The 141,821-nt window shown below is 39.4% G+C and overlaps 2 protein-coding genes across 9 annotated transcripts in view; both read left to right on the forward strand.

Moving 5' to 3' along the window:
• Nucleotides 1–7,880: 7,880 nt before the first annotated feature.
• XIAP (X-linked inhibitor of apoptosis) lies at nucleotides 7,881–65,701 on the forward strand. Of its 4 annotated transcripts, XM_064277554.1 has the most exons (9): nucleotides 7,881–8,044; nucleotides 8,306–8,430; nucleotides 37,580–37,724; nucleotides 45,115–46,023; nucleotides 47,094–47,193; nucleotides 48,492–48,570; nucleotides 49,880–49,922; nucleotides 53,738–53,938; nucleotides 61,175–65,701. In XM_064277554.1, exons 4-9 carry the CDS (start codon nucleotides 45,147–45,149, stop codon nucleotides 61,366–61,368), a joined length of 1,494 nt encoding a protein of 497 aa, XP_064133624.1. In that variant the 5' UTR covers nucleotides 7,881–8,044; nucleotides 8,306–8,430; nucleotides 37,580–37,724; nucleotides 45,115–45,146; the 3' UTR covers nucleotides 61,369–65,701. The 4 variants fall into 4 exon arrangements, with proteins under 4 accessions (XP_064133624.1, XP_064133622.1, XP_064133623.1 ...); XM_064277552.1 differs by lacking the exon at nucleotides 37,580–37,724; XM_064277553.1 differs by lacking the exons at nucleotides 7,881–8,044; nucleotides 37,580–37,724 and having other exon boundaries at nucleotides 8,199–8,430.
• A 52,585-nt stretch (nucleotides 65,702–118,286) lies between these two features.
• STAG2 (STAG2 cohesin complex component) overlaps nucleotides 118,287–141,821 on the forward strand; it is a 131,687-nt gene continuing 108,152 nt past the window's right edge. The window contains exons 1-2 of one of the 5 annotated variants that reach the window (XM_064277557.1): nucleotides 118,287–118,531; nucleotides 137,951–138,095. The gene's annotated coding sequence lies outside the window, so the exon portion shown is untranslated. Of the gene's footprint in view, nucleotides 118,532–119,265; nucleotides 119,522–137,950; nucleotides 138,096–141,821 lie in introns of those variants that run through there. The other 4 variants (XM_064277556.1, XM_003414759.4, XM_003414760.4 and 1 more) reach the window with 4 other exon arrangements.

Genomic DNA, 141,821 nt, shown 5'->3' on the forward strand with positions numbered 1-141,821 from the left:
GCAACAAATGGTTAATATCATCTTAATAGGACAAAGCTCCAAAAAAAACTCCAGAAATTGGATGGAGGACCAGACTGCAGGTGGTGGGACAGTCACACACCTCCAGCCATGGGGATGGGCAGTAAACAAGGAAAAATATAGGGGCCTGGCTTGTTGGTCAAGTACTTGAGTGTTATCTGGTCAGGTAAGACGGGGGTGATGCCTGAAGCGGTGATAAGGTCCAAGCCTCCCCCCACCCAGAAACTGTAAAACAACCACAGGCACTTGTCAGGCTCCTAGGATATTGGTGCCCTCTCATACCCCATCTAGCCCACAGCCTACGGCCCCTATACAGGTTAGTGAAGAAAAAGCGAGACTAAAGTAAACAAAAAGATTGGGTGAAAAAGTGATACAGGAGGATAGAGGAGAAGAGAATGAGTGAGAGAGACAAAGATTGGAGAGAGAGAGAGAAAGTGAGACTGGGGAAAGTTCTAGAAAGTGAGGGTGTGAGAAGGAGAGAGCCCATAAGAAAGGAGAGACAGAGCCACAGAGAATGTAAAGAAAAGAACAGTGTGAGATGGAGAAACAGAAGAGGGGGAGACCAAGATATTTGGTAGACAGTGTGGGAGGCACTCCCTTCTATTACTTTGTTTCTACCCTTTTTGGACCCCCTAGTTGCTATACTTCTACTTCTGATTTTTGGGTCTTGTCTCCTCAAGCTTCTGATAAAGTTTGTGTCCTCTAGGTTACAACAATTCCAAGATGATGCAGGTTTTCTAGCCAATTCCTGAAAGTGAGACCGCCAGTCCTTACAAAACTTTAGACCAGATAGGGAGAGATTTCTACTGTGCTAGGCAGGCCAACAACACGGTGTCAGCTTGAAGAAGTTACAGAAGAAGAGATCTCCACCCCTACACCCTCATAAAGAATCGTGAGTATGAAACCTCTCAGGGGGTATAGAGACAGATAGGGTTAACTGTGCTGGTGGAACAAAAGAGCTGTTAAAAGATTACCACCTAGAAGCTGGGTAAACAGGAACCACACCCTGTCAACATGATAAGGCTGAAACTATCTCCTTCTCAGTGTTTTTCTAGTCCCTTCCCCCTTTACAGGCTCCCACATGTGCAGAAGAACAAAGTGTGACCGCTGTTTAACCTTCCTTAGCCCTCCGAAGATGGTGATATAGCGCCAAAGATCAGTGTGCTTGTGCTATATCCCATGATAAGTGATGCCAAGGGCTGCCAAGAGGACTCCATCTTGAATACCAGTGGGTTCCATCTTGGATTTCTGATGCCTGTGCAACTTAATTGACATGCACCGCCATTCTGAGAAGTACCCACCCTTTGAAAGAAGCCCACTAAATATTCATTACTCTATTGTCTCCACCGAACCCATATAAGCCCTAGCCTTGCTTTCCTTTTAGAGTCAGTCTTTTAGAGAGGCTTAGATCCCCCTGACTCCTTTTGCTTGACTCAAGCAAAATAAAGCTTGCTGAAGATAAATTTTGTCCTTCGTGTGTATTCTTAGTCAGGAAAAGGCAAGGACCCTTTGTGTTAGATTGGCGATTGGTAACAATTTCACTACCCCTCTCATCAATCCATTCTCTATATAATTATACCATGGTAGTTTTTCTAAAATCCAACTCTGCTCATTTCACTGTCCTACTTAAAACTTTTTTGATGGTTCCTGGTTGCCTCCAGAAATGGTTCTCAAACCTGGCTGCATCAGAATCAGTTGTAGAAAGTGGGAGAATTTTATATTTTCCCAAATCCAAGCCAGATTTACTGAATCTGAATCACAGCAGGGGAGGGCATTGTCCAGAAATTAGTAGGTTCAGAAAGTTCTTCAGGTGATTCCATTTTATTATCAGGTTTGGGAACCACTGGTCTATAGGATGAAAACACATAAAAATTAAAAATTCTTTAATGTGCCATACAAGGATTCTATCTGGCCCATGACTCCCTCTCTAGATCCTCATCTCTTTGTCATGTTCCATCCATCCCCCCATCACCACCCACCCACACCTCCACCACTTACTAGTTTTTGAGACCTTGGGAAATCTAACCTCTCTGTCACCTAGTTTTCTTTTCAGTAAAATAAGGATAATAATATTACCTCCCTCACAGGGTTGCATAAAGATTAAATGTGATCATCTATGTAATGCTTTAAAAGAGTGTGAACATAATAAACATTCGATAAATGGTAATGGCTGCATTCTAGCCATAAGGCATTAACGGTTATTCCCCAAATGCATGATATTTTGTTGCACATTTCCATGCATTTGCACATGTTGATATCTGCTTAGAATGTCTTTCTCCCACTGCTTCAGCTAGCTCTTTGTTGTCCTTCAAGACTGAAGTCCTGGTGGAGCTCCAGTTCTGATCCACCCTTCCCTCAGTTTGGGTCCTGGGCTCCTCCTCTGGACTTCCACAGTACTGTGTGCTTGTCTCCACCAAGTGAGAAGCCATTGCAGAGTTTTTGGTGGAGGAGGGAACTCTAGCTTGAGTATCGTACTATGTGCCAGGCACCATCCTAGATTCTGGATCAAAACAAGAATAAAAGAAACACTTCATAGGGTTACTGAGAGGATTGCAAGAGGTAAGGTGTGCAAAGCACTTAAGACAATGCCTGGCATGCAGTAAACACTCAATAAATGATAACTATTATTAACTATATTCAGGACACTCCCTTGCATGCTCTGACTCACAGTCCCTCTCTAAAGACACATTCCACTACAATCCTGGATGACAAGCCCTCCAACATGCTAGCCTCTCTCCTGGACCTCAATTTCAGCAGCTTTCACCTCCACCCTACTCCAGACGCATTTTGTCACTGTTGTACTGTTAGAGGTGGATTTCTGCAGACTGAATAGATTGGGTATAACCATAGGAATAGATTAAGTATATATATAGCCCAGTTGGAAATTTCCCTTAAGCTTGAAATGAGAGGCAGCTCCTCTGTCCTCACCCCAACCAAAAAACAAGTCTCCAGAAATGCATGACTGAGTTCCTGGAAGATAAAGGCAGAGAAGGGGAAGGGAGGGCTGGCTGGAGATGCTAGTTTTACACACACAAGATAAAGGTGGGCATCTTTATGACTGCTCAAAGAGAGGAAATTACAGTTGCAGTCTTTCTGTCACCAAGGAGGGAGTGAGAGGTTGGACATCAAGACACCCAGTGCAAAAGTCAGAAGCCTGAGGGACAGGTGGTCTTGGTAGATGTTGTTGGACATGAGTGAATGATCTTCACAGAGGCTGTTCTCAGGAATAATCGTATGCAGGTGTGCACCCCTTTCTGCCAGAAGAAGTTACATAAAACCGATGGCTCCAAGGGCAAGGCCTGGAAAGGGGGGCTCGCCTTACCCCCCATCTTCATTCAAAGTAGCTCTGCTGTTCATCTAATTTATTATTTGAGGTTTAACTTACTACTGCTTTTGCACAAAGGACTCTAGTACTTGAGAAAATGTTTGGAACCCATTATTCTAAAATCTTTTCTGTTCCCCTAAGCAGATACTTTGCAGCTTTTTTTTTCCCTCCCACATTTTACTTTTCAACTGCCATTGAGGTGTGGCTACCACCTTCAAAATTCCCTTCTACTTAATCTCCATTTCCTGTGTCCTTTAGTCTCTGAAAATGTTTCCTCCTTCCTATTCAAAGCTAATGCCTCTCCTTAGGTTTGATTCCATCTCTTTCTCATTTCCTCTCTTTATACCATTAATTTTCCTTTCACCTATTAGGTTGAATCATACGAAATTTCTGTTTGAAACATTGTCAGTTTTATAAGGTTCAAGTTTATATATCTTCATTCTTTCCCTATCTAAATGTTTCCTCTCCTCAACCAAAATGAATTACAACAAAACACACTTATACAAGTAAAAAACAATACTCTTCACAGATTGTAGCTTGCATTTTTCTGTGTAAGTCCCGGCATATGAAACCTAGTCACCATGCCCCAGGTGTAACTGCCTTTGCTATAGGAACAATTGACAACTCACTCAAGAAGTATCTATCAGGAATCTGGTATGTTCATGAAATTTTTACTCACTCTTGCAGCAAATTTCTCTTGAGCACTTACTCTGTTTCAGACACTGTTCTAAGCACTTGGACTAGATCAGTGAACAGATAGATCCCTGTCCTCTTGGAGCTTATATTCTAACAAGGATGGGATGGAGGAGACAGACAATAAATAAACATAATATATAAGTAAATCATAGTGTATGTTATAAAGTGATAGATGCCATGGAAAAAGATTAAAAAAATAGAGCACGGGAAGGGAGATGGGGAGCGCTGGAAGGAGGAGTTGTTATTTTAAATGCGGGGTCAGGATAGGACTTACTGAGAAGGTGTGATTTGAACAAAGACTTAAAGGTGTTGAAGGACAAGCCACAGAGAAATCTGGCTCCGGGCAGAAGTGTTTGGAGCAGAGAGAGTAGCAAACTGCAAAGGCCCTGCCTGAGGCAGGAAAGCTAAAGGAACAAGGAGATAAGGGCATAAAGGTAACAGGAATCCAGACCCCTGCAGGGCCTTTGTGATTAGTTATCTACTGCTGTGTAACAAATTGCCCTAAAATCTAGCTACTTAAAATAACAATACACAGGAATTTAAGAGTATGGCTTAGCTGGGTGGTTCCGGCTCTGGGTCTCAAGAGACTAGTCATCTGAAGCCTGGGGCGAAAATTTCCTGTTGCAAAGTAGCTCATTCACATATTTAGCAAGTTGGTGCCTGCCATCAGTGGAGGAAACTGAGGGATGTCGGGCTCAGTCTCCTTGTGTGGGCCTCTCCATTCACTGTTTGAGTACCCTCAGGACATGACAACTGGCTTCCCCCAGAGCAAGCAATCCAAGAAAGAGTAAGGCAGAAGTCACAATGGCTTTTTATGTCTTAGTATTATAAGTCACATACCATCATTTCCACTGTATTCTATTGGCCACACTAGTCAGTCCTGGTTCAACGTAGAAGCGACCTACCCAAGGATGTGACTAGCAAGAGGTGAAAATCATTGGGGTTCATCTTGGTGACTGGCTAGCACAGCCTTTATAAAGGCCATGATAAAACTGCAGTTTTTATTTTGAGTGAAATGAGGAGTCATTGAAGGGATTCAAGCAGAGAAATGACAATGACCTGACTTATATTTTATTAGGATAACTCTGGCTACTGTGTGAAATAGACTAGAGAGGAGTAAAAGTGTAAACTGGGACATCAGTGAGGAGGCTATTATAGTCAACCAAGAAAGAGATGGACTGGGGTCATATTGGTGGAGTTGGTGAGAATTAGTGATCTTCTGGGTATATGTTATTTTGAAAATAGAGATGACAGAATTTGCTGATGGACTTGATATGGGATACAAACAAGAAAGAGGTATTAAAGATGACTCCAAGGGTTTTGGAGGAATTACAAAAATGAGGTAGACATTGATCTTGCCATGAATGAGCTTACAATATAGGAGAGATAAGGCATGTACACAAGTAACTACACTATAGGGCAGAAAGCATTGTGCTCCATAACAGGCACAAATTCAAGCGCTAGGAGACTTTAGAAGAAAAAAGAGATGATCTTTGGCTAAGGGAATCAGAGAAGGCTTGGTGTGAGGAAGTCTTTTTACCTAGGTAGAGGAAGCAGTTAGAAGGAATTAACCCTTTGGCGACCTGTGAACATAGATAATCCGATTTTTGGAAACCCTGGTGGGTAGTCTTTAAGAGTTACAGCTGCTAACCAAAAGGTTGGCAGTTTGAATCCACCAAGCATTCCTTGGAAACTCTCTGGGGCAGTTCTACTGTGTCATATAGGGTGACTGTGAGTTGGAATGGACTCACTGCAATGTTTTTTTTTTTTAAAAAAAAACACTTTTTATGCCTCTGCAGTTCTTTGGGTGTATGCTTTTCCTGCTGGAAGTATTTGCTGCCCTTCAGTGGGGATTGCGTAAAGGCGAAAGGTGAAAGAAAAGTTTGTTGAAGTAAAATACTTGGAGTATGAAACTTGCAAGTAGTGCAACCCAGAAGTGTGATTGCGTAAAAAGTTTGTCTCTTTTGGCTTTTGTATCCCTGCATAACCTTTGTAAGCATATTTGTGGTTTCCTATATAGTAAATTATATATATATATATATATATATATATATATATATATATATATATATATATAGGGTTGCTATGAGCTAGAGTCAACTTGAGGGCAACAGTTTTTTGTTTTTTTTTTTTTTTGGGCAGGGTGTTAGGGTGGCCTGATAGGCTTGGTTTTGTTTTTTTGTGTCATATTTGGAAAACCAGAAGTTCCCGCGTGTAACCTAATGGAAGGCGCCCCATCTTATTTTCATCAACCAAAGTTCATTGGGACAAATGGTCACCCGTCAATCAGCAGGCTTGAGAACACAGCAAGTTCAGTGGTAGCCATGTAGGTCCAGATATTTTTCAAAATCCATATTACCCACCAAAAATTTAAACACACCCCATGACTCAGCATACTTCCATTAATGAAAACATATGGTATAAAAAAAAAATTAAAAGCAGAAAATAATAGGATCACCAATTAACAGAAGGCAGGAAAGCTGGGGATAGGCAGGGGCACCGTGAGTAGTTCCATTTTGTTGTAACATAGGGTAGGGGTCCAAGGGGAGAGTGAACATCAAGCTAAGGAGTTCTGACATTATCCTGGAGGCGGTAGAAGTGTTAAAGGGCTTAACCCATATGGCTTTGTACAGGCTAGATTGGGGGATCCAGCCTCTGGGCAGAGAAGCCAGTTAGGAGACTTTGTAATGGTCAAACGTACATGTAATCAGACAGATTGGGGTTTGAATCGCTGCTCTAGCTCCTGCTTATACTTAAACTCTCTAAGCCTCTGTTTCCTCATCTGTTAAATGGGGATAAAAACAGTTCCATACTTCATAAGACTGTTATGAGAATTAAACAAGAAACATTTGCTCAAAATTACTATTATTGCAATAAATCAGATGTGAGATTACCAGAGCTGTGACAGTGGGAGAGAATCACAAAGAATAATAACAACTTAAGCAAAAGCCTAAGATTCAAAAAGAAAATTCTTTCCTCTCCTCCCTCCAAGTTCCCTTTTCATTAGGGGCTGCATCATTTGAGGATGCAGGTGATATTTATGATCTTTCTCTTGAAATTAAACCGTCTCATTCAGAGCTTATCATCTTACACTAGCCTGTAGGAGAGCCCAAGTTCCTGAACAAAAGTTCATATGTAGGTCTGACAATCCTACAGCATATGTGAAATAAATCTGGGGTATGGTCAGTATATTATGTGCCTACACTTCCTTTGTTTCCCCTCCTGCTTTCCTTTGTCCCTATTCATTTTCCTTTGTCTCCCAATGCCTTTTGTTCTCTCTCTCTCTCCTCCTGTCATTCCTCTCATCTTTTCTCCTTGGAAAACAGTTTCTATTCTAATTGCATTTCCCTCGTTTATTAGCTGCGTGATTTCAGGATAGTTATCTTCTTTGGGCCTCAGTTCTCGGTATAAAATGGGTTTAATAAGACAGTGCCTACCTCATAAAACACAAAAATCCATTTCTATCGAGTCGATTCCGACTCAGAGCGACCCCATAAGACAGAGTAGAACTGCCCCGTAGAGTTTCCAAGGGAGCGCCTGGTGGATTTGAACTTATCCACCTTCTGGTTAGCAGCCGAAGCACTTAACCTCTACGCCACTAGGGTTCCCGCCTACTCAAAATGACCGCAAATGACACGTTCTATGTCTGGCAGTGCCTGGTCTACAGTAAGAACTCAACAAGTTCGTTCCCTTCTCCCTCCTCTTTTTCATTGCTTTACGTCTCCTTCCCCTACTCCTCAACCCCACAGCCGAGCAGGTAAAAGCCGTGGGAAAAAACATCCTGGAAGCTGAGAGGAAAAACTAGAGCTAGGGGCGGGGACTGCGAGGTGCCCATCGCGCATGTGCACCCGCTTCGGCAGGTTCTGGTTCCCACCCGGGTAGGGGGTGGGGAGAGAACAGGGTTTCATTTTCCTTGGCCGCCCCCTTCCCGCGCAGAGGAGTGGCAGGACCGTGTGGGCATCTCGGCGGGCGCGGAGCTCACCGAAGGACGCCAGGGTCTGCAAGGTAAGTTCGAAAATGGCGGAGGGGGGAAGAAGGTGGGGCTTTGCAGGGCGGGAGGCCGACCTCCCGGCGGGGGCGGGTGGACAGGAGGCTGCGGAGGCCCGGTGGCGCGGCTCGGGCTGGGAGAAGGAGGGCGCGCGCCCGGTGCCTCTGTGACGCCCCGACGTGGACGCGCTTCGGGGCCCCGACTTAGGGTTCCTCTCGGGGATGGGCCGGCTGTTGGACGCGAGTGAGGGCGACGAAGGCACTTCCGTTTCCTTCTAGGCAGGGGCCGGGCCGCAGAGCGAGTTGGCTTTTGCAGATTGGGGCTCGGGCCGCCCCTTCTCCGGGACCCACCCCGCGGGACCCCGGCTGGCGCCGCTGGCGATCCGGCACGCTCCCCAGGCACGGTGGGTACTGCCCATGCGGGCTCCTCTCCTCCCCCTTCTGCCCTGCTCTCCTCCTCCTCTCCCTTCCCCTCCCTGGCCCTGGGGCCCGGCGCTGCGGGGGAGGGCAGAAAGGCTCCTGGCCGGGGCACCCGGGACTGGCCAAGCAAGCCTTGAGCGGGTGGCTGCCTCCAGGCCTGCCCGGCCGCCTCCCTAACCCCGTGAACCCAAAGCTCCAAGAACTTTTTTTTTCTGATCAGAGGGACACCCTCCTCCCACAGTGTGATGCCCGCGGCCTGTGTGGAGCAGGGTGGAATTTGTCTGGCAAGGTTGTGTGATACTGAAAGAATAGGGGCCAAAGAGCATCTGGAAGAGGAAATTAGCTAGTAATTTTTTCCAACCTTTGCTGCCCAAGTCACCTCCCCAGCATATTCTGTGAGTAAAACAAAATATCAATTTAACTTTCAGTTTCATTATTTTATAATACACTTAATTGTTTTTTTTTGGGGGGGGTAGTGATTATTGCTAAAACTAAGCAACAGTCTTCCCCACCTCCAAAAAAGGAAAACGCCAATCGAAGCTTAGTAAAAAAAAAACTATCAGATTTTAATTATTTACTACTTTGCTTTCAAATATAACTATATAACTACTTCTCTCACAACTATACTTTGATAATTAAGGAGTCAGAAGTTTACTCTGCTAAGGTAAAAGAATTATTGAAGGTAAAAGATTGCTATAGTGTTCCTTCTTTTTTCTTAATAATTGTTGCGATCAGTTCAAGAGAACGCTGTTAGAGACGGCCATCTTAGAATTATAACATTTTAGAGTTGAAAGGGATCTTAGGCCAACCTTGTGATTTTACAAAAGCAGAAATTAAGGTATAGGGAGATTTCATGGCTTCCCTAAAGGTCACTCTGTTAGTTAGACTCCAGGTTGTCTGGCTCCTTGCTTACAGTTCCTTCTGTGCAACTGTTCCACATAGCCTCCAAGTACGAAAATGAAATGTGTTCAGTTCAGTGCACATACCTGAAGTGTATACTAGTTTGTGCCAGTGACTATGCGAAGCCCTAGCTCTACCGAGTACCACTTCAGCGTATTTACTATAGTTAAGAAGCCAGTGCCTGAGATTTTCCCCCCATCATTAGAAGTGGCAACAGTTAGGTTAAAAAAATGTTGGGAGACTTTTAATTTGCAGTTCACATGTGGCCTAATGTACTGTTGGAATGTCTTACCATAAACAAGTATTTTATAATTAAGAACGTTGTAAAGTTCATGTGCGCATATATGTCAATATAAATATGTATCAGTGGGGTGTGTGTATGTATAAAGTTTTATGGTTTCTTTTGTAAAATCCAGTGTGGAACATGTCAGTCCAAGTGGCAAGGCAGGCGTGATTATTGGAGGCTCACGTTTTTCCTTTGGTTTTCTCCTGTTGCTCCTAATATAAAAACCAAACCAAACCAAACCCAGTGCCGTAAAGTGGATTCTGACTCAGTGACCCTATGGGACCGTGTAGAGCTGCCCTATAGAGTTTCCAAAGAGCGCCTGGCAGATTCCAACTGCGGACCCTTTGGTTAGCAGCTGTAGCACTTAACCACTACGCCACCAGGGTTTCCAAAATACGGTAGAAATGATTTATGTTGCTGGTCTTTATGGTATTTAGTTTTAGAAAATGTTGTAAGCTTCTTGATTGTCAGATAATGTAACAAACTATAACATTCAGAAAATAAAATCTGACACTACAGAACCTGAATTATAGAATCTTTGTGGATAAAAAAAAATTTTTTTTTTTAGACTGGAAAAGTCCCAGGTGATTGGTAGTTTAGCTCTCTTGTTTTTACAAGTAGATGACTTAAGACCCAAAGAAGAAAAAAATGAATTGCCCAAGGTTATATATCTGGTTATTAACAGAGTTTCTACTGGGATCTAGGTGCTAGTCCAGTGCCCTTTGTACTACGACTGTGATTTTATTGCTTTCTGGTACGTTCGATGACTCCAACTCGGCTGACAAAGTAATGCTGACTAAAGGTTAGGCCCATTTCAACAGAGTTATTGTAATTAATGTACCAGTTAATTTGTAAAGTACTTGAAATATTTAAGTAACATAAATATTCCCCTTACATTTGGTTGTAAACATTTATTCCTTTATTAAGTCCCTTGTTTATGTTGTAAAGGCTTAGAGACCCCAAATGTGAAATAATGAGATTTTACAGTTTTCGTTTCATCTAATACTTTGCGGCACTGGGTACTGGGTTAGCTGATGCTAGTGGGGGAAGAAGAGTGATTTATAAAAAACATTTTTGAGCACCTACTGTGTACCAGGAATTGTAGTATTGTAGGGCTCCAAAGATGATTAAGGCAAAATAGATGCCCTTGTTCTTTAAGGCAGGGAGATTATCATGAACTGTCAGTTCTCAAGCTTTATCTTTATGGCACAATCTGATAATAGTATTATAAAATGTAATCTCTCGGCACTGTTTAAGGTCATTGTAAGAATAGATATGAGGAGACAAAAGCACTAGTGGTAAAAATAAAAAGAAATTAAGACTGAATTGAACAAGTAAGTAATCATTTTCATGTCTTAGATGTGTATGTGGAAAGAGTCCTGGATTGGATGCTGTGGGACCTGGGTTCTTTTCTTGGCTTTGTTTTGAATTAAGTTGAGGGGTTGTGGGCAAATTGCTAAGCCTCTCAGTGCCTCCATATTTCTTTTTCACAACTCTTTTGGATATATTTATCCTATTGAATTCAAAACATAAGATGCTATTTTGAATATTTTAAGTTATAAAAGAAGTATGTGCTCATTTTAAAAATCATGAAATTAAGAATAACAGAAAGATCAACTATACCCCACATTCTGTGTATTTACTTACATTCTTTAAAATTTAGGATCATATTATACATAGATTGGTTTTGCACATTCAACAAATTAAAATTTAAGTACATAGATTATTTTTAACCCATTTTCCTCCATTCAGGATTCTATATTGAACATTTCTTATGTCATGAAAAGTGTTTGAAAACAGTTTTTGTTTATCCTGCATGTTGTTCTATGCCTCATTTTCTTCATCTATAAAATAACAGGTTTGGGCTAGTTGATTCCAAGGATTCAAAGACAATTATAATTATTTTTTAATGATTCAGGTTTTATCAAGCCAAAACAAAATCCATATAACAGATCTAACTCTATTTGAAATAAATTTCTCAAAGGGACAAAGAATAAAAAGTTGAAGATACAAACCTTGATAATTTATGGTTTATAGTTTCGTTTATTTTGAAACTTCATGAGTTAATTACTTAAATTTTGATTTGGTCAAAGTGCAAAACCAAAAAATATCAAACCTGTTGCCACTGAGTCGATTCCGACTCATAGCGACCCTATAGGACAGTAGAACTGCCCCATAGAGTTTCCAGCGAGCGCCTGGTGGATTCAAACTGCCGACCTTTTGGTCAGCAGCCATGGCTCTTAACCACTACGTCACCAGGGTTGAAAGTGCAGGTGATGTTTTATTACTACTGTGTTCAAAGCTGGCCTGTTTAGTACTGTTCTGTAGGGCAGGTACAGAATAGATTGAAGAGGGAGGAACTGGGCTTCTGAGTTTGCAATTCAGGGATTTTCATAGGACATAGTAGAGAAATTTGTGGAAGCTCAGAGAGGTTAAATAACTTGCCCAAGGGCCAGATAGCTATTAAGTTGCAAAAGTAGGATGTGAATCCTGGGGTGTCTGATTCCAACACTCATGTTTTCTTCCATTAGGTGCTGTATTTCAGAAGATGTTATCTCGAACTCTTATTTCTTGATGGCATTGCTTTGATCAAAATCGGCCAATTCAGTACTTTTAATAAATTGAGGAGCTAGGCTGAGAAATGTTCAGAGAACACTTAGGAAAATGTTTTTCAGGTTGAGATAACCCAACCAACATACCTCGAACACCTACTTTGAGCTGAGCTCTAGGATCAATGTACTGATGGTGGTGGCATGTATTAAGTAGGGACCCAGTAGATATTTGTTGAGTGAATGCCTCTGCTTGTTACAAAGAAATATATTGGGTGGAAAAGGAAGAATTGAAACTTCCAGAGTCTTCTGGATTAATCTACAGTGGGCTCTTCTGAATTTTGAGAAATCTTGCAAAACAGTTGTTGATTAGTTATTGTATCTGGCATAAGAATTTGAGGTGAAATTTATGAGTTATATGTTTTATCTGCACCGTGCATCGTTAAAAGGAGCCCTGGTTGCTCAGTGGTTAAAGCGTTCGGCTGCTAACTGAAAGGTTGGCGACTTGAACCCACCAGCAGCTCCACAGGAGAAAGATGTGGCAGTCCACTTCTGTAAAGATTAAACCAAACCAAGCCCATTCCTGTCAAGTTGATTCTGACTCATAGCAACCCTAACACATTAAAATACCCATTGCCATTGAGTCAGTACTGACTCATAGGGACTCTAAAGGGCAGAGTAGAACTGCCCCATAGGATTTCCAAGGAGCAGCTGGGGGATTTGAAACGCTGACCTTTTGATTAGCAGCTGAATGCTTAACTACTGTGTCACCAGGGTTCCATAGTGACCCTGTAGCCTTGGAAGCCCTATGGGCCAGCTCTCCTCTGTCCTACAGGGTTGCAATGAATCGGAATCTACTCAGCAGCGCCAGAGTTTTGGTGCATAGGTACTGGTATGTTGTCTTTTGTGTGATATAAAAGCATATTTATGCCCATTTTGTAGGACTTGGCATAGACTTTTATTATTTTTAATTATGATATGATTGTAGCTCTGCTGTTTGATATTTGATAACATTTGGGGATTTGATTTTGGTATGATTTGGTACCTAATCCTTGTTAAGGTTACATGCGATTCGCTTTACATGATCTGCTTTTGTAATGTATTCTCATGGATATGGTTTGTGGTGGGAAGTGAGGTCTATGTGTACAAGACTAGAAATAGCTTGAACTCAGATGGTCAGATAGAGGGGGAACTGCTAAGGCTGATTTCCAAAACTTGGCAAAGCTAATGCCACTATGAATTCCCAGTATCTAAAAATACTTATATATAGTTTGAAATTTTATGCATATTCCAGTAATTTTGTTCACTTAAAACACGGACCTCTCAAGGCAGAAAGGGACAGGAGCTGGTTGAATGGACGTGGGGAATCCAGGGTGGAGAGGAGTGTGCCTTCACATTGTAAGGAAAACAATTAGGGTCACATAAAAATGTGTGTATAAATTTTTGTGTGAGAAACTAACTTGAGCTGTAAACTTTCACTTAAAGCACGATTTAAAAACAAAAGAATATCCAGTAAAAAGAAAAAAACACAAACCTCTCAGCATATCTTGTTATGTGATTTACCTTTCTGTGATTCTAAGTTTTCAAGCCTTAAAACGGTAGGGAGCCTAACATTTTTGCAACCCATTCTGCCGGTAATTCTTACAGTAATTTCCTTAGATCTATATTGGTCATAATCACTGGGTTTGATTTTGACTTGTGATCGTATGGTCTTTGATGAGTAATAACCCATCAGAACCACAATTTCCTCATATTTCAAATGGCAGCTATGATAGTTTGTGTAGGTTAAATTAGGTACCATTCTGAACTGTGAAGCACATAACATACAGCAAAACCTGTGAGAGCAAGAACTCTACAGGACTGCCTTGTTTTTCCGGCTTCTGCAATTTTTCTGTCTTTGACAGGGGGCGTCTTTTCTCTCGCTCGTTTTAGTGGAAAATATTTGCATTTCCCTTTTCCGACAGGTTTCTGCCTTATACAGTTTCCCGCTTTCGCAGGTTTTACTGTATTTTAGTTCTTATCAAAGGTAACATGGTGAAAGAAAAGAGGATGGCTTTGGAATCATACAAGCCAATGTTTACGTTTCGGCCTTGCCTTAAAACAAAAGAGCCTGCGAGAGAATACCTGCATCAGTCAGTGCCTTATATGAAATAAGCTCTTGATAAATGGTTATTTCCTTATTTCCTAAATAGTTTCCTTTAGCCCTTAAATTATACTACACGACCACCCTTGTTACTGTTGCTGATTCTTGACTCTGTGATAGCCTGTTCAGTAATCTTTTACCCTGTGTGAACAATTAGCTAACTAAGCTTCCAGGAAGAGAACTGGTCAGTGTCTTTCTCTGTAGGAACTAATAATCTAGGATAGTAAAAACCATCTAACTCAAGATATGTCAGGTGGCCCGTGTAGTATGTCACATCGAAATGTGGCTTATTAACCCTGCTTGTTTGCACTAAAATTATAACATTGCCCAAGAGGAACCTTAGACACATTTCAGAGTTTTAGATTCTCCTTCAGCTTTACCCAGATCAGCTCTCAACAATATGGTTTCTAAGTATCTAATCTTTAATTACATTTTATATAAAATGAATAAATATGAATTTTTACAGTTGTGAGAATTATTTTAAACATACAAAGAAACAAACAATGACAACAAAATTAAAGCTGCATAAGAGAAGAGAGGCAGGGCCTCTTAGATATCTTAAGGTTTTATGCAAATATAAGGGCGATTTTTCAAATGCCTACAGATTTTTTTTTATTTCAAAGACTGGGTAGCAAATAGGATTGGAAGTTTTTAGTTCACAATTCAGCATATTTAGTAGATTAGAGAAAAAAATTGCATGTAGCTAAAATGACGGGATGGGGAGAAACAAAAATTAGTTTGTAGGTAGTGTTTGCCTCATATGGGCACTCATTAAATATGTTGTACTATTTCAATTTGGTTTGTAGTTTGTATTATGGTATAGTTTCCTTTATTTTGTGTCATTTTTTCATTCAAAGCCAAGCAGAAGACCAGCCTATTAAAGGCTTGAGTATAAGCGGCACAGTAGCTTTCAGATAGAGCTAAACCTGAGGAAAAACGGTTAGCTCTTATCAAGAATTTGGTTTCTTAGAAATGGCACAAGTGGGTGGCTTTAAAGAACAGAAATGTTATTTCCTCACAGTTTAGAAGGCTAGAAGTCTGAATTCAGGGCAGCAGCTCTATGGGAAGTCTCTGTCTCTGTTGGCTCTGGGGGGAAGACCCGTACAGCACTGGGATTCCTCAGTTCCTTGGTCATCTTCACCTGGCATCTACCTTCCCGATTGTGCTCACTTGTCTCTGCTGCTCCTGATAACTCAGAAGTGATTAGGTTGAGGACTCCCCACACACTGATAGGGCCTCATTAACATAACAAAGAAGCCCTAGTCCCAAATGGGATTACATCCACAGGTATTAAAAAAAAAAAAACCACACCCATTGACATCAAGTTGATTCTGACTCATTGTAACCCCATATGACAGCGTAGAACTGCCCCATAGGGTTTCCAGGGAGTGGCTGGTGAATTCCAACTGTTGACCTTTTGGTTAGCAAAAGGTCAGCATCCATAGCTCTTAACCACTGTGCCACCAGGGTTTCCTCCACAGGTTTAGGGGTTAGGATTCCAGCACATTTTTGGGGGGACACATATCAATCCATAAGTAGATCTCAAGATGATCATGGAAGAGAATACTTAATTCTGAAAAATACCTAAGGTGGTATTACCTGCTCACCATGTCGTCCATTAAAAGAACCTCAGCATGGCACTAGTGGAACCATCTGGTTTTAAGTACTACATCCTAATCATTCTGTCAGAATAAGTTGCAGTTCTCTGCACTAATCAGCTCTATGGCCTCAGTCAAATTATTTAACTTCCTTATACCTAAGCTTCCTTATCTGTAAGATGTGAGGCCCTTTTCAGCACATAGTCAAATTATGGTGAACAATTTTTTACTTGTCATTTCTACAAAATTATAATGATTTTTCTTTTCAGTATACTTGATTCCGAGCTGCCACTTTTGTAAAAATTAGGGAAGTTTTTGGCCAGTGGTTTAGAGGAGACTCCTTTCTTCTTGCCAGGCCCCAAATTAATTGATTATTTTTACAAGGTGGTGAGTGAGTAGCCCATAATGCCTGAGACAGACATCACTCAAACGTTTTTCAACAAAGTCCTTTTATTTTCCATTCAAGCTAATATAAGCCATAATCAGGTATTACCTGTGTTTCTCAGCCCTCCCTGCTGGTGATTTACTGCCACCCAAGCAATGGACCAAAAAACATTTGTTCATAGCCATAGACCATGAACAGGGCCTGACCACTGCTTTTATCCCTGGGAGTTGACTTGTATCTTTTTTTTTTTTTTGTCTGATGATCAGCAGTGTTGACACCAGTTTACGATTTCTTCTTTCTCATATGGGTCACTCAGAGGCATGTATCTAACAGTGATACTGCAAAGTAGCAAACTAGTGCAAATTCTCTGGACATAAGCATAAAGATAAAGACCAAAGAACATGCCCTTTACTCTCTTTGTTGTAAGTTATAAAAAGTATGTTCTGTGAATGAAAACCCCAAACCTTGCAGTACCAGGCCCTGCTATTAATAGTTTTTTGGGCCAGTGTATTCACAGATGAAGAGAGCATTGTCACATGGCAGGTAGCCAAATAATACCCTTAGTCTGCTGAGCAAGATCATGCAAGGGTCCCCTGACTAACCAAGAGTCCAACTGCTTTGTTCTTTTGATTAGAATCTATTTGTTGGGATAAAATTAAGAAAACCACCAAAAAGAAAATAAAAATCAATAACCCCCTACTCAAAGATGACACACAGTAGGATTTTGATGTATAATTTATCCTAAATCTTTATACATCTATATTTTTAATAGTTGGTATTATACTGTGCAGTATTATTTTATAGCCAGCTTTTTCCTCTGCTTATTTTAATACATTATGAACATATGCATATGTCCTTTAGTATTTTTCTATAATCTGATTTTCTAATGGGCATCTAGTGTCTCATATTACCATAACCAAAAAAACCCCCCCAAAACCAAACCCATTGCCGTGGAGTTGATTCTGACTCATAGTGATCCTATAGGACAGAGTAGAACTGCCCCATAGAGTTTCCAAGGAGCACCTAGTGGTTCAAACTGCTGACTTTTTAGTTAGCAGCCTTAGCTCTTAACCACCATGCCACTGGGGTTTCCCATATTACCGTAGTACCATACTTATTTAACTAGTCCTCTTTTGAGCAGTTTTTTGTTTTTGTAAATAACACTGCATTGAACATCCTTATGTATACATTTTTAAACATCCCCAATTATTATATATAAATTTTTAAAAACACCCCCGATGATTTCCAGAGGGTTAATGCTTAGAACTAGAATGACTGGTTCAAAAGGTAGTCACATATCTAAGACTTTCAGAACGTATCTATTGCCAGATTACTCTCCAGAAAAGACGTACCAAATTTAGTTCCACAAATGAGAGTGCCCAATGTGCCACACTTTTTCTACTGGAAAGTTTTTGTTGGTGTTAGTGGTGGTGATTTTTATCAAATAGGACAAAAATGTTATCTTTTTTGAATGTTTATTTCTTTGAATACTAATGAGCGTATGTATAGGGTTGCTATGAGCTGGAATCAACCCGACAGCCATGAGTTATTATGTGTTTATTAGCCATTAGTAGTTCCCATTTATAAATATGCCTGTTTTCTCTTGAAGTGTTCATCTTTTTCTCGTGGATTTATAAGTGCTTTCAAGCTTTTTCTTAAGATTGCGTTTAGTAAAAAACAAGATAGTTTAAAAGGAGATGGTGATAAGGCACATTCCTGTTTTTGAGACCATTTAATATCGGTGCTAAAAGCAAATAAAGATATGAACAAAGATGTAGATAGAAGGATGTTCACCCGAACATTGCTTAGAATAGTAAAAAAAAATTGTTAGCTCTTTAAATGTCCAGTAAAGAAGGTACGGAACTATATATATATATATTAAAAAAAAAACCCGTTGCTGTTGAGTCGATTCCGACTCATAGCGACCCTATAGGTCAGTAGAACTGTCCCATAGAGTTTCCAGGGAGTGCCTGGTGGATTTGAACTGCTGACCTTTCGGTTAGCAGCCGTAGCTCTTAACCACTACGCCACCAGGGTTTCCAAACTATATACCATATATAGAACATGTTAACATTTGTGTTTTTAAAATGTTCATACATCTACAATATTTATAGAACATCTTTGGAAAAATACATAAGAAACTTAAGAGTGATCATTTCTAGGAAAGGAGTTTAAGGTACAAGGGTAAGATGGATGCTACTTTTCACTGTGTATGCTCTTTTGAACCCTTTGGATTGTTTGATCATGCGTGTACTGTCTCTGTGTAAAATGTACATTTAAAGTTAACTTTCAAAAGTATGGCATTGGTGAGATTATAATATACTCATACAGTCAGGTACTAGTCATCCATTTAAAATAATGTTGTAATGCAGATAAATACCGATGTGGAAAGATGCTTACGATATATTATTAAACGGGAAAAAGCAGGTCATAAAATACCATGTACAGTAATTCCCCTTGAAAAATTATACATGTGCACATGCACACAGAAAAAGTTCTAAGGTGCTCACAGCCTAGGTATTAGTAGTCTTTTTTACATGTTTTTCCCTCTTTTAAAAAGGAAAACAGTTGTTTGTCTTAAATATTGGGGTGGTGTACAACCAGAATGCTCCTTAGAAGCAAGGATGGTGAGACTTGGTCTCACATACTTTGGAGATGTTATCAGGAGGGATCAGTCTCTAGAGAAGGACACCATGCTTGTAAAATAAAGGGTCAGCTAAAAAGAGGAAGGCCTTGAAGAAGATAGATTGACACGGTGGCTGCAACGATGGGCTCAAGCATATCAACAATTGTGAGGATGGTGCAGGACCCGGCAGTGTTTCGTTCTGTTGTACACAGGGTCGCTATGAATCAGAACCAACTTGACGGCACCTAACAACAACAGCATACATCTTGAGGTTTTCTTTCTCCTTGCTATAATTTAGCAAAGATTTTGATATGGGCTCTGAATAAGTGGTATTAATCTATGCCATGGCTCTACAGTTTCTACTGAAGATAGTTTTTTTTTTAACCTAAGACTACTGATTAATCAGCACTGTAAATTACCTTAAGTTTGGAATAGTTTTCAGTGAAATGGAATAGGGTATATTTGTGATTGGTAGTGAATTCTTCAGCCTGAAAAGTGTATTCTAAATGCAAAACATTCTTTTAGGGAACACGCTTCCATAGTTTGTTGAAGAAAAGATGAGGGAATATTTTACTGTGTCTTTCTGGAGGAAACTGTACCTATGGAGTTAACAGTGATAAATAATTTGACAAAGATTGGGGCTCTGTGCTCAAATCAGAGTATTACTATGACTTCTATGAGGATGACGCAGGACCGAACAGTGTTTCATTCTGTTGTACATAGGGTCGTTGTCAGTCGGAACTGACTCCACGGCACCTAACGACAACATGGCTTCTAAATTAAGTGTAGAGCATGTAATTGATATTGTCTTTGTTGATTCTTAGCATGCCCTTTCAAGTACTTACAGACTAGGTTTCATTATCAAGCATACATTGTCTGCAGTATTAATAATTTTATATTAACTGAGCTTGTAGGCTGAGTACTCATTAATGCCATTCAGTTAATTTAGTGGCTCAATGGCTTAATTTTAGGGAAGGAACTTTTGATTTGACTGAATATAATTTACCTCAGAAATGTTTTATTGACCGTTTGTTTAACTTAAAAGAAAATATGCTTCATGTTTCAAAGAACCTCAGTGACATAAATGAACAATTTGATTAAATGTTGGATTTTTTATATAACTGTATCATAGTATAACTGTCCCTGGTGGCACAAATAACTTGTGCTGAAAGGTTGGTGGTTTGAACTCACCCAGTCATGCAGCGAAGAAAGTCCTGGCAATCTGATTCTGTAAAGATTACAGCCGAGAAAATCCTATGGAGCAGTTTTGCTCTGAAACACATGAGGCCAACATGGGTTGGAATTTACTAGACAGCAACAGGTTTGGTTTATCATTGTATAAAAAGTTGAACCTAAAAAATGATATCACACAATATATGAAAATTAACTCAAAAGAGATTAGTGACCTAAATATAAGAACTAAAACCATAAAACTCTTAGAAGAAAACATAGGGATAAAGCTTCAAGAATTTGTTTTAGACAGTAGGTTCTTAGATATGACAATAAAAGAGAAAGCAGATATTTTGGACTTCAACAAACTTTAAAGTTTTTGAGCATCAAACGAGTTTATCAAGAAAGTGAAAAGAACCAGAGACTCGCATCAGCCCGAGACCAGAAGAGCTAGATGGTACCTGACTACAACCAATGACCGCCCTAAAAGGGAGCACAACAGCGAGCCCCTGACGGAGCAGGAAAAACGTGGAATACGGAACTCAAATACTAGTAAAAAGACCAGACTTAATGGTCTGACTTGAGACTGGAGGGACCCGAGAAGACATGGCCCCTGGACTCTCTGTTAGCCCAAAATTAAAACTGTTCCTAAAGCCAACTCTTCAAAGATTAGACTGCAGTATAAGACATTCAGTGATGCCTGTGAATAGTGTGCTTCTTAGATCAAGTAGATACATGGGACTAAACAGCCAGCTACGAACCGGAGGCCAGATGAGAAGGCAGAAAGGGATAGGAGCTGGTTGAATGGACCCGGGAAATCCGGAGTGAAACGGAAGAATGTGCAGTCACATTATAGGGGGAGCAACTAGGGTCACATAACTGTGTATAAATTTTTGTATGAGAAACTAACTCGAACTGTAAACTTTCACTTAAAGCACAATAAAATGAAGAAAGAAGGTGAAGAGACAACTTACAGAATAGGAGAAAATATTTGGTAACCATATATATAATAGTTTAATATCCAGAATACATAATGAACTACTACCCAACAACAAAAAGACAACCCAATAAAAAATGGGCAAAGGACTGGAATAGACATTTTTCCAAAGAAGACATAAAAATGGCCAATAAGCACGTGAAAAGATGTTCAGCAACATCAGTCATTAGAGAAGTACAAATCCAAAATAGTAAGACACTATTTCACACCTAGTACGACGGCTGTTATCCAAAAAAAAAAAAGAGAAACTGAAAGGTGTTGGTGAGGATGTGGAGAAATTGGAACTCTGGAGCACTGCTACTGCTGCTGGGAATATAAAATGATGAAGCTACTGTGTGAAACAGTTTGGTAGTTCTTCAGAAAGCTAAACATTGAATTAACCATGTTGTTCTTATTGTTGTTTGGTGCCATCAAGTCGTTTCTGACTCATAGTGACCCCGTGTACAGCAGAACAAACTGCCCAGTCCTGTGTCACCCTCACAGTTGTTGCTGTGCTTGAGCAGCCACTGTGTCAATCCATTTCTTCCAAGGTCTTCCTCTTTTTCGCTGACCCTCTACTTTACCAAGCACAATGTTCTTCTCTAGGGATTGCTCCCTCCTGATAACATGTGCAAAATATGTGAGACAGGGCTTGCCATCCTCATTTCTAAGGAACATTCTGGCTATACTTCTTCCAAGACAAATCTGTCTCTTCTTCTGGCAGTTCATGGTATATTCAGTATTTTTCCCAGCACCACAATTCAAAGGCATCAGTTCTTCTTCAGTCTTCCTTATTCATTGTCCAGTTTTTGCAGGCATATGTGGGAATTAAAAATACCATGGTTTGGGTCAGGTGCACCTTAGTCCACAAGGTGACATCTTTGCTTTTTAACACTTTAGACAGGTCTTTTGGAGCACATTTGCCCAGTGCAATGTGTCATTTGATTTCTTGACTGCTACTTCCATGGCTGTTGATTGTGGATACAAGTAAAACAAAATCCTTGACAACTTCAATCTTTTCTTTGTTTATCATGATGTTGCTTATTGGTCCAGTTGTGAAAATTTTTGCTTTCTTTATGTTGAGGTGTAATCCATACTGAAAGCTGTAGTCTTTGAACTTCATCAGTAAGTGCCTCAAGTCCCCCTCACTTTCAGGAAGCAAGGTTGTGTCACCTGCATGTTGCAGGTTGTTAATAAATCTTCCGCCAATCCTGATGCCACATTCTGCTTCAAATAGTCCAGCTTCTCAGATTATTTGCTCAGCATACAGATTGAATAAGTTCGGTGAAAGGATACAACACTGATGCACACCCTTCCTGACATTAAACCACACAGCATCTCCTTGTTCTGTTCAATATACTGCCTCTTGGTCTATGTACAGGTTTCTCATGAACAAAATTAAGTGTTCTGGAATTCCCATTCTTTGTAATGTTATCCGTAATTTGTTATGATCCGCACAGTCAAATGCCTTTACATAGTCAGTTAAACACAGGTAAACATCTTTCTGGTATTCTGTGCTTTCAGCCAAGATCCATCTGACATCAGCAATGATATCCCTGGTTCCACATCCTCTTCTGAATCCAGCTTGAATTTCTTACAGTTCCCTATAGATGTATTACTGCAACCAGTTTTTAATTATCTTCAGCAAAATTTTACTTGCATGTGATTTGATAATGTCCAGTAATTTCTGCATTTTGTTGGATCAGCTTTCTTTGGAATGGGCACGAATATGGACGTCTTACAGTTGGCCAAGTAACCGTCTTCCAAATCTCTTGGCATAGGTGACTGAGTGCTTCTAGCTTTGTATCCATTTGTTGAAACTTCTCAATTGGTATTCTGTCAATTTCTGGAGCCTTGTTTTTCGCCAGTGCCCTCAGTGCAGCTTGGATTTCTTCTCCTTCAGTACCATCAGCTCTCGATCATATGTTACCTGTTGAAATGGTTGAATGCCGACCAATTCTATTTGGTACAGTGACTCTGTGTATTCCTTCCATCTTCTTTTGATGCTTCCTGTGTCATTCAATATTTTGCCCATAGTATCCTTCAGTATTGCAACTCAAGGCTTGAATTTTTACTTCAGTTCTTTTAGCTTGAGAAATGCCAAGTGTGTTCTTTGCTTTTGATTTTCTAACTCCAGGTCTTTTCGCATGTCATTTTAACACCTTAATTTTTCTTCTTGAGCTGCCCTTTGAAAAATCTTCGGTTCACCTCTTTAACTTCATCATTTCTTCCATTTTCTTTTGCTAGTCTACATCCAAGAGCAAGTCTTAGAGTCTCTTCTGGCATCTATTTTGGTCTTCTTTCTTTCCTATTTTTTTAATGACCTTTTGCTTTCTTCATGTATGATGTCCTTGATGTCATCCCACAACTTGTCTGGTCTTGGTCATTAGCATTCAATGTGTCAAATCTATTCTTGAGATGGTCTCCAAATTCAGGTGGGATATACCCAAGGCCATATATTGGCTCTCATGGACTTGTTCTTATTTTCCTCAGCTTCATCCTGAACTTGCATATGAGCAATTGATGGTCTCTTCCGCACTCAGCCCCTGGCCTTGTTCTAACTGATGATATTGAACTTCTCTATCATCTCTTTCCATCTGGTGAGGTCCATGTGTATAGTTGTTGTTGAAAAAAGGTATTTCCAATGAATAGGTCATTGATCTTGCAGAAATCTATCCTGCGATCTCTGGCGTCGTTTCCATCACCAAGAATATATTTCTACCTACTAATCCTTCTTTGTTTCTAACCTAACTATTCCAATCACCAGTGATTATCAGTGCATCTTGATTGCATGTTTGATCTATTTCAGACTGCAGAAGTGGGTAAAAATTTTCAATTTCTTCATTTTTGGTATTAGTGGTTGGTTTGTAAATTTGAATAATAGTCGTATTAACTGGTCTTCCTTGTAGGCATATGGATATTATCTATCACTGACAGCACTGTACTTCAGGATAGATCTTGAAGTGTTCTTTTGACAGTGAATACAACCCTGTTTCTCTTCAATTTGTCGTTCCTGGTGTAGTAGACCATATGATTATCTGATTAAAAATGGCCAATACCAGTCCATTTCAGTTTAGTAATGCCTAGGATACTGATCTAGCATTCCATTTCATTTTTGAAAACTTCCAGTTTTCGTAGAGTCATACTTCATACATTCCATGTTCCAATTGTTAATGGATGTTTGCACCTGTTTTTTCTCATTTTGAGTCATGCCACATCAGCTAATAAAGGTCCCGAAAGCCTGACACTCCATCCACGTCATTAAGGTTGACTCCCCTTTGAGGAGACAGCTCTTCTCCTATGGTATTTTCAGAGCCTTCCAACCTGAGGGGCTCACCTTCTGGCACTTTATCAGACAATGTTCCCCTGCCAAATGATCCAGCAATTCCATTCCTAGGTATATACTCAAAAGAACTGTAGGTATACCAACTCCATAACTCAAAATAAAAACCAAGAAAAACGTAATGACTCAGCAAACGTAAAGTCAAATACTATGAAAATGAGGAACACAGTATTTACAAAAAAAAAGTCTCAGCACAAAAAAGTAAGTGGAAAAATGAAATTGTCAACAACACACATAAAAAGGCATCAAAATGACAGCACTAAACACACAAAAAACACATACTTATCTATAATTACACTGAATGTAAATGGACTAAATGCACCAATAAAGAGACAGAGAGTCTCAGACTGGATAAAGAAACACGATCCGTCTATATGCTGCCTACAAGAGACACACCTTAGACTTAGAGACACAAACAAACTAAAACTCAAAGGATGGAAAAAAATATATCAAGCAAACAATAAGCAAAAAAGAGCAGGAGTAGCAATATTAATTTCTGACAAAATAGACTTTAAAGTTAAATCCACCACAAAGGATAAAGGAGGGCACTACATAATGATAAAAGGGACAATTGACCAGGAAGATATAACCATATTAAATATTTATGCACCCAATGACAGGGCTGCAAGATACACAAAACAAACCTTAACAGAACTGAAAAGTGAGATAGACACCTCCACAATTATAGTAGGAGGCTTCAACACACCACTTTCAGAGAAGGACAGGACATCCAGTAAGAAGCTCAACAGAGACACGGAAGCTCTAAATACCACAGTCAACCAACTTGACCTCACTGACTTATACAGAACTCTCCACCCAACTGCTGCAAAATACACTTTTTTTTCTAGCGCACATGGAACATTCTCTAGAATAGACCACATATTAGGTCATAAAACAAACCTTTGCAGAATCCAAAACATCGAAATATTACAAAGCATCTTTTCAGACCACAAGGCCATAAAAGTGGAAATCAATAACAGAAAAATTAGGGAAAAGAAATCAAATACTTGGAAAATGAACAATACCCTCCTGAAAAAAGACTGGGTTATAGAAGACATTAAGGAGGGAATACAGAAATTCATAGAATGCAACGAGAATGAAAATACTTCCTATCAAAACCCCTGGGACACAGCAAAAGCAGTGCTCAGAGGCCAATTTATATCGATAAATGCACACATACAAAAAGAAAAAAGAGCCAAAATCAGAGAACTGTCCCGACAACTTGAACAAATAGAAAGTGAGCAACAAAAGAATCCATCAGGCACCGGAAGAAAACAAATAATAAAAATTAGAGCTGAACTAAATGAATTAGAGAACAGAAAAACAATTGAAAGAATTAACAAAGCCAAAAGCTGGTTCTTTGAAAAAATTAACACAGCTGATAAACCATTGGCCAGACTGACTGAAGAAATACAGGAAAGGGAACAAATAACCCGAATAAGAAACGAGATGGGCCACATCACAACAGACCCAACTGAAATTAAAAGAATCATATCAGATTATTATGAAAAAAATTATACTCTAACAAATTCAAAAACCTAGAAGAAATGGATGAATTCCTGGAAAAACACTACCTAAACTAACACAATCAGAAGTAGAACAACTAAATAGACCCATAAAAAAAAAAAAGCTTGAAACGGTAATCAAAAAACTCCCAACAAAAAAAAGCCCTGGCCCGGATGGCTTCACTGCAGAGTTCTACCAAACTTTCAGAGAAGAGTTAACACCACTACTACTAAAGGTATTTGAAAGCATAGAAAATGACGGAATACTGTCTAACTCATTCTATGAAGCCACCATATCCCTGATACCAAAACCAGGTAAAGACATCACAAAAAAAGAAAATTACAGACCTATATCCCTCATGAACATAGATGCAAAAATCCTCAACAAAATTCTAGCCAACAGAACTCAACAACATATCAAAAAAATAATCCACCACGACCAAGTGGGATTTATACCAGGTATGCAAGGCTGGTTTAATATTAGAAAAACCATTAATGTAATCCACCATATAAATGAAACAAAAGACAAAAACCACATGAGCTTATCAATTGATGCAGAAAAGGCATTTGACAAAGTCCAACACCCATTTATGATAAAAACTCTCAGCAAAATAGGAATTGAAGGAAAGTTCCTCAACATAATAAAGGGCATCTATGTAAAGCCAACAGCCAACATCACTCTAAATAGAGAGAGCCTGAAAGCATTTCCCTTGAGAACGGAAACCAGACAAGGATGCCCTTTATCACCGCTCTTATTCAACATTGTGCTAGAGGTCCTAGCCAGAACAATTAGGCTAGACAAAGAAATAAAGGGCATCCGGATTGGCAAGGAGGAAGTAAAATTATCTCTATTTGCAGATGATATGATCTTACACACAGAAAACCCTAAGGAATCCTCCAGAAAACTACTGAAACTAATAGAAGAGTTTGGCAGAGTCTCAGGTTATAAGATAAACATACAAAAATCACTTGGATTCCTCTACATCAACAAAAAGAACATTGAAGAGGAAATAACCAAATCAATACCGTTCATAGTAGCCCCCAAGAAGATAAAATACTTAGGAATAAATCTTACCAAAGATGTAAAAGACCTATATAAAGAAAACTACAAAATACTAGTGCAAGAAACTAAAAAGGACCTACTTAAGTGGAAAAACATACCTTGCTCATGGATAGGAAGACTTAACATAGTAAACATGTCTATTCTACCAAAAGCCATCTATACGTACAATGCACTTCCGATCCAAATTCCAATGACATTTTTTAATGTGATGAAGAAACAAATCACCAACTTCATATGGAAGGGAAAGAAGCCTCGGATAAGTAAAGCATTACTGAAAAAGAAGAAGAAAGTGGGAGGCCTCACTCTACCTATTATAAAGCCACAGTAGTCAAAACAGCCTGGTACTGGTACAACAACAGACACATAGACCAATGGAACAGAATTGAGAACCCAGATATAAATCCATCCACATATGAGCAGCTGATATTTGACAAAGGCCCAGTGTCAGTTAATTGGGGAAAAGATAGTCTTTTTAACAAATGGTGCTGGCATAACTGGATATCCATTTGCAAAAAAATGAAACAGGACCCATACCTCACACCGTGCACAAAAACTAACTCCAAGTGGATCAAAGACCTAAACATAAAGACTAAAACGATAAAGATCATGGAAGAAAAAATAGGGACAACCCTAGGAGCCCTAATACAAGGCATAAACAGAATACAAAACATTACCAAAAATGACGAAGAGAAACCAGATAACTGGGAGCTCCTAAAAATCAAACACCTATGCTCATTTAAAGACTTCACCAAAAGAGTAAAAAGACCACCTACAGATTGGGAAACAGTTTTCAGCTATGACATCTCCGACCAGCGCCTGATCTCTAAAATGTATATGATTCTGTTAAAACTCAACCACAAAAAGACAAACAACCCAATCAAGAAGTGGGCAAAGGATATGAACACACACTTCACTAAAGAAGATATTCAGGCAGCTAACAGATACATGAGAAAATGCTCTCGATTATTAGCCATTATAGAAATGCAAATCAGAACTACGATGAGATTCCATCTCACTCCAACAAGGCTGGCATTAATCCAAAAATCACAAAATAATAAATGTCGGAGAGGCTGCGGAGAGATTGGAACTCTTACACAGTGCTGGTGGGAATGTAAAATGGTACAACCACTTTGGAAATCTATCTGGCGTTTCCTTAGAAAGTTAGAAATAGAACTACCATACAACCCAGAAATCCCACTCCTCGGAATATATCCTAGAGAAATAAGAGCCTTTACAGGAACAGATATGCACACCCATGTTTATTGCAGCTCTGTTTACAATAGGAAAAAGTGGATGCAACCAAGGTGTCCATCAACGGATGAATGGTTAAATAAATTGTGGTATATTCACACAATGGAATACTACGCATCGATAAAGAACAGTGAGGAATCTGTGAAACATTTCATAACATGGAAGAACCTGGAAGGCATTATGCTGAGCGAAATTAGTCAGAGGCAAAAGGACAAATATTGTATAAGACCAGTATTATAAGATCTTGAGAAATAGTATAAACTGAGAAGAACACATACTTTTGTGGTTACAAGGTGGGGAGGGAGGGAGGGTGGGAGAGTGTTTTTTACTGATTAGTTAGTAGATAAGAACTACTTTAGGTGAAGGGAAGGACAATACTCAATACACGGAAGGTCAGCTCAACTGGACTGGACCAAAAGCAAAGAAGTTTCCGGGATAAACTGTGAATGCTTCAAAGGTCAGCGGAGCAAGGGCGGGGGTTTGGGGACTGTGGCTTAAGGGGACTTCTAAGTCAATTGGCAAAATAATTCTATTATGAAAACATTCTGCATCCCACTTTGAAATGTGGCGTCTGGGGTCTTAAATGCTAACAAGCGGCCATCTAAGATGTATCAATTGGTCTTAACCCACCTGGATCAAAGGAGAATGAAGAACACCAAGGTCACATGATAACTAAGAGCCCAAGAGACAGAAAGAACACAAGGTAATTACGAGCCTAAGACACAGAAAGTGCCACATGAACCAGTGACTATATGATCCTGAGACCAGAAGAACTAGATGGTGCCTGGCCACAACCGATGACTGCCCTGACAGGGAGCAGAATAGAGAACACCTGAGGGAGCAGGAGATCAGTGGGATGCAGACCCCAAATTCTCATAAAAAGACCAGACTTAGTGGTCTGACTGAGACTAGAGGAATCCCAGCGGTCATGGTCCCCAAACCTTCTGTTGGCCCAGGACAGGAACCATTCCCGAAGATAACTTGTGGGACATGGAAGGGACTGGACAGTGGGTTGGAGAGAGATGCTGATGAAGAGTGAGCTACTTGTATCAGGTGAACACTTGAGGCTGTGTTGGCATCTCCTGTCTGGAGGGGAGATGGGAGGATAGAGAGGGTTAGAAACTGGCGAAATTGTCACGAAAGGAGAGACTGGAAGGGCTGCCTCATTAGGGGGAGAGTAAGTGGGAGTATGGAGTAAGGTGTATATAAGCTTATATGTGACAGACTGACTTGATTTGTAAACGTTCACTTAAAGCTCAATAAAAATTATTACTAACTGCATCCCACTTTGAAATGTGGCGTCTGAGGTCTTAAATGCTAACAAGCGGCCATCTAAGATGCAGCAATTGGTCTCAACCCACCTGGAGCAAAGGAAAATGAAGAACACCAAGCCCACATGGCAACTAAGAGCCCAAGAGACAGAAAGGGCCACATGAACCAGAGACCTACATCATCCTGAGACCAGAAGAACTAGTTGGTGCCCGGCCACAATTGATGACTGCCCTGACAGGGAGCACAGCAGAGGACCCCTGAGGGAGCAGGAGATCAGTGGGATACAGACCCCAAATTCTCACAAAAAGACCAAACTTAATGGTCTGACTGAGACTGGAGGAATCCCGGTGGCAGTGCTCCCCAGACCTTCTGTTGGCACAGGACAGAAACCATCCCCGAAGACAACTCATCAGACATGAAAGGGACTGGTCAGCGGGTGGGAGAGAAACGCTGATGAAGAGTGAGCTAATTATATCAGGTGGACACTTGAGATTGTGTTGGCAACTCTTGTCTGGAGGGGGGATGGGAGGATAGAGAGAGAGGGAAGCCGGCAAAATTGTCAAGAAAGGAGAGACTGAAAGGGCTGACTCAAGACGGGGAGAGTAAGTGGGAGTAGGGAGTGAGATGTATGTAAACTTATATGTGACAGACTGATTGGATTTGTAAACGTTCACTTGAAGCTTAATAAAAGTTATTTAAAAAAATCATTATTAAGAAAAAACAACTGTAAGCTTGGCCTCAAACAGATTTTTAAAAGTGTTCGTGGCAGTGTTACAGTAGCCAAAAGGTGGAAACAACCCAACTGTCCATCAACAGATGAATGGATAAACAAGTGTGGTGTACACCCATAATTGAATATTATTCAGTCATAAAGAGAAACGAAGTCCTGATACATGCTACAGTATGAATTTACCTTGAAAATATTATGCTGCATCAATTAAGTCAGACACAAAAGGGCAAATATTGTATGATTCCACTTGTATGAAATACCTAAAATAGGCAAATGCATAGCGTCAAAACTTTATTAGTGGTTACCAGGGGCTGGTGGGAAGGGTAAATGAGGAATTACTGCTTAAATGTGATATATCCATACAATGGAATGTTACTCGGCAATAAAAAGAAATAGCACTGAAACATGTTACAACATGGTTGAACCTTGAAAACAGTATTCTGAGTGAAAGAAGCCATTTTTATGAAAGGTGCAAAACAGGTGAATCCGTAGAGACAGAAAGTAGCTTAGTTTCTGGGGACTGCAGGTAACAGGGAATGGGTATGGGTGTGATGAAAATGTCCTGAAATTGATCGGGGCAATGGTGCACAACTCTGAATATACTAAAAATCATTTAATTGTACACTTTGTGAATTATTTGATATGTGAATTTTATCTCAATAAAATTGTTATGTATAAAAAACGATAATGCCCTTTTTGTCCAGGGCGTATCATTTTAAAAATTCAACTTTTTGTACAGTGAGGAATTTACATAGATGAATTTTTTAGATACTACAACAAAGCATACTTTGTAAATCAAAATGCTGTTTCTAACAGGGAACTCTGTGTGACTAATACTTTAAGATAATTAAAAGATAGATTTACCTCCATTGTTCAGGGAAAGTGTTGGTTATTCAATAAGTATCTCCACCCTGGATCCTCCATAGAGAAAAAAGAGGACTAAAGAGAAAAAAAAACTTGTAATATTTCTGCAAGTAATGACCAAAGAGGGAATTTTAAGATAAATTTTAAATAATGATTTTTTTTTTTTTGGTTAGCACATATAAAACATTGTCACTATGAAAATTTTTGAAGCTTACACCTTTTGAAAAATTTTAGTAACTTTTCTTATTGTGGTAAATATGTATGCAACAGAACATTTGCCATTTCAACATTTTTTACGTGTACAATTTAGTGGCATTAATTGTATTCATTATGTTGTGCAACCATGACCATTATCTGCTTGAAACTTCTCCCATCACCCTTCACAGTCTCCTAAGCAGTGAATTCCCTTTTCCTCCTCCTTCCCTCCTGCTCCTGGTAACCACTGATAACCATACTTAGACCTGTGTAAGTTTGACTGTTCTAGATCTTTCATATAAGTGGGGTCATGTAATACTTGTCCTCCTTTTTTCTTTTTTTGTGCTTTAAGTGAAAGTTTACAGCTCAAGTTAGTTTCCCATATAAAAATTTATGCACAGATTGTTATGTGACCCTAGTTGCTATCCCTAGAATGTGTCAACAGACTCCTCCTTTCCACCCCAGATTTCCCATGTCCATTCAACCAGCTCCTGTCCCTTTCTGCCTTCTCATCTCTGGACAGCAGCTGCCCATTTAGTCTCATGTATCTACTTGAACTAAGAAACACACTCTTCAAGAGTATCATTTTATGTCTTATAGTCCAGTCTAATCTTTGTCTTAAGAGTTGGCTTTGGGAATGGTTATAAAACCAAAAAAAAAAAACCAAACCCAGTGCCGTCGAGTCGATTCTGACTCATAGCAATCCTACGGGACAGAGTAGAACTGCTCCAGAGTTTCCAAGGTGTGCCTGGCGGATTCGAGCTGCCGACCCTTATGGTTAGCAGCCGTAGCACTTAACCACTACGCTACCAGGGTTTCCCTGGGAATGGTTATAGTTCTGGGTTAACAGAGAGTCTGGGGGCCATGTCTTCTGGGGTTCTTCCAGTCTCAGTCAGAATATTAAGTGTGATGTTTTTACTAGAATTTGAGCTCTACACCCCACTTTTCTCCTCCATTAGAGACTCTGTATTGCGTTTCCTGTCAGGGCTGTCATTGGTGGTAGCCAGGCATCATCTAGTTCTTCTGGTCTCAGGCTGCTGGAGTCTCTGGAAGCCTATGATTTTAAAATGAGATTTAGTATAGGTTTTTTCATCACTGAAGAATTCTGTTGTTTGCATGGTATGCGCGTATTTCCTGTTTCTTAGGAACAATGGCATATTAACACTCTTTAGTATTCGCGGTGATCTCTGGAATCCAGGGAAGGTGATGGGTGTATGTTAACAGCAGTGGCCTAATAGGGGTGGTTCAGCATTCATTCTTTTGTCAAAAATGTATTAAGCACTACTGTATGTCATTCATTGTTTTAGGCCTTGGGAATACAGATGTGATAAGACACAGCCCTTGCCAGAATGACCTTTAGTCTAACAAGGACACACACCAGTATATACACACATACAAACATACACACAAAATTTTTTTTTAATTTTTAAAAATTGTACTTTAGATGAAGGTTTATAGAGCAGACTATTTTCTCATTAAACAATACAGACATTATTTTGTGACATTGGTTGCCAGCCCCACAACATGTCAAAACTCTCCCCTTCTCAACCTTGGGTTCCCCATTACCAGCTTCCCTGTCCCCTCCTACCTTCTCCTCCTTGCCCCTGGGCTGGTATACCAATTTAGTCTCATTTTGTTTTATGGGCCTGTCTAATGTTTGGCTGAAGGGTGAACCTCAGGAGTGACTTCAGTACTGAGCCATAAGGGCATCCAGGGGTTGTATTCTTGGGGTTTCTCCAGTCTCTGTCAGGCTAGTAAGTCTGGTCTTTTTGTGTGTGTGTGAATTAGAATTTTATTTTACATTTTTCTCCAGGTCTGTCTGGGACCCTCTGTTGTGATCCCTGTCAGAGCAGTCGGTGGTGGTAGGCAGGCACCATCTAGTTGTACTGAACTCAGTCTGGTGGAGGCTGTGGTAGTTGTGGTCCATTAGTCTTTTGGAGTAATCTTTCCCATGTGTCTTTGGTTTTCTTCATTCTCCCTTGCTCCAGATGGGGTGAGACCAGCGGAGTATCTTAGGTAGCCACTGTCAAGCTTTTAAGACCCCAGACACTATTCACCAAAGTAGAGTGCGGAACATTTTCTTTATAAACTATGTTATGCCAGTTGAACTAGATGTTCTCCGAGACAATGGTCCCCCCACAGCCCTCAACTCAGTAATTTGGCCCCTCAGGGAGTTTGGATGTATCTATGGAACTTCCATGACCTTGCCTTGGACAAGTTGTGTTGACTTCCCCAATATTGTATACTGTCTTACCCTTCACCAAAGTTACCACTTAATCTATTGTCTGTTTAGTGTTTTTCCCTCCCACCCCTCCCCTCCCTCTTAACCATCAATGATTGTTTCTTTTTGTGTGTAAACCTTCTTATGAGTTTTTATTTTATAGTAGTGGTCTCATACAATATTTGCTCTTTTGTGCATAATGCATTCCAGATTCATCTATGTTATGAGATGCTTGATAGATTCATCATTGTTCTTTATTGTTGTGTAGTATTCCATTGTGTGTATGTACCATAGTTTGTTTATCCATTCATCTGTTGATGGGCACCTAGGTTGTTCCCATCATTTTGCTACTTTGAACAGCGCTGCAGTGAACATGGGTATGTGTATGTCTATTTGTGTGATGGCTCTTATTTCTCTAGGATATATTCCTGGCAGCGGGACTGGTCAATCATGTGGTATTTCTATTTCTAGCTTTTTAAGGAAGTGCCGTATCATTTTCTAAAATGTTTGTAACATTTTGCATTCCCCCCAGCAGTGCTTAAGAGTTCCAATCTACCCACAGCCTCTCCAGCATTTGTTATTTTCTGTTTTTTTTTTTCTTTTTTTATTGGTGCCAGTAATGTGTGTGGGGGGGGGTGTGAGATGGTATCTCATTGTGGTTTTGATTTACATTTCTGTAATGGCTAATGATTGTGAGGGTTTCCTCATGTGTCTGTTCACTACTTGAAATGTCTTCTTTGGTGAAGTGTCTGTTCATATCCTTTGCCCAATTATCAATTGGATTATTTGTCTTTTTGTTGTTGAGGTGTTGGATTTTCCTGTAGATTTTAGAGATTAGACCTTTGTTGGATTTGTCATAGCCAAAATTTTTTTTCCAGTGTGTAGATTCTCTTTTTACTCTTTTAGGAAGTCTTTTGATAAGCATAAGTATTTAATTTTTAGAAGATCCCGGTTATAAATAGCTTATCTTCAAGTGTTTGTGTATCATTAGTTATAGTTTGTATCCTGTTAATGCCATGTATTAGGGCCTCTAGAGTTGACCCTGTTTTTCCTTCTATGATCTTTATAGTTTTTGGTTTTATATTTGATCCATTTTGAATTACTTTTTGTGTATGGTGTGAGGTATGGGTCCTGTTCCATTTTTTTTTTTTGCATATGCAGATCCAGTTTTGCCAGCACCATTTGTTGAAAAGACTGTCTTTTCTCCATTTGATGACTGTCTTTTCTCCATTTGATGGACTTCAGGCTTTTGTCAAAGATCAAGTGACCGTAGGTGGATGGATTTACGCCTGGGTTCTCAGTTCTGTTCCATTTGTCAATGTGTCTGTCTTAACCACTACCAGGCTGTTTTGACTATCGTAGCTGTAATAGTAGGTTTTGAGGTCAGGTGGTGTGAGTCTTCCTTCTTTATTATTCTTCTTTAATAGTGCTTTACTTATCTAGGGCCTCCTCCCTCTCCATATAAAGTTAGTGATTAGTTTTTCATCTCTTTAAAGAATGCTGTTGGTATTTGGATCAGGATTGCAGTGTATTTGTAGTTTGCTTTGGATAGAATTGACATTTTCACAGTGTTGAGTCTACCTATAGATGAGTATGGTATGTTTTTCCATTTATGTAGGTCTTGCAGTATTGTTTTGTAGTTTTCTTTGTACAGGTCTTTTACATCCTTGGTTAGATTTATTCCTAAGCATTTTATTTTTTTTAGGTGCTATTATAAATGGTGTTGTTTTCCTGATTTCCTTTTCGTAGTCCTCTTTATTGGTGTGTAAGAATCCAATACATTTTTGTACGTTTATCTTGTATCCTGCTATTCTGCTGAATCTTTCTATTAGTTTCTGTAGTTTTCTCATAGTCTTTTGAGTTTTCTATGTTTAGTATCATATCATCTGCAGATAGGGGGAATTATTGTGTTTTAATACCACTTAGGCCATTAGGAAGATACATAGAACATGTAGTGGAAGTACAAAGGGTAGTCACTCTGTTGGGAGTTTTAAGGAGAAGAATCAACAAAGGTGTCATAGATGATACTTCTTTTTTTTTTTAACATTTTATTGTGCTTTAGGTGAAAGTTTACATAGCAAATTAGTTTTCCAGTCAATGATACTTAAACTAATTGTTCTGTGACATTGGTTGAAATCCCCATAATGTGTCAGCACTCTCCTCATTTCCTTCATGGGTTCCCCATTTCTATTAGTCTGGTTTCCCTGTCCCTTCCTGCCAACTCATCTTTGGTTTTGGACAAATGTTGCCCTTTTGGTATCATATAGTTGATTGTTTTAAGGAGCACATTCTTCACAGCTGTTATTGTTGATTTTACAGCCCCGCCTGTTATTTGGCTGAATGGTGGCCTCTGTGAATGTCTTCAGTTTCAAGTTAGAAGGTTATCTTAGGACAGTAGTCTTGGGGGTTCCTCAGATGAGATTTTGAAAACATGTATTTCCTGAGTTTTAAATAGATGACTTTATTTCATTGTATAATGTATTTTAGTCAACATGATAGTAATGCAGTGGGAGCTAAAAGAATTATATTGCTTGCATGTTTCCTGTCATTTTTTAAACATCATTTCAGTTCTCTTTGTACTGTGCAACATAAGTATAGGTATTTAATACATGGTTTTTCTTATGATGAGAGGCTAAGTAAACCCTTGGTTGTAGAAATAATGTTAATTATTTGTAGTTCCTTAGGTGAGCCAATAGTGATTGTGTGAATCTCATCCAGAGAATTGAAGGGTGAAACTCAGACAGATTGTGGAGTTCTGTGTGCTTGATGGAAACCCTGGTGGTGTAGTGGTTAAGAGCTATGGGTGCTACCAAAAGCTCATCAGTTTGAATCCACAAGGCACTTCTTGAAAATCCTGAGTCGGAATGAACTCGACGGCAACGGTTATGTGCTCGATAGAGAACAGACTTAAGATTTTCAACTTACTTTATGAGAACAGTGATTTGTTATTTCAGGTGCTATTTTGACTTAAAAAAACTTCAGTATTTCGGTTACTTTTCAGTCATTAGAGATAGTTGGTTAGCCATTTTAAATAATTAAGTTTGCATTAGTGTTCAGAGTCAAAATTACTTTTTTTCAGTATCTGGTATGCATATGAAAGTACTTGCTTATTTTTTCTAAGATACTGTGATAGCAGAAACTCATGTGTTATGGAGTAGATTTTTTTTTAATCACTTAAGTCAATTATAATTGACTCCAAAATATCTTTTAAAAAAATACCATTTATCTTCATTTCAGGGTAAGGCAGATTTTTATTATTAGGAAGTTTAATACGTAATACATAGTGCTTTGACATTAAATCTCACATAAACTCTTTCTCTGCATGGGATTTTTTTCCCTACTGCTTTAACGTTAGAGCTTTTTTTTTTTATTATTTAACCAAGCCTCTATTTCTTGATGTGTTTTTACCCCATAGAGAAAATACTCTTCCAAATGAAGTCGTTTGATTCTTCATTGTTTTAATAGCAGATGCTTGTTATAAAGGCATCCATCCTAGCCCTACAATAAAATTAATGAATAAATCACTTTGGGGGGAATTATCTATAAACCATAGGGAACTTATGTATTTCATGATGTTTTTAATTCCTATATACAAGCATCAATGATAAATACCAAAGAAATCAGTCAAAAAATGAAAGTCAGCAGCCTTACTTTTACTGTTCTAAGTGGATTTGTGGAAATAAACAGCCTCACGAAAATAATATTGATAAACTCTACACATCAGTGATTAAATACCACATATTTCTCCTGGAGTGTGGGCAGTGTTCATAGAATAATCTCATTAAAGAAAATCCAAAATCTTTGTATAAAAAATTTCACCCACAAGTTAGTGCTATATGTAAAAACAAACTTTTTTTAAAATAATTTTTATTGTGCTTTAAGTGAAAGTTTACAAATCAAGTCAGTCTCTCACACAAAAACCCATATACGCCTTGCTACATACACACTCCCAGTTACTCTCCCCCTACTGAGATAGCCCACCTCTCCCTCCACTCTCTCTTTTCGTGTCCATTTTGCCAGCTTCTAACCCCCTCCACCCTCTCATCTCCCCTCCAGGCAGGAGATGCCAACATGGTCTCAAGTGTCTACCTGATCCAAGAAGCTCACTCCTCACCAGCATCCCTCTCCAACCCATTGTCCAGTCCAATCCATGTCTGCAGAGTTGGCTTCAGGAATGGTTCCTGTCCTGGGGCAACAGAAGGTCTGGGGGCCATGACCACCGGGGTCCTTCCAGTTCTTGTCAAACCATTAAGTCTGGTTTTATGAGAATTTTGGGTCTGCATCCCACTGCTCTCCTGCTCCCTCAGGGGTTCTCTTTTGTGTTCCCTGTCAGGGCAGTCATGGGTTGTAGGCGGGCACCGTCTAGTTCTTCTGGTCTCAGAATGATGTAGTCGCTGGTTCATGCGGCCCTTTCTGTGTCTCTTGGGCTCGTTATCACCTTGTGTCCTTAGTGTTCTTCATTCTCCTTTGATCCAGGTGGGTTGAGACCAATTGATGCATCTTAGATGGCCACTTGCTAGCCTTTAAGACCCCAGATGCCACTCTCCAAAGTGGGATGCAGAATGTTTTCTTAATAGATTTTATTATGCCAGTTGACTTAGGTGTCCCCTGAAACCATGGTCCCCAGACCCCTGCCCCTGCTACGCTGTACTTCGAAGCGTTCAGTTTATTCAGGAAACTTCTTTGCTTTTGGTTTAGTCCAATTGTGCTGACCTCCCCTGTATTGTGTGCTGTCTTTCCCTTCACCTAAAGTAGTTCTTATCTAATTAGTGAATGCTCCTCTCCCACCCTCCCTCCCTCCCCCCTCTCGTAACCACAAAAGAATGTTTTCTTCTCAGTTTAAACTATTTCTCAAATTCTTATAATAGTGATCTTATACAATATTTGTCCTTTTGCAACTGACTAATTTCACTCAGCATAATGCCTTCCAGGTTCCTCCATGTTATGAAATGTTCACAGATTCCTCACTGTTCTTTATCGATGTGTAGCATTCCATTGTGTGAATATACCATAATTTATTTAACCATTCATTCGTTGTTGGGCATCTTGGTTGCTTCCATGTTTTTGCTATTGTAAACAGTGAAAACTTTTAATTTAGGTACATCTTGTATCGAAAATAACACATACTTCTTGAATTCATTGAGTACAAAAACACCAACACACACCCCAAATGGAATGCTTTCCAGTGATATTGGGAATGAGCACAAGAACTGCTTAAAGGAGAGTGTCTCCCTTTATTACCAGAGTCAATGAAATTAACTGCCTTTTGAAACACACGAGATGAACAAACATCAGTGGGAACAAGCGTCGCAGAATTTCATGATTCAGGACCATAGCTTGAATGCTTCATAACATGGGAAGCAACTCCTAAAAACAGCCAGTTGGTTGAATTTCTTAGAAATTGGGGAAAAAATGCGTTTCAGAACATGATTTGTTACAATTACAACAGAAAATCTACACCAAGAAATAAAATACTGGGAGCACGAGAACCAAGGTCTTCAAAGTATAAAAAGAGATATAATCAGACTTCACATTAAAATTTAAAGAATGTAGTTAAAGGAAAAATTAACTGGGCTTGCACAGCAGGTTAAATATACAACCATAAATATACCGTATTTTTCTGCAAATAATATGCCCACATAAATAGCACACCCACACATATAATGCCCAATAGTATGCCTAGGAAGATAATGTGCGAGAGAGTTGCGCAGTTGGCAAAAAATGTATAACGTGCACATTATTTGTCTAAAAATGCGGTAGTCCTTTCACATAGCTCTGACAACTTACCCTAACGTCCAGTTTTCCATATCAAAAGTACATGATTTCATTAGCAGATGCCTCTTTATTTTAGACTTAAAATCACCTCTCATCTGCCAAAGTATATACAGTACTATTTCTGAACTACTATTTTAATAACGTGTTAGTAGCTTTATTGAGATAATTCACATATCATAAAATTCATTTAAAGTGTGCAGTTCCGTAGTTTTTAGTATATTCACAGAGTTGTGCAGCCATCACCACAATCTAATTTTAGAACATTTTTATTATCCCAAAAAGAAACCCAGTATCCATTTGCCATTACTTCCCATTCCCCTTTTCCCCTGACACTAGGCAACCACCAATCTGCTTTCTGTCTCTATTATCTTAATAACATTTTAAACTTGCGATGTTGTTCTCTTGCCTATTACAGGTCATTGGTTCAAATATTTAAAACCAAAACAAAACCCATTGCTGTTGAGTTGATTCCGACTCCTAGTGTCCCTGTAGGACAGAACAGTTCTTTCCCCATGGGGTGTCTAACAGTGTAATTTTTACATGAGCAGGTGTTTCTCCTGAGGAGTCTCTGGGTGGGTTTCAAATGCTGATCTTTCAGTTAGCAGCTGAGGTCTTAACGACTGTGCCACCAGGGCTCCTTTGTTTAGAGGTTTAAAATCTCTTAAACTAGCCAAATTTATAAGTCCTGTGGCATCCTCTCTCAGAAAGCGTTCAAATTATGGCTTCATAATGTTATAATCGTTACATCTTCTATTAAGATTTTCTGATCTGGAGCATGTGTTTGAAATTCTGTTTGCTGCCTTGCTGCTTGTTGTTGTTAGTTGCTGTTGAATCAATCGCAACTCATGGTGACACCCCATGTTTGCAAACTAGAACTGCTCCATAGGGTTTTTAAGGCTGTGACTTTTCAGAAGCAGATTGCCAGGCCTGCCTTCTAAAGGCACCTCTGGGTGGGTGAATGAACAGTTTCTTTTAGAAGAATCAGCACAAAGTTGGAGGTTAAAGATGTCCCAAATGTCCAACTTTTCCAGACGGCTGAACCACTCTATCATCTCTTAACATCAGCTACTACTCCTCCCGTCAGTACTCTCCCTCCCATCTATGGGTTCTGTATCTCACTGCAACATCTCACAGAACTCATGAACCATCAAGGAAATGGCTCACACAGTTGTGGAGGCTGACAGGTTCCAAATTTGTTAGTCAGGCTGAAGGCTTCTCTTGATTCCCATGGCTACAGGGGCTGATGAACCCAAATCAGCAGGTCAGATGACAGGCTGCTGGCTTACAAGGCTGTGGAAGCTGGCAGATCAGGTCAGTTGATAAACTGCTGTCTCAGGTTCCAAGAACTGGAGGTCAGATGATGACGAGCTGGATGCAGGATCCAGAACTTTGCCAGAGCTTTCATATATATTGGATGCAGACCATACCCTCAAAGAAAGCCCCCTTACTTGAGCAAGGCAGCGCAAGGGTATGACTGGAATAAGGGTGGTAGGTTGGTGTCTAGGGTAAGAATGGTGACTTGAGTCACAACCTCTAGTAAGGCAGTGACTCAAGATACATCCCAACTATGCCTGCCTTATTAACATAACAGACAACTTACTCCCAAATGGAACCATTACCACAGGCATAGAGGCTAGAATTTATAACATCACAGAATGGAGGATAATTACATCAGACCACAAAATGGAGGACAATCACATCGGACCACAGAATGGAGGATTACTACATCATTACATAACTGCCAAATCACTAAAATCACGGCTGAGCCAAGTTGACACATAACCATCACAGGTTTCATACACCCTGTTTGCATTAGCAATTAGCAGCAAGCTGTCCAATCACCTTGGTGGGCCACAAGCACCTTATTTGCATAGTCCCACTCAGTCATTGTGTGGGAATCACAGGGATTGTGGTTAGAAAGGCCATATTAAATAATTCACTGCATTGCAGTGGGTTTGAACTGCTAACCTTTCGTCTAGCAGTGGAGCACTTAACACTTTATACTACCCAAGGACTCTACCATTTACACTACCCATGGACTTCATGCTCTACTTGCTAGGAGTGCTAAACTCAATTAAAGGGAGTAAAATCATTCTGTCCAAACTCACAACTAAGTTTGTTCTATTTGTGTCAATGATTTCAGGCTCTTGGTAGTAGAAACAGCTTTAGGAATTTTGTGGTGCTACATTATTTTTAATAGTAATGTCACCTTTGTCACTGTCTTCATCCTTTGGCTCAAAGTTTGGTTCAATCTGCTGTAGATAGCCAAGAAGGCTATTATGAGTAGATTGGTGGAATCTGCCAGAAGTCTTACCGTTTTTAATAACATTGTTCTCCTGGTTTGCCACTCTCACTGTTATAATGAGGTTGTGGCTGTTTGTAGTCATCATGTCTGTTACTTGATCAAGATTCTTCCCTGCAACTTCTATACCTTTATATCCTTGATGTGGTGAAAAACAGGTGAAATTGTACACTACAGATTAGTAAGGTAAGCGGTCCCTGCCCAAGAAGATGAGATCTCCACTTGAAAGCTTCAAACAGATTCTCTTGTGAGGGTTGAATGATGGAGTTTTATATGATATTATCCGAAATAGGATGACTACTTGAACGACACAGAATATCCACTGTTGTGAAATGAGAATAGATCATTGATCTTACACTTCTATATATTTTGATTGAGCTGAGAAATAAAAATTATCATCTCAGGAAAGGTCATTTTCATATGTTTTGAAGTATATTGACCATTATAGGCTAATTATAGGCTTGGAAATGTTGTTTAATCTATTCTCACCTAGTCCATGCAGAAGTGTCTTCCTTGCAGTGATGGGATGAACTAATAACCTTAGAAGGCAACCCAGTCCGTTTTGTACCACTGTTGATGGTTGTGAAGTTCATCTTCGTACTGGGTTGAAATCTACTCGCTAGAATCATATTCATTGACTCCAATTCTGCCCTCAAGCTACACAGAAATCTAATCCTTTTTTTATGTGATAGCCTTTTAAATATCTAAAGAGGATATTCTGTCCTTTCTACTACCCCATAATTTTTTTTTCCCCTTGGGACAAGCATCTTCAGCTTTTCCAGCTATTCTTTATATGATGTAATTTTCATATGACATAATTTTCATCACCCTGATTGTTCTCTAAGGACATTTCATTTTGTTAATGTCCCTTCTAAAATGTGTTTGGAATGGAAAATTGTATCTAAGATGTAGGCCAGTTGGATCTGGATATTGCACATCTGGATGTTAACGCAGCCTGAAATTACTGTTAAGTTTTTTAGTGGCCATGTAGTGTTGGTTCATAATGAATTTGTAATTAACTAAAACCCTAAGGTTTTAATCTGGAGGTTTGCCTTCACATGACTTCTTTCCAAACCAAGTCTCCATCTCTCTTTAATTGTGCAACAGGTTTTTTTTTTTAACCAGACTGTAAGATTTAACACTTACCCCTGTTAAATTTTATCTTACCAGTTTTAGCCTATCATCAAGCCTTGGTTTTTATAATCTTGATTTTGTCATCCTGATTCAACAGAGGGCCTTGAAGCTAGTGTTGGCATGTTTTTAGACATCTGGGAAACTTCATAATTCATTAAAAGTAAGGGAAACAATCTTCCAGAAATTGTTGTGTGCAGATATAACTCAGCTCTTGAGGTATACGTGAGTTAATACCACTATAATTGATATGGCCAGCAAGAATGAAACTCAATGCCAGCCTCCAGGAGAGAAGCCTCATGTTAGACTTTACTCCGAGAGAGATGCCGTTCCATCCAAGACATATTGTGCCAACATAATGTCAAAAGAGCTAACTCATTCTTCCTAAGAAATCAGTTATTGCACATATGAAGTAGAGACAGTCATTGTGACCATTCTTTTATTTTGCATTTGACAAGTATAGTACTGAGCCCAATGTCAGGCACTGTACAAAATTCTTGAGAACCAGACTTGTGCCATAGTTAAGCCTGGAGAAGCCCTGATTTATGCCTGTCATTTTTCACTTTCACAGGTGTCCAGGTTTGGAGGATAAGTTATCTGTTAACTTCTCATAACCCAACCAATTCTGTTTAATATGTTATCTAAGTTAGATATTACACAGCTACAGTTTGGTATCTTTGATGAGGCTGTAACAGCACTACTCTTCCATTTAGACGGCTTGTTCCTTGACCATGGGAAATTGATAGAAAAAGCAACTGCAGTTAATGTCTACACATAAAAAAACAAAAAAAACACATACTTAGGATTTTTCTTGAGCCACCCTGTAGAGGGCAGTATTATTATATACATCTTAAATGATCCAATTTCCAAAAACACAAAAAAATGAACTCTCGTTTATTCATGAAAATCAGAAACATTGGATGGTCTTAAAAAAACACATTGGAACCAATATTGTGAATAAAACATTTTTTGCTAAGAAAGAAATAAATGTTAAAAATTAATTCATTAGCGTTTTGAACATTCGGGTTTTTAAATTCTAAATAGTAAACTTTGATGCTTTGAATAGACAATGATCCATTATAAAAACTACGCATAAACTAAGAATTTGCATATTTATGCTCATGTTTTTTGTATTAATGATTTTACATGGTTAATAATTATATTATGTATTATGTAGTTTCCATATTTATGTAAAATGAGCCGTTAAAATTAACAGTCCTTTTTTACCTGCTTAAGCATTTTTTTTTAAGCATTACTTTCCTTAAAAAGAAAACAAAAATGCTAGTTTCTACCTTGTAACTTGAATCATGTAGTAATGTAAAACTTTAGTTTTTAGAATTAGAATGTTTTTGAGAGATGGTGTAATTATTATTTTTGTTTTTATTTTTATTGTGTTTTAAGTGAAAGTTTACACATGAAGTCAGTCTCTTATATAAAAATTTATATACACCTTGCTATATACTCATAGTTGCTCTCCCCCTAATGAGGCAGCACACTCCTTCTCTCTACCATCTGTTTCCGTGTCCATTCATCCAGCTCCTGTCCCCTTCTGCCTTCTCATCTCCCCTTCAGACAGGAGCTGGCCACATAGTCTCATGTCACTCCTCACCAGTATCATTGTCTATCCCATAGTCCAGTCCGATCCTTGTCTGAAGAGTTGGCTTTGGGAATGGCTCCTGTCTTGAGCAAACAGAAGGTCTGGGGACCATGACCTCCAGGGTCCTTCTAGTCTCGGTCAGACCATTAAGTCTGTTTTTTTCCGTGAATTTGGGGTCTGCATCCCACTGCTCTGCTGTTCCCTCAGGGGTTCTCTGTTGTGTTCGTTGTTAGGGCAGTCATCAGTTGTGGCTGGGCACCATCTAGTTCTTTTGGCCTCAGGATGATGTAGTCTCTGGTTTATGTGGCCCTTTCTGTCTCTTGGGCTCATAATTACCTTGTGTCTTTGGCATTCATTCTCCTTTGCTCCATGTGGGTTGAGACCAGTTGATGCATCTTAGATGGCCACTTGCTAGTGTTTAAGACCCCAGATGCCACTCTCCAAAGTGAGATGCAGAATGTTCTAAATGTTTTCTTAATAAATTTTGTTACGCCAGCCAACTTAGATGTCCCCTGAGACCATGGTCCGCAAACCCTCTGCCCCTGCTAAGCTGGCCTTTGAAGCATTCAGTTTATTCAGGAAACTGCTTTGGTTTAGTGCAGGTGTGCTGACCTCTCCTGTATTGTGTGTTGTCTTTCCTTTCACCTAAAGTAGTTCTTATCTACTATCTAATTAGTGTGTGTAATTATTTTTATGTCATTAGTGAATAATTTGCTAGCTCTTAATATTGAACATACTGCTTGTTTTTCGCATTTTGTATTTCCTAACATAATGTTCTCTTTTTAGAAAAGGTGGACAAGTCCTAATTTCAAGAGAAGATGACTTTTAACAGTCTCGAAAGATCTAGAACTTTTCCACCTGCAGACATCAGTAAAGATGAAGAATTTGTAGAAGAGTTCAGTAGATTAAAAACTTTTGCTAATTTTCCAAGTAGCAGTCCTGTTTCAGCATCAACGCTGGCACGAGCTGGTTTTCTGTATACTGGTGAAGGAGACACCGTGCGGTGCTTTAGTTGTCATGCAGCAGTAGATAGATGGCAATATGGAGACTCAGCAGTTGGAAGACACAGGAAAGCATCCCCAAATTGCAGATTTATCAATGGCTTTTATTTTGAAAATAATACTGCTCAACCTACAAATCCTGGTGTCCAAAATGGTCAGTACAAAGTGGAAAACTATCCAGGAAACAGAAATCATTTTGTTTTAGACAGGCCATCTGAGACTCATGCAGACTATCTTTTGAGAACTGGGCAAGTTGTAGATATATCGGACACCATATACCCACGGAACCCTGAGATGTGTAGTGAAGAAGCTAGATTGAAGACATTTCACAACTGGCCAGAGTATGCCCACTTAACCCCAAGAGAGTTAGCGAGTGCTGGACTCTACTACACAGGTATTGATGACCAAGTGCAGTGCTTTTGTTGTGGTGGAAAACTGAAAAATTGGGAACCTTGTGATCACGCGTGGTCAGAACACAGGCGACACTTCCCTAACTGCTTCTTTGTTTTGGGCCGGAATATTAATACTCGAAGTGAATCCGATGTCTTGAGTTCTGATAGGAATTTCCCAAATTCAACAAATTCTCCAAGAAACCCAGCCATGGCAGATTATGAAGCACGGATCATGACTTTTGGGACGTGGATGTACTCTGTGAACAAGGAGCAGCTTGCAAGAGCTGGATTTTACTCTCTAGGTAAACTTCACTATAAGACCAGGCTAATAAATAACTTTCCAACTGTCCCAGGGCTCCTAAAAAGTAAATAGATGCTGTTAGACCCCTGAGCTGGTAAATATTTAAGTATGCTCTGGCCTGATCATTTGTATCAGTTTTATTCTGTGAGTCCTTCTGTTGATCTGTTGTGTAACCACTGCATTTATATGAAAAGGACTACCATGTTATGAGTCACGTTTATGTAGTTGTCTTCAGGAGAGGGGTGACAAAGCAAACGAAGGTAGACATGCCCGATAGAAGAATGGGTCTAATAGTAATACTGACTTCGTTTATTGCACACCTACTATATGTGCTCAGTACATATATTACATACATTTTCCTTACAGGAAGAGTTAACATTAGAGAGTTTAGTCTGGCTGATATTAAAATCGATAATCTGCCTTTAGTACATAGGGCTGTATATTTGAAAGCAGCCCTGTATTATGTCTTATTGCCTCGAATGAGTGCTTTTCAAATAGGCCATTGGAAACATGTAGAAGGGCCTGATGGCTTCCACAGGTATTTAAGAAAATATATCTGACCCATTTATTTTTAGGATCAAGCAGTGCCAAAACAGAATATCAGTTATTTCCGTATTCTATTTGTATAGCATTGTATAGCAACCTCGAAGCTTCGTTTAGTGTCACGTAGCTATAACCACAGAGGAACTTGCCTTGTAGTTGCATTATGCTGAACCTTATTAATACTTGGAACATACTTGTTTTGAAGTCTTGTAGTTCAAAAAAGCAGGTACAGTATTAATTGCCCACATGACCTATGTTAAAAACATGTAATAATTTTTAACGTAAAAATTGGGCAGTTTGATTTGTATTTGTCTTCTTTAAAGTACCTCAGGATAAATCAGTGAATTTAGGTGTCTTTCCTCCTCAAATGATAAAGGTTGTATCTATTACTTATGTGTGAATTTAAATGTCCTCTCTTAAACTATGAGATTGCCGTGTAATTTAGATATTCTGAATTTTTAGGTGTTAAAATGGATATTTTTGTGTCAGCTTTTAATTGCACAAATACATATATTTTTGTCTGCTTAGGTGAGGGTGATAAAGTGAAGTGCTTTTCCTGTGGAGGAGGGCTAACTGATTGGAAGCCCAGTGAAGACCCTTGGGAACAACATGCTAAGTGGTATCCAGGGTAAGGTATTTGAATGTTTATTCAGTAACTGGCAAGTTGGACAATATGCAGTGGGAAGACTTGAAGTACTTTTCACCTCAGCTGTTTTTGCCTTCACTATAGCTTGAAATTCACACCAGGTTTATAAAAATGGGGTCACCTACTTCATAGGGGGGAAAAAAAACCCAGGCCTTCTCTGATCACCAAAACATTCATTACTTGTGTATCATAACTGTGCGATTCAGATTATTCCATTTTTAAACACCAAATTAAGAAATGTATATTCTTTTGTTTTTGGAAGTACGCTCTTCTGTGATGGGCATGGAAGAACCCATATTGCCGAGGAGATTCCTTAAGAATGCGTTACACACCATAGGAAATATTACTGATTCTCATTGATGCTAGGTCACACAACTAACTGTTCACGTTTTAAAATCTCTGAAATCAGGACACATCTTAACACTTGATGGCAGCGATTTTAGGTGATATATAAAATAATCATGCTTCTTAAAATCGGTGACATCTTAAAATGAGGACATACCCAAAATGTCTCTTTGTCATCTTGTTTCTTTCAGATACAGGTTAAAACTTTAGAATGATCATTTGAAAATAAACTTGCCTTAAACAGCCCTAAAAGGGGTTGAAAGCCTAAAGAATTCCTTTTAAATGAGCAGTTGGTTAATCCTCTAAATAAAATCTGCTAAGAAGATTAGCTATTTAAAACCTTTTTAGAATGTCAAGGTGCTAATTTAATAACTCTTGCTCAGAAGTTGAAAGATCTCAGGTTGATATTTATTGGTCTACTAACATAAGCATAAATAGAGTAACAAAGGGAACGTACCTTTTTTGTGCTTGAAGTGAAAGTTTACAAATCCAGTCAGTCTCTAATTTATATACACCTTGCTGTGTACTCCTAGCTGCTCTCCCCCCAATGAGACAGCACACTCCTTCTCTCCACCCTGTATTCCCCATGTCCATTCAACCAGCTGCTGTCCCCCTCTGCCTTCTCATCTCCCCTCCAGACAGACCTGCCCACATAGTCTCATGTGTCTGCTTGAGCCAAGAAGCTCACTCCTCACCAGTATCATTTTCTGTCTCATAATCCAGTCCAATCTCCGTCTGAAGAGTTGGCTCTGGGAATGAGAACATATCTTTTTAACCTTAAATGACAGTTAGATAAGAATCAGGTAACATTTTAATTTTGTTTCCTAGAAATACCAAAAACAAGTTAATGAAATGAAGATGATGGAGATTGTATCTTTACTTATACTTTACTCACGTATCAGCTACTAAACTTCGAATTCCTTTTAATTGTTTAGGTGTAAATATCTGTTAGAAGAGAAGGGACCTGATTATATAAACAATATTCATTTAACCTATTCATTTGAGGAGTCTCTGGTAAGTCACATACTATAGGGTATATATTTCTCAAATATTATATAATTTATTTTATAATTATTTCTTCATGTAAAATTTACAATCTAGTATTTTTAATTAATATGCAGTGAGCTTTTAAGGGAAAAACTGGAAGAGTGCATGTTATTTTTAACCTGAAGCATATTTATGAAAGGGCGTTAGGATGAACTAATTTAAGTATCAATGTAGGCAAAAAGGAAACCCTGGTGGTGGTATACCGCTTAAAGCTTCGGCTGCTAATCAAAAGGTTGGCAGTTTGAATCCACCAGCTGCTCTTTGGAAACCATGTGGGGCAGTTCTACTCTGTCCTATAGGGTTGCTGTGAGTCAAAATCCAGTCAATGGCAGTGAGTTTGGTTTTGGGTAGGCAAAAATAGGGGCCTGAACATTTATACGTACTGGATGACTAACTGGGTAATTTGTTTAAAGAATTATTAATATGGTTCATGTTGTATTTAAAATATTCTTTATACTGTAAAAAACAGTATTGTATGTGTCATTTGCAAAACTCTCATACAAAAAGGGCACTAGAAATGTGACCTTTCAGAACACAGGTTTTTAGTTAATATGATGTGAAACTAATAAACTTAAAAGTGAAAAAGATATGAGCTTGAAGAACTAAAATACTTAGTCCCTTCTTGTGTGCTCTGGAGTCGATTCCAGCTCCTAGAGACCCTGTAGGACAGAGTAGAACTCTCCCCTAGGGTTTCCTAGGCTGTCATCTTCACTAGAGCAGATCACCAGATCTTTTCTTCTGCAGAGCTGCTGGTGGGTTCAGACCACAGACCTTTTGGTTAGGAGCTGGGTGCTTAACCAGTGCACCACAAGGCTCCTTACTTAGTCCCTTAGCCTTTTGAAATTAGACTTTTGCATAATATGTTTTATGCTCATAGTTTTAATCTTTTTACAGACAGTATTTAAAATCTCAAAAATATATCTAAATGGATAGTATGAACTGGAGTGGCCAAGGCGTCAGTGCTATGTAGAAAGAGAGCTGGACTAGAAATGGGAGACCAGAATTGTTGTTATGGCTCTGCCGTTAACTGTATCAGCTTGATCATGTCATTTAATCTCCCTGGGCCTCAGCTCCTTGTCTGCAAAGTCAGGAGGATTGGATTAGATGGTCTTTTAATGTCCTTCTAGCTCTATCATGCTATATCTCTTGTGAATATTGATTTGGTGAATTGGAATAAAGCTGATTTACACATTTGCAATTAGTATAATATTTCAAATTGAAATAATTGCCTTTTACAAAAAAGAATTCTAACTCACAATTCATATTTCTATTTTAGGCAAGACCTGCTGAAAAAACGCCATCCCTATCTAAAAGAATTGGTAAATACCCTTATTAAAATAAATATACTTTTAATTTCACTACCAATTTATTCTAGTTGTTGCTTATGGAGTGGAAAGATAGACATATTCTTTCAAGGTCACCACAGTAATTTATATGGGATAGCTGGAAATTCTACTTGGATATTTCTGTATTAAGAACATTAGTACAGCCATTGTACAGTTAGGTTTCCCAGGTTCCGAAGCAGCACCTGTAGGCTGCTCCATCACCATTTCTGTTAAAATCACAGAAGAAATGGTTAAAGTGTATTTTTGTCCCTTGAGCTCCTTAAGTAAGCCAGGATCATGAATCCGATGCTATACTAATGTGCCATCACCAGGACCAGGCCTAACCAACCTGCTTCTTTATGCCATATCATCTTTTGCCTTGCCCAGCATCTTCACAAAGCCATAAGGTTTGGTTTGTTTACCTCCTATTACCTCATAGAGAGGTAGAGATTTTTTATCACAGAGATTATATACTCATCGTAGGTAGCTTTTTAACAGTGGGCCGAGAAAGTTACTATGTTAAGCTAAGCTAAGAAGCTATTGTTATCCTCACTCTTCAGATGAACAGACAGAGTCAGAGAGAGGTTAAGTGACTTGCCCACAGTCACATTACAAATCAGTAGTGGAAGTAGCCTCATACTACAGATCTCATTCTCAACTTAGGCATTGTGTTTCAAAAATAGTAGAAAGTTTACATTAGAATGCCTGGTGATGAGCCCATTGTGATGGGGGAAACCCCACATCAATTGACCTGAGATAATCTTTAAGCCTTGAGCTGTGACTATCCCAGGAATTCATCTTTGAGTTAAGCAACAGTCTAGCTCAACTAGTAAAGAATGTTTGCCTTGAGCAGTATGCTCTTTTAGAGAATTATCTATATGAGATCAAATTGACAACAGCGACTCTAAAGCACAGAGGAGAAGTTTAGGGGCAGAGAGTCTGAGTTAATGGTGGTAAAACAATGTGGATAGAGAGAGAATGGTGACACAATGGGAAGAACGTAACCAATGTCATTGAACTGTCCATATAGAAATTGTTGAAGGGGTGTATATTTTATTATGTGTATTTTCACCAAAAATAAAATTAAAATATATATTTCTGGTGATTCCCCACTCCTTATAGTATCATTTATTTAATATCTTAAAGATATTAAATATTACAAGGCAAGAGAGTACTATATGTATTCATAAATATGCTTGCACAGAGCTGCTCTGATATTATCTGATACAGGCTTTGTAATGGGAATAAACAGTACAGTTGAAGAAATCATTTAGATCAGCCTATAATGTGAAAGTTATTCCAAAACAAAGATTCTGTAATATTTTTTGGTATTTAATCATCCTTACAGTGCAAACTGTTCTTTGTATAACTAATGAGACTCTTGCTCTGGCTTAAGGTTTTTAAATGGAGACAGACTTGACATAGCATAAATTTCACCCTGTTAAAGTGCACGATTCAGTGGTTTTTAGTATATTCACACGTTTGTACAATATCACTACTATTGAGTTGCAGATTATCATTACGCCAAAAGGAAATCCCATACCCATTAGCAGTGACTCCCCATCACCTTCCTCCATATAACAACTTGTGTAGAAATTGTTGAATTGGAATCGAAACTGCTATGTCAGTCTCCACCGAAAGCACAATAAAATATTATTAAAAAAACAAAAATACCCAGACTGAGTCCAAACCCAACCAAACCCAAACCTATTGCCATTGAATTGATTCCGATTCATAGTGACCCCGTAGAACAGAGTAGAACTGCCCCATAGGGTTTCCAAGGCTGTAACCTTTACGGAAGCAGACTATCGCACCTTTTTCCTGCAGAGTCGCTAGTGGGTTTGAACTGCCGACCTTTTAGTTAGCAGCTGAACACTTAACCACTGCACCACCAGGGCTCCTTAGACTTGAGTCCAGTCCTGGTCTTTTTTCTCTCTATTGGTTAATTGTACTACAGTTAACAAAGTTGCCGGGTAATCTGAGGCATTCTAAGCTCTTGCTTCATTTAATCACCAGGTTTGATTCCACCTCTTTATTATCATCCCTTCCCCACTGATTTTGCCCTAGATCAGGCCCTTATTTCTCATCTGAACTATTGTAGTAAGTAATCTCCTAACTGGCCTTTTCTCTGCATTCTAGCCTCCCCAGTGGTTTTTCTCTCTCAAACACAAATCTTAAACACTTCTCTCCTTAAATATAGCTATTGTTACCTACTGTATAACATTCCTTATAATCAAAGCCCTTTATGTCTCCCTTTCTAGCCTCCTCTCTTTTAAAAAATATTTATTGAATTGTTACATACTTAAAGTAAAGTGCTTAAAGTGCAGTAATCTTAAGTATACAACTTTACGAATTTTAGCGTGTGTATCTATATATATATGTACACACACCTATGGAGCCATCACCCAGATCAAGACAGACAACGTTTCCATCACCCCAGAAAGCTCCTTCAGCTCCTTTCTTCCAAATTATATTCTGACTTCTATTATCATAGATCAATTTTGCCTATTATAGGGTCGCCATGAGTTGGAGTCAACTCGACAGCAATGGGTTTGGTTTTGGTTTTGGTATTATCATAGATTAGTCTTGAACGTCTTATAAATGGAATCATGCAGTGATTATATGTGCTTGGCAGTGGTTCGTTCATTTTTATTGTGTAGTGTTTGAATATACCACAGTCTATCCATGCATTACCTGAGGGCAGACATTCTAATTGTTTCCAATATGGGCCCTATTATAAATAACGCTATGACGAATATTCTTGTGCATATCTTTGGTGGACATGTGCACTGATTTTTCATACCTAAGAGTGGAATTGATAAGTCAGAGGGTACCAGCCTCCTCTCTTAGCACTTCCTTATACATCCTGTGTTCCTACTTTGAGTTTCATAAAAGTGAGTTTGCACTTAACTATATTTTTGTGGAAGTATTTTTGTGCAAATAATGTGCAATTTCTGCATTTGTTTGCCAAGGGCACTCCCATTTTCATAAGCATGCTATGCTAATTTGTGGGGCGGGGCGGTTGACAAAGGAATGTAGAGGCTTCTGTTAAATTTGAGTAAACCCAGGTATTTTCTTGCTTTATCTAGTCCACCACCCCCGCCCCCAGCTACAGAAACTTAAGTCTGAGAGAAGGAAGCACACATCCAAGATCACAGACTGGGACTTCCTTTCTTTCTTGTGATTTTTTTCTGAATAATTGCTAGTGACTCAGTAGCAGCACTCACTTGAGGTTAGTTGTTAATGAGTACAGCTAGGATGAAAAAGTTCCGATTTTTCTGAAGCATCGAACAACCCTTTTCATACCTGTCTCGAAGGGTTCCATCACAATATTTAAAGCACCTTATCTCAAATAATTCAAAGTGCTACAAAATACATTGTGGTCCTTGTGTGCCTTCAAGTCCATTCCCAACTTATAGCGACCCTACAGGACAGAGTAGAACTGCCCCATTGGGTTTCCAGGGGTGTCAGTCTTTATGGGTGCAGACTGCCACATCTTTCTCCCGCTGAGCTGCTGCTGAGTTCAAACCACAGGCCTTTGTGTTAGCAGCCCAGTGCTTAACAATTGTGCCACCAGAGCTCCTTACAAAATACATACTAACTACATTTACAATTAAGTGTAAAATTTTGAAAATGATCCTTCAGTACCTGTATATTTCAAAAGATTCTTCCTAAAGCATTTTTGGTTTGCTGGGTTTTTTGTTTGTTTTTTGCTTGCTGCTTGAATTTTTCTTTTTAGCAATACTTTGCTATCGAGTTGTACTGATGAAAATAATTTATATACGTTTCCTTGTCAATTTTCATTTCAGATGATACCATCTTTCAAAACCCTATGGTACAAGAAGCTATACGAATGGGATTCAGTTTCAAGGACATTAAGAAAATAATGGAGGACAAAATTCAGGCCTCTGGGAGCAACTATAATTCACTTGAGGTTCTGGTTGCAGACCTAGTGAGTGCTCAGAAAGGCAGTGCCCAAGATGAATCAAGTCAGACTTCATTGCAGAAAGGTATGCGTGACTGCTTTGAAACAGCGAGAAAAAAGTAGCAGTGCCTCATTAGGGATAGACTCTTAGGTGGCTTTGTGGCCCTTTTGTTTCCCTCCTATCTCCTCCTTAGGAGAAATATTTTTAAAAACTATTCACCATGAAATATATCAGACATCCACAAAAGTGGAGAGAACAGTATAATGAACCCTCTTCTACCCATCACCCAGCTTCAGTAATTATCAGCACTCTTCCAATCTGGCACAGTGGTTAAGTGCTACAGCTGCTAACCAAAAGATCAGCAGTTCGAATCCACCAGGCACTCCTTGGAAACTCTATGGGGCAATTCTGCCCTGTCCTACAGGGTCTGAATCGACTGTACGGGAATGGGTTTGGGTCTTTTTTGGTTTTTTTCTTCTAGTCTTGCTTTATTTCTTCCCCCTTTTTTGCTTTAGTATTTTAAAGTAAACCCCAGATGTCACAGATACCATTTACCTGTAAATACTTACGTATATAATAGATAAGGACTTTTTTTTACATTATTTTTTGTTTTTTTTGTTTTAATACTATTATCAAACTTAACAAAATGAACAATCATTCCTTCACATCATCTGAAACCCAGTTGGTCTTAAATTTTCCCCAATTGTTTTAATGAAAATGTTTTTAGAGTTGATTTGCTCAAATACTGTTCCAAGTAAAACCCACAAATCTAAATCCATTCATTTGTAGAAGTGTGAATTTATGCTCTATATTTTAAACAAAGAACAACATAGCCTAACTGTTATCATTTGTGTAGAATCTATAAGTTTTGTAGTTGAAACTGTTTGGCTTTAGAATGTTCTAGAACTTTTTATATGATGTGAACATAAAGGGATCATATTACTAAATAGGGCTTAAATGAATGGCACCCTTATACTATAAATCATATACAGAAAGTGTATTAAATAATGGGAGAAGTATATGAACTCTTTTTACGAAAGAAAAAATGAATTCATCCTGTAAGAATAGTGGATACTATAGAGCTTGCCAACAACATCGAAGGTTAAAAAAAGGTTTCAAACTAGATACATTTTTATGTACTTTACCTATAATCAAAGCCCTGGTGGCTTAGTAGTTAAGAGCTCTGCTGCTAACCAAAAATGTCAGCAGGTGGAATCCACCAGCTGCTCCTTCAAAACCCTGCGGGGTAGTTCTGCTCTGTCGTATAGGTTCACTGTGAGTTGAAATCGACTCGATGGCAACAGGTTATCTGTGATCGCTGTCAGGAGGCACCCCTGGTGATATAGTGGTTAAAGCCCTCCGCTGCTAACCAAAGGTCGCTGATTAGAACCCACCAGCCTCCACAGGAGGAAGATGTGGCAGTCTGCTTCAATAAAGATTTACAGCATTGGAGACCCTATGGGAGAGTTCTACTCTGTCCTATAAGGGTTGCTGTAAGTCACAATTGACTCAACCTCAGTGAGTTCTTGTTTTGTTTTTTTTACCTATGAGAATTGTTCTCTAAGCGCTTGACCCCCACAAAAAAGGTGAGCATTCTCCTAGTGCTAATCAACCTAATAGTTTTTTTTTAATACATTACGGACCTTTTTGATCCTTCAGTTATTTCAAATACTTTTGAAACATTATTCAGATTAATTACATAAGTCATAAAATAGTATAAAATTGATGATTTTTAAAATTACATCAATCGATGTAAAAGACTCAGAGAACATACTACTCTTTCTCTAAAGATACATTTATTTAAAACGTACAAAAGCTCCACTTACCTTGGTGGTGGTAAAATAAACCATTCACTTGCTCATCTTTCTACTGTATCATCTTATCTACTTGCATCAAAATGGAAATACGAGCTATTGTGGCATTTTCCCTTGCACCTTAAACATAACTTCAAGCGTACTTAAGTTTGACAATAAGGTGTTAGTTTTTAGACTTGAAGGTGTTGTTTGCCACAAAAGGATTTAGTGGCTGCAGTAGGAAGAAAACAAGGGACAGAGTATTTTAGGGAGGTAACTTGTCCCTATCCAACAGGAGTGGATGGAAGCTGTCATTATCACTGAGATTGCAAGCCAGGATGGTGTGAGGAGGGCCTAATGGCAGCTCTCAGGGTCAGAGGTTAGAATTTATCAGGTAACCCCGCCTTAAAACCATAAACCAAACCCATTGCCATTGAGTCGATTCTGACTCTTAGCAACCCCATAGGACAGAGTAGAACTGCCCCGTAGGGTTTCCAAGGCTGTAAATCTTAATGGAAGCAGACTGCCACATCTTTCTCCCATGAAGCAGCTGATGGGTTCAAATCACTGACCTTTCGGTTAGCAGCCAAGCACTTTAACCACTGTGCCACCAGGGCTCCTGACCTCTGCCCAGTCTTACTAAATTAAGAGACAGATATTTGATACAGGCCACTTCTAATGCTAATGGCACAGGACAGGGCAGTGTTTTGTTCTGTTCTACATGGGGTCCCTAGGAGTCAGAACTGACTTGAAGGCAGCTTATAACACTTCTAACGTTAGGGCTGCTGCCGGTTTCCCTTCTCAAAGGCTGACAAGGAAATACTGGTACTAAGGATTTTTTAATGATATATTCAATAGTGGAAACCCTGGTGGCATAGTGGTTAAGTGCTACGGCTGCTAACCAAAAGGTCAGGAGTTCGAATCCACAAGGCGCTCCTTGGAAACTCTCTGGGGCAGTTCTACTCTGTCCTATAAGGTCGCTATGAGTCGGAATCGACTCGACAGCACTGGGTTTGGTTTTGGTTTATATACAATAGTAGCTAAGAGCTTGGCTCTTATCCACCAGCAGCTCCTTGGAAACTCTGTGGGATAGTTCTACTCTGTCCTATAGGGTCTTAATGAGTCGGAATCAACTCATAAAGGCAACGGGCTTGGTTTTGGTTATACAGAATAGAGGGTGAGCCTAAATGAAGTGAAGCAGGTAGAAATTGTTAGAAAAAGTATAACGTTATTGTTGCTTGCTGAAAAATCCTAGGTTTAGTGTTAGTTTTTTTTTTATCCCAATGGCTATGTGACAGAGAATGCTCTGGTAAACTGTCTTCTAAAAATAGTACCAAATCATTATCTTCTTTCTTTTTTTAAATTACATAGTGTAAAAGTAAGCCCTTTATTTGGTGTATGTGCTAAAGCATTTGTTTTAATCCTTATATGTATATTACTGTATATAGTATTTAAAAATCAAATATTGCAGATACATTTCTCATCAGCCTGTTTTTCCACATGGCTCTGCTCCGGTAGTAAAATGAACAATGTCAGTTTATTCTAGAAGTGATTTAAAATAATGTAGTAAAAATATTAGCCAATAATGTCAAAGCTTATCTAGCTATTGCCCTACTGTTCCTGTGTCAGGAACCTCCTGACCTAGAAGAGGGCCTTGTAGAAAGTAGAAGGGGAAAGGCGCCATAAGGAAGGACACAGAATCCAGTAGTTACCTTTAAGGCTAAACCAAAAACCAAACTGAACCCATTGCCGAAGAGTCTTTCCAAGGCTGTGAATCTTTATGGAAGCAGACTGCCACATCTTTTTCCTGCAGAGCAGTTGGTGAGTTTGTACTGTCGACCTTTCGGTTAACAGCTGAGCGCTTAACCACAGTGCCACCTTTAAGGCTAGAGTAATTGCCAGAAGTAAACTATTAATCTGGAAAAAATCTATGCCCGGTGCATCACCATCTCAAGTAAATGGCTATATACAAGGCCGAAGTAAGGTAGAGAAAGAAAAGTTGCTGATACCAGTGTTAGGTAGATGTGACATTCCATTCCATTGTGGTCTAGAAAACAGAATCGTAAACTGTGAAAACCAAAAGGAACCTCAATGATCATATAATACCTTTCATTACTTCAGTGAGAAAACTGAAGTACAAATGGGCTATTATCCAAGATAACTCAGATAGTTGGGGATAGAATTCAGGTTTCCTGACTTCTGGTCCAGTGCTCTTTTTTGACACATTAATTATTTGATTTGGGGAGGTGAGGGGAGGCATGAATACACACTTCATTCATAACACTATCCCTTTACCTAAGTTATTTTTTCTGGCCCGAATGCCTTTTCCTTGTCTATATACCTAGTCCCATTCTCCACTTCACCCCTAGTCTCCTAAATCTTATAAACTTACCCTTCAAGGCTCAGATCAGATCACTTCTTTCAAGTTTTCCCCAGGGCCCACAGCATAGTTAGGAGCCCCCCTTCTCTGCTCCTGGTGCTATTCTAGCATGGTTTGGAAAATGTTTGCTTTTCTGTCCTTCCCATTAGACCAAACTTCTTGAGGGCAGGTGCCTTATATTCTTGTCTCTGATACATTTCAGCACCAGTGATTCTTTGTTTGAGCCTATAATTTTGATCGTGACCGGGAGGTTACTTTCTAAGAAGAAAGGGATTAAATAATCCTTTCCTCTTCCCCCTAGTCTGAGAAACCTTTCTGAAACACAAATATGATCATCTCTCTCCTAGTTTAAAACTCTTCACTGGCTCCCAGGGCTCTCAGGATCAAGGCCAAACTCCTTTATATGACTTGCGAAATCTTTCATGATCAGGCTGCTGCTGACCTTCTGTATCCTCATCTCATGCTATTTTCTCCTTACACTCTATGCCCTAGAAGCCTGCTTATGCTGTTTCCTCTGCCTGGAACACTGTTCTCTCACTGCCTCTCCTAGGTACCTCCTATTCATCCTTTAGGACCCAGTTTTGCTATAATTTTCTCCAGGAGCCCTTCCTCTTATGCATGTGTGCGTGTACACACATGTATACACTCACACCCTTCCTGTGTTCTTCTTAACACATAGTAATTAACCGTTGTCCTCATACTGTATCACCATTTCCTGTTTACTTGTGTTCCCTTCTTGTCTGTTAACTACTAGAGGCCTGGGGTCTCAGTATTCATTCAATGTTATATCCTTAGTGCCTTAAGTATTGTTTCCCAGTCTAGTTTTCAGATTAGTGTTCCCTAGGATGTTAAAAGGAATGCCATGAAAAAAAAAGGAGCTCCAGTGTTAAATAGGGAGATGCATTGCAAATTTCCAAGGGAGGTCATATATTATACTGTACTTCATAGCAGTGGTTCCCAAATACCATTGTGTCTAACCAGTGCTCTGAACCAGTTTGAACTGGTTCAGTCATGACTGATGAAATGAAACCGGAAGAGACCTGAGTTTTAAAAATTTGGGCAAACCAGATCCATAACTGGAACAGGAAGAATTATGGATTGAAGCTCTGGAATGGTAGACTTGAAAGAGGTGTAGTGAGCCCTTTCAGGAGCCTGATGCTTGAGATTGGATTTTTGCCAAGACTGAGGAACACAACACACATTCAAAGCAGCACAGTTGGCCGCCATCCTTGAGTGGGGTAGCACTCTTTCCAACTCTGCAAAATCCAGTGGGCAAGAGATTTGGCTGCTATGTAATGCGTATGCTGCCCTTGTTTTCTAAGAGGCAGATAAAGTTTCTAGCAGGACTCCGACCTGTCATTTTTCCTGTTCTGGTTATGGTTCCGGTTCACCCAAATTTTAAAAATTCAGGTCTGTTCTGGTGTCGTTTCCTTGGCCGCGGTTGAACCAGGAGGAACTGGTTCAAGCCCTGTGCCTAACCCCAGATATTTTAGATTCAGTGAATGGTGCCCAGGAATCTGCTGTTTAAAATTGCCCCAAGAGGTCTTAAAAGGCCTGTGAGCAGCCATCTGAGATACTCCATTGGTCCCATCCTGTCTGGAGCAAGGGAGAATGAAGAAAACCAAAGACATTGGTCTAAGGACTAATGGACCACAACTATCACAGCCTCCACCAGACTGAGTCCTGCACAAGTAGATGGTGCCCGGCTACCACCACTGACTGCTCTGACAGGGATCACAATAGAGGGCCCCGGACAGAGCTGGAAAAAAATGCATAACAAAATTCTAACTCAAAAAGAAAGACCAGACTTGCTGATGTGGCAGAGACTGGAGAAACCCCAAGAGTATGGCCCTCGAACACCCTTTTAGCTCAGTATTTGAAGTCACTCCTGAGGTTCACCCTTCAGGCAGGGATTAGACAGGACCATAAAACAAAACAAGACTAAATGGGCACACTAGCCCAGGAACAATGACAAGAAGGTAGGAAGGGACAGGAAAGCTGGTGATGGGGAACCCAAGGTTGAGAAAGGGGGAGTGTTGACACATGGTGTTGGCAACCAGTGTAACAAAACAATATGTATATATTGTTTAATGAGAAACTAATTTGCTCTGTAAACCTTCATCTAAAGCACAATAAAGAAATAAAATAAATGAAATCGGCCCAAGTGATTCTGGTGTGGGAGCAGATTTGGAAACCATTGGTATACAGTGGTTACAAAGATAATGGAGTTAAAATATGTAATGTGTTTAAAATAGTGCCTGACATTGCTGTTACATTGGTATATTGCCATTAACTGCTGCTGCTGTTGTCCATTATAGTTAAATTTCCCTGTGAAACACTTTTGTGGCAGATTTGTTAACTTTTCACAAAATCTAGCTTGGGAAAGGCGGTACCACTTACATGCTGATGACATAGAAATCTCTATCTCTAGCCCTGACTTCTGACGGCAAGGCTTGGCTGTCCCATTGCCTACTGAACTTTTTTTTATCTGGATGCCCTGCAAACACCTGAAAAATATCCAAAATCAAATTCCATTCCAAACCTGACCCTTCTTTTATATTTTCTATTGGTATCACCATCCCCTCTGGCAGGCTAGAAATCTTGAAATCACCTCTAATGTGTTTTTCTTCCTCATGTCTTAACATCCAGTCAGTCACCAAATACTACTTGTCCCACTTCAGAAGTGTCCCTCAGACCCGTCCCTCCATTTCCATTCTTATATGACCGCGCCCTTTCCATATGGTATTTCTTTGACCTAACTTTTGCCTCTCTGCCTGGCAAATTGCTGTTCATGCTTAAATGCCACTGTCCACTCCCCGCTCGCCCCCCCACTGCCAACCCCTGAAGCCTTCCCCTAGTAGAACAGAAGAACGTGTTCTCTCATCTGGTCTCAGAGCACTTTGTACACAACTTTATGATAGTACTTATCAGTTTGTACTTTGTACTTACCTCTGTAGCCTCATCTTTGATGATCTTCTCTCCCACTGGTGTGAGTGCTGCTTAAGAGCAGACACCATGTGTGAGCCCTCCTGATATTTCCTAGCGTAGCTTAGTGCCTGGCACATAGTAGGGCTTCAGTAAATGTTTGATTGAATTTAAACAGCTAAGAAAGTCTACAATTCACACCTTTCTTTTCTCTTTCTACAGAGATTAGTACTGAAGAGCAGCTAAGACTCCTGCAAGAGGAGAAGCTTTGCAAAATCTGTATGGATAGAAATATTGCTGTAGTTTTTGTTCCTTGTGGACATCTGGTCACTTGTAAACAATGTGCTGAAGCAGTTGACAAATGTCCCATGTGCTACACGGTCATTACTTTCAAGCAAAAAATTTTTATGTCTTAAATCTGACTGCACAGTAGGCGGGTGAGGGTCCTATTGCTCTGTCTGAACGTGCGATGTGGACTGACTGTAAGTAATCAGTACTGAATTCCATTAACATTTGCTACCCAAGTAGAAAACGTGAACTGCAATGTTTTAGTTGGCAAGCTAGAATTTACATTTCTGGAGTTTTCAGGAAATTATCTATATTCTTTACCTTTTTTTTTTTTTAACTGCTATTTTTTTTTTTATTCAGTTGAAAGCCTAGATTGAGAAGTGTCATGTATGATCACAGCGTGTATTTGTAGTGCACCAACTTAGGTTGTAAGTGTAAGGGAACTAATTAGCTGAAGTTTTCATTCTTTTCAGATAGGCTTAGCAAAGGGAGCACTCTGTGTAAACTGTAAACGTGGAGGTTAGATTTAATCTCCCCAATGACATAATTTGTTCTGTGTGAAAAAGGAATGAACCGTTCCACACTGGCAGAAAGATCATTTTTTTTATTTTTGTCTTTATGTTTTAGGGGGTTGTGTTCATTTTGTTTTAAAATTAGACGTGTATTTGTGTGAATGACTTAAAAAGGTGATTTTGTCATTTTTAAAAAGATATTTTAATGATAGAATACCATCTAGCCTACATGTACCAACATGAAAAGATGTCAACGATACATTACATGTAGAATGCAAGTGGCAAATCACTATATTTAGTATGAGCCAAATTAAGGTGTGTGTGTGTTTTGTATGTGTATAGAACACAAGGTTTGGAAAGATATGCACCAAACTGGTAAATGTCCTTTCCCTTGAGGGGGTTGGGAGGAGGGTCCCAAAAGTTTACAGGGGCCTTTCACTTTCTCCTTTTTTCATTTTGTTCTGTTTGAATTTTTTATAAGTATGTATTAATTTTGTAATCAGAATTTTTAGAAAGTATTTTACTGATTTAAAGGCTTAGGCATGTTCAAACACCTGCAGAACTACTTATCGCTCAGCTTTAATTTTTCTAATCCAAAAAGGCAGGGCAGTTAACCTTTGTGGTGCCAATGTGAATTTTACATGTCGTTATGATTTTCCTGCTTTGTGGATGAGAAATATTTCTGAGTGGTAGTTTTCTGACAGGTAGACCATGTCTTCTTCTCTTGTTTCAAAATAAGTATTTCTGATTTTGTAAAATGAAATATAAAATATGTCTCAGATCTTCCAATTAATTAGTAAGGATTCATCCTTAATCCTTGCTAGTTTAAGCCTGCCTAAGTCACTTTACTAAAAGATCTTTGTTAACCCAGTATTTTAAACATCTGTCAGCTTATGTAGGTAACAAGTAGACGCATTTTGTACACTGCTCGTAGTTATAGTGACGGCTTTCCATGTTGAGATTCTCATATCGTCTTGTATTTTAGTTTCATGTGAATTTACCGTTAAGATGATTGTTTAAAGTGTATATAGGACAAAATGTTGTCTTTCCTCTACCTAAATTTTTTTGTTTGTTTTCTTGACTAGTAATAGTAATAGATAATTCTGAAATAAATATTCTCTCAAGATCCTTAAAACCTCTTGGAAATTATAAAATATTGACAAGAAGAGAAAACACTTGAGTAAGAGTTCATATGAAAGTTTAAAAATGCTTCCTAGACCACCCAGGGTTTATATTACGAGATTGTCACAATGACCTATTTGTTGCAGAGGTGAAGTGAGGCATTTTACTGCACAGAAAAGTTTAAGAGGGAAACTTAAAAATTCTATTTTCATTGTATTTTCTAAGAGAAAGAGTATCCTCATGTTCTCCTAACCTGTTGATTCCTACTTCCATGGGATATTCATTTAAAGCGTTGCAAATTTAAATGAGAATGTTTTTGTAATTAAATAATGACTGCCCTGTTTTTATTTTACGGTGTAAATCCTGAGTTCTTTACCTTTGCACTGTCTTCCACCCAGGTTTAGTTATATATTCATTTAGTTAAACTTGCCCTGTACAGTCTAAGCTTTAAGTTTAAATTGAAAGCTTTCTACAAGGGGAGAAGAGTGTTGACGTTTATGAAATGTGTCTTTCAAGACACTTCAGCTCTAAGTCAAGTAGTTAGTTCAGTCTAGTTGCTAGGCAAGGAGCAAGTTGTTTGAGCGTAAGGCTTTTGCTGTTCTGAGAGCCTCAGTTCGTTAAAACGCTTCTTCTAAAAACTTTGTATGTTTAGAGTTAAAAAAGCAAGACCTTTTTTTCGCCCATGAGTTGTGAAATTTAATGCATGCAGCTGATGTGGCTAACAAGTTTATTTTAAGCATTGTTTGGAAAACACTGTTGCTTCAGGTTCTTAAAATCACCCAGCGCTCTTCTAGCTTCTAATCAAATGTTTGAGCTTGCCAGTCTGTCTGTGTTTGTACTATTAGGAAGCACTGGAACCTTCCCATCTAATTGTATAAAACTGATCATTTGCAAGGTCAAAAATATAACCAGATCTAACTCTCTCCACCTAAAAAAATTAGTTCTTGGTATCTACATATAGACATTCCTTTTCTATATAAAGCTCACTCTAGGATTTCAAAGTCACTATCTATTCTACTATATCTTAGTCTAGTGAAGATTCCCTTTGTTTTGTAATGAATAGTTATCTTTATTTGTAATAATTTAGTAGTGCTTAATTTTTGAGAAATGGGTTTAGTGTTTATAGAGTACGTTCCAGTTTATTTAATGGCTTTGTATTGCCCTTCCTGCTTGATTTGTGTTTTCCCCCTCTTTGGTCAGGGCTAAGTGGGGTAGGGTAGGTGTGTGTAATGTGATTTGGCCCTGTATATTATGATCTTTTCTTGTTATATGATTTAAACTTGGATAGTTGTTTTTTCCTCTTTTCCTTTTGTATTTTGAACTCTGAATGGAGACTACCGCCACAGCATTAGTTGCATGTATTGTACCCTTTAGACCCGAATCCCTGTTTTATATCCTCATTATCCAGGTGTTGAATCGGGCAAAGGAGTGGAAGGGGTGGGAGAAGTAGACTAGGTTGTGTAATTTCAATAAGGGAAATAAGAAAATGGGAAGGAATATTTGACTGATGTAGTTCTTTTTAAAAAAGAATCTGCTTTATAAAAGAGAAGAGGTAGCCGCATCTCCATCTGTGAAATGGAGAGAATACTACCTATCTGACAAGGTTATAAGAGTTCAAGAAGACCGTGCATGTAAAGCACCTACACGTTAGAAATACCATGCCCTTCCTAGCACTCTGACCCTCCATGGGTTTGCCTTCACCTGGAAACTTAGGCTGAAACTTAGAAGAAATTCTTACATAATTACTTGAGTTAAAAGTTGGAAGAAATTCTTAGATAATTCTTTCACTGACTCTTAGTCAATCTTTTTTTCGTGTTTTTCGTAATACATAAATTACAGTATATAGGCAAAGTCCCTGAAAATATTTAAATCTCCTTTTTAAAAACTTGAACAAATTATTCTTATCAAATTACTTGAGTTTTTCTTATTAAAACAGTTGATTTATTCCCACCTTAATAATCAGCTTCGGTTTGACTCTCTTGTATTTAGTGCAATGTGAATTTCACTCGCAGCGTATTAGAATCATAGAGTTGTCAGGGCTAGAAGTGACCTCAAGGAGTATCTAATTCATCCCCCTCATTGCACATGTGGGTCAGGCGACTAAGGCTAAAAGCTGATAGCTAGGTTGCAGCAGGACCAGGACTAGGACATAGTTTGAAGGTGAAGCTTCACCAAACTACCTCTCCTGGGAGGTCTCAAATGTTTCTTTTTCTAATTCTTTCCATTTTTTTTTCCCATTATACCACAACTTTCACTACATATGAAATGACACTTTCTATTACAATAGGACAATCTTAAATACATATATCATATCTTGCAGTTGTACAATACTACATTAATGTTTGAGCGGTGAGAGTCTGTTTTGAAGTCTCAAGTTGTAAGATATGCATATAGATTTTTTGGCATTTACATTCTTATGTATCGTTATTGAAAAATTTTAAATTACTGTATAAGAATATTTTATCTCTACTTAGTAACAAATTTGCATTTTCGATTTGATGTAATAAAGGTTTTAATGTAGTTTCTGTTAGAAGATTTTGCCCTTTTTTTTCATTACTGGTACACTGTATCGAACCTGGCAGAATGACTGATTCTTATGTCGTCACGTTAGCGTTGTGAATAATCCTGTGAAATGTGTTGACATAGAGCACCGTATTTGTGAATATAATTTTATGGCTTTTTTTTCTTTTCACTTAGTAGGAACCTTTCCATCAGTATGGAAACTAAGAAAATTGCTTTCCACTATATAATCTGGCAGTCACCGTAGACTAAAGCTTATTTTTCTCTGAATAAAACTTACTCAATAAAGTACTATTCTTTAAAATGGTATGACTTTGTATTTGTTTTACTTCCTCCGAAAAAACAAAATAGTCAGCTAAAAATACTAAAATGTAACCACTCCTAAATATATCTTGTGTCATGGGGCCAGGCATAATGTACACGTCAGGTCAGGTCATGTTTTAAAAAAAAAAAAAAAAGACATTAGTTTCCACATTAATTTATGGGATCCGTATGTGCATGAGAAGTCAATTTTAGACATGTATAAAAATATGAACAATAGTAACACCTCCCCTCCTCACAAACATTGGCCTGGTTGTCCCAAGCGATGGTACAGTCACTACAAGAAAGTGTGAGTGAGGGAGTAGCAAAGAACCTAAAAAGCCACTACCCCTTTGAGGCAGACAGCAAGGAAGAATGTTTGTGAATCTGTAGAGGCAGCTGTCCATAGAGTCACAGGAGCTGCAAGCTTGCAAGCTAGTCTGGTGGGATAAAGAGTGTGGAAATAAAGGATCATTCAGCAGAAGGAAATTTAGAAGTAGGCATTTTTTTTCTTTATTGTGCTTTAAGTGAAAGTTTGCAATTCAACTCAGTTTCCCATACAATAACTTACACACATTGTTATGTGACCCTAGTTGCTCTCCCTATAATGTGACAGCACACTCCTCCTCTCCACCCTGTATTTCCTTTGTCCATTCAACCAGCTCCTGTCCCCCCCCTGCCTTCTCATCTCGTCTCCAGACAGGAGCTGCCCACTAGAAGTAGGCATTTCAGGTGGTTATTCCCCCTACCCCTTCCTACCCACAATACCCATTGCCCTCGAGTCAGTTCTGACTTACAGTGACCCTATAAGGCAGTGGAAACCCTGGTGGCATAGTGGTTAAGAGCTATGGCTGATAACCAAATGTTGGCACTTCAAATCCACCAGGGGCTCTTTGTCCTACTCTGTCCTATAGGGTCACTGTGGGTTGGAATTGACTCGATGGCAACATGATAAAGCAGAGTAGAACTGCCCCATAGGGTTTCCAAGTCTGTAATCTTTACAGAGGAGCCTTTGACTGATGGCAACGGGTTTGGTTTTTGGTTTAATCTTTACTGAAGCAGACTGCCATATCTTTCTCCCGTGGAGCAGCTGGTGAGTTTGATCGCCGACCTTTCATTTAGCAGCCAAGTTCTCAACCACTGTGCCACCAAGACTCCTTCCTACCCACACTGGAAGTTCCTAAGAGTTGTATTTCAGGCCTAGTCTATGGTAAATCCTTGACAATGTTATTAACGCTGTTATCTGAGAGGTAACATAAAAACCTTGTCTTAAATGTAGTCCGGATTTCTTACAGGTCAACTATCAATATTGACAAAGGGTGTGAATTTTCAAAGCTTTCTTTTATGGAAATCTTCAAACTTACACAAGAGTAGCAAGGAAAGTATAATAAACCCCATGGTACTCATCACTCAGCTTCAACAATTATCAATATTTTGCTAAACCTTGTTTCATCTAGGACTTTTTTTTCTTGCTAGCATATTCTAAAGCAAATCATAGATATTGTCATTTGCCTGTTAATACCTCATGTATCTCCAACAGATCAGAAACTTATGTAAATGTGAATTTGTAACTCACAACTACATTGCTGAATTTTAGTGGCCATCTCTAAACAAGAATTAAAGTCAACCGTAATCTACCTTTTCCTTATTTGAAGATTAAGAAAAATCCCCCAAAACTGATACTGTCATTTTACAAACATTTAAACCACATTCTCACTATTTGATTTTGGTAGTTTATCAGTTGTATCTATTTAAAGTTGGGTATTTTTTTTTATCTATTAAAAGTTAACTGCATGCTGCATAGATACCCAGTGGTTCTCAAAAGTATGTCCTGGGACCAGCAGCATCAGCATCACCTGGGAACTTCTTAGAAATGGGAATTCTGAGGCCCCACCTCAGACCTACTGAATCAGAAACTATTTTTTGTTTGCAATTTTTTAAATTGTACTTTAGATGAAGTTTTACAGAACAAACTAGCTTCTCATTAAACAGTTGGTGCATATATTGTTTTATGACATTGGTTAACAACCCCACGACATCTCAACACTCTCCCTTCTTGATCTTGGGTTTCCTATTACGAACTTTCCTGTCACCTCCTGCCTTCTAGTCCTTGCCCCTGGGCTGGTGTGCCCCTTTAGTCTTGTTTTATGGTCCTGTCTAATCTTTGGCTAAAGGTTGAACCTCAGGAGTGCCTTCGTTACTGAGCTGAAAGAGTGTCTGGGAGCCATACTCTCAGGGTTTCTCCAGTCTCTGTCAGACCAGAAAGTCTGGTCTTTTTTTGTGAGTTAGAATTTTGTTCTACATTTTTCTCCAGCTCTGTCTGGGACCCTCTATTGTGATCTCTGTCAGAGCAATCAGTGGTAGTAGCTGGGCACCATCTAGTTGTGCTGGGCTCAGTCTGATGGAGGCTGTGGTAGTTGTGGTCTGTTAGTCCTTTGGACTAATCTTTTCCTTGTGTCTTTAGTTTTCTTCGTTCTCCCTTGCTCCTGAAAGGGTGAGACCAGTGGAGTATCCTAGATGGCCACTCACAGGCTTTTAAGACCCCAGATGCTACTCACCAAAGTAGAATGTAGAACATGTTCCTTATAAACTGCGTTACACCAATTGAGATAGTTGTTCCACCAGACCGTGGTCCCCACAGCCCTCAACCCAATAATTTGGTCCCTCAAAGGGAATTTGGATGTGTCTATGGAGCCTTGGACAAGTTGTGCTGGCTTCCCCAGTATTGTGAATCAGAAACTTTAACAAGCCTTCTAGGTAACTCTGATACAGGCTAAAGTTTGAAAACACTGGAATATGGTATTAGGTCTGAATCCAGAAAGAAATTAACGGCTGAAACCTCTAAATCAAATTGATGTAAACAGAAAAAAAAACAAAAACCCATTGCCATCGAATCGATTCCGACTCATAGTGACCTTGTAGGACAGAGTAGAACTGCCCCATATGGTTTCCAAGGAGTACCTGGTGGACTCAAACTGCCAACCTTTTGGTTAGCAGCCGTAGCTCTCAACCACTAAGCCACCAGGGTTTCCCAAACTGATATAAAAAAAAATGAGTATCACCATCACCTGTCTTATTTTTCTCTATAGCTCATTGCTGATACAGTCCTGCATTTTCTCGAGCTACCAAAATATGGAGGCATAAGATGGAACATCATGAAAAGTCCCTTATGATTCTCCTGCTTAAACAAAACTTTTTTGCACAGAGTACTCTTTGAACTTTGTAATAAGAATCATTCTTCAACCTTTCACTGCTGAGTTCAGAATAATTCCACAATGCTCATTGCCATTAAACTGGCCTCAAACCATGCAATGAAAGAGTTAAGTATTTGAAGAGTCACTCATAAGTGCTAGTGCTATAGCAACCAGTTGAAATTGTACAGAGCAGACCTGCACTTAGAGCTGAAGCTTCAGTGAAATGCAGCAGTTAATCTAGAATCATCGAATTTCAGAGTTGGAAGGGGTCAACCTCTCTCGTTTATAATTGGCAGCTCTGAATTTTTTTTTGAAGTTCTGAAATTTTTTAAGTAACTGGCACAAAAGAACCAGGAAAAACTGTGTAGAGGTCTTAGGCCTTTAAAGACTTTCAGAGTTGTATAAATCCACATTCATATGTCTGTTTTGGTCTCTACTGGGACCAAAATAAAAATCTTAAGGTAGATGAGGCTAGACGAGAGTCACTCAATGGATATAGTTTTCTTCCCCCCGCCTCCCCGTGCTGGTTAGCTTATAGCAACTACCTGCTCAGTCTAGTCGTTTGGCTTTCTATAGATTTGGTCTGCTTAGTGTTTTTTGTTTTTTTTTAATATTATTCTGTTTAATTTAGTTCCAGACCCTATATCCACCGTAATTAATGATGACAGCATGAAGAAATCTTCTGCATGGACCTATCCTTGTTGCTTTAGGCTTATGAATAAATATGGGAACAATACCGGTTATAAACAAATAAGGACTCAGTAATAAGAACCCGAGAGAAACCAAATTTTGTTATTTTCCCCCTTTTGATTTCCCAGAAGACTTGATATCTGCAAAGAAAGGCTAAGGTATATAATTAATTGAGGTAATATGTATTTAAACAGTGATCTTGCTTCAAAATCTTAATTCTTTCAAAAGAATTTACCATTCCAAATAATGTATTTTGCATACAGAATTATAGCTATCCATTTGTTACATAACCTTTTATTTTGAGAGTAATTTTCCTTTAAGTGTGTGTGTGGTGTTACTTAAGCTGTATTCCATTACTAGGTACTACGGCTTTCTTTTTAATTCCATGAGCTTATATAATAGGCTTTGCATTTCTGGCTAAGGCATCAAAAATGTATTTTCTCATTAAATATTGGAATTTTGTTTGGCAGAGGTTAGCCTCTGCTTCTGCCAGATTACTGACAACTGTGTTGAGGATAAAAGGGGGAAAAGCATGGGTATGTTCATGAACACTTAACTGACGTTTCAAAGGGCCTTAGGTTAAAAACAAAAGACCCCAGATCTCTCCCCATCAAATTCATCCTGTGAAGTAAAGTTTGCGACAAATCACTTTTTCATTAAACAAACACTGTACATGGATTTTTTAGTAGAAATTTAACAAAGGTCTGTGTTAATCATTAAGAGAATGATCTAAATCATCTGGAAAAACCTGTTTTTCTTTCAACCAGATTTTTTTTTCCCTTATCCTCTGATTACTAAAAAGGATACTCTGTTGGTCTCAGACCTTTCTTGGTTTTCTGCTGTCATCTTTTCAGTACATTATATTCTTAAGTGATCCATAAGAATTTTTTTAAAAGACCTATATTAAGTATGAGTCAAAAGGAATATTTGATCAGTTATAGGAAGCGGAACATAAAAATATTAACACATACGGATAATAATTCCTGCTCCGCCTACCTCAGAGGATTGTTGTAAGGATCGTATGAGAAAATGTACATGAAAGAGCTTCAGAAAGTATGAGCTCTATATAAGCTTGAAGAATCATTCCTCTAATTAGAGTTTAGTAGACTAATTACAGGTTAGTTTCATACAAAATGAAAAAGTCACAGACCAATGTCTGATTAATCAGGGTTGTAGAGTGATGAGGTGGTGCAATGGTTGAGTGCTTGGCTGCTAACCAAAAGGTCCACGGTTCAAACCCACCAGCTGCTCTGAGGGACAAAGATGTGGCGGTCTGCTGTGGTAAAGTTTACAGCCTTGGAAACTCTATGGGGCAGTGCTCTGTCCTATAGGGTCGCTATGAGTCGGAATCGACTCCATAGCAACAGAGTTTTTTTTTTTTTTTGGTTTAGAGTGACGAAATTCACTTACATGGTTTCTCGACCATTCGATGACTCTCAAAAACCTTTACATACACTGTCTTTTCCTTTTACTCTCTATGTGGTTATTCCTTTTCTTTAAATCAGAAGTATATGCGTAATGGCTCTGAGATAATTGGAGAAATCTCTGCTGTGCACAATTGTGGAAATTGTATCCATAAACCCTGCTATTCAGGTGGCTCTCAAATAGATTTACTTAGGTGATCAGGTCAGCTCTATTTTCTAACATGTGCAAAGATGGATGTATAATACATTTATAGCTATGAATGTGTATACATTTGTTGTTAAGTGCCCTCAAGTCAGCCCTCAACTCATGGCGACCCCATGCACAACGGGATTGGGCCATTGTGATCCATAGGGTTTTCACTGGCTGATTTTCAGCAATAGATCGCCGGGCCTTTCTTCCTAGTTTGTCTTAGTCTGGAAGCGCCACTGAAACCCACTCAGCGTCATAGCAACAAGCAAGCCTCCACTGACAGACAGGTGGTAACTGTGCTTAAGGTGTGCTGGCCAGGAATTGAACCTAGGTCTTCCACATGGGAGGCAAAAATTCTACCACTGAACCACCACTACCCCGGTATATACATTTAGGGACAATAGTTTATATTCCCAAAGGATCCCTTGGTATGTGGTAGTGATGTCAATTTACACAATACCTCTAAAATTATACTTTTCAAAGCATTTTTGTTGTTGATGTTAGGTGCCGTCAAGTCGGTTCTGACTCCTAGCAACTCTATGCACAACAGAAATGAAAACACTGCCCGGTCCTGGGCCGTCTTCACAATTGCCATGCTTGAACCCATTGTTGTAGCCACTGTGTCAATCCACCTCATTGAGGGTCTTCCTCTTTTCCGCTGACCCTGTACTCTGCCAAGCATGATGTCCTTCTCCAGGGACTGATCCCTCCTGACAACATATCCAAAGTATGCGAGATGCAGTCTTGCCATCCTTGCTTCCAAGGAGCATTCTGGTTGTACTTCTTCCAAAACAAAAGTGCTTTTAGCTACCTTATTTTATAATATCCCTCTGAAATGAGCAGAGTTTATAATATTTTTGGAGATAATGAAATAGCCACAGAACAGGTTAAGTGACTTGTCCAAGGTCATATAGATAGATACATAGGGGCAGAGGGAGAACAAGCACTCTGACTTCTGGACTGGTACTCCTTGGACTATACCATTGTGTTTCTCAGTCATTATGTTCCTGGCATCTCTGTAATTTACAGATGAAGAGCCCCAGACATAGAGGTTATGTGATTCACCCAAATCATATGGTGAATCACCAATCAAGCTGTTCTTATAGGCAGTGAAACTGTTTCTAACTAATTTTTGGCATGAATTAGCTGAATTGGCTGCCTTGCTGTCTGAACTTAGAGTATGTGCATCCAAATCCAGGTTCTTTTTGGATGGCTAGATCTGACTGGCTATATGATACCAAACCACCAAACCAAATTAGAAATAATGAGTCTATGTGGTCCTTAGCATACCTACTCAACTCAAAAAATTAAAGTAATTTGAAAATTAAAATTTATAACTATATTTCTGATCTCAAGAATGTGGAAATATGAAAGGGAACTTTTCACTACATTGCCAAGGCAAATTTGGAGGTCAGGGATTGCGCCTCCCTCATCACTGTGTTCCCATTAGTAGGCCCTGAGTTCATTTTTGTTGAGTACATAGATGAATGAGTAAAAGAGTGAATGAACAAATGAATAAATAAGCAGAGTGGGAAAACTTCCCCATCTAAAAACTGCATTGACAAATATACAATTTACAATCAATACTGATTTCCTACAAATTTCTTTCTTTTTTTTTTGAAACAAACATTTATTAAGCACCTACTCCGTGCCAAGTTCTGTGCTAGATGCTAGGAAGTCCGTTTGCCATAGAGCACTGGGGAGCAATAAAAGCTGTATTTAATTTAAACTGTTTGGGGAGGCTCTTAGGGGTGGTTTCCTGAAAGAAGAGGCCCTTGAAATAGTCAGACAGTCAAGGGGTTGGAGGAAGGCAGTGCTGGCTGATAGAGCAGCACTCCAGAACTCAGAATTGAGAAAGTGGAGAACTAAAAATGGAGTCTTTGAGAGGTCCAAACATGGATGAGATCAGTCAACAGGGCTCTTAATTTTATATGCACTAGGTCTCTTAGGTCTCCTTGAGTACACATTTAGGATAAATATGATCTCTTAATATCCCCACAAATCAAAGAAATTCATTAGCTCATATGATGAGTTTTGAATTTCTGAGTGGGACACCAGTAAGCTATTTTCTAAAGCATGATTGGTGAGGTACATTGAGGGATAAGGGAAAGGATATTCATTCACCAAGCAACCATCACCTGTTGTAAGCCTTTGGTGGGGCTGGATAAAATACAGGTTTCACATAGTTTCCTTTTTTTTGAAATATATATTCAAATGAAGCCACCTTGTTTAATGGGAGCTCTGGTGGCACAGTGGTTAAGAGTTAGGGCTGCTAGCCAAAAGATCAGCAGTTCAGTTCGAATCCACCAGCCACTCCTTGGAAACCCTATGGAGCAGTTCTGCCCTGTCCTGGAGGGTGACTATGTGTCGAAATTGACTCCACAGCAATGGGATTTTGATTTTTGTTTAATGAGTTTAAGGAAACTTTGTTTCACTTCATTGTTGGCCTTCACTTATGTCTCTTAATTCCATTAAATCAAGCCAACAGTGTGTTGTGTACCCAGAAATTCTGGGAGGTAATAATATAAGAAAATAAGACCCAGGCTGGGGCCTCCTGTAGTTTTACAGTCTTAGCAGGAAGAAGTTTACACACATTATTCACAAGGTATTCCAGCACTGTTAACCTAACTCAAGGGCCCTTGGTAACCATTGTGTTGTTCAACACAAAAAAATCAAAGGAACAAAAGATGTAAATACAGTGTGATACTAGATTGTGTGGTATAGACTGTCATTACTTAGGGAACACGAAAGGACAAATAAGGGTGTGGCCCATTAATTGGGGTAGGTTTCAGGAAAGTGGTGCGACCAAAGTGGCATAATTTGAGGTTGTTGAAGGCCGTTCCAGATGCTAAAGCTTTATGATTATATGTGATGTATTTGTTTGTGTTTTGTTTTCTGTGCAAGGTTAATGATAGAGGAAGAAAGGACCCCATTGCGCTGTTACGCCATGGGCTTATAGGTGTGTGCTGGCGTGTGTCTTGAATAATATTTTAATACGTTTCTATACACATTCATTGAATAAGTCTTCAAACAGCATTCCATCTTAAAAGGAATGTCAGCCTTGCTTGTCTCCAAACAGAAATTGGAAGCCAAAATTCACTCCAAGTACTGCTGAAGCGTTATTACTCAAATGACAAGGCGGGAATAGGAGCAACTCAGCAGATGACTCATGGTGTGATTGAAGGCGCCTGGTAACCTCTCTGTCTCAGTTTCTTCATCTGTCTAAAGAGAAGAATAATAGTCTCACAGAGGAGTTACGAAAAATCATTAAAATCGATAATGTGTTTTGAGACCCATGGAAGCACCGTGCTTTCAAAGTGCATAATTACACACTGCACTGAGTCTCTCAGACTAGCTTTCTCCACTCACTCTTTAATAGGTATTCGAAATGACCCAGCTCAGGTAGGTTTTCTTTGTTCTCAAGTTACTACTACATTAATTTAGTCACTGATAACCGGTTGCGTTTAAAATAGAATGCAGCCCACGATCACAGTAAGTACTCTTAAGCCTTAGGGCTTCAGGATCCTTAAAGTCTTTCCTTGTGGGGAGTTACGTTTTCCAGATCACTCTCTACGTTTCATTTCTCAATTTTTCAACTTCAATTGGCTCACTCGTCTCCACTCTGAGTACAATCTCAAAGGATTGTAAAAGATCAGCTCAATGGCTTCATTGAAACCTAACAGGAAGCCCTTCTTTGCTTTGCTGAATACTTGGTAATTTTTTGTTTGCTGTTTTCACTCCTCTTCTGTCTTTCCTGCAGGACACCCCCACCTCATTTTAATTGGCTTGTTGGAAACACACAGCAGGTGAAATTCTTTAGATGACTCCACAGCAGGAGAAGAAAAGAGATGCTGAAATCAGAATGTGGAGTCGTTGAATTGGGGGAGGGATAGGGCTGGGATTGGCCAAGCAGGAAACAAGAGGGAAAATGCAAGCAAGAAGTTGTGACGACAGCCTAATCTCTCCAGGTAGTAAGGGGAAGCCTAGAACAAAGCCAATTGAGGACACATGAGAAAAGAACCATTGACCCCCCTAGCCAGGTTCAGACTTCCCGCAAACTCCTTTTGAGAGCAGGAAGCAAGAGAATGTAGCCTCCCTCCCCATTACTGGAAAAACAACCTAATGGCCTTGGATCTGCAGTGGCATCTTTATGTTCAAAGAAAGCACATTTTTCTGGTAGTCCCAAAGAATCTGAATGCTTGGTTCTAAGATGCAATATAAGACTGTGAGTATAAATCAAGCCTTTTTCTTAAGTTAGGTTTGAATTCTGTCATTGATCAGTATGTGTGACCATTTCGATATATGAATCTCAGGGAAAAGGTTTGTTTCAGCGTGCCCCTCAAAGCTTTGTCTGCACTACCTAAGGAGCTGGGAGGTCTCCTTTTTTAGAAACCAATACTTGAAGCAGTGCCCATTACTAAGGGGTTTCAGTTACCATCACTAAACTAGAACTTCACCAGAGTAATAAAACAAAACAAAACCAAAAAAAACCCGAACTCGTTGCCATCAGGTCGGTTCCGGCTCCTGGCGACCCTATAGGACAAGGTAGAACTGCCCCATAGAGTTTCCAAGGAGCAGCTGGTGGATCCAACTGCCGACATTTTGGTTAGCAGCCGAGCTCTTAACCACTGCGCCACCAGGGCTTCACCAAAATAATAGAGTGGGTCAATTTTACTCTTTTGTTACTCCACTGGTGGGAAATATTTTCCTTCCAATTGAGTAAAAAATACCAGAGAGCTTTTACCCTTCTTGAAATACTATAGCACTGCATATGTTTCTCACTCTAAGTGCATAAAACTTTTTTAAAGTGTCTATTTATATTATTTATATAGCATTTTTGAAATGACAAATTTTTAGAAATGGAGGACAGACCAGAACTGGGGGAGGGATGGCAGAGGGAGGGAAGTGTGGTTACAAAAAGGGCAACGTGAGAGATTCTCTTGATATTGTAATTGTTCAGTCTTGCAACTATGGTGATGGATACATAACCCTACATAGCTGATCACATTGTATATAAATTAATATGCACACACAAATAGGTACAGGTAACACTGGAGAAATCTGAATAAGATTAGTGGGTCATATCAATATCTTGGTTGTGATGTTATACTGGTTGTGTTGTCAGCATTTGAGGAAATTGGGCAAACTGTACAAGGGATCTCTCTATATTCTTACAAGTACATGTGAATGTATAATCATATCGATAAAATTTTCAACTAAAAAAAAAGTCAACCAAGACCTTCTCTAGGCTCTACTCAAACAGCATAGGCAAGGAAACAAATCGCCCACGGCTGAGACAGAGAAGAAAGCTGGACTCTGAGAGATGAGCTGGCACCTGAGACATAAGCGACCCAGACCCAAAGTTTGACAAATCAAAAAAGAAGAAAAAAAGTTTTTTGACTACAACCTAGCAGTCCTTGTAAAAGACTTACCTTATGAATTAGTAATAAGAATGCCGAGTTGTACAATATTTATTTCTTTTAAAAGCTCATCTAATATATGAACTTTAACAATAAATGACTATACTTCCAAATGCCTATTTACTTGTTTTAGTGTAGAATTTTATTCTTATAAATAAGGGTGGGAAAATCATGCTGACGTTTGGGCAGAATGTGCCTTAACCCAGGTGCCATCACTACAAAATGGCTGGCTCGGTTGGTTTTTTTTTTTTTTAAGAAATGAATAAATCTGCATGCTTAAGAGTATCAGGTGACAGGAAATGTTATAGATAGGCTTTTTTGGAGATGAAGAAATATTGAGTCTAGGTAATATATAACCCATTGCCATCGAGTCGATTCTGACTCATAGCGACCCTACAGGACAGAGTAGAACTGCCCCACAGAGTTTCCAAGGAGCGCCTGGTGGATTCAAACTGCCGACCTTTTGGTTAGCAGACATAGCACTTAACCACTACGCCACCAGGGTTTCCTTGAATATATATATGAACCAAAAAAAGTGGCAGTAGATAAGACCAAAGTGAGATGAGATAGACTCTAGTTGTATTCACTGATATTCTGTGAAATAATTATTGTTATCCTGAGGATGTAAAAGAGAAAAACATGTTCAGCCCATCTTTTTAAATATTAAAACAAAGCCTTCTCCAATTAAATTGTTAGGTAAGTCAATAATGAGATAATTCAGATAGAATCAAACTAACAAACACCTTGATAGAGAAGAATTCTGGGTCAAAGTCAAATTTCTGTGTAGTAGCCTATTGGTATAAGAGGCAAGACTAGATTTGGTTGATCAATAATGAATAATGCATATGATGAAAGTCCAACTACTGTACAGATATCCCTGGCAGATAACAGCATTCTTTCAAACAACATCCTGAAGGCTCAGGGGGAATGATATTTTCCATCCTCACAAAGACTTGAAGGATATCATCCAAGCAACAAAGAAAATAATTTCCTGTAGGCTGAGTTAGGGATCTCAGTGCCAGCATGGAATAGCAGAGAGCTCATAACCTAGCATGCACAGGATCAAGATTACAACGTGGGGGAAAGGGCAGTGTTGCTCTGGTAGAGGTTTTCAGAGACACTTGGGCAAGATGGAACTGTCATCTAGGCACACTATAAAAGAATTAAAGGGCTATACAGTATTTTCTAATAAACCACAAGAAAGACTAGGTGGAGGAAGCTAAAGAAAGTATTATTGAAAGCAAATAGGGTCAAAGCGACAGTGAGGAGTTTCAGATTCAGAAGCTGCCAACGTGAGCACAGAACACATCCCAAGACCTCCAAATGGCTGAGAAATGCTACTGAAAAATGTAAAAACCATAGAACTCATCCTAGGCTGTATGAAGAAAATAAAAGGAAAATCAGGAATAAGAACTTGGAAATTGAGAATTTCAGGAAAATATAAGAACTGAAAAGGGAGTCTGGCCATGTGTAATATGGGTTTGTTTTTTTTGTTTGTGCGTTTGTTTTTTGTTTTGAGCAAAGTTTACATTGATATTACAAGTGCTTTCCAACCAAAGCTAGTGGTATCAAGCTGTCATGGATTGAATTATGTCCCCCCAAAATATCTATCAACTTGGCTATGTACAAGATTAGAGTGTCTTAAGCCAATCTCTTTTGAGATATGTAAGAGAGAAGCCAGCAGAGAGACATGGGGGACCCCATACCACCGAGAAAACAGCGCCAGGAGCAGAGTGCATCCTTTGGACCCGAGTTTCCTGCACAGAGAAGCTCCTAGTCCAGGGGAAGATTGATAACAAGGACCTTTCTCCAGAGCCAACACAAAGAAAACCTTCCCCTGCAGCTGACACCCTGAATCTGGTCTTCCAGCCTACTGGACTGTGAGAGAATAAACTGTTTGTTAAAGCCATCCACTTATGGTATTTCTGTTATAGAAGCACTAGATGACTAAGATACAAGGCAAGCACAGTTTCATGGCCACTTAAAAACCGAGAGGCTATTATTTCAGAAACCAGATGGAACTTACAGAAAGAATTTGATGGAATTTCTTTCTGTAAGTACAGTATTAGATTAGAATAAAAAACCCCAACCCACTCCCATCTAGTGAATTCCGACTCATAGCAACCCTATAGGACAGACTAGAACTGCTCTGTAGGATTTCCAAGGCTATAAATCTTTACAGAAGTAAACAGCTACACCTTTCTCCCGCAGAGCTGCTGGTGGATTCGAACCGCCAACCTTTTGGTTAGCAGCCGAGCACTTTAACCACTGCACTACCAGGGCTCCTTAGATAAGAATAATTATATGAAAATCTCTCCTTCCTCTCCGGAACTGAGCATGCTATATTATAATTTTCTATTGCCTGTCAATGTCACCAGATAGGCTATAAACTTCTAGAAGGTAAGAACCGTGGCTTAATTTTTCTGAATCTCAAGTGCCTGGCATATGGCATATGGTAGGAACTCAATAAATGTTTGTTAGTTTGTTAAGTAAATGAAGAGCAAAGCAAATTTAGCAAAAACAAAAGACATTAACCTCATACCCACTGGGCAGGCAGCTAAATTCTGAAAGTGCTTCTTAGTACATTGCTATATGATGATATTGAAGATATTAGCCCTAATAATTTCTTTGAGTTGGCTCAGAGAGAAAACAATTCACCAATGAAAGTAACAAATACAGGAGAACCACAATTCCTGTATGATGTTCTAAGCTGCAGTATAGCCATAGCTCATCATTAAATTGAACTGGTAACAACAGTTTCGCTTCTAGACGTAGACCCAGCTTACCCTTTCGTCAGTATATCCCTGCTGTGCACCTTCTGTTTTTCCTTTAACCACACTAGACCAGTCCCCATTCCTGAGATAAGCTATACACTTTCACTCCTCAGTGCCTTTCCTCATAATATTCACTCTGTCAAAAAAGCTCTTTCCTCCATTGCCTACCCGGAGAATTCCTATTTATCTTTCCCTTGCCAGCTTATCGCACCTATTGCTGCATAGCAACCCCCCCAAAACTTCCTGGTTTAAAACTTGGTTTATTATTTCTCAAGATTCTGTGGGTTGTCTGGGCATTTCTTCTGCTGGTCTTGCCTGGGCTCACTCATGTGGTTGCAGTAAGCTGGTGGGTGCTGGGCTCAATTGGGACACTGCAACAGCTGGGTCTTTCTCTCCATATTGGCCTCTCATTCTCCAGGACCTCTCTCTCCACATGGCCTCTTTCCAGCAGGATACCCTTAACTTTTTTACATGGCAACTGGGCTCCAAGAGCAAAAGCAGAAGTTGCCAGTTCTTTTAAGGCCTGGGCTGGGAAATCCTAGAATATCACTTCTGTTGCATTTTATTGTTCAAAGCAAGTCACAGAGTCAGCCCAGATTTAAGGGGAGGAGGAGGAGCAGACTCCGCCTCTCATAGGAGGAGCCACAGAATCACATTGCAAAGGAGCAGGAACACAGGCATGATTCACTGTGAGCCATTTTTAACAATCATACAGTGAAATGTCACCTCTTCATTTGTGAATATATATGCATACAAGCACACACACACACTCATCGCATTTTCTCATTACTTGTTCATATGTCTATTTCTCCTGCTATATGCTGGCATGCTTCTGACACACAACCACTGAAGGCAGGGATTTAAGAAAACAAGGACAGGGTCTGAAAGAACAGCTTTTAGTAATCTGATATGAGAAAGCTGTACTGAAGAGCCCTGGTGGTGCAGTGGTTAAAGAGCTTGGTTGCTAACCAAAAGGTCAGCATTTTGGATCCACCAGGCACTCCTTGGAAACCCTATGGGGCAGCTCTACTCTGTACTATAGGGTTACTATGAGTGGGAATCCCTTTGAAGGCAACAGCTTGGTTTTTTGTTTGGTACTGAAGAGATAAAGCTGGAAGTGTAGTTCGGGGCTGGATCATGGAGGGCCTTGAATGCCATACTAAGGAATTTAAATTGAATTTTGCAAGCACTCAGGGTTTTTAAGGCAGGGAATGATATCATCGCACTGACATGAGTGAATTTTTCACTATTGACGCTCTGAAAACCAAAGTAAAGATCATCTTTCCTCCACAAACTGCTTCTCTTTTATTTCCTGTCTGGGTGAGTCCCAGAAACATAGATCCACACCCCCTAACAACCCCATGCAAGTGGCTTCCAAGTTCTACTGACCATAATTTCTAAATATCTCTTGACTCCGTCCCTTCGTCCCATCTACACTACCATAGGACCTAGTCATTTCTTCTCTGACCTCTTGTCACTGCCTCTTAACAGGTTCCCCTGATGCCAGTCTTGCCCCCTTGTCCATCCTTCACAGTTTCACCAAAATTATCTATCCAAAACAAAAATCTTCTGATATTAGGCCCCTCGTTATAGCCTTTATGGATTCCCAATACTCTCAAGTTAAAGTTCAAAGTCTTTAGCACTGATTACAAGGGCCCTCCATGATTTGGTCCCTATTTAATCTTCCTCCAGTGCCGCCCACCCTTACCCATTATATGTCAGAAATACCAAACTTCTAGTTCCTCAAACATACCATGCTCCCTTTTGCCTGGGTACCTCTGCCCATGGTAGACTCTCTGCCTCTCATACTGATTGCCCATTTCTCTACCTGGGTAATTCCCAGTTTTCTTTTAAGATTCTATCTCTATGAATCCTTCCCTGAGCCATACACCACTCTAAACCTGGGTTAGGTGTCCCTCTTTTGTGCCACCATGACACCTAGTGCTTATTGCTTTCATAATAATAATATTTATTGGTAATTAACATGAATAATTCAATTCTCATGTAAACTTCATGAAATGTATTCTTATAGTAGCATGTAGTAAGTAATAGGGCTGGGATTTGATCCCAAATCCCTGACTCAAGGACCTACGTTGAAACCACTATACTACTCTCCTGCTCAGGCATAGCATTCATCCTACTGTATTGCAACTGTCAATTTACCTGTAGGTCTTCCCCACCTTACTGTGAAATTCCTGATAATAAAAAGCATCCCACCAAACCAAAAACCAAATCCACTGCCCTCGAGTCAATTCTGACTCATAGCGACCCTACAGGACAGAGTAGAACTGCCCCAAGTATGCCACATTCCTCTTTTTATCCCCAGAACCTAACATAGAACCTATAACATAATAAGCACTCCATTGAATGAATGAATAAATGAATGAATGAATGATTCTGAAATTTATGAGTAATTCCTCTTGTGTTTTAGCCACTTCTTAAAGATGAAAATACCTACAGAACTAGATGCATACTTAGATAAAGACCCACATTATATTAAAGAAAAGAACAGAGAACTTCTCGCAGGTGATACATATTCTGTTTACTGATGTTCTGTCAGTAGGTAAAAAAGTGCAAGCAACATTTTTTTTTTGGTCATAAATAAATAAACCTATTTCAATAGAGGACAGAACATCTAGAAAGAAGACCAATAAAGAAATAGAGCATTTGAACATTGCCAACTAGACCAAACTGACATACAGAACACTCAAGCTGACAATAGCAGAATTCACATTCTTCTCTAGTGCACAGGATAGACCATATGTCACATCACACACACACACACACACACACACACACACAAACCCTCAATAAATTAAAAAATATTAAAATCAGCTCCTGTCCAGAGGCAGGATGAGAAGGCAGGAAGGGACAGGAACTGGTCAAATGGACACAGGGAAGCCAGGGTAGAAAGGGGGAATGTGCTGTGGGGATTGAAACTAATGTCACAAAACAATATTGTGCAAATGTTTTTATGAGAAATTGAGCTGTAAACTTTCACCTAAAGCACAATAAATAAAAATATTAAAATCATACAAAGTATCTCCTCCAACCTAGAATGAAACTACAACTCAAAAACAGAAACTCAGTACTCCTTAACAGTAATTTCCCCCTCAAAACCTTGTTTTTGACAATGGATTTTTAGATATGACATCAAAAGAACAAGCAATAAAAGAAAAAAAGAATAGATATATTGGACTTCATCAAAATTAAAAAATTTTTTTTTGCATCAAAGGACTATCAAGGAAGTAAGAGAAAACGTATAGAATGGGAGAAAATGCTTGTAAGCTATATATCTGATAAGGGTTTAACATCCAGAATGTATAAAGAGCTGCTACGACTCAACAACAAAAAGACAAAAAAAAGATGGGTAAAGGACTTGAACAGACTTTCTCCAAAGAAGATATGCAAATGGCCAATAAGCATAGGAAAAGATGCTTAACATCATTAGTCATTAACCCAAAAACCAAACCCATTGCCGTCGAGTCGATTCTGACTCATAGCGACCCTACAGGACAGAGTAGAGCTGCCCCATAGAGTTTCCGAGGAGCGCCTGGTGGATTCTAACTGCAGACCTTTTGGTTAGCAGCCATAACTCTTAACTACTACGCCACCAGAGTTTCCCATTAGTTGTTAGGAAAATGCAAATGAAACCTAAATGAGATATTACTTCATACCCACTAGGATGGTATTATAAAAATAAAATGCATACATATACACAAAAATAACAGAAAATGATAAGCATTGGTTAGGATGTCGAGAAATTAGAACTCTAATGCATTGCTGGTGGGAATGTAAAATGGTACAGACACTGTGGAAAACAGTTTGGCAGTTACTCAAAAAGTTAAACATAGATGTCACTGAATTGTACATGTAAAAAGTGTTGATGTGGAAAATGTGTTGTTACATATACGTTTACCGCAGTAAAAAAAAAAAAAGATTAAATATAGAATTACTATAAACCAAACCCGATGCCCTTAAGTGGATTCCAACTCACACCAACGTGATAAGAAGTAGAAATGCCTCATAGGGTTTCCAAGGCTGTAATCTTTTTTTTTAATTTAGTTTATTTTGTTGTTGTTGTTGTTGAGCATATACACAACAAAACATACACAATTCATCAGCTTCTACAGATACCATTTAGTGACATTGATTACATTCTTCGAGTTCTGCAACCATTCTCACCCTCCTTTTCTGAGTTCTTCCTCCCCCATTAACATAAACTCACTGCCCCCTATGGTTTTTACCTAATCTTTCAAGTTGCTGTTGTCAATTTTATCCCATATAGTTCTTAAAAGAGCATATGCTCAAAAAAAAAAAGAGCATATGCTCAAGGCAGACATTTTTCTACTAGCTAAGCTAAACTCTTGTTTGATTTTAACAAGACTTCAGGGAAAATTTTTGGTTTAAGATTTAAAGATTATCTCAGGGCAATAGATTCAGGAGTTCATTCAACCTTCGTGGCTCCAGGAAGTCTGGAGTCCATGAGAATTTGAAATTCTGTTCTGCATTTCCCTCCCCGCCCTTCGATCAGGATTCTTCTATAGAATCTTTGATCAAAATGTTCAGTAATGGTAGCCGGGCACCATCCAGTTTTTCTGGTCTCATGGCAAAGGAAGCAGATGTTCATGGAAGTAATTAGCCACACATTCCATATCTACTTTGTTCCTCAATCTCCTTCTTCCTCTGTTGCTCCAGGCAAATAGAGACAAATTGCTGTGCCTTGAATGGCTGCTTGCAAGCTTTTAAGACCCCATGCACTACGCAACAAACTAGGCATTAGAACAGAAGTACTAAACATGTTATTAGGCCAATTAACTGGGATGTCCCATGAAACCATGACCCTAAACCTCCAAACCAAGAAACCAAATCCCATGAGAATTTTGGTTGTATATAAGCAGCCCCAGCAGCTACTCTTTTTTTTTTTTTTTTGGTCATTGTTGTAAATACGTCATTCACACAACTTTTGTTTTTTTTAATTGTGCTTTAGGTAAAAAGTTTACAGCACAAGTTAGTTTCTCATACAAAAATTTATACACATATTGTTATGCAGCACTAGTTGCAATCCCTATAATGGGACAGCACACTCCCCCTTTCCACTCCGGGTTTCCCATGTCCATCCAACCAACACCTGTCCTTTTCTGCCTTCTCATCCTTTCTCTGGACAGGAGCCACCCATTTAGTCTAGTGTATCTGCTTGAACTAAGAAGCACACTCTTCACGAGTATTATTTTATGTTTTATAGTCCAGCCTATTCTTTGTCTGAAGAGTTGACCTCGGGAATGGTTTTAGTTCTGGGTTAACAGAGAGTCCAGGGGCCATTTCTTCAAGGGTTCCTCTAGTCTCAGTCAGACCATTAAGTCTGGACTTTTTTATGTGAATTTGATTTCTGCACCCATTTTTCTCTCACTCCATCAGGGACTCTCTGTTGTGTTCCCTGTCAGGGAGGACATTGGTGGTACCTGGGCACCATCTACTTTTTCCCGTCTCAGCTGATGGGGGTCTCTGGTTTATGTGGCCATTTCTGTCTCTTGGGCTAACATTTTCCGTGTGTCTTTGGTGTTCTTAATTCTCCTTTGCTCCAGGTGGGTTGGGAACAATTGATACATCCCAGATGACCACTCCAAACCATTTAAGACCCCAGGTGCCACTCATCAAAGTGGGATGCAGAACATTTTCATAATAAACTTTGTTATGCCAATTGACCTAGATGTCCCCCAAAACCATGGTCCCCATAACCCCACACCTGCTACTCTGTCCCCAAAGTGTTTGGTTGTACTCAGGAATGCTTGGTTCCGTTGGTCTATGTATCGGCTGTTGTAGCAGTACCAGGCTGTTTTGACCACTGTGGTGGTATAATAGGTTCTAAAATCAGGTAGTGTGAGGCCTCCCACTTTGTTATTCTTCTTCAGTAATTCTTTACTTATCTGGGTCTCTTCCCTTTCCATATGAAATTGGTGATTTGTTTCTCCATCTCGTTAAAAAATGTCATTGGAATTTGAATCAGGATGCATTGTATCTGTAGGTCACTTTGGGTAGAATTGACATTTTCACAATGTCGAGACTTCCTATTCACGAGCAAGGTATGTTTTTCTACTCACATAGGTCTTCTTTCGTTTCTTGCAGTAGTGTCTTGTACTTTTCTTTGTACAGGTCTTTTACAACTCTGGTTAGATTTATTCCTAAGTATTTTATCTTCTTGGGGGCTATGGCAAATGGTATTGATTTGATGATTTCCAATTCTAAGTTTTCTTTCTTGGTGTACAGGAATTCAACTGATTTTTGTACTTTTATCTTTTATCCTGATACTTTGCTGAAATCTTCTATTAGTTCCAGTAGTTTTCTTGTGGATTCTTTGGGGTTTTCTGTGTATGAGATCATATCATCTGCAAACAGGGATAATTTTACTTCTTCCTTACCAGTATGGATGCCCTTTGTTTCTTTATCTAGCCTAATTGCTCTGTCTGGCTAGGACCTCCAGCACAATGTTGAATAAGAGTAGTGATAAAGGGCATCCTTGTCTGGTTCTCGTTCTCAAGGAGAATGCTTTCAGAATCTCTCCATTTAGGATGATGTTGGCTGTTGGCTTTGTATAAATGCCCTTAATTATGTTGAGGAGTTTTCCTTCTATTCCTATTTTGCTGAGAGTTTTTATCATAAATGGGTGTTGAACTTTGTCAAATGCCTTTTCTGCATCAATTGAGAAAATCATGTGATTCTTGTCTTTTGTTTTATTTATATGATGGATTACATTAATTGTTTTTCTAATATTGAACCATTTCTGCATACCTGGTATGAATCTCACCTGGTCATGGTGAAATATTATTTTTTATATGTTGTTGAATTCTATTGGCCAGAATTTTGTTGAGGATTTTTGCATCTATGTTCATAAAGAATATTGGTCTGTAATTTTCTTTTTTTGTGATGTCTTTATGTGGTTTTTGTATCAGGGTTGTGCTGGCTTTATAGAATGAGTTCAGGAGTATTCCATCTTTTTCTACACTCTGAAGTACCTTTAGTAGTAGTGGTGTTAACTTTTCTCTGGAAGTTTCGTAGAATTCTCCAATGATGCCATCAGGGCCAGGACTTTTTTTTTGTTGGCAGTTTTTTTTAAATCTTTTCTTTTGTTGTAGGTTTATTTAGTTTTTCTACATCAGTTTGTGTTTATTTTAGATAGATAGTGTGTTTCTAGAAATCTGTCCATTTCCTCTAGGTTTTTAAATTTGTTGGAGTACAATTTTTCATAGTATTCTGTTGTGATTCTTTTAATTTGTTTGGTCTGTTGTGATATCACCCATCTCATTTCTTATTTGGGTTATTTGCTTCCTCTTTTTTTTTTCTTTTGTCAGTTTGGCCAATGGTTTATCGATTTTGTTAATTTATTCAAAGAAATAGCTTTTGGTCTTGTTAACTCTTTCAATTGTTTTTCTGTTCTCTATTTCATTTAATTCTGCTCTAATTTTTATTATTTGCTTTCTTCTGGCGCCTGAGGGTTTCTTTTGTTGCTCTCTTTCTATTTATTCAAGTTGTAGGGATAATTCTTTTGCCTTTGGCCCTTTCTTCTTTTTGGATTTTCTTAGTCATCTAGTGCTGCTATAGCAGAAATACCACAAGTGGTTGGCTTTAACAAAGAGAAATTTATTTCCTCACAGTAAAGTAGGCTAAGAGTCTAAATTCAGGGTGCTGGCCCCAGGGGAAGGCTTTCTCTGCTGGTCATCTCTGGAGGAAGGACCTTGTCCTCAATCTTCCCCTGGTCGAGGAGCTTCTCAGGCACAGGGACCCTGGGCCCAAAGGACCCACTCTGTTGCCAGTGCTACTTTTTGGTGGTATGAGGTCTGCAACGTTCTGCTTGCTTCCCTTTCCTTTTATCTGTTGAGAGATAAAAGGTGGTGTGGGCCACACCCCCAGGGAAACTCCCTTTACATTTGATCAGGGAGGTGACCTGAGTAAGGGTGGTGTTACAATCCCACCCTAATTCTCTCAACATAAAATTGTAATCACAAAATGGAGGACAACCACACAATACAGGAATCATGGCCCAGCCAAACTGATACATTTCGGGGGGGACATAACTCAGTCCATGATGTCGATATGTGCATTTATTGCTATAAATTGACCTCTGAGCACTACTTTTGCTGTGTCCTAAAGATTTTGGTAGGATGTGTTTTCATTCTCATTGAATTCTATGAATTTCTGTATACCATCCTTAATTTCTTCTATAACCCAGTAGTTTTTGAGCAAGCTGTTTTCAGTTTCCATGTGTTCCCCCCCCCCTTGCTTTTTCTGTTATTGAGTTCTAGTTTTATGGCTTTATGGTCAGAAAACATGCTTTGTAATATTTTGATGTTTTGGATTCTGTTAAGGCTCGCTTTATGGCATAATATGTGGTCTATTCTGGAGAATGTTCCATGTGCACTGGAAAAGAAATTATACTTGGCTGCAGTTGGGTGGAGTGTTCTGTATGTGTCTATGACATCAAGTTGGTTGATTGTGGCATTTAGATCTTCTGTGTCTTTATTGAGCTTCTTTCTTGATGTTGTGTCCTTCACCAGAAATGGTGTGTTGAAGTCTCCTACGATTATTGCGGAGCTATTTCTCTTTTCAATGATGTTAGAGTTTGTTTTTTATTTTGGAGCCCTGCCATTGGGTGCGTAAGTACTTATTATGGTTATGTCCTCCTGGCGTAGTGACCCTTTAATCATTGTATAATGTCCTTCCTTATCCTTTGTGGTGAATTTTGCTTTAAAGTCTATTTTGTCAGAGATTCGTATTGCCAGTCCTTCTCTTTTTTTACTGTTTGCTTGGTATATTTTTTCCATCCTTTGAGTTTTAGTTTGTTTTTCTCTTTGAGTCTAAGGTGTGTGTCTAGTAGGCAGCATATAGTTGTTTAGTTTTTTTTTTTAATCTATTCTGCTGATCTCTGTCTCTTTATTGGTACATTTAGTCCATTTACATTCAGTGTAATTATTGATAGGTATGAGTTTAGTGCTGTCATTTTGATGTTTTTGTGTGTGTGTGTCATTGACAGTTCCTTTGTTCCACTTAATTTTCTGTGCTGAGTTATTTTTCTGTATGTATTTTCATCTTTTTCATATTGGTTGATTTTGTATTTGCTGAGTCTTTATATTTTTCTTTTTTATTTTGATGTGTAGGTGTGTTAGTTGTCTTTGTGGTTACCTTAAAATTTACCTCTGGTGAAGTGTGTGTTCATATCCTTTGCCCACTTATTGTTTGGGTTGTTTGTCTTTTTGTGGTTGAGTTTTGACAGAATCATACAGATTTTAGAGATCAGGCGCTGGTTGGAGATGTCATAGCTGAAAATTCTTTCCTAGTCTGTAGGTGGTCTTTTTACTCTTTTGGTGAAGTCTTTAGATGAGCATAGGTGTTTGATTTTTAGGAGCTCCCAGTTATCTGGTTTCTCTTCGTCATTTTTGGTAATGTTTTGTATTCTGTTTATGCCTTGTATTAGGGCTCCTAGGGTTGTCCCTATTTTTTCTTCCATGATCTTTATCGTTTTAGTCTTTATGTTTAGGTCTTTGATCCACTTGGAGTTAGTTTTTGTGCATGGTGTGAGGTATGGGTCCTGTTTCATTTTTTTGCAAATGGATATCCAGTTATGCCAGCACCATTTGTTAAAAAGACTATCTTTTCCCCAATTAACTGACACTGGGCCTTTGTCAAATATCAGCTGCTCATATGTGGATGGATTTATATCTGGGTTCTCAATTCTGTTCCACTGGTCTATGTGCCTGTTGTTGTACCAATACCAGGCTGTTTTGACTACTGTGGCTGTATAATAGGTTCTGAAATCAGGTAGAGTGGGGCCTCCCACTTTCTTCTTCTTTTTCAGTAACGCTTTGCTTATCCGAGGCTTCTTTCCCTTCCATATGAAGTTGGTGATTTGTTTCTCTATCACCTTAAAAAATGACATTAGAATTTGGATCGGAAGTGCATTGTATGTATAGATGGCTTTTGGTAGAACAGACATTTTTACTATGTTAAGTCTTCCTATCCATGAGCAAGGTATGTTTTTCCACTTAAGTATGTCCTTTTTAATTTCTTGTAGTAGAGCTTTGTAGTTTTCTTTGTATAGATCTATGAACACACACTTCACTAAAGAAGATATTCAGGCAGCTAACAGATACATGAGAAAATGCTCTCGATCATTAGCCATTAGAGAAATGCAAATTAAAACTACGATGAGATTCCATCTCACTCCAACAAGGCTGGCATTAATCCAAAAAACACAAAATAATAAATGTTGGAGAGGCTGCGGAGAGATTGGAACTCTTATACACTGCTGGTGGGAATGTAAAATGGTACAACCACTTTGGAAATCTATCTGGCGTTATCTTAAACAGTTAGAAATAGAACTACCATACAACCCAGAAATCCCACTCCTCAGAATATACCCTAGAGAAACAAGAGCCTTCACACAAACAGATATATGCACACCCATGTTTATTGCAGCTCTGTTTACAATAGCAAAAAGCTGGAAGCAACCAAGGTGTCCATCAACGGATGAAGGGGTAAAATAAATTGTGGTATATTCACACAATGGAATACTACGCATCGATAAAGAACAGTGACGAATCTGTGAAACATTTCATAACATGGAGGAACCTGGAAGGCATTATGCTGAGTGAAATCAGTCAGAGGCAAAAGGACAAATATTGTATAAGACCACTATTATAAGATCTTGAGAAATAGTATAAACTGAGAAGAACACATACTTTTGTGGTTACGAGGCGGGGAGGGAGGGAGGGAGGGAGGGAGAGGGTTTTTTACTGATTAATTAGTAGCTAAGAACTGCTTTAGGTGAAGGGAAGGACAATACTCAATAAACGGAAGGTCAGCTCAATTGGACTGGACCAAAAGCAAAGAAGTTTCCGGGATAAAATGAATGCTTCAAAGGTCAGTGGAGCAAGGGCGGGGGTTTGGGAACCATGGTTTAGGGGGACTTCTAAGTCAATTGGCAAAATAATTCTATTATGAAAACATTCTGCATCCCACTTTGAAATGTGGCGTCTGGGGTCTTAAATGCTAACAAGCGGCCATCTAAGATGCATCAATTGGTCTCAACCCACCTGGAGCAAAGGAGAATGAAGAACACCAAGGTCACACGATAACCAAGAGCCCAAGAGACAGAAAGGGCCACATGAACCAGAGACCTACATCATCCTGAGACCAGAAGAACTAGTTGGTGCCCGGCCACAATCGATGACTGCCCTGACAGGGAGCACAACAGAGAACCCCTGAGGGAGCAGGAGATCAGTGGGACGCAGACCCCAAATTCTCATAAAAAGACCAGACTTAATGGTCTGACTGTGACTAGAGGAATCCCGGCGGTCATGGTCCCCAAACCTTCTGTTGGCACAGGACAGGAACCATCCCCGAAGACAACTCATCAGACATGAAAGGGACTGGACAGTGGGTAGGAGAGAGATGCTGATGAAGAGTGAGCTAATTATATCAGGTGGACACTTGAGACTGTGTTGGCATCTCCTGTCTGGAGGGGGGATGGGAGGATAGAGAGAGTTGGAAGCTGGCAAAATTGTCACAAAAGAAGAGACTGGAAGGGCTGACTCATTAGGGGGAGAGCAAGTGGGAGTACGGAGTAAGGTGTATATAAACTTATATGTGACAGTCTGACTTGATTTGTAAACGTTCACTTGAAGCTCAATAAATGTTATTAAAAAAAATTTACCTCTCTTTTTCTAAGTTTAAACCAATCTATTATTTCTTGATATCGCCTTGACTTCCTCTTTATATGAAAGTTCTATGACTACATTATTTAGTCTGTTTTTTGTGTTTTAATGTTGTCATCTTTTACATATTGACATCTCTGTTTGCCTATTTCCAGTGTTTTAGATTTGACTTATTTTTGTGACTTTCCTATCTGGGTTGATATCTGGTTGTTGTGTCCTGTGTTCCAGTCTTAGGTTGTTATCTGATAATATTGGTTCTCTAACTGGAGGACTCCCTTTTATATTTCTTGTGATTTTGGTTTGGTTTTTACGAATTCTCTTAACTTCTGTTTATCTGGAAATGCCCTAATTTTGCCATCATATTTGAGAGACAGTTTTGCTGGATATATTTTTGGCTAGAATTTTTTTTTCCCTCAAGGTTATATATATGTCATCCCATTGCTTGTCTGCATGGTTTCTGCTGAGTAGTCAGAGCTTAGTCTTATTGACTCTCCTTTGTAGATGATTTATTTTTTATCCCTAGCTGCTCTTAAAATTCTGTGTCTTTGGTTTTGGCAAGTTTGATTATAATATGTCTTGGTGACTTTCTTTTGAGATCTACCTTATGTGGGGTTCAATGACCATTTTGGATAGATATAGTCTTGTCTTTCACAATATCAGGGAAGTTTTCTGCCAACAAATCTTGAACAATTCTCTCTATTTTCTGTTATCCCCCTGTTCTGGTATTCCAATCACTCGTAGGTTATTTCTCTTGATAGAGTTCCACATAATTCTTAGGGTTTCTTCATTTTTTAAAACTCTTTTATCTGATTTTTTCCTCAAATTGGTATCATGTGCTTTATCTTCAATCTCACTAATTTTGACTTCCATTGCCTCAATTCTGCTCCTGTGACTTACTATTGATTTGCCTAAATCTGAAATTTTATTGTTAATATTTTGGGTTTCTATTTGCTGTCTCTCTATGGATTCTTGAAGCCTCTTAAATTTGTCATTTTGCTCTTGTATAATCTTCTTAAGTTCCTCTATTGCTTTGTCTGTGTGTTCTTTGGCTTGGTCTGAGTTTTACCTGATCTCCTTCTTGATCTCTTGAAGAGCTCTGTATATGTATATTAACCTTGTGAATTTTACCTCTGGTAATTCCAAAAGTTCCTCTTCCTCCAGGAGATTTCCTAGTTCTTTGTTTTGGTCACGTGCTGAATCCATCATGGTCTTCCTTTTTATGTGATTTGATACTTACTGTTGTCTCCAAGCTATCAATAAGTTATTACATTTATTTATTTTATGTTTGCTTACTGTGTCCTGGCTTCTTGTTTTGTTTTGTTTTAATGTGCCCACATAGGCTGGTCATGACAGCTATTTTGATTATTGATGTCTTTGAAGCTCTCACGTCCTGTTACCAGGTGGTTAGAGCTGCTACTAGGTATGTGAGCCCAGGAGTCCGTTTACTCTTCTTGGGTGGATTCAGCTCAGGTGTCCAGGTTGTTGATCCCTGAATGTGTGTCCTCAGGCCCCAGATGTGGGTAGGTGAGGACCCTGCTTAATGGGCAGAGCAATGTCAAATGTCACGAATCTGCCACTCTCCCTTAGCTGTTGCAGTTGAAAATAGGCTTCAGGTATAGGCCCAGTTGTACTATGCTAATGAGGGCCTAGTTTTCTTGCATCCAAAGAATTACATATATTGGACATCTAAGTAGATGAACACGCCCACTTGTGCACCAATATTTTTATTATAGAATTGTTAATAGCAACAAATAAACTACTGCAATGTTCATGAAGAGAGGAATGAGTTGATAAAATGTAGCCTGTTCATATAGTGGAACACTATACAGTTATTAAGATTCACAAAATAGCATATGTAGCAACAGAGATATGTCTCAAAAACATAATGTTGACTGAAAACCACAAGCCACAAAAGGTATGTATGGCTTGATACATTTGATGATGTTAAATATCACAATCAATACTATATATTTTTCTATGTGTATATACCTACTTAGGTAAAAGTATTTAAAAGTTATGTTTGGAATAATGTACACCAAATTCAAAAATATTTATGTATTAAAAGAAAGGAGGGGAGCATGTCGGGGTGGTAGTGAAAGGGGCTTTATCTTTATCTTTTTAATACTATGATTTCTAAAAAGGAGAATGAGTTCATGTATTATACTTATTATTAACTTTATCTTTAAAGAACCACATTGTATCAAGCCTGTATTGCTATTCGCATATAACAGATAATGAAATTTAGAGGTTAAATGTCCTTCCCCTTAGCTCCCACATACACGGTTCGCAGTGAACTTGTAAAGATAAAAGAATTATTAAATAAAAGTATTTGGAGCTCTGTGTTGGGACATATAAATGAAAGGTATTATCGTTTCTTTATTTTTCCTTCTCACCTTCTTTTCTCAGCTCTTCCTCGACGAAAGGGTGAGTTCACACACATTGAGGAAGGGAGAGGAGGCAACAAATGTCTCACAAACATGGCAATTAACTCCATGTTACTTTCAAGATTTAAGGGTGTGCTAAAAGTTGTCTGTGACCCCCTAGAGTGGGGAGTGAATTCTGCTTTGGAAGTCATAGGAAATCAGTGCTTCGGAAACAATTTATGGACACAGTAGCTAGATGACAAATTATTTACAGTGGAAAATTCCTCTAACTCCCAAGTTAAAAGATGGGGATAATTCCCCTTGACAGGAAAAGTGTGCTTTGACATATGTAAGTAAGAGGAAAACAAAAAACTTGCAAAGAATAAAAATTTATACAAATATTTATAATATCCTGAGCCCCCTTGACTACATTCTGGGGAAAGAGATATTGACATGAAACCTATTTGAGGGTTTTTTGTTTTACTTCAACAGGCAAAAAAGGAACAAAGGTGTATTTAGTTATTGTGTAGCATGTTTTAAAACCCCTTTTCCACCAAATTAAGAAATAGCTACTGCATCTTAGATCTTTAGATCCTGGGAGGTTGTGTGTAACTACTTGAACATAAACAGGGAGATAGAGAAGTCTTTCTTCTCCTCTTCTCCTCTCTTCCAAATAAATTGCTTGACCTTTGGATTAAAAATGTTGTATCAGTTGTTACACAAATAAAATGTCGTATTATTCAAATTGAATTATGCAGCTTATCAAACTGGCCGTTTTTCAGGATACTTCTGAAAGCAGTTTTCAGAACTCTTCCTTTTCCCTGATTAAGTTCTGCTTTCTTTAAACAATGTAATTTAAAAGTATAAAACAACAATATTGCATTTAAAGAAATCCAAAATGGCTCTGTGGATATCTGGGTTGAATTTGGACATGGTCTTTCAAGAGAGTTTATATGTGGTACTCCTAGGTGGCAAAAGCAGTTTGCGATCACCTGGCAATCAAAAAGTTGGCGATTCAAACACACCCAGCTGTATCTTGGAAGATAGGCCTGGTGATGTCCTTTCCGTTAAGATTATAGCCAAGACAACCCTATGGAGTTCTACTATGTAACACATGGGATTGCCATGAGTTGGAATCAACTTGACCGCAACTAACAACACTATATGAATGTATGTTAACAATATTTTATTGTGAGGCTTTTATTTCTTTTATCTGTAGAATCTAATTTTTTCAGATTGTGTCATTGAACTTTTATTAAATGTTGTTGTTGTTAGGTGCTACTGCGTCAATTCTGACTCATAGTGACCCTATGTACAACAGAACAAAATACTGCCCAGTCCTGCACCATCCTCACAAACATTGCTACGTTTAAGCCCATTGTTGCAACCATGTGAAGCATCTCACTGAGGGTCTTCCTCTTTTTCAATGACCCTCTACTTTACCAAGCCTGGTGTCCTTCTTCTGGGACTGGTCCCTCCTGATAACATGTCCAAAGTAAGTGAGACAAAGTCATGTCATTCTTTCCTTTAAGGAGCATGCTGGCTGTACTTCCTCCAAGACAGATTTGTTCGTTCTTCTGACAGTCCATGGTATATTCAATATTCTTTGCCAACACCATACTTCAAAGGCATCAATTCTTCTTCAGCCTTCCTTATTCATTGTACAGTTTTTGCATGCATATGAGGCAATTGAAAATACTATGGCTTGTGTCTTAAAAGTCATCTAGTGGTGCTATAACAGAAATACCACAAGTGGATGGCTTTAACAAAGAGAAGTTTACTTTCTCACAGTAAAGTAGGCTAAAATTCCAAATTCAGGGTGTCAACTCCAGGGAAAGTTTTTTTCTCTGTTGTCCTTCTCATTAATATCCCCCAGGACTAGGCACTTCTTTGCACAGGGACCCCAGGTCCAAAGGATGTGCTTTGCTCCCAGGGCTGCTTTCTTGATGGTATGAGGTCCCCCACTCTCTGCTTGCTTCTCTTTCCTTTTATCTCTTGAGAGATAAAAGGTGGTACAGGCCACACCCCAGGGAAACTCCCTTTTACTTGGATCAGGGGTGACCTGGTAATGGTGTTACAAGCCCATCCTAATCCTCTTTAACATAAAATTACAATCACAAAATGGAGGACAACCACAGAATATGGGGAATCATGGCCTAACCAAGTTGACACATATTTTTGGGAGACACAATTCAATCCATGACACTAGAGTAGAACTGAGAACCCAGAAGTAAATCCACCCATCTCCAGGCAGCTGATCATTGACAAAATGTCAAAGTTCATTCAGTGAAGGAAGAAACAGTCCTTTTAACAAATGGTGCTGGCAAAACTGTATATCCATCTGCAGAAGAATGAAACAGGATCCATACCTCACACCATGCACAAAAACTAACTAAAAATGGATCAAAGACCTAAATTTTAAAGCTAAAATTATAAAGTTCCTGGAACATAACATAGGGTCAAAAGTAGGGGACCTAATTTTGGCCATAAATAGCCTATCAAACAAAACTGAAAATGCATGAATAATGAAGATAAATTAGATAACTGGGAACTCCTAAAAATTTAATACTTAATGCTTATCAAAAGACTACCAAGAGAACCTACACACCAGAAAAAAAATCTTTTGCAACAACATATCTTATAAGGCTCTAATTTCTAAAATACATGGAAAACTTCAACAGCTCAACAACAAAAGGACAAAAATCCAATTAAAAAGAATGGGGAAAGAACATGAAGAGACACTTCATCAAAGAGAATATTTAGGTGTCCAACAAATACATGAAAAGATGCTGTGGATCATTAGCCACTAAAGAGATGCAAAACAAAACTATAATGAAATACCATCTCACCCCAGCAAAAATGGCAATGCTCAAACAGAAAAGACAAATGCTGGTGAGGTTTGGGGGGGATTAGAACTCATACATTGCTGGTGGGATTGTAAAATGGTACAACCACCATGGAATCCCCACAAAATGCTAGAAATAGAAATACCTTATGATCCAGCAATCTCATTCCTAGGTATATATCCTAGAGATATAAAAGCAGTGACATGAATAGAGGTATGCACACCTATGTTCATTACAGCATTATTCACAATAGCAAAAAGACGGGAACAACCTAAGTGCCCATCAACAGATAAATGAATAAACAAATTGTGGTACATACATACAATGGAACATTACACAACTATAAAGAATAATGAAGAGTCCATAAAACATAAAATGAATGAATCTGGAGGACATTACGCTGAATGAAATAAGCCGATCACAAAGGGACGAATATTGTATGGTTTCACTCTTATAAAACATAAAGAATAGTTATACACACAGAGAGCAACGTTCTTTGGTGGTTACCAGGGATGGGAGGAGGAGGGGGAAGGAGGGGGGAACACTTTCTAGATGGTAGACACTTGTTATTTTTGGTGATGGTAAAGGCAGTACCCAATATGGGTGAAGTGTGCACAACTTGTCCAAGGAAGACACTAAGAACTATGCAAGAGTAAGGGACAATTTTGGTAAATGCGATAACCCTTTCATGACTGTTGGGATATACAGTTTCCCACACAGCCTTCTGCTGTCAGGTTCATTGGGAAGCTGCTTTCCCACTGACAGTGCATGCTGTTGCAAGGCAGATGCCTTTATGACTGTTCGAAACAAACAATCAAACAAAAAACCCCAGATGTGTGCTGCAAATTACTGTTTCTACAGGGTGTTGTATGAGGTGTGTGCATTTTTGGTAGGAGAAAGAGAAATTTTGAAAAATTTTCTTTGGGACATTGGACTCTAGTGGGTGTCAGTGGTAGAATTAGTGAGACAACCTATGTACCCTCAGAACTTGGAGGGGGCAAAAAAAAATCCATACTACCTACCAAAAATTCAACAACATTCGATTCAGCATGCTTCCATTAAAGAAAACACATGGTATCAACAAAAAATTCAAAGCAGAAAATAATTGAGTCTTGAAAGGGATAGCATAGAATTTTGCAACAACAGTAATAACAACAAAAAAATGTGTGTGGTTACATAGGTAGACATGTATGGATATATGTGTATAGGAAGGCACCTAGGAGTATATGGGTGTGTGTGTACCCGTGTATCTGTAGGCATATGTATATACATGTTTATGTATGTTGCATATATATTTATATGCATATAATAAACCACATGGGGGCACAGTTAGGGATACTTCCTAGACAAAACCAAGCACTTCGTGGGGTTGATTTACTAGGTTTGAAAGCTTGGGACTATAGTCTCATGGGACAACTCGGTCAATTGGAATAACATAGTTCATCAAGATAATGTTCTACATCCTAGTTTGGTGAGTAGCATCTGGGGTTTTAAAAGGTTGCAAGACCTCATACCACCAAGAAAGCAGTACCAGGAGCAGAACATGTCCTTTGGACCCCAGGTTCCTGTGCTGAGAAGCTCCTAGACCAAGGGGAAGATTGATGACAAGGACCTTCCCCTAGAACTAACAGAGAGAGAAAGACTTCCCCTAGGGCTGGAACCCTGAATTTGGACTTTGAGCCTTCTAAACTGTGAGAAAATAGACTTGTCTTTGTTAGAGCCATCACTTGTAGTATTTCTGTTATAGCAGCACTACATAACTAAGACAGGACACAATAGAAGGTCCCAGATAGAGAGAAAAATGTAGAACAAAACTCAAATTCCTAAAAAAAAAAAACAACAAAAAAAACAGACTTAACTGGACTGATAGAGACTAGAGGAACCCCTGAGACTATTGCCCTGAGATACGCTTTGACTTTGGAACTGAAGATATTTCTGGAGGTCACTTTTCAACCAAATAATAGACTGGCTTATAAAATAAACAACATCACCTGTGAGTAATGTGCTCCCTTAAACAATTAACTATATGAGACCAGATGGTCAATAGTTACCCAAAAGCAAAGATGATAAGACAAGGAGGGGAAGGGAAGCCAGGTCAATGGAAACAGAACAAACAGAATGGAAATAATGAGAATGCTGACACATTGTAAAAATTGTAACCAATGGCACAGAACAATTTGTATAAAAATTGTTAAAGGGGAACCCGATTTGCTGTGTAAACTTTCACCTAAAACACAATAAAATATTATTTTAAAAAAACCAAGTGTTTATAATTTTCTAAACATTTGTAGCTATTCTCTTGGCCAATGAAATCACAATTTTGTTGAAGTAATGATGTCATGACAACAAATACGGGTCTTATTAATTAATTTTTGTTTGCCTTTTAATTTTCACATACTTTTTTTTTTTTTTACTATCTGCAGATTGAAGAATGGAACCTGACCTCAAATCAACCAGCATCTTTTTTTTTTCCCTGATGGTACTAACATCATATTTTTAAAAAATATTTCTTTGTGATTTCGGTGAAAGTTTACATAGCAAATCAGATTCCCATTCAACAATTCTTACACGACGTGGTCTGTGACATTGGTTACAATCCCTGTGATGTGTCAGCACTCTCACTACAAACAGCATCTTTTTAGTACCATGTATAAAAAATCTGATCGATCATTATGCTTCAAAGTTTTTTGAGCTCTCTGTGTCAAAACTGTTATAACTAATGAATGTCTTTTCAAACTCTGACTGTTTTGGTATTTCTTCTTGGGAAATAAGACTAAATTGGTCAAGTGGGTGTTTTATTGGTCTTAACTTGATGAATGGTAGGCTGTAAACCTTAAGAATGTTTCAGCAGCTCATAAAGGAATAAAGACCCCAGTTAAAAAGTTTGATGATTGGAATCTTAAATAATTAAATTTCATATGCCAGTCCTTTTAAAAGCTTATAATACTGGAATTTTATCATTCTAAATATTGTAGGAAAATGTTCTTTTAAAAAGTAGAAACAGGGAGAAACAGTTTCTGATAGCTATTTTTTTTTGCATTTTCTTGTGCTACTAATTGATATACTTGTCCTTTAAGAATACTTAAATGACCATAATGTTTTGCCCCGTAAAGTGACTTTAAATTGATTCTCAAAGTGTTCTATAAGCCGTAATTAAACCTGAAAGAGTAAAAACTCAGTAAAGACTCCAAGGCTGATCTCATTACATAATTTTGGCACCTAAACATTTGCACGCCCCACCCGCTGTGAAATAGGTCATCTGCATTCATTGTTGGTGGCCAGCTCTTTATTTACAACTCTAAGAAAATAGATAGCCGGTTTTATAGCTTTGTAAATAAATCAAGAGGCATCTTTGAGGAGGAAAAAAGAAAGTATGTGAAAGGCATTCCAAACTAATTAATATATAAAGTATTTATTGAACATCAACTTTTATTTATTGAACATACACTGTGCTAGATAGATGTGCCTACTCTAGAGATGAATAAGCACACCAAGCTTGGCCGGGAAGCAGAAGACTATGATCCTGTCTTTAAATCTGATCTGGAAAGTGTGTTCTCTAGTGGTGTAGACGAAATAACTCAGGATTAGGGGATGAGGGAGCCCTGATTTTCGTTAGCATTAGGCTGCTAACCAAAAGTTTGGCAGTGTGAATCCACCGGCTGCTCTTGGAAACCCTATGGGGCAGTACTACTCTGTCATCTAGGGTCGCTATGAGTCAGAATCAACTCCATAGCAATGGGTTTGGTTTTGGAGGGGACGAGAGTACTAGGTTAGGATGCGGCTCCTAACTCTGCCACTGGACATTGTATTATACTGGGGGAGTTGCTTAATCTTTTTTTAAAAATAATAATTATATTTTATTGTGTTTTAGGTGAAAATTTATACAGCAAATTAGGCTCCCCTTTGTCATCTAGTGCTGCTATAACAGAAATACCACAAGTGGATTGCTTTAACGAAGAGAAGTTTATTCTCTCACAGTCCAGTAGGTAGAAGTCTGAATTCAGGGCACCGGCCCCAGGGGAAGGCTTTCTGTCTCTGTCGATTCTGGAGGAAGGTCCTTGTCATCAGTCTTCCCTTGGTCTGGGAGCATCTCAGTGCAGGAACCTCAGGTCCAAAAGATGCCCTCTGTTCCCAGCACTACATTATTGGTGATATGAGGTCCCCATGTCTCTCTGCTTGCTTCTGTCTTTTATATTTCAAAAGAGATTGAGTTAAGACACTATCTAGTCTTGTAGACCTCATCAATATAACTGCCACTAATCCATTTTATTACATCATAGTGATAGGATTTATAACACATAGGAAAATCACATCATATGACAAAATGTTAGACAATCATACAATCACACAAGGGAATCATGACCTAGCCAAGTTGGCAGATATTTTTGGGGGACACGATTCAATCCATGACACCCTTTAACAATTTTTATACAAACTGTTCCGTGACATTGGTTACAATTTTTACAGTGTGTTAGCATTCTCATTATTCCCATTCTGTTTGTTCTATTTCCATTTTACCTGGCTTCCCTTCCCCTCCTTGCTTTCTCATCTTTGCTTTTGGGTAACTGTTGACCGTATGGGTTCATATAGTTAATTGTTTAAGGGAGCACATTACTCACAGGTGATATTGTTTATTTTATAAGCTAATCTATTGTTTGGCTGAAAGGTGACCTCCAGAAATAGCTTGAAATTCAAGTTCAAATGTTATCTTGGGGCGATAGTCTCAGGGGTTCCTCTAGTCTGTACGGGTCCAGTAGGTTTGTCCTTTTTAAAATCTTTTGACTCTTGAGTTTCTCCTTTGAAAAATGAGGGGGTTGGCCTGAGATGCTCTCCTATGTTTCTTCCACACAATTTTATGAATGGAAAGGAAGGGACCAATGTGGAATGGGGTATTCAGGAAAAGCCTGGTGGGGAATAAGAGGCTTGAGAAAGTCTCGGGAACGATTCAGATGCTTTAGAGGCAAGCGCTGTGTTTGGGCATGGCTAATATTCGTTCCTGCTGATAGGTATGTGATTGCTTTTAGTTTACAGTGTACAGTGAGTACCTATAAAGCTAGGGTAATATATACATTTATCTACTTCCTTGGAAAGATAAGTTTTAAAGATACTGTCAGGTGATTACAGGACTGCATATTAAAATATATTATTATTGAGTATTTAACCTTTGAATGCATCAACTCTAGTTAAAAGCAAAATAGAACAACTTAACAACAAAAAAAATTGATGAATTTGGATGGTATCTTTTAATTTGATCTATGACAAATATTTTTTATTTAATAATTTTTATTGTGCTTTAAGTGAAAGTTTACAAATCAACAAATATTTTTAAATAACTCGTTCTCTAGGGTGAAAAACAACCCTGATTTGTAGCATTTGCTGATTTCCATGGTGTAAATTCTCACACCATGGCTGACTTCAGGCTATTATCATAAGGGCACTGAACCCGAATTGGGAAGAGATATGGACAACCAGCTCTTATGAGCCAGAACTAGCAAGCTTCAAGCACAACACCATTGTATATATATATATATATATATATATATATATATATATATGTGTGTGTGTGTGTGTATATATAAACAAACCCACTGCTGTCGAGTCGATTCCAACTCATAGCAACACTATAGGACAGAGTAGAACTGCCCCATAGAGTTTCCAAGGAGCACTTGGCAGATTCCAACTGCCAAGCTCTTGGTTAGCAGCTGTAATACTTAACCACTACCACTACACCACCAGGGTTTCCACCATTGTATATAAAGTATATATAAGGAGGAGTCCCTGGGTGGTGTGAACGGCTAATATGCTCAGTTGCTGAAAGATTGGAGGTTTGAGTCCACCCAGAGGCACCTTAGAAGAAAGGTCTGGAGTTTTACTTCTGAAAAATCAGCAATTGAAAGCTCTATGCAGCACAGTTCTACTCTGACACACATGGGGTCATCATGAGTTGGAATCAACTCCACAGCAACTGGTTTATATCTAAGGAATATGTTTAGGCTACCTTTCTTTCTGAAACATTTGAGCATAAATTGCAGATAATACCCCATTAGCCCCCTAAAGACTTCAGTGTATATTTCTTAAGAATAAAGCCATCCTCCTACATAACCACAATGTTGTCCTTAGGTGCTGTCTAGTCGATTTTGACTCATGTGGCAGAGTAGAACTGCCCCATAGGGTTCTTCCTCACCCCAGGCTGCCTTAATTTGCATTTATTTGAATAACACTTCCCTTGTTTATGTGTCAGGCCCCATAGGGTTCTTCCTCACCCCAGGCTTCCTTAATTTGCATTTATTTGAATAAAACTTCCCATGTATATGTGTCCTAAGGCATCTTTTTTTTCTTAATAAAATCTATTTTTTGGTAATTTTATTGTGCTTTATGTGAGAGTTTACAGCTCAAGCTAGTTGCTCATTCAAAAATTTATACACATATTGTTTAGTGACATTGGTTGTAATCCCCACAACGTGACAGCAGACTCCCCATTTCTTTTTCCATCCCATGTTCTGTGTCACTTCTTCCAGTTTTTCTGTCCCTTCCTGCCTTCTTGTCTTATTTTTGGGCAGCAGTTGCCCCTTTGGTCTCATATATTTGCTTGTACTAAGAAGCACTTTCCTAGCACGTGCTGTTGTTTGTTTTATAGGCCTGTCTAATCTTTGACTGAGAAGTGGGCTTTGGGAGTGGCTTCAGTTCTGAGTTAGCAGGGTATCCAGGGGCCATAGTCTCAGGGGTTCTTCCAGTCTCTGTCAGACCACTAAGTCTGGTCTTTTTTTTGTGTGAATTTGAATTTTGTTCCACATTTTTCTCCCGCTGTGTCCGGGACTCTGTTGTGATCTCTGCTAGAGCAGGCCCCATAGGGTTTTATATATATATTTTTTATCTTCACGGGAGCACATTGCCAGCTCTTTCTCCCTAGGAGCAGTTGGGTAGATTTGAACTGCCAACGTTTTGGTTAGCTGCTGAGTGCTTAACTGTTGCACCACCAGGGTTCCTTCATAACCACAATACAATGATCAAAATCACAATATTATTATATAATCTACTAGATTATTCAAATTTTGCCAATTGTCCCAATAATGTCCTTCATAGTTTTAATAACAGCAACAACAACAAAAAAGGTTTGGTCCAGAATCTAATCCAATGTTGTCTATATGGTTTGGGATAAAATGTATTTTCTCAAACGTTTCTATCTCTAGTCCTTTTCTACTTTGCAAATCTCCAGTCATCCTTTCTTCACACCTCTTAATTTCTGGCATCTAACACTTGCTATTAGCATATTACAGTAAACTTGCTACCAACAATAGACATCAAATGCTGACAGTGGACCCAGTGTTTGAATTTTACTTAACGTTGGTAGTTACTAGTAATCTACTATTTGAATTTAAGTACAGTAGATTAAAATACCAACTGCACTTAAATTCAAATAGTAATATGAGTGTTCCTAACAGTTATTAGAGGGAGCCCTATTGGTGCAATGGTTAAGCACTGCACTGCTAACTGAAAGGTCAACGGTTCAAACCCACTAGTCACTCCTCAGGAGAAAGATGTGACAGTCAACTTCCGTAAAGATTGTTGTTGTTGTTCGTTGCCATCCAGTCGGTTCTCAGTCATAGTGACCCTATGTACAACAGAACAAAACACTGCCCAGGCCTGCCACATCCTCAAAATCTTTGCTATGTTTGAGCCCATCGTTGCACTTCTGTGTCAGTCCATCTCGTTGAGGGTCTTCCTCTTTTTCGATGACCCTCTACTTTACCAAGCATGATGTCTATCTTAGTCATCTAGTGCTGCCATAATAGAAATACCACAAGTGGATGGCTTTAACAAAGAGAAATTTATTTCTTCACAGTAAAGTAGCCTCAAAGTCCAAATTCAGGGTGTCAGCTCTAGGGGAAGGTTTTCTCTCTCTGTTGGCCTTCTCATCAGCCTTCCCCTGGTCGAGGAGCTTCTCAGGTGCCGGCACCTGGGTCCAAAGGATGCGCTCTGCTCCCGATGCTGCTTTCTTGGTGGTATGAGGTTCTCAACTCTCTGCTTGCTTCCCTTTCCTTTCCTTTTATCTCCTGAGAGATAAAAGGTGGTGCAGGCCACACCGCAGAGAAACTCCCTTTACCTTGGATCAGGGAGGTGACCTGAGTAAGGGTGGTGTTACAATCCCACCCTAATCCTTAACATAAAATTACAATCACAAAATGGAGGACAACCACACAGTACTGAATCATGGCCTAAGCAAGTTGATACACATATTTTTGGGGAGACATAATTCAATCCATGACAGTGTCCTTCTCCAGGGACTGGTCCCTCCTGATAACATGTCCAAAGTACTTACGACAAAGTCTCGCTATCCTTGCTTCTAAGGAGCATACTGGCTGTACTTCTTCTGTAAAAATTACAGCCTCGACCAGACTTACTAGTCTGACAGAGACCGGAGAAACTCCGGGAGTATGGCCCCCGGACGCCCTTTCAACTCAGTACTGAGGTCGCTCCTGAGGTCCACCCTTCAGCCAAAGATTAAAAATTAGACAGGCCCATAAAACAAATACCCGTAGCTCAACCATGTATATGAGACTGAATGGGCACTCCAGGCCGGGGGCAAGGATGAGAAGGCAAGAGGGGACAGGAAAGCTGGATGAATGGAAATGGGGAACCTAAGGTCAAGAAAGGAAGAGTGTTGACACATTACGTGGTTGGCAACAAATGTCACAAAACAGTATGTGTATTAATTGTTTAATGAGAAACCGATTTGTTCTCTAAATCTTCATCTAAAGTATAATAAAAAAAAATTACACTCTCAGAAACCCTATGTGGCAGTTCTACTCTGTCCTATATAGCGTTGCTATGAGTCGGAATCGACTCCACAGCAATGTGTTTTTTGAAATAGTTATCAATATGACCTTGTCTTTGTAAATTTTCATGTGTGGCATTAAAAGAGAGTCTTATTTGGAGGTTCTGGGCAATACTAATTTTAATTAAAGTACTTTCAGCAATATAGGGAAATAGCCAAAAAATGTTTATTCAGGGGGATCTATTAGTATTATGTAGCCCTGGTGGCACAGTGCTAAAGAGCTTGGCTGCTAACCAAAAGGTTGGCAGTTCGAATCCACCAGTCACTCCTTGGAAATCCTATAGGACAGTTCTTCTCTGTCTTATAGGGTCACTACCAGTTGGGATCAACTCTATGGCAACAAGTTTATTAGTATTATGCTAACAAACAACTCTTCTGCTACCAGCAGCTATTGCTATTTTTATGAAAATTAACATCCAGCAACAGTTTCACAACAGATGCAAGCAAACTGAATAATGTAATTGTTAAATGCATGTGAATTTAAAATGATAAATGTCTCTTGGACATATTGAAAAAGCCCACGTCACAATAGGACCTTAAAACCAATCTATAAGTCTTACTTGATAGGTCTGCCTATGCTTTGATAAGTCTTTTTTTGCTGTTGTTTATTAAAGATTGGCACCCAAAAAATAGTGTAAATGTCGTCTATTTACACAAGCAAACTCTATGACATGTTTAACTACTTAATACAAATAACTAGAACCAGTGCCAGCATGAAGTGATGGAAGAATTAGCCGCTGACAGGGATGAATGATTTTGGCTAGTATTTCTCAAATAATTTAGGCAGAAGGCAGTTCTTCCCTTGAAATTCTGAGATAGTCACATCAAGTTTCAGCTTTGCTTTTGTGGAGACCTGGCCATTTGGCGAAGGCTGTGCTTCTATATTTAAAAAGAAAAGGAAAACTGAATGGATTATCGAATAAAGACAAAACAAGATGCTCACTGTAAATATTATTATTTTTTTAATAATATTTTATTGAGTTTTTGGTGCAAGTTTACACAGCAAGTTAGGTTCTCATTTGACAATTTCCACACAAATTGTTCAGTGACATTAGTTACATGTATCACAATGTGTCAACATTCTCTTTAATTGTGTTCTGTTTGTTCCCTTCCCAGTACTCCAGTTTCCCCGCACCCTTATCTTCTCATTTTTGCTTTTGAGAAATTGTTCACTTTTGGTCTCATACTGAGGGTTTTTAAGTAGGGCACCGATCTTGGAGGTTATTACCTTTGTTTTGTATGCCACTCTTCTATTTCACTAAAAGGTGATCTCATGGGATAGGCTCGGTTCTAGGTTTAAAGAGTGTCTCGGGGTGATAGTCTCAGGGAATCCTGTTCTTTACTGTTCCAGTTTGTCTGGCTTTTTTTTTTTTTGAATAAGAATTTGAGTTCGGCTCCATATTTTTCTCCCATTCTATCTGGGACCATCTATTGTGACCCCGGTCAGAACAGTCAGTGGTGGTAGCTGAGTACTATCTAATTCTTCTGGTCTTAGGGTAGATGACGTTGTGGTTCCTGCAGACTTGTTTCTCTGTGTTTTTGGTTACCTTCTTACTGTTTTTGCCCCTGGCGAGTAGAGACCCATAGCTGTGTCTTAGATCACCACTCGCAAGCTTTTAAGACCTCAGATGCTACTCACTTCACTAGGATGCAGAACATGAGTTTTGTGAACTATGTTATGCTAATCGACTGAGTTGTCCCATGAGAGTATGGTCCTAAGCCTTTGAGCCGAGAAAACCAACGTTGGAAGATGTTTGGTTATATCTAAGGAGTATCTGTATTTGTGTCTTCAACGAATATATGTGCCTGCACCAGGGCCAGATTACCCAATAAGCAAGGTACACACTGGTCGAATTGTGCCTTCCCACCAATCTGCAGTGCAACAATTTCACCTGTCCCCCACCACGTCAAGATGTGGTGAAACCCACATGAAATTGCTCACCACAGATTACAAAGTAAACACAATTAAGCCCGTGCGTACCTTGCCCCATGCAAGCCAATGCGTAACGTGCTTAGTGGTTAATCTGTCTCTGGCCTGCACCCATAGGATTTCTAAAGAGCGGCTGGTGGATTCAAACTGCTGGCTTTTTGGTTAGCAGCCAAGCTCTTAACCACTGTGCCACCAGGGCTCCAATTTGCCTATTTCCATCCATATGTGCTCCAACACTGTAATTATTTTCTGATTTCATGCTAAAAGAAGCATATACTCCACCTAACCCCTGACTACATTTTTATTGCCGCTCCCTTAGTTCAAGTCCTTTCATCTCTTAGATCATCTGTCTATCCCTCTCCAATCCATCATTCAAAGACTTTCTTAATTGTCAATCTAAGCATGGCGCTTCCATGGCTCCGCATTGCTTACAGGAGACCAAGCTTCTCTTTGATTGGGCTTCTGCCAATGTCTCCAGCATAAACTTCTCCAATGCTCCTTTTACTAGAGCTCTCTGTTCTTCACTTCCTAGGCGTTAGCCAAATGAACCATTTGTAGCTCCAGGAGGAACTTTCCATGCCTTTGCTCACACTCCTCCCTTAGCAAAGCTCTTTATCTTTTGTTTGCCTAATGAATACTATGCCATTTCAACTCTTATCTCCCCTATAAACCCTTTTCTGACTCCTGCCCACAGTCTCCTTTGCACACACATTCTACTTTTTCAGTCTTCTATATAATAACACCTATAACAAGTGATTGCATTTATTTGATCCTATCTTTTTTTAATAGGTTGCAAGCTCTTTGAGGTCAGGTTTGTAGTCACCAGCCCCTAGAATACCGTCTGGCTAGTAGGAGGCACTCAATAAATCCTGTTAAATGAAGGACAATTGTAACCAGAATTATCTAGATCTCCATTATTCAATAAGGTAGCCACTGGCCACATGTGGTCATTTACATTGAACTCGTAATTAATTAAAAAGGAAATAAAAAAGTTCAGTTGCTCAGTCACACTAGCCACATTTCAAGTGCTCAATAGCCACAGATGGCTAGTGGCTACCGTACTGGACAGCACTAGACAGGTTATAGAAATTGCCATCATCTTAGGCAGTTCTAATTGACAGTGCTGATCTAGATAGTTAATTCTTCCATTTCGATTTAGTAAATATTTACTGATTGCATGCTATATGCTAACATTTGTGCTAGGCACTGTGGTTAGAGTGAATGTGAACAAAACATGATTAGTTTCATGGTTATTATTTACAAGGTATTCAAAATCTGGCTAAGACTTGTAAATTGAGGCAGATGATTTCCTTCCGGGGACAGCAGGGAAGGCTTTATGGAGAGATTCTCATTTAAACTGAGCACTTAAAGATGGAGAGAATTTGAACGGGGAGATCTTGGGAGAGAAGAGAAAATACTGTGAGCAAATATGCAGAAGTGGTAAAAAAAAAAAAAGTACCTCGAAAATGGCAAGTAACTTAGTTTCCTTAGAATGTATGGTATATGAGTAGGGAGTAGTTGATTAGCATTCATTCAACAAATTTTTTGGAGCACCTATCCTGTTTCAGCCTCTATAAGTGCTGGTGATATAATAGTGAACTAGACCTTGCCCTAGCAGAGTTCACAATTATGAGTAATGAGATTTGGATAAGACTGTGGAAGGCACAGAAAGCCATCCTAATGAGTTCGTACTTTGTTCTTAAAGCCCTCGCTTCTCAAAGCATGGACTTTGGACTGGCAGCATGGGTGTAATCTGGGAGTTTGTTAGAAATACCAGAATCCCAGGGGTGTCCTAGACTTACTGACTTAAAATTCTCATTTTTTTTTTCCCCAGGTGATTGTCATGCACATTAAAGTCTGAGAAGGCATTGTTGGCCAGACTGACCCAATAAAAAAGTAGGTGACTTAAAGTAAGGGAGGAGTAAGTAAGCAAGCATAAAGGAGGCCTGGTGGTACAGTGGTTAAGTGCTCAGCTGTTAACAGAAAGGTCAGTGGTTCAAACCCACCTGCCACCCTGCAGGAGAAAGATGTGGCAGTCTGCTTCCATAATGATTACATACAGCCTTGGAAGCTGTAGGGTAATGCTATTCAGCTATATGCATCCCCTCCTAATGGAATTAGCTTTGCTCTTCCCGGAAGCATGCTGGGGATGAATTCGGGATGGATTCAGGCTAAGGGACAACACTGTCTCCTAAACTATTTCAAAATAAAAAGTTATAATAAAAAAGGCAATACACAATATAGGGGAAGTCAGCACAACTTGACCAAGGCAAAGTCATAGAAGCTTCCCTGACACATCCAAACACCTTGAGGGACCAAGTTACTGGGGCTCAGGGCTGCGGACCATAGTCTCAGCGGACACCTAGGTCATTTGGCATAACATAGTTCATAAAGAAAATGTTCTACATCCTACTTTGGTGAGTAGCATCTGGAGTTTTAAAAGCTTGCAAGCAGCCTTCTAAGATACATTTATTGGTCCCATCCCATCCGAGGAATGCCTTGGCAACAGGAAAGAAAAACATCTGGACCTGGACGTGAAGTCCCTGGGAACACTGACTGCCCAAGAACATGGGAGAAAACAATGAGCCTTGGTCCCAGCTGGAATGGTATATAAGCTTGTGTCCCTTGCTAGGTGGTTGCGGAGTGCTAAACTGGTCCAGCCGCTGCCACGGTCCTGTAAGTAAGCTTCCTGAATAAACCATGTGTCATGACCGCTGGTTCCGGAGTCTTTCTTCAGTCTCTCGGAGATGCGGCTGACCTTGGGTTCAGGTGCCGTTGGGTTGTTACCCAACAGAAGCCCTATAGGGCAGTTCCACTCTGTTCTATGGTGTCGCTATGAGTCAGAATCGACTCGACGGCTACAGGTTTGGTTTTTTGGTGTGAGTAATCGAATCAGCATTGGATTGGATGCAAAAGAAACTGGAGATAGGACTATTGCTGTAGCTTAGATGAGGAATGGAAACCCTGGTGGCATAGTGGTTAAGTGCTACGGCTGCTAACCAAGAGGTCGGCAGCTTGAATCCACCAGGCGCTCCTTGGAAACTCTGTTGGGCAGTTCTACTCTGTACTATAGGGTCCCTATGAGTCGGAATCGACTCAACGGCACTGGGTTTAGATGAGGAATGGGAGGGGTTAGAATGTGAGAGACTGAACCTTTTCTATACAGCTATAACTTCAGTTCTACTAACTCATACTGGAAATATTGCATGCTATTCAAAGTTTTTTTCTTTTTTTTAAATCAGCAAATTCAGTTATATGGTATTTCATATGTCTTAGAAGGTGCCAGCTATTTGTTTTAGACAAGGCTTATTGGAATGTCTGTTCCTGTTGCCCCTGCAGATCCATGGTCTACTCCTGAATACTGCACTATCAGGCCCTTAATCATGTAAGTTTATACCAAAAACCAAACCAAATCCACTGCCGTTGAGTCAATTCTGCCTCATGGTGATCCTATTGGGTTTCCAAGGCTGTAAATCTCTACAGAAGCAGACTGCCACATCTTCCTCCCATGGAGCCGCTGGTGGGTTCGAACCACCGACCTTTCTGTTAGTGGTTGCTTGCTTTAACCACTGTGCCACCAAGGCTCCTTATAAGTTCATACAGGGAGTGACAATAAGGATCTCTAAAATGAAGTTGTTATATCCAAATTCAGGAAAAGCTGATTTGTAAATTAGAAATTCAATTTATGAATTTACAATGGACTAATTACCTTTCTGTTGTTGTACATAAGGTCATTATGAGTTGGAACCAATTGGAGGGTACCTAATAACAACAACTACCTTTCCACTAGCCAGAGATTTTTTCTTTTATTACCAGCGTTTTTTTTTTTAAGTCATGCTTTAGGTGACAGTGTACAGTACAAATTAGTTTCTCATTCAAAAATTTATACACAAATTGTTTTGTGACAGTGGTTGAAATCCCTACAATGTGTTAATATTCTCCCCCTTTCCACCCCAGGTCCCCTTGTCCATTCGTTCATCTTTTCTGTTCCTTTCTGCCTTCTCATCTTTGCTTTTGGGCAGGTGTTGCCCATTTGGTCTTGCATACTTCATTGAACTAAGAAGCATATTCCTCACAGTATTATTGTTTTATAGGCCTGTCTAATCTTTGGCTGAAAGGTGGACTTCAGGAGTGGCTTCAGTTCTGAGTTAGCAGGGTGTTCCGGGACATAGTCTCAGGGGTTCCTCCAGTCTCTGTCAGACCAGTAATTTGGTCTTTTTTGTGAATTTGAAATTTGTTCTTCATTCTTCTCCCCCTCTGTCCGAGATCCTCTATTGTGATCCCTGTCAGAGCAGTTGGTGGTGGTAGCCAGGCACCTTCTAGTTCTTCTGGGCTCAGGCTGATGGAGGCTGTAGTTCATGTGGTCAATTAATCCTTTGGACTATTTTCCTTGAGTCTTTTTTTTTTTTTTCATTCTCCTTTGCTCCGGATGGGATGGGACCAATAGATGTATCTTAGATGGCTGCTCGCAAGCTTTTAAAACCCCAGATGCTACTCACCAAAGTAGGATGTAGAACATTTTCTTTATGAACTATGCTATGCCAATTGACCTAGATGTCCCCCAAGACTATGGTCCGCAGCCCTGAGCCCCAGTAACTTGGTCCCTCAAGGTGTTTGGATGTGTCAGGGAAGCTTCTATGACTTTGCCTTGGTCAAGTTGTGCTGATTTCCCCTATATTGTGTATTGCCTTTTTTATTATAACTTTTTATTTTGAAATAATTTCGGAGACACAAGAAGTTGCAAAAATACTAGAGAGTTCCCATTACCCCCTCACGCAGCTTATATAACTGTAAAACTGACCTGGCAGGGGTGGTGTCTGACTTCCTCTAACTTCACAAGGGGGAAGGAGTATCAAAATCAACAGCTCAAGGCTGATTCCTATGAGGTGGAAATCAGTCAGACATGCCTCCTCTCTCTGCCATCTTTACCAATAGTAATACCATCCATCCTTCTCACGGCACCCTCTATTCTGCTGGGTTCGATAATTCATTCAAATGGCCACACAGAACTCACAGACAATACTCACGATTATGGGGTTTATTAGGGAAGTAACAGGTTACTACTCAGGTGTACGAATGCTCAGGATACAGTTTTTCCATCAGAACAGCCTCTTCTCAGCCGTGCTCAGACACGGCTTTATCTTGCCCCTCAGCCTCTGCCCTGCTCCAGCAAGTGTTACAAAGCTCTTTTAGCTCTACTGATAAGTGCCCCATGGCACCCTACTCCGCCAGTAGGCCTTGGCCTGAAGGTGCTCAGCTCTAGCTCTGTAGGTTGGCAAACCTAGCTCTACCAAGTGCCTAGAGGCACCCAACTCCTCCAGCAAGGCTCCCGCTGGAAGGCACTCAGCTTTCTCGCTCCATGGGCTGCCATCTCCTACCAGTCTCTCCTGCAGGTGTCTCCTGCCATGCTCCTCACCATCTTCAGGGTTACAGCTCTCTCTCTCTCTCTCTTTCTTTCTTTCTCCTGGCTCCAGGAGCTTCTCATTGCAGTGATCCTGGGTCCAAAGGATGCATTCCACTCTTTGCCCTTCTTCCTTGGTAGTGGTGAGACCCTTTCTTTTCTGCCTCTGGTATGGCTCATTTCAAGTCCAGCAGGATGGCAAAACTGACCAATCCCCTTGGTGGGCCACAATTACCCTATTTGCACAGTCTCACCCAATTACTTGGGTGGGACTTACAAGACCAGGGTGAGAAAAGCCACACAAAAGTGATCCGCTGCACCACAATAACCATCACCAAAAAAAACAAACCATTGCCCTTGAGTCGATTCCGACTCCTAGCGACCCTATAGGACAGGGTAGAACTGCCCCCATAGAGTTTCCAAGGAGCACCTGGTGGATTCGAAGTGCTGACCTTTTGGTTAGCAGCCGTAGCTCTCAACTACTATGCCACCAGGGTTTCCGTGATAACCATAGTTATGTCAAACTCGGTAAATCGACATTGGTACAATACTAATAAGTCAAGTGAATTTTATTACCTGCTGAGTAGATTCGAGCAACCATCACATTAATCAGGGTATAGAACTCTTCCATGATCACAAAAGAACGCCCTTGTGTTACCCTTTAACGGTCACGCCCTTTGCCCTAATTCTTGCCACACACTGATCTGTTTCTCCATCACTATAATTTTATGATCTAGAAAATATTATCTAAACGAAATCATACACTGTGTAATCCTTGGAGATTGGCACTTTTTTCACTCAGAATAATGCCCCTGAGACACATCCAAGTTCCTTTGAGTATCAACAGTTTGTTCCTTTTTATTGCTAAGTCGTATTCTATTGTATGAATGTATTACTGTTTATTTAACCATTCTCCATTTGATGGACATTTAGGTTGTTTCCTGTTTTTGGCTATTATAAATAAAGCTGCCATGATATGAGCATTCATGTACAGGTTTTTGGGTGAACTAGGATAAATGCTCAGGAGTAAGACTGCTGAATCACATGGTAAGTCTTTGTTTAACTTTATAAGAAGCTGGCAAACTGTTTCCCAGGGTGACTGTAACCCGTATAAGATTATAAAAAATACATAGGTAATACATGCTCACTGAAAAAAAAATTAAGATAGTAATGATAAAGTGAAAGGTAAAATTACAAGCCCTGGAACCTTGCGCTGCCTCTCTCCTGAAAGGGAATTGTTAGGTTTCCTGTATATTCTTCAGGAATGCCTTGTGCATATCCAAGCATATGTATATGTGTATAGGAGTCCCTGGGTGGCACAAATGGTAAAATGCTCCACTTCTAGCTGAAAGGTTGGCAGTTCAAAACCACCCAGGGGCGCCTTGCCTTGGAAGATCTGCTTCCAAAAGGTCACTGCCATGAAAACCCTACGGAGCAGTTCTACTCTGCACGCGTGGCGTCAGAATCGATTGTATGGTAACCAACAACAACCATATATGTGTGTATATATATATTTTTCACAAATGGGTTCATACCATACAAGCTATCTGCAACTTAATTTTTTTCACTCAACGACATATGTCTAATTGCGTAATTGATTTAATGGTGGGCATCACCCACTAACCCACTTGGCATAAAAAAAAACCCACTTGACATAAAAAAATTTTTTTTTTCTTTAGGACTTCATTTATATGGACGTATCATAATTCCTTTAACTGTCCCTAATGGTGGCCAGGAGCCCTGGTGGTGCAATGGTTAAGCACTTGGCTGCTAATGGAAAGGCCAGTGGTCCGGACCCACTAGCCACTCCTCTGGAGAAATATGTAGCAATCTGCTTCCCTAAATATCAAAAAACAAAACAAAAAAAACTTTTGCTATTGAGTTGATTCTGACTCATAACAACACTACAGGACAGAGTAGAACTGCCCCATAGGGATTCCAAGGAGCGGCTGGTGGATTCAAACTGCCGGCTTTTTGCTTAGCAGCTAAGCTCTTAACCACTGCACCACCAGGGTTCCCCCTAAAGATTAAAGCCTTGGAAACCCTATGGGGCAGTTCTACTCTGTCCTATCAGGTTGCTGAGTCATAATTTGACTTGACAGCAATGGATTTGGTTTGGTTTTTGGTTTAATGGTGACCATTTCTACTGTTGCCAGTTTCTCTCTATTACAAAGCTATAACGAACATCTTTGTATATATATATACCCTTGTGTAACTTGTATGAGCACATCTGTATGATAGATTCCTAGAAATGTATTTCCAAAATTTTCTCCAGTTTTTTTGGAACAATTTACACTGCTACCTATGGTATATGTGAGTTCTTAGTTCATTGTAACCTCACCAACACTGAGTATTATCAAAATTCTAAATCTCTGCCCAACTGGTAGGAAAAAAAGTGATATTTAATTTGCATTTCTTAGTGGTTAATGAAGTTGAGCAGTCTTTTACATATTAGCCATCTGTATTTCTTCTCCAATAAGTTGTCTGTTTACATTCTTTGTCCGCTTTCCTACTGGAGTATTGATTTTTATCTTATTGATTTTTGAGTTCTTTGTATATTAAGGAAACCCTGGTAGTGTAGTGGTTAAGTGCTATGGCTGCTAACCAAAGGGTCGGCAGTTTGAATCTGCCAGGCGCTCCTTGGAAACTCTATGGGGCAGTTCTACTCTGTCCTATAGAGTTGCTATGAGTCGGAATTGACTCAACGGCACTGGGTTTGGTTTTTTGGTTTTGTGTATTAAAGAAATTAGCCTTTTTCATTCATGTAACAAATACAGTTTATAGTTTCTGTTTTGACTTCATTTATGGTATTTTTGAGAAACATAGTTTTTAATTTCTGTGGACTCAAATTTATCCATCCTCAGGCTTCTGGGCTTTAGGTCAGGTTTAGAAAGGTACTATGAAATACAAAAAGTATATGTACGCTGTCCGGGGCATGAGGCTATCTGGGATACCAAATTTCTAAGCAGAAGGTTGTTCTATTTGTACGGTGCCAGAGTAAAGAAAATTGTTGGATGTTTTATTCAGAGTACAGTAAACCTGAACGATTATCTCTGCTATATCGTGGGGGTCCACATTTTTAGTGACAAGAATATTTTTGCATCAGATACTGTCTTCCCCCTTATACAATATCAGATGTTCGTAAGTTCTAAGTATTCAACGTTTTCAATATTTCTTATCAGGCACCAAAAGCTTCTGCCATTATATTATCTGATGAAGGACATGTTACTAAGATTAAGGCTTATTTTATATTAGTTACATATTTTATTTGATGACATTTTCTCCCTTTGTCCTCAAATTCTAAGGCTGAACTCTTTTTTTGGCCTTTCAGTACCCTATGAAATAAACTCCACTTCTTAGGATAAGATCAGGACACACAGCACTGTGTGGTCCTGCACATATTGAAGGCTCGATATTTTCTGAATGAGCTCTAGCAAAAAAGAAAAGTTATGATAGATGTGATATTATTATATTGTTATGATAGAGGGGATATTAATTGTCCATATAAATTTGCTACAAGATTTATTTCTGATGTTCTACCAGTTCGTTATTAATCTTTTTCAGTGGTATTTCTTGAAAATGAAAGTAAGCTTACGAAACAGAGGACCTTTTCCATTTTTTTCAAAGTATAAAATTGTTTAAAGTCTCAGCTGCTCCATATACAATCAACTGGGAACATGAAATTACAAAATAGATGAAAAACCGTTTGCACCATGTACTGTAAATGTGATGTTTGGGGCAGAAAATCGGTAGTTTTCAGCTAATACTAAAACAGAGAGTCACTGAATATCAATTGATATTAAATTGGCACAACTGAACTGAATTAATGTAAAACGATTTGGTACAGAGCCCTGTTTTTCTATTAGTTCAAGAGGAGTTTTGCATTAACTTATATAACTCTGTAAATTTTCCACTTCTCCCTATTTAATGTTCTAGTTGCATCATTCTGTAACTCAAATCTATTAAAAACTGTATAACATTCTACCAAAGATGGTCTATAAAAGAAATGGAAATTTATTTTGAATAGTGTTTTACTCCCCCAAAGCTTTAGAGGTAAGTAAAAATGTCTCAGACTTTATTTCATGTCACTGATATTTAGATGGTTCTGTTTAAGTTTTACTGTTCACTTGATTAAATATACCATAACTTTTTTTAAAGTTACGGGGGGGGGAACAATAAGCACAGAGGGTGGGAGAAACTAAGCCACAGAAGTGGAAGGAATATAATTTAGGGACTGAAAATCATCATTACATTGCACTAGGAATGCTTTCTAATTGATATCGGGAGAAATCTCCATATTTAAACGGGGCTTGCACTATTCCTCGTTTGGAAAATTTGTCTTGTTATTAATACGTTTCATTCCTTTTTTTCTAATTGAAAAATAATTGAATGTGAAAGAAATATTTTAACCAAATAGCAATAATAAAGGAAACAGAAACGACGAGCTCTTAACGAAACACTACTGTATAAATCTGGGGACTTCCATAATAGTTATGGAGACACTGTAATAGGTCACTCCTTCCTGTCCTAGGAAAAGCGGCGCTTCGGAGGGGAGAGGCCCTCCCCGAGTCTTTCTTCCTGATGTGGACAGCTCTAGGCGGTGAAAGGTCCAGTACATGGGATTTGAAACAAACCAGAGAAAATAAAAGCGGAGATAAAGCCCTGAGTTAACAGGGGTCCAAGGAGAGGAAGCTGTCCTTTCGCACTTCAAACATCTTGGAGGAGGGGTGGGGGAGCCCAGAGAAGCAGGAACCTGAATTCCTAACAAAGTCGCGAAGCCGCCCCCGCTCACGTTTCTAGGAAGGCAGTGGCTAAGCGGGGGAGGCGGGGAAGACCGGGGAGGTCCCCCCTCCCCGACTCTTTTGCCAAAATTTCGATTTCCCTCCCTTCCCTACGCACCATTCCGTTTCGCCCCCTCAGAGAATAAATTGGTCAAGCACCCGGCCTAGCCTAGTAGCCCAGTTCCTAAGTCTCCTAGACCCTGTAGGTAGCGGCCCCCTTTTCTCGGAGACCCGAATAGTGGGTTGCAAATTAAAAATTTTCTTTTCAGTACCAGGTCTTCCCGGTGGAGAATTAGCTCGCTTTCTTTACGCGCCCGAAACAAACAGCAAACAAAACAAAACAAAACAAAAATAAACAACCCCCCAAACCCTCAGTGACTTAGAATCCAGTGCCAGATAGGCGAGTTAGATTCTATTGGTGGGAAGGGGTAGGAGCCGGGGTGAAGCTAGGGTCTGGGAACGCGGGCCGAAGGCCCCTCGCTGGGCGTGTCAGAGGAGGGGACATCGGAGGGTGATGCCCGAGTGGGCTGCCACCTCGGGGCTGCGTGAGGGGCGGAGGTGCCCGGGGGACGAGTCCTCAAGCGAGCCCACCCCCTGAATTCCCACGGCCCGGGGGTCCGCCGGACATTCCTCCCGCCTGCCCCCCTACCCACCCAGATCCCCAGTAAAGAAAGGGGAACCGCGGCCCGCTCGGGTCCGCGACGGAAGCGCAGTCAAACGAATGAGTAAGTCAGGCGCGGGCACGGCACCTTGTTTACCCCACTCGGCGGCGCGCCCCTGCGGGCGCCTCGTTCAGAGGCGGCGTCCGAGACGCTGAACCCGGGAGTCTGTGGCCCGCGATTGGTTGGTGACTGGGAGGAGGACACTGGGTGGGAGCAGTGCGAGCCAGGCGTTGCAGTGCCAGCCCGCTGCCGCTAGATGCCGCTCCCTCCCAACAGGAGCCGGGCGCGGGCTCGTGGCCGACAGATGGCGCCTGCGCGTTCCATTCGCCTCCAAGTCGCCGAAGAGCGAACACCCCAAACAATCCCGAAGCGCCACCAAAAAAAAAAAAAAAAAAAAAAAAAACCCGCCGGATCCGACCGCCACTTTCAAAACCCCCCACCGCTCTAGAACCGCGGGAGCTTCCGTCCCTGAGTAGAATTCGAGGGTGTAAAGAAGAGGAAGGGGAAAAATCTTGTACCAGCCCAGGGGTGAAGAAGCCCCCGGCCTGAGAAAGAAGGAAGGAGGAGTGGGGGAGGCGAACAGTCTCGTTGCTGCCTCTGTGTACGCTGAGGGGGGAGGTAAGTTATAAAATGGCGGAGGCGAAGCTTCTAGAAGTTTGGAGGGGCACCCCGAGGGCGCGGGGCCCACCGTGAGGTGTGTGGTGTTGAAATAGGGCAAGAGAGAGGTGTTGGGAGGGAAAAGAGGCTGGGTATTCTATTGCCGTTTAATTTCTCCTCTTCTTCCTTTGCCCCCATCCGGGGCACCCATGGAGCGAGCGGCTTGCTAAGTCAAGCCGGGAGAATCTTCCTCGCCCCCACTGAACACCCAACCCTCTTTTCTCCCTTCTCCCCCAGTCGCTACCCCGGCACTACCAGGGAACTTACGGCCCCCCTCGTCCCTACCTCCTACTCCTAGAGTGGCTTTCTACGGCAGGGCTCTTTTCTACTACCCTCGCTGAAGGTTTTCTCTTCCTTCCCTCGTCCAACTCTCCCTCGGGGCCTCTACGGAGAGACCCCCCCCATGGGTGGCCCAAAATGGAGAACGCGGAGCGGCGCAAGATGGAGGCTCCGCTTCCCTGTGTAGCTTTAGCTTTAGGCTCCTTTTCCCCGGGAGGCTCTTAAGCCTAGGAGAGCCCAAACTGGAGGTGGGGTGGGGTGCGACCCGTAGCCGGGGGAGGAAAGCCGGGCAGGCTGTGGTCGGGTGGGGGAGAGCGCGGTATCGTGGTGAGGGGAAGGAAGAGAGCAAAATGGTGGTGCTGGGAACTACGGGGGGAGGGGAGAAAGCGGAGGCTCAGTTGTGTATATTTGGGCCTCGGACCGAGGGAGGCGAGGGAAAATCTACTCCGATCACACCCCTCCCTCGTGCCCCCTCCCTTCTGCCTTCCCTTCCTTCCTTCCCTCCCTCCTCCTCTCCCTCCCTCTCTTCCTCCCTTCCTAGAGAGGGAACAACATTCATGTGACGGGCCCCTTGGCTTCTCCCCCGCCCCATCATCTCCAGCGCGTGGTGGGGGAATTGCTTGGGAAAGCGATTGGCATCGATCTCTCCATCCCTTCCGAGGACCGACTTCGGTCAGTTTTCTTTGGGCAACAATTTTATCCAGACGTTGGGGTCTGCCCGACTTGGCCCCCGCGTGCAGACCTTGCCCCTAAGGGGGCCCAGCTGCCTGGCATGGGAGGAGGGGGGAAGGGCGGGAGTGGAAGGCTGTTTGTTGGGGGGTTTTGGCGCCACTTTTGTTTTAGTTTTAGTGCAGCTTTTCGTTCCCACCCCCACCCGCACTTGTCTTTCTCAAGGCACGAACTGAGCTGATCCTTGTCCCAGGTAGGCAGCATCTGCTTTTTCCCTCCACACTTTTCTTCTTGCTTGGGATTGACTTTTTCTTTCTTTCTTTCTTTCTCTTTCACTTCTATCACACTTACGGTGATCGGTGGCCGGTGATTGTAGGACGAAAAGGGTCGGATGGGCCCTGGGAGAGAGAAGGTGTGGGAAACAGCATCAAGTAGTTCCGCAAAACTTTGAGCCCCGTTCCCATTTTCTTCTGGCCTACATTCGTAAACGTATTGTTGATTTCTGCTTTTTGTTTGTTTGTTTGTGTTTGGTCGCGAGAATGTCTTGTTTTGCCTCTAGCTTTTTTTCTTTCTTTTTTTTTTTTTAAATAAACCGCTGTACTTTAGACATTTAGTTTCCCCTCCCACTTGGTGTATATGTCATTTTCTTTTTATTCCTAAACTGTAATGGGCTGTCGTGTGTGTGTGTGTGTGTGTTTTCGGTTTTTTTTTTTTTTTTTGGTGTGTGTGTGCTGCAGTGTTCAGCTTTAATTTTTAATCTTGCATTTAGTAGTTTCATCCGGATTGTGAGACTTTCTCCTCCGTGGCCTAGAAATGTTTTTATGTTGTTGACTATCACCCCCCCCCCGCCTTCCCTTTCATTCTTTCTTTCTCTTAGGTGTAGTTTTTTAAATTGTGGGTCACGGTGTTTAGTTAAATGGCTATTTACAGTTTACGTGGTTTATATAATATGTTAGGGACTTTTGATCTGTAGGGCTAGGTTTGAGTAAACGAAAAGCCTGTGCTGATGTGCAATGGTTCCTTAAAATGCGCGGGCCGCCTCTCCCCCCACCCCCCGTCAAGCCCCATCTTCCCTTCACACTCGAGTGTAAATTCCATACCCCTTTCTCCCACGGACCGCCGTATTTCACGGCAGCCACACCCTGTATTTGTCTCTGTGGATTGGATTCATTATCAGCTTAATTTAGTGACTCTTAAACCACCATGATGGGACTTGCTTAAGCACGAAGCTTCTTTTCCTGTTTAGCCCTGGTAGTTAGTGTCGAAAGGAATAATCGAGGTTTCTTGATGAAACCCGGTGCGGTCCAACCTCTGCCTTTTTTTCTGTTGTCTTTTTTCCTACTCCGGGCTGTTGGCGGTGTCAGCACCGCTGCTGGGGGCGGGGGTGGAGGGGAGAAAGAGTCGGGTTACCGAAGTGCGTCATTCCTGGCTCTAACAGGGCCTGCTCGGGAGCTGCTGGTGTTTGTTACTGTCCTCGCAGCACTTTCATGCCAACCTTCTCTCTCTGCGTATTGGTTAGGAGCAAAAGCAGGAGGCGGTCTCCTAATTCTATCTGGAGCCTAGCGTGTTGCGTTTAAGGGTATATGCGAACTTATTAAAAAAAAAAAATAACGGCCCTGGAAGGTGGATACATTTCTGTTTAATGATATATAATTCAGGTAGTTTAGACTTGCTTTCATATATTTTCCAATGAACAGTGAGGTTAATTTTGAGCATTTTAAACCACTTACGTTAAAATGCCTAGTTTTTCTACATTGATATCAATCTATAATTAGGGATCAGAAGGACCAGTTAAGGCATAAGTGTTCAGCGGTTTTTCAAGTGGCTGAATTGTAATTTTATGATACATTATGTTAAATAGTCTGGCCTTTTCGTTTTGAGCTAAGGTGCTACGTGAATGCGAGCTAATTGCAGATGTTTGAGTTCATTTTCATTACATACTCCTATTAGATATAATTTTACATATGTTCTTTAGGTTTTGTGGACTTAATTAAAGTGCTTAAAGAAGATTATTTCTTTGTTTTTAAGTAAATTCTTAAATTTATCACTTAAACGGAGTTGTGGAGGGTGGCGATACAGTTACATACATAGTTGGATCCCTCTTGCTAAGCTTTGATACTTTTGCTGTCTCTAGATTTTTCTCAGTGTACTTTCTGAGCAGTGTCTTCTTCTTTTTTGAAGAGAATGATGGGAGGAGGGAGTGGGTGGGAGGTAGAGATGAAACAAAAGTGGCCTTGAGTGGATGGATGATTGTAGCTGGATGATGAATACAGGAGGTCGCATTGTACTATTCTCTTGTTTGTGTTTACTTGAAATTTTCCATAATTAAAGAGAAAAAGAATTGAAAATTTTCCAAGTTTTCTTGCAGTCTTGGTGTAATGACTTCAGTTTGTATTTATCAAGATTATTTGCATGGGGAAACTTAGTCATGTGTATAAATGATTACACAATGCCTCGCATACAAACTTAAAGAAAAATACCTGAACTGAACCAGTTATAGAATGAGCAACATAAATGCTTATATATTGGTTGAGCTTTAAATGTTTATAATTTAGTCTGGATATGCTCTCCTTTGAGCTCATTTTTTAATCTGTTTAAAATAGGAAAATTCCATTTGCAAATTTTGTAAATTCTGCTGGGTGTCTGTTTCATCAAGTTGAAGTTAAAGTGAGTCAGTATGAAAGGGATTTACTATTAATAGGTGGGGCTTTGACAGTTGGAATGAGTGACAGTGGAAGAGATCGGGGTGTTTGTAGGGAGCATTCATGGTAGGGAAATCAAGGTAGGAGCTGAATTCACTTTCAGTTTGGTGTTTAATGAATGGGTAGAAAAGAGGATTGGAAAAGGAATGTACTGATTAGCCGTTCTTCCCCACTGTGAAATAACTAGTATTTTAAGGTATCAGGGACTGGCAGTGGGGGGAGGTGGGTTCTCTCTTTTTTTTTTTCCAACTAATGTGAAAATGAATGTTTACACTTAAAATGATTTAAATCATCACTCACCCACCCCTTTTAAATATCTAGTGCTATAACTAGTTAAAAGCTGATATTATAAAATATTGTAATGTTTTTTTATTGAGAAAATTCTTACTGTTACCCATCAACAGTAACAGCACTGCAATTAAAAACTCCCCTTATTTAGTGTGTTTGTGAACTGCTCCTAAATTCTAACTAAATATAGGCTTCAAAGTTACCAAATTTGTAATTATTATTTGTTACTTTGGTAGTTTTACTTTCTCCAGCTTTGTATGATTCAGGGTCAGGTTTTTTTTTTTCCCCCCTGTGAGGTGTGTGTTTGAATATATGTCAGACTTCTAAAGGGAATCCAAAATAATGAATATTCAATTTTTATGTTTCATAGTATGCTTCCTAATAATTATAGCGAAATTGCACCCTAATCTGGGGAGAGATATTTTGTAATTGTTCCACATTTTAGCTTTAGAACGATGTTAAGGGATTACGTTAAATACTTGAAATTTTTAAATTGTATTCAAATGTAGTTTTAAGTAGGTGGTAAGGATTGTGGCATCAGAGTTATTTTGTTTTTACCCCACTTTTCAAATTTTATTGTGCTGAAATGTATATATGAGAACATTTGCCATTTGAACTATTTTTACATGTACAGTGCAGTGACATGAATTACGTTCACCATGTTGTGCAACCATCACCACGATCTGTTGCCGAATTTTTCCATCACCCTTAACAGAAACTTAGTACCCTTTAAGCGATAAATCCTCCTTCCCTCTCCCACAGATTTATTTTATTGTGGTAAGGCAACAGCTAAACTACCAAAGCAACAAATAATAATTACAAGTTTGGTAACCTTGAAGCTTACATTTAGTTAGAAGTTCTAAAAGCTCAAATACTCAAATGAGATTTGAAGGAAATTCTACATTCCTTTTTCTGTCTCTTGAACTTTATTGACTTATCCATTTACATATGGTGGCCTGAGGACCTGTGAATTGAAATGGATGGGTAGGGTGGGGAGCAGGCTGAGGCTTGAATCTGTCCATGGGGAATATAGGGTTAGAAGTGAAGATACGCCCTCAACTGTTTAGTAATGCTTAATCTGCTTGTTTAACTGATACCACCCACAGTAAACAGTGGATAGCTTATTCTTTTTGCTTTTGGGCTGTTCGTAATAGCTAGAAGATTCCGGTTTTGGATGCTGCAAGTTAACAATTGAGCTTAAAATTTACATTAAATTTGCATTAAATGGGTACAGATGTCCCACAGAGCTCAGCTGGATAACATCTTGGTGTTGTGAATTTTTTTTGTCTCACTCGTTTATTTAAAAAATCTGCATTTGTATTAGCACTTCAGCACTTCCGGATCACTATTAGTCGATGATTCAAAGACTCGAACTCAACAGTTTACTGTAAAGTGGAGTACTATTGTACATGGGAGTTGGGGAGCACAGCTTAGGAAAGGAATAGTCCCAGTTAGCTGTGGCTATCAGTAGATGTTGAAATATGACTAATCTTGGCAGGTAAAGGAACTTCAAAGGTACAGGCTGTTGCTAAAGTTCTTTACATTTTTCCTTTGTAATTTTATGTATGAGTCGGAATGTATGTGGTATATGCTTAGACCTTTTAATTTGGTTTAATACTGTCCTCGTACAGTAATTCTTTATATCTCTCTGGCTGTTGTAAACTATGGCTATTGCTTATTCTGTGTGGAAAAGATACGTGAGAAAACAAAATTCTCAGTTTTTTAAAAATCTCTTGAGTTGCCTGCTTTGCATTTTATTTAACCAAATTTTATACTTCGCCAGTGTATGTGATGAGAGTCTTAATTTTTGTGTAAGTGCATTAAAAAATCTACATCACTTTAGCAGCTGTTGTATATACTCCTTCAGTGCATATGGCGATAGTCTTAATTTTTGTGTCTGTGCACTAAAAAACCTACATCTCTTTAGTAGCTATTGTAATCTGCTACCTGAACTGTTTTTTACATAGGCTTATTACAGTGAGGGAGCCCTGGTGGCGCAATGGTTAAGCTGCTAACAGAAAGATCAGCAGCTAGAACCCACCAGCCCCTTTGTGGGAGAAAGATGTGGCAGTCTGCTTTTCTTGAGATTGCAGCCTTGGAAACCCTGTAGGGTAGTTCTACTCGGTCCTCAAGGGTCACTGTGAGTCCGAATCAACTAGATGGCACTGGATTTGGTTTGGTTTGGGTACCCCACACCCCCAAAGAAAGAGTATGAAAAATGTCAGTGGTTTGTTTTTGTTTTTGCTTTTTTATTTCAATTGAAAAATACATGACTGGGATTGATGAGACAAACCAGGGAGATTTCTATAAACTCTGAATAATCTAACGCACAACTCAGAGGTAATATTCCTTTATAAAAAATAAATCACTGCTTTAATTCTATTGAACATTGTTTAAGGGGAAAAAATAAGTTTTATCTCTTACTTTGCTTTAAGTGAAAGTTTACAGTGCACGTTTCTCATACAAAAATTTATACAAACATTGTTCTGTGACCTTAGTTGCTCTCCCTATACTGTGACAGTGCACTCCTTTCCACTCTGTGTTTCCCATGTCCATTCAACCTAAAAATAAGTCCTCTTTAAGTAAAATGTTTTCGCATGAATAATATTTTGTTTTAACAGGATTGACCGTATAACTTTTTGAATGCTGAGGAATCATAAACTCTTAATTTAGCTGCTGTTTGAGTTCCTTTTGAATACCAATAGCTATGCTGTGTGTTTTAACATGTATTGTTTAATCATCTCAGCCACCTTGCAAGGCAGGTGGTTATTATTTTACAGATGGGAAAATTGAGGCTCTCTGAGAGTTAATGACTTGTTCCAAGTCACATGATAATAAACAACAGCCTGGCCTCAAAAGCTTTGTGCTTTTTATGCTAATAAACTCAGTTGTTTTCCTTATCTGGTTTATTAGGTCTTGGGTAATTTATCACTGGAAGCACAAATGACTAATTTTATGAAATTAAGGTTTTTCACATGTGTACCAGTTGCCATCCAGTTGCCATGTATGTGAGAGAACTGCGCTCCCTAAGGTTTTGATGGCCTGGTCTTTCTTTGGAGGCCCCTCTGGGTGGGTCAACAGCTGAGCGCTTAATCTTTTGCACCATTCAGGGATTCCTTTTTTCATGTATGTTGTTATGTGAGTCCATTCCGATGTATGTTGTCGTCGTTGTGTGCCATTGAGTCGATTCCGACTCATAGTGACCCAATAGGGTTTTCTCGGCTGTAATCTTTGTGAGACCAGGTTGCCAAGTCTTTTCTCCCAGAAGAGCTGCTGAAGGGTTCAAACAGCTGACCTTTTGCTTAGCAGCCAAGCTCTTAACCATTGCACCACCAGTGCTCCTTTTTTCTTGTGTAGAGACGGCAGATGTGTTATTTTTAGACAGGGTCATGTGAGTTTGTATCCGATAAAAGTATACTAATGGTTGAAATGAACCTGAGCTTTGGTTTTGTTTATATGAAAATGCTTGTTAAACACAAAAGTTTGTGGGACTTACTGATCAATTTGTGTGGAAATTGTCAAACAGGAACCTAACTTGCTGTGTAAACATTCATCAAAAACACAATAAAATATTTGAAAAAAGTTTGCGAGATAGTATGTTAAATTGTATTCTTGATTTTTTTTTTTTGTTTAGCCTTGGTATGGTATATAGAATTATTTCACCGATTCCACCCCCGGATAACCATTTATGCTCTATCCAAAAATGGAAGTTAAATGTGTCTGAAAACAGTTGCGCAGTCATTCAGTTGGTTAATCGAGTGGTTAGATTTGAAATAAAATTTGGACGACTCTTTCAGTAAATTCACTGGTCTGTTTGGTTCTGTAGTGGAATTTTTTTGGTATTTAATGGTACTGTAAAAATCTCTTTCCTTCTAAGTGTTAACATTTCTTCTGTCTACTTTCTAGTTCATCTTTTCACTTTATTAAATTTTCTTATTTTTATTAGGTGGTAGTATCACTGCTCTGGGTTATTAGGTTCATGAGTGATGAGTATCTTAGTCTCAGTTTTCTTTTCTTCCCTCTTTCCTTCTCCTGTTCATAAACCATAGAGTTTTCCTTATCTGAAGGAATACCAAATGTTGGAATTCTGACCTAAGATAAATCAGTGGAGAATATATTAGTGCTTTTCATAGCCATGAGTCAAATTTATATATTTTATGTTGATCTTTCCCTTAAATTTCATCCTGTAGGAAATAGTTTTTCCAGGTGATAAAGTCTTGTACTCAGACTGTTTATTCAGTATTGAGTTTTCCCATCCGTATTTTCTCCTTTTGTATTTCAAGAATACCATGAACTGATGTTCCATGACAGAATCATGCTCTAAGGAATCCATTGTATGTAATAAATTAGTTTACCTCTTGTAGATGTAGAATGATACTACTTAGTACCATCCTTAGGAGAATTGAGGACACTGCTGCTTGGATTAGTTTTTGTGTTCTGTGGTTAATGTGAGGAACCCTGGTCGAGAAAAGCTGCTAGAAAATTAACGGGTTTGGTTTGACCCTAAGGAAAGTTTTACTTTTCAGTCACTTCCCTGCCTGTAACCCTAATATAGCCTCTGTCAAAACCTATAAATGATAAAATTATGAGTGCAGTTGATAATACTGCTATCTCTGTGGGATAAATTTGTTAGTGTTGATTTCAAGCAGTTAGTGCTAATTTTGTTTTTTAAAGAATTGAATGTGGGAATGCGTAATTTTATTTGTAGAAAGGAATATTGCAGGAACGCTGTTCGTTATATAACGGAAAACCTTGTATAACATTGATGGGGACTAACGTAGACCATAGCTGACTGAGCCTGGCAATCTGCTTCTGAAAATAGCCAGGAAAAACCCAATGGATCTGCAACCAGTCTTGGGGATGGTGCAGGAACAGGCAGGCAGCCTTTCCTTTTGTTGTGCGTGGGGTAGCCATGATTTGGGGGCTGACTAACAACAGTACTAATTGAATTCTTGTTATATGTCAGAAATTGTTATAAATGCTTTACTTTTTGTTTTTACCTCACTTAATCCTCATAGCCCGATGAGGTAAGATGACCATTAATCTTTTGAGAGTAAAAAGGGGTACTAACTGGATGGGATACTGGGATAATAGGAATAACCTAGGACTGACCCAGAGAAACTACGATGACAGTAATTAATGGCCCACTTCTCAGAGGATGGAGCCCTGGTGCATAGTAGTTAAGAGCTCCACTGCTAACCAAAAGGTTAGTGGTACAAATCCACTATGGGGATAGTTCTACTCTGTCCTGATAGGGGACACTGTGAGTTGCAGTAGACTCGATGGTAATGAGTTTGATTTTTTTTTTCAGAGAAAACTGAGCTATAGGGGAGGCAAGGTTTAACTTGTCCAAGGTCACACAGTTAGTCTAAGCGGTAGGAAGAGATTTGAAGCCCCTACAGAAATTTCTGTGGGCATGACAGTGATTTAAAATTGCTTTAATTGCCATATTCTAAGAGTTTATTTTTACTTTTTTAGGGGAGTTTGTATTGGTTATGGGATTAATAGTTAAAGACAAACTAAAGTGTTTTTTAAAATCCAGTGGATTCTTCAGTTGACTTTTTTTCAAGTGACTTTTAGAGTGGAGAGATACATGCCTGAGTGTTGAAAAGGAACTTTTCTGAGGTCCTCCTAAGTAAAAAAAAAATTCTAAAAGAACTAGTTTTATTGTTTCCATCGGAGTTTTGATTTCTTGGCATATTATTCAGACTCTCTTTATCCTTTGCTTAGGAGGGAATGTTAATTGTATATTTCATGGGGGGTTCTTCTGTGGAAAGTTACCTCTGAGAGTAATGGCGAAAGAAAAGAAATAATTTTACGACTAGGGAGAAGTGGTATTAGAAAAGAAAGAAAAAGGTCCAGCTTAGCGATTTATCGAGGTCAAACTGATTTTTGTTAACAATTTGAGAGTTAAGTTTACTTGTAGAGATTGATGTGTCATTTCATAAAATTAATAGTCCTCTTTATTTTTGGTATTCTGACTTTTGCAGTTGTATTCCTGGCCTGTTTATGTTTGTGGTACCCTTCCCCCTAACCAAAAAAAAAAAAAAAAGGTATATTCAAACTTTTGGAGAAATGATTGATTTCAGTGTAATTGTAGATTTCTACCAACATTGTAAACTAAGATCTTTTTTTTTTTTCTTTGAGGGACAAGTGGTAGAGAGCTGATCTTGAGTTTTTCATGCTTGGCTATTTTAATATTTCTTTTGAGTAATTTGTGTGGGTTTTTTTCCCCCCAGCTAGTTCACTTCTGAAAGTTTTGTTGGTGTCACTATCCTACAAACATAACTGAGAGATCAGTAAGTAGGATCATTCAACTTTTTTCTTGTAGTGTATGTGTATATATATATGAATTAAACTAAACATTTGCCGTTTCAACATTTCCCACCTGAACAATTCAGTGACTTTAGGTTCATCATGTGTGCAACCACCCCTATTTTCTGTTCCCAAAGTTTTCCATCGTACTTAAACAGAAGCTTAGTGTCCCCTAAGCAATGAGTCTCCCTGTCCACCTCCTTTTTGCCTGCCCCTGGTGACCATTAATAAAATTAAGTCTCTTACACTTGCCTGTAATAGATACTTCATATACCAGTAAGTGGAATCATACAGTATTTCTTTCATGACTGACTTTTTTCACTCAGCATGATGTTTTCAAGATTCATCTGTGTCGTAGCATTCATCAGGAGTTCTAATTTTTAAGATTGTTTAGTTCATTGAAGCCATCATAAGAAGACAGAGCTTGAAAGGGGGACTGCAGTTCTGACCAGATCAAGAAACTTAAGGGCCTCGTAGTTACTATAATAGAAAAAATTTTTTTTTAAAATTTGATGTTATGAAATGAATGCAGTTGTTTTGCATGCATTATTGCTGGTTCTTAAACTGGGGCCAGTGGATGGGGTGGAGGGACATGAACCCTTTGAGATTATGTGTGCATTTCGTTAGATTCTCAGAAAGGTCCGTTCATTGTTAAATCAGCTGGTACTTAAAGCGCCTACTAGAGACACCGGATATACAGTGGTAAACCAGATTATATAGTCTCTGCCTTCAGGGAATATAGTAAATTGGGCATTACTGCTCCAATAGGGTTAAACCCCCCATTTTAACATAATGCCTAGAAATTGGTTTGATAGTTGGCAGTTGCCAGTGGAGTCCATTCTGACTCATGGCCACCTGATGTGTGCAGAGTAGAACTGCTCCATAGGGTTTTCAAGGTTGTAACCTTCGGAAGTAGATTGCCAGGCCTGACTTCTGAGGTGCCTCTGGGTGTGCTCGAACTGCCAGCCTTTTGGCAGTAGTCAAGTGCTTAACTATTTGTGCCACTCAGGGTCTCCCTCAGTTGCCTGGATTACTATGTACTAAAGAATGTTAGGCTAAAACCAATAGCTGTCAGCTTTTTTTTTTTAAAGCTTTTATTGTGGTAAAATACATATAACAAAAATTTTTGTTGCCGTTTTAACCGTACAATTCAGGTCAGTGCAGTTTTGATACAGTGTCCTTACTTTGAGGTTAGTGACAAGTATTTTAAAAAAAGGATTACTCTGAAAAATTTCAGGGGACAAATAACAATTGAAGACTGTTATTGTAGCCTTTGAATATTTAAATCTTTGGTGGTTGTTAATAAACTAAGTAAAAGAGCCCATGATCAGCCTGTACAACCAGTTACTGTTATCCAAAGGTTGAGACCTTCTAAATAGTATCATGATTCTAAAAGCAAAAGAGGCAGTCAACAATCACTCTGTTATATGGGATGCTTGCATGCCTTTATTTCAAATTCTAAATGCTTCATTTTAAAGGAATTTAAGTTTATACATGCTTCTATGCTAGTTTTTGACCCTGTATTCTTGAAATGTTAGCTTGCTTTGTAGCAGTATATTATACTTACTGAGTTATTTTTACATATATGATGACTTAGGCTTGGTATACTTGAAATGACAGGAGCCCTGGTGGCACAGTGGTTAAAGCACTCAGCTGCTAACCAGAAGTTTAGTGGTTCGAACTCATCTGCGGGAGAAAGATGTGGCATCCAACTTCCGTAAAGATTTACAGCCTTGGAAACCTTGTGGGCAGTTCTACTCTGTCCTGCAGGGTAGGGTCGCTTTGAGTCAGTCAACTGGACAGCAGTAGGTTTGGTTATTTTATCCCTGAAGTAGTTCCATTTCAGGATTGGAATGTCTGTTAATGTATTTTCTGTCCTTAGATTTCTAATCTCTTTTTATTTTCGAAAGTAAGACTTTTTTCCACTCACCAGTGTGTCTACTGTCTTGTACCTGATTTGCAAAATTCATGGTGACTTGAGTGTTATTGGAGCCCTGGTGGTATGGTGGTTAAGAGCTTGGCTGCTAAGCAAAAGATCAGCAGTTCGAATCCACGAGCTGCTTCTTGGAAACCTTATAGGGCAGTTCTACTCTGTCCTATAGGGTTGCTGTGAGTCAGAATTGACTCAGTGGCAACAGGTACGGGTTTAGAATGTTATTGCAAAGTGCAAGTGTAATATCCTCTTACTAAAAAAAGACCTTTTTTTGTCTAAAGAAATAGTATTAAAAATAGTTAATAGTTAGGAATAGGAACCTTTGAGAATTTCCCTCTACAGTGAAGAAGTAGAGAAAATGTAGGAAATATTAGAAAAGCCACAATATTTTTCCTTTGGGATATGCCCCTCCCTTTTTCCACCACTCACTCAGGCCAGAAGACATTCCTCAGACTTTACTCCTGGCAGGAGAATTGAGGAAGTGATGGTAGCAATGGCTGGCAGGGAAGCAGAAGCATGAAGGTGTGTTTTTGAAAAGCAAACTTGTCAGTGACAAATGGATTTTTCCATCTCTGAATATGTGTATTTTTTCGGTTTTGATTAAATATCAGTGCATAAACTGCTACTGTTCATTGATGAATATTCACTGGTTACATTCATATTTGGGCTCTTGAAACATTTCAGAGAGATCTTTTGGACAGTGTGGTATTATATTAGAAAAGATCCTTTGGTGTAGGGTATTAGTTCCTGATCCTTTGAAGTTAGAGTGAAAGTTACATAGGTTGCTGCAGAAAAGCTGCAGACCCAACATGAAAGGTAATTTTGTATGTGTGTGTGTATATAAAATACATAGTGTTTAATGTTTGGAGGACTATGGAAAGTTATAAGTGATAACTAGACTAGGAACTATGTTTTTATCTGATTTTGAATCCTTATCTCATTGTGCAGTGTGTCTTACACAGGTTCTCAAACAGCAATTGAATTAAAACCTTAGGTTTTCTAGAGATGTAACCCTGCATTGTAATTGCACTATTAGTATTCATGTTCAAGAGCAGTATGTTAGAAGGGAAGTAGTCAATTAGTTTCCCCTAGTTGGCTTTGCAGTAATAATAGAGTTTGTATGTACAGGATTCTGTTTAAAATATCTACTACATGGAAACTTGTACTAGACTCCTAACATTTAATTTTTTTTGTTTCTTGCAGCAGTCCTGTAAGGTAGTTGGTGGTGTTTTGATTTACTCAAGTTCAGAATGGTTAAGTGACTTGCCCAGGATCACTGAAATCTAGTAAGTGGCAGAGCCTACTTTTGAATGGAATTCTGCCTAAGTCTAGAACTCCTCTTTACATGGTGATATGCTGCCTCCCAGTGGGATGATTTATAGATTTCATAGTGATACCTTCCTCAGTGGAAAAGAGTAAAAGGAGGCAAGAATCCTAAATGGATGAGATAGAAGAAGAAATTAAACTTCCCAAAGTAATGGGAAAACTTTTGGGGATTAAATAGTTTTAGAAAAGCTTTTTTTCTGTCTAGATCTGATAGAGGACAAATCATTCTCAGTCTTAAGTTACATGCTGTACGTTTCATATTTTATAATAAGCACCAAGTAGCACCTAGAAAATGGTTGGATGAGGGGGGATGATGGAGCCCTGGTGGTGCAGTGGCGAAAGCGCTCAGCTGCAAACCCACAGGTCTGTGGTTTGAATCCACCAGCCAGCCACTCTGCGGGAGAAAGATGGAGTCTGCTTATTTAAGGTTTATAGCCTTGAAAACCCTGTGGGGCAGTTCTACTATAAGTCGGAACTGTTTTTTGGAGGGATGATAAAGTTTGTTATATTTATTTTACTTGTTTTAATTCTCAGCACAGCAGCATCTGAATTAATTTTAAGAAATTAGCCTATTTAAAAAAATACTTTAAAATGAAATGTTATCCAAGGCATTGTATTGGCAACCTTTTGGTTAGAAGCCAAGCTCTTAATCACTGTGCCACTGATTATGAAGATGAGTACATGTCATGCGTTGGATGCTTGACACACACACTACTTTGATTTCTTTTTTAAAAAATATTTATTTTTGTGGCAATATACACAACCAAACATAACGTCCATTCACAATTTCTCCGTGAACAATTCAGTAACATTGGTTACATACTTCACATTGTGTCACCATTCTCACCGTCTCTACCCATATGTTTCATCACCGTTAATTTAGGCTCTCTGCCTCTTAAAATTCTCATCTGTGCTTCAGATTAGCAGTTGTCAGATTAAACTCATAGATAATCTTTGTAAGAATGCTGTGCTCCAGGCAAACATTCTTTATTAATTGGGCTAAACTCTAGTGTAACAGTGTCTTCATGGGATAGTTTTGGTTCATGGTTTGAAGGTAGTAGTTTTCTCTGATTCCTGAGTTGCCTTCTTCCTCTGCTTTTGCAGGCGAATGGAGACCAATAGTAGATCTAGGCGCTACTCACTGAACTAGGAGACTACCTTTATTTCCTGTATGGTGGATAGATAGCTGCTGCCATTGGGTCAACTCCTACTCATAGCGACCTTATATACAAAAGGAAAAATTGTTGACAGATCCTGCATCTTTCTCATGATTGTGAGTGTGTTTGAGTTCATTGCTGTGGCTCTTTCGCTGATTCATCTCACCGAGGGTCTTCCATGTCCTCCTGGGCTCTCTACTACACCAGACATGATGTCCTCCAGTGATTGATCTTTCCTGATGATGTGTCCAAAGCAAGCGAATCAGACAGTGTTCTGTTGTGATCTGTAACACTGGATCTTACTAGATCCATTGAAACTGGTTTTCATTGGTTAATTTTTGGAAGTTGATAACCAGGCCTTCCTTCCTAGTTTGTCTTAGTCTGGGAGCTCTGCTGAAACCTGTCTACCATGGGTGACCCTGCTGGTAGTTGAAGTACCAGTGGCGTAGCTTCCAGCGTCATAGCAACAGGCAAGCCACTGCATTACAGCAAATTGACAGATGGGTGGTGGTCTTACACAGTAGGGCATGTTATAATCATTTTACTGATAAGAAAACTGAAGCTTAAAGACATTAAGAAATTTGCCCAAGCAGGTTCCCACTTCAGAACTTTTTTATCTGCTGATCCTTCTGCCTGGTATGGCTCCTCATTTCTTCAGATTTTGCTCAAATAATCATCTTTTTGATGAAGCATTCCCTGGCCATACTGTCTAAAAACACCTTACTCCATTAGCTCCCTTTCCCCCTTACTCTGCTTTATTTCTCTCCATACCAAATGTTACCATCAAACATAATTGTTTCTCTCTTTCCCCACAGTAGAATATAAACTCAGTGAGGGTAAGGATATTTGTCTGCCCTTGTTCATGGCCTTAACCCTAGCACTTAGAACTGAGTCAATTTTTAATGGCCTAAGATAGCATTCCTTGGAACAGAGAAGTTCAGGGCATGTGCTTGGACCTGTGCTGGGATGAGAGTGGGGAGAAAGTTGATTTTCAGGTTATAGTTTTTAGCGGACTATTGTTATGAAATGCCTTGAGTTCCAGCAGGAGTATGTATGTGTCCAGCCTCTAGGTTTTACAGCACCTTTTCTCCTCTTTGTACAGGTCTGCCTTTCAGCTCCTTCTTACGGTCATAACTCCTCATTTTGTCTAAAGATTCTTTCAGCGATTATAATGTGTGTGTGATGTGCACAGCATAGATACGAAGCAGGGGCTTGGCTTCAAAACGGGTTTTCTAGCTTTGCCATTTATAATTTAGTAGGTGATAATACACACTATACGTACATACATACGTATTTGTGTGTGTATAAATTTTAAAAACTGCCATGTATTGAAATTCATTTGTTTTAGTTAATATCTAGTATTTTGGTAATACATAAACATCCTTTCCTAATGCCCTGAAATGCATACCTTTTTTCTTGTTTCTGTATCTCAAAACATTTCCTGTATTGATGTATATAGTTGGAACACAGCGATATTATTGTACAGTATTCTTGTATCCAAAAAGTAGCTGATTTTGGAGAAAAGTAGATGAGTTGAATTTTAAATGCTTCAACCTTAAACTGATGTTATGCACCTGGAGTTCAGCAGATGCCTTATTGTTATTTGTGGCATCAAGTTGATTCCGACTCATAGTGACCCTATAGGACAGAGTAGAATTGCCCCATAGGGTTTCCAAGGAGTGGCTGGTGGATTTGAACCGCTGACCTTTTTGGTTAGCAGCTGAGCTCTTAACCACTGCGTCACTAGGGCTCCATGCTATGCATAGGGATCTTCAATAGTATTTGCTACTCTTAAATCGTCTGAGGCGAAGCCCTGATGGTTAAGAACTCAGGCTGTTAACCAAAAAGGTAGGCAGTTTGAATCCACCATCTGCTCCTTGGAAACTTTATGGGGCAGTTCTGCTCTGTCCTATACGGCCACTAAGAGTCGGAATCCACTCAAGGGCAATGGGTTTGTTTGGTTTTTTGGGGGGGTTTATGCATAGAGTAAGGAGGCTTGGTGCTATAATGGTCAAGCACTAGGCTCCTAACTGAAAAATTGGTGGTTCGGATCCACCCTGCGGCTCTGCAGGAGAAAAGACCTGGCAATCTGCTCCTGTAAATCTTACAGCCTAGAAAATACAGGGCAGTTCTATTCTGTCACATGGGATCACCATGAGTGGAATCGACTGGATGGGACATAACAACAATATGCATATACAGTAAAACCTGTGAAAGCTGGAAGCTATGTAAGGAGGAAACCTGTCAGAGGAGAAAAACACAAATGTTTTCCACTAAGATGAGCGATAGAAAAGTGGTAAGACTGTGCCCTGTCAAAGGTAGAAAACTTGCAAGACCTGGAAAAACACAGCAGTCCTGTTGAGTTCTGGCTCACCCAGGTTATACTGTAGTATATTGGCTTTTAGAGGGGAATAGTTTCGTGTGTGTATATATATATATATGTATGTATTTAAAGCCAATCAAATTCAGCAGTGTGGGGTTGCATACCAACTTTAGTGACACAAAGTTCTGATAACCCACTACCATCAGACTAGCCTGTTGTTAGGTGCCATCGAGTCGTATCGACCCCATGTGACAAAATAGAACTACCTCACAGGGTTTTCTAGGCTGTAATCTTTATGGGAGCAGATTGCCAGGTCTTGGGAGCCGCTGGAGGGGTTCAAACCTGCCAACCTTTTGGTTAGCAGCTGAGCGATTAATTGTTCTATCATCAGGGCTCCTTTCAGTCTGGCCTAGGTGAAAGAAATGATAAAGGAGCAGAGGATCAGGGGTGAAAACCTTTTTAACTGGGTAGGAGGAAGAAATGGGACCGTTGATAGAATGGGCAGGGAGGTAGGAGATCTGTGATACTGTAACATAAAATCCACAAGCATCTCGAATTTGAAAAGAATCCAGATGGCATATTCTCCCATCTGGGAGATGCTTTTAAACTGTGTATGGTTAAAAACTGTTCCAATTATGTCAAGTTAAAATTATCTTTAAAGCTGATATAATCAATGATTATCCTTATGTAGATTGTTTTCTTTGTGGCATCTCCTGGGAGTTTGGTCCTCCTTCACCCACACTGGGTCCTAAATTACCAGGACTGAGCTAAGAAGTGGTCAGGGACAGTAAAGGAGGGCATTTCTGGCTTATTGCATTCTCAAAAGTCAAATTAAAATTTTATTAGAATGATTTCGTGTGAAACACATTAGTTTAGATAATCAAAGAATTGACTGCACGTAAGCATGTGAGTAGTGAGTGGTATTAGGATAATACTACTATTTGGTGTCCTATTCAAAACAGCTATGATAAATATAATTAGGTTTTCTGGAGTCTGTTTTGTAAAGGAAACCTTTTTTTTCCCTACCTCCCCCCCGCCGTGTACTTCTATGTGAAATAAGTGTATAGGCAACCACTTAAGTTTTCAAGTTTTGTACAAAAGCTGTTTTTGGTAGAAATGATGCTGGGCCTGAGTGTCTTATAAAAATTTTCTAATTTTTCTGCTTCTTGGTATATTTCAAAGGAAAATTACTGTTATCTGAAAAAAACTACTCATAATCTCACTACTCTCTTCATTCCTAAATTGAGTACCTAGTCTATGGCATGAGCGGGGGATACAGTAATGAACAGGACAGGCCTGGTCCCAGCCCTCATGGAATTTACAGTTTACTAGGGAGGAAACATACTAAAGCAGTGACAGATATGTTAAGTGTTTACAAAAGGGGAAGTACAGATTGCCATGTGTATGTTTAATATGGTTTTAATAACCACACAAAATATCATATGCATTCCCAAAGCCAATTCTTCAGACAGGTATTGGACAGGACAATGGGTTACAGAGGGATGCTGGCGAGGAGTGAGCTTCTTGGATCAGGTGGACACTTAAGACTATGTTGGCATCTCCTGCCTGGAGGGGAGATGAGAGGGTGGAGGGGGTTAGACGCTGGTGAAATGGACATGAAAAGAGAGAGTGGAGGGAGGGAGTGGGCTGTCTCATTAGAGGGGGAGCAATTGGGAGTATGTAGCAAGGCCTATATAAGTTTTTGTGTGAGAGACTGACTTGATTTGTAGAAGTTTCTCTTTAGTACCATTCACCACCTCCCTTAGAAGCCAGAGTTTGTTTATCCTGCCATTTTTGTACACACATGTACATGTGTGAATATGTTTTAAATATAAAGTGGATTATATCCTGCTTTTTTACTTAATGATGAGTTGTGGACAAATTTCCATTTCATTAGAACGCCATTCTTTCTAATAGTGGCATTGTACTTATGTGCACTACTTTATGTAACTAATTTCTTGATAGGTAAGTATCTGTGACCCTTTAATTATATTCTGGGATGTGTTCATAGAAGTGGAATTGCTAGGTTATTATGTTTGATATTTTGATACATAACTGTCAGATTACCTCCAGCCCCCCAGAAAGGCTGGGCCGTTTTGTGTCCAATTTTCCCACTACGTAGCTAACACTGGCCTTTTTCAATCCTTTAAATGTTTGTTAATTTGAAAAGAAAAAAACTCAATTTTTTAAAAAATAATTTTTATTGTGTTTTTTTTTTTAGAGCTTACAAATCAAGTCAGTCTCTCACACAAAAACCCATATACACCTTGCTACACACACCCAATTACTCTCCCCCTGATGAGACAGCCTGCTCCCTCCCTCCACTCTCTCTTTTCATGTCCTTTTCGCCAGCTTCTAACCCCTTCCACCCTCTCATCTCCCCTCCAGGCAGGAGATGCCAACATAGTCTCAAGTGTCTACCTGATCCAAGAAGCTCACTCCGCACCAGCATCCCTCTCCAACCCATTGTCCAGTCCAATCCATGTCTGAAGAGTTGGCTTCGGGAATGATTCCTGTCCTGGGGCAACAGAAGGTCTGGGGGCCATGACTACCGGGGTCCTTCCAGTTTCAGTCAGACCATTAAGTCTGGTTTTATGAGAATTTGGGGTCTGCATCCCACTGCTCTCCTGCTCCCTCAGGGGTTCTCTGTTGTGTTCCCTGTCAGGGCAGTCATTGGTTGTAGGCAGGCACCATCTAGCTCTTCTGGTCTCAGGCTGATGTAGTCGCTGGTTCATGTGGCCCTTTCTGTCTCTTGGGCTCGTAATCACCTTGTGTCCTTGGTGTTCTTCATTCTCCTTTGATCCAGGTGGGTTGAGACCAATTGATGCATCTTAAATGGCAGCTTGCTAGCGAAAAACTTAGTGTTTTTAATTTGCATTTTTTTTTTTTTGTTTTTTAGTGAGGGTGAGCAACTTTGCCTATGTTTATTGACTGGTTAGGTCCCTGGGTGGTGTAAACTTTGCATTAGACTACTAGCCTAAGGGTAAGCGGTTCAAACTCACCCAAGCCTGGAGATCTACTTCCATAGAGATTATAGCCAAGAAAACTCTGGAGCAAGCAGTTCTACCCTGCTAACACATGCAGTAGGAATCGACTTGACTGCAAAGGGTTTGGTTTGGGTTTTTGATTGGCCGTTCCTTTGAGAAATTAAGATTTTCTTCTTCCTTGGTTTTGTGTGCTGTCTTCATATATAAGGGAAATTACAGCCTGTCATTTTTGTTACAGATTTTCCTCCAATTTGTTGTCTTATCTGTTATTGCAGTCATTTCGCCATATAGAAGTTTAAAACGTTTATGTAGTTAAATCTTTCTAGAGCCTTAGTGATAAGATTAGGAAGCCTTTCCCCACTCCAGATGGTTAAATACGGTAGAAGAAAATATTGCTTTAGCTTTTTTACACAGTTAAAAATTTGATGAATTTATTTTTCGATTATGGTATGAGGTACATTCAGGCCTTTTTACTGCCTTTTTGGCCATACCATGAATTATCTAATTATTTTCTTCCTTGTACATTTGTCCTCCTTGTACATTTGTCTTTCCCCTTTGTTTTAGATAGTACCAGGGCTGAAAATTTGCATTTTTAACAAGTTCCCAGGCAATGCTAATGCTGCTGGTTAACCGCTTGCCATGGAGTGGCTGGTGGATTCAAACTGCAGACCTTTTGTTTAGCAGCCTGCTCTCTTAACCACTGTTCCACCAAAAACCAAACCCACTGCCTCAGTCGATTCCGACTTATAGCGACCCTACACCAGGGCCCCATAATTCTACTTGTTAGGGACCAGTTATGAGAACCACTAGTAGAGCAGTGGTTCTCGAACTTTATTATACGTAAGAATCACTTGGGGACCTTGTTAAAATGTAGATTCTGATTCAGGATATCTGGAGTGGAAATGCAAATTCTCAGCAGGGGTTTGAACCTGACAGAACCTGTTGGAAGCCCTGGTTAGTACTGCTTCTTAAGTAGCTTCCCCGCCCCCCCATCTAATTATGTCCAGCTGTGAAATCACACTGTCAGTCAGTATGAACATTCTTGTAACCACATTATCCCTGTTTTGGAATAAAAATTTTTGCCAGTTCAGCATTTGTAAAGTGGTACCTCAGGTTCCTTTAATTTTATTTCTTTGATTACTAGCTGGAATGAACTTGCCTCCCCCCTTGTTTTTCACCAGGGTGTTTTGAATGTGACTGACAGCCTTAAGTTTAACCTGAGGGCCTTTTAATTATGCGTGTACAGTAGTTTTCTAGTTAATTACTGGTGGTGATGTTTTTTAGTATTAAGTAGATGTATCTAATTATTTTAAATTGAGTTTGTGTATTATTTTGTAATGTCTGTTCACTTCATTTGTGGTTCACCTAGTTAAATTCAACTTACAAACAACAGTTGCTCAGGAAACCTGCTATAATCTCTCTGTCCTCTTGTCTAGCCCAATGGTGCTAAGTTGGATTTATAGGACAACCAGTTTATGGGTGAGTTGCGTTCAAGTGTTTTGTAAAGAGAGAACCAATGGGAAAAGTCTGGATTTTCTTTTTTTCTCAATACAGAGCAATCTTTTTATTAGGGAAGCCTATAGTGAAATAAAATTGTTACTAGTAGTTCAGCCTGTTTCTTGCTAGTTTATTGTCTTTAGTCATGAGCAGGGTGGATAAAATAAAATTGGCTGTTTGACATAATTAAAAAAATACATGACTGCATTTATGGCTATGCTAGATAGTGTAATTCTACAGACTTCCCCTTGTCAGTGCCAAGGCATTGTGAAATGTGTGGAAAAAGAGAGATTTGGGTTTACCCTTCTTTATGATAATCTGAGAATGTTCTAGAGTAGCTAACTTTAGAGTGATTAAAGATACACTAGCAATTCAGTAGTGAAATTTTTTTTCAGGTGTCAGGAGAGAAGTTAGGGGCAAATGGGAACACAGAATAGTGAATTTTCAAACATCCTTTATGGATAAAACAAACAAAAAGCCAAACCCATTTCTGTCTAGTCGATTCTGACTCAAAAAGAACTGTTTTATTTAGAAAGATAAAAATGTATCATCTATAGCTTTGCTTAAAATGATCACGATCACGCATGTTACATTATATTTAAATGTAGTGAAGGGAGCACTAACCCATCTCAATACAATCACCTTATTTTATTTTCATGGTAGCTCTTAACCACTGGTATTTTCTTGTTTGTTTATTTTGTGGTCTGTCTTACCCCATTAGAATGTAAGCTCTTAAGTACCAAGGAAGTAGGGACTTTTCTGTTCAAAGCTGTAACCTTGATATCTCCAACAGTGCCTGATACATAGTATTTGTTGAATGAATGAGTTATTAGTTTAGTAATTTATCTGGCTACTGATTAAAATATTTAGAAATAAATTCAGTCCTAGTCGTGAGTGTAACTAAACTTCTGAACTTTAAGAAATTTCTCAAGTTTGCTTTGCTTTTTTATTCAGTTTAAGAAGCAGGAAAACGTTTTGAGATCTGAAGGGATTATCAATATTACTATAACCAAAAAAACAAAAACAAAAAAAACCCTGAACATTGCTGTAGAGTTGATTCTGACTCGTAGCAAGCCTATAGGACAGGGTAGGACTGCCCCATATGGTTTCCAAGGCTGTAAATCTTTATAGAAGCCACATTTTTCTCCCACGGAGAAGCTGGTGGGTTTTGATCTGCTGACCTTTTGGTTAGCAGCGGAGCTTTTAACCACTGTGCCACCAGAGCTCCTTAGTATTACCGTAGAATATGGTCATGAGCCGCACAACGTCTGTTTTGGGCAACATCCGACCCATATATGTCCATGGTCGTGTAAGGTTATAATAGAGTTCAGAAATGCCGATCAGAGAATGGAATGGATGGACATAGAGCAGGTAACTGCTAATACAATAGGCTTTACAAAGGTTGGTAACTATGGATTGCACATAAGTTGGACATCCGTGGACTGCCTGTATATAATATGCTTGCACAACATCCAAATCATATAATGTCCTATTTCACAGACTGTATCGTGGGTATTAAACAATGCATGACTGTACACGAAATTGGAGCTAAAGTTAAAAAAAAAAAAGACAAACCTCTACAGTTCACGAAATAAGTCTTGCTGTATTAAATTATGTCTGAATTTATTATCTGAGCTATGACTATTAGAATATTCAGATCAGTTTTACATTCACAATTTAAGACAAGCTTTTCTTAATCACTTGATTTGGTGTATCTCCAAACTTGGACACGTTTCTTTTGTGAGTTGCAGAAGTTGAGAAATCTGAAGCAAGTG

The sequence above is a fragment of the Loxodonta africana genome, chromosome X, assembly GCF_030014295.1.
Source record: "Loxodonta africana isolate mLoxAfr1 chromosome X, mLoxAfr1.hap2, whole genome shotgun sequence".
Taxonomy (NCBI): Eukaryota; Metazoa; Chordata; class Mammalia; order Proboscidea; family Elephantidae; genus Loxodonta; species Loxodonta africana.

What these genes read in the sequence shown, in the direction of transcription:
- XIAP (XM_064277554.1), top strand. Translation starts at nt 45,147, where the DNA reads ATGACTTTTAACAGTCTCGAAAGATCTAGAACTTTTCCACCTGCAGAC. An exon ending in ATTCATTTGAGGAGTCTCTG is followed by an intron (nt 48,571 to 49,879) that starts GTAAGTCACATA and finishes TTTCTATTTTAG; the next exon opens with GCAAGACCTGCTGAAAAAAC. An exon ending in ATCCCTATCTAAAAGAATTG is followed by an intron (nt 49,923 to 53,737) that starts GTAAATACCCTT and finishes TTTTCATTTCAG; the next exon opens with ATGATACCATCTTTCAAAAC.